The sequence below is a fragment of the Macrotis lagotis genome, chromosome 1, assembly GCF_037893015.1.
Source record: "Macrotis lagotis isolate mMagLag1 chromosome 1, bilby.v1.9.chrom.fasta, whole genome shotgun sequence".
NCBI classification, from domain to species: domain Eukaryota; kingdom Metazoa; phylum Chordata; class Mammalia; order Peramelemorphia; family Peramelidae; genus Macrotis; species Macrotis lagotis.
The window spans coordinates 886,316,400-886,460,151 of record NC_133658.1 but is presented as its reverse complement, the minus strand read 5'-3'; the positions used below and the strand labels follow the sequence as shown (position 1 = coordinate 886,460,151).

Here is a 143,752-nt window from a genome sequence, read left to right as displayed (position 1 = left end):
TTATCAAAGGAGAATAATAGGAAAGTTTATAACTCTGGCATAAAAAAATAACTTCCTGAGCTAAATCATGACCTGATGATGATGTTTGTCCTTCGTTCTCGAAGAGGATCATGACATCAGGGTCAGACATTGGTCGAAATGACTATGGCAGTGAGACAGCTGATGAATGAATCCTAGGGAGTTTGACGCATGAAATGATAGGCAGGGGACTGGGTTTTTTTTCCTTTTATAAGGTAGATGGATGTGTTGACAAGTATTTTCAAGACTTCTGTGTCAGAAGAAATCTAAAATGGGAATCAAAATTTGCAACCAGTAGATTCGATGGGCTGCAAACTTTCCTGGCCCTGGATAACTTTCTTCTCTACTGTTCATTTGTTTTTCTTGTGTTCAGAATGAGATTTTGCTCTGTGGTTCATTAGGAAGAGAAAATATTAGGAAGATGATTGATCATTATCAACAGCAACAACAAGCATATATTAAGTGCTTACTGCATGCTAAACATCCTTTAAGGAAGACAAAGGGGCACCTAGGTGGCACAGTGGATAGAGCATCAATCCTGGAGTCAGGAGGACCTGAATTCAAATTTGACCTCAGACACTTAATAATTACCTAGTTGTGTGACTTTGGGCAAGTCACTTACTTAACTCCATTAACCTTGCAAAAAAAAACAAAAAATAGGGTGGCTAGGTGGCGCAGTGGATAGAGCACCGGCCCTGGAGTCAAGAGTACCTGAATTCAAATTTGGTCTCAGACACTTAATAATTACCTAGCTGTGTGGCCTTAGGCAAGTCACTTAACTCCACTGCCTTGCAAAAATAAATAAATAAAGGAAAAAAAACACAACTGCCTTCAAAGAGCTTACATTTTATGAGGCGGGCAGCATCCAAACAATTACATCTAGATATTTTTTTGTGAAAATGACTAAACAACAAATTCATGAATCCAGTGTGCTAACCATGGTTCTGCCTAAGTCTCCTAGTTGCCAGAGATACTCAGCAAAGGTATACCTCAAAAGATTCTAGCATTTGTTGTTATTAATGTTATTATTATTAATGATGATTTTAATGAGGAGGGTGGCATCATATTGCATAGAGTGTTATGTCTGAAGTCAGGAAGCCTCATCTTCCTGGGCAAATCACTTAACCCTGTTTTCTTCAGTTTCTTTATCTGTATAATTAGCTGGACAATACTTAGCTCTTCTCAGTAATTTTAATGACCAAAGATAATTCTAAAAGATCCATAATGGAAAATGCCATCCATATTCAAAATAAGAATTATGGAATCTGAATGCAGATCAAAGTGTATTATCTTTTTTATTTTATTTTTTTTACTTATCCTACTCATAGATTTTCCCTTTTTGTTCTGATTCTGTTTCACAATGTGACCAATATGGAAATTTGTGTAACATGATTGTACATAGTTAAGCCTATATCAGATTACTTGCTTTCCTAAGGTGGTGGTGGGGGAGTGAAAGAGAGAAACTTTATGAAAATAAATGTTGCAAATAATCTCTTCACATAATTGAAAAACTAAATACATTTTTTAAAATATAAAATGAGTTGGAGAAGAAAATGATGTACCACTCTAGGATTTTTGTCAAGAAAACCCCCATGGGATCATAAAGAGTCAGACACAGTTGGAATGACTGAATAACAATAGCAACATTATTAATGATGATAATAGTTACTATTTATATGTGCTTTTTACAAATGTAAACCCATTTTATCATCACAATAACCCTATGAGGTAGGTGTTCATCTATCCCCATTTTACAAATGACAAAGTATAGTAAGTATATGAGATGTAATTCAAACTCAGGTCTTCCTGACTCCAAGTCCATTTTTTATCCAATGGGCTATCTTGTTGCCAACCTTCTCTCCTCTACAACCATGAATCATTTTTCTTCAGGTCAGTCTATGGTCTGTGTTTTTCGAGAAGCTTCTAGACTTTTGTCTGTTTTGATTGATCAAGAAGGCTAATTTTTTTTTCATTGATTTGACAACCTATGTAATTGAATTCATACAGATTTGATGATCAGAATGGATCCCTGCTCTGCCTATGGGAGAAGAATCTTCTAATCCTAATCAATGAGATCAAAATTTGAATAGATGTTAAATAAGGCAAGAGAAGAGGATCTCTTGAGTGGAAGAGAAAGGAGTTTGATTTTGAGGAGTGATGACTGGAATTTGCAGGGACCACAGATGGAGCCTGGAAGTTCCAACTGTCCCAAAGGGTCATGGATTGTCTCCAGAGGTTTTCATCTCTCCTTGGGAGTCTTCAAGTGGAGGCTGGGTGACTACTTCTCAGGCAGAAAGTCAAAGGGATTCTTGTTCTTACAGAGATCAAACTAGATGACCTCTGGGTCATCCCATTCTGTGATTCTCCCCAACTCTATATCTTGAGTCTTCCCATCAAAAGACAGATAGGTAGTAGTGCTTGGAGTACAGCACTTGTAGTTAGGAAGCCCTGAGTTCAAATTCTGTCTCAGACAATTATTGCATAGGGGACCCTGGGTTCAATTCATTTAACTTTCATCAGCCTCAGTTTCCTTACTTGTAAAATGGGAATCATAATAACATCTCTCTCCCATGATTGTTGTAAGGATCAAATGAAATTATAAACATATAGACATATGTGCCTGTCCACACGTACATGTATATGTCTATAAACTGCATTGCAAACCTTGAAGGGCTATGTAAATGCTGTTTCTTCTTCTCATTATGATTATGATTATCCTTAAGTAACTTAACCCCACTTCCTGCAATTTATAACCTTTCTCCTTTTTCCTAGGATCATAGAGAAAAGAAAAAGTTTTGTAAAACAAGTGAGTATTTAATAGAACAATTTCCACCCCTCCACCCCCACCTTTTGGAAAGGACGGTCTACCCCCAGCTTTGGCTTTCTATCTGAGTGACTCATGGACCTTCTCTCCTGAAGAAGTGGCACAGCCAGCTTTACTACATGCCCTAATTAAATTAGTCCTGGAAGCTTAGCCTATAGAATAGTTTATTCTCCTTCACCAGCCATCAAAGACAATGTCACCTTTTCTCAGAAATGTAAATGAAATCTGCATTCCATCCTCAGAGTCTGTGCCCTTGATTCATTTTCTCATTAGGCAAGAAGGGCACGGACACTAATGAACATGTGTTTGGTGAACAACTGTCATGTCAAGTGCACCTTTACTAATCATGTTAACATCTACCTGAACCAATATTGAAACCACTCTTCTTTATTGCTCTGACATTCCATCTTTCTTAGAAGTCCCTTGGCTTGGGTTGTCCACCATCTTTTTCAAGTGCTATCCTATTACCAGAAGCTTTTCTTGACCCCCTCTCCCATCTGCTAGTGAATCCTCCAAAAATATGTGTTCTGTGTATATTTGGTCTAATAATAATAGGTAATATTTAATATGCCCAAGGCCCTGTGCTAGTTGCTTTATAAATATATTCCTGTTTAATCCTCACAGCAACCTTGGGAAGTAGATGCTAATATCACTACCATTTTAACAGTTGAAGAAAGAGGCAGATAGAGAATAAGTGGCTTGACCAAGGATATACTTTTAGGAAGTTTCTGAGCCCAGATTTGAGTTCAAATCTTCCTCATTCCAGACTCAGCCTTTTATCTGCTTCATCTAGATACCTAATAGTTAGAAAGCTAGTCTTGGAGTCAAGAAAACATGAGTTCAAGGAATACCCCTGATATATACTTATTGAGAGACTTGGGAAATGCTACAACTTTAAGTTGAGGAGAATGCACTGGTCAATAGAGATTCCTCATCTAGGAATTCTCTGTCAATAAAATCATCCAACCAGGCCCTCTCCCTGTAGTTTGTAGATGGTTCAAAAGACTTGTTCGATGTCACACAGCTAGAAAATTTCTAAGGTGGGATTTGAACTCAGGCTTTCTTTCTTTCTTTTTTTTTTAGATTTTTTTTTTTTGCAAGGCAAATGGGGTTAAGTGGCTTGCCGAAGGCACACAGCTAGGTAATTATTAAGTGTCTGAGACCGGATTTGAACCCAGGTACTCCTGACTCCAAGGACAGTGCTTTATCCACTACGCCACCTAGCCACCCCTGAACTCAGGCTTTCTTGACTTAAATTTACATGCTCTAATCACTACTTCCCCTAACTTTCCTGGTTGCAAGGTAGACAGGTCTAGAGAGATGCCCAGCAAAGGTATGCCTCAGATGATAAAGGACAACATCATTATTTTATTAATAATGATAATAGTTACCATTTATATAGTGCATGTCATTAAAGAAAGATGCACATATATACTTTATGTTTACATATAATAATACAGATACGGATAGAAATTTAGATAGACATAATGAGAAATAAAGCTAAGGGATTAGATCTGGCAGTGTACCTGAATAACCATAGACAGAGGTTCACAGTATTATACAAGAGGCAGCAACAAAAAACATTCTAAAGAAAAAGAGAAAATGAAAGCAAAATATCTCATAAGGCTTTACAAATAACTGAGGAAAGGAGAAAAGGTAAAATGAAGAATAGCAAGCAGGGACAAGTTTTTTTTAAATGAGCAATGCAAAGAATTAGAAGAAAACTACAATGGGAAAGATGAGATCTCCAAGAAAATAGAAATATCAAAGAAACTCTTCATGTAATAATGAGCACTGACAAAATTAAAATTGGTACGCTCTTAACAGAAGCAAAAGAGATTAAAAAGAGATGGCAAGAATACACAAAAGAGGGGCGGCTAGGTGGCGCAATGGATAGAGCACCGGCTCTGGAGTCAGGAGTCCCTGAGTTCAAATCTGGCCTCAGACAGTTAATAATTACCTAGCTGTGTGACCTTCAGCAAGCCACTTAACCCCATTTGCCTTGCAAAAAAAAGAATACACAAAAGAACTATAAAAGAAAGATCTTAACATAACAGATAGTACCACAATGGTGTGGTTATTGATCTAGAAGCCAAACAACCTAGAAAATGAAGTTAAATGGGCATTAGAAAGTATTGCTAATATTAAGGCTAGTGGAGGTAATGTAAATTCTAGATGAGCTATTTAAAACCCTAAACCCTAGATGAGCTATTGAAACCCTAATAACAAAAATGTTGTTAAAGTGCTGATCTCAATATTCCAGCAAATTTGGGAAATGCAACAATGGTCACTGGACTGGAAAAGGTTAGTTTTCATCTAATCCTAAAGAAGAGTATTGCCAAAGAAACATAAAATTACCAATTTCACTCATTTCATTCACCAGCGAGGTTATACTTAAGTTTCTGCAAGCTAAACTTCAGAAATGTGTGAATCAAGAATTACCAAAAGAATGTCCTGATTTTCAAAGGAGAAGAACCAGAGACCAAATTGCCAACATTTGATGCATTATGCAGAAAGTAAGGGAGTTCAAGAAAAACATCTACCTTTGCTTTATTGACTACACTAACTCTATGGATCACAACAAAATGTGGCAAGTCCTTAAAGAGAAGAGTACCAGATCATCTTGCTTGTCTCCTAAGAAATCTGTATGTTGGTTGAACATGGAACAACTGGTTAATTCAAAATTGGAAAAGAAGCACAAGTCTATTTATTTAACTTAAATGCAAAGAATATCACATGAAATGCCAGGCTGAATGAATCCAATGTTAGAATTAAGGTTGTTAGAAGAAATATCAATAATCTCAGATATATAAATATCATTCTGATGGTAGAAATTGAAGAAAAATTAAGAAGCTTCATGATGAGGGTAAAAAAGAAGAATGTAAAAGTTGACTTGAAGCTTAACAGCCCCCAAATTAAGATTTTGGCAGACTAGTCCTACTACCACCTGGCAAATAGAAGGAGAATAAATGGAAACTGTTTCAGATTTTATATTCTTAGGTTCAAAGATCACTGAAGATAGTGACTGCAGCCATAAAATCAAAAGAAAGCACTCCTTGGAAGGAAATCTGGATAGCATACTAAAAAACAATGGTCTAGATAGTCAAAGCTATGCTTTTTCTAGGAGTAATTTAAGGTTGAGAGTTGAACTATAAGGTAATCTGAACAAAGCAGAATCAATCCTTTTGAATTGTGGTGCTAGAGAAGACTTTTGAGAGTCTCTTGGGGCAGCAAGATCAATTTAGACTATGCATCAAAAGCTCAAATACTGTAATTGAGGCTTAAATATTTTGATTGTACAATGAGAAGTCAGCATTCATTAGGAAAAAATCCTGTTGTTATGAAATATTGAAGGCTAAAAGAAAAGGAGACAGCAAGGATGAAACAAATAGTGTCATGGAATAACAATCATGAACTTGACAGATTAAGAGAGAAAGTGGAGGGTGGAAGGGTCTGGTATGCTGTGGTCCATAGGGGTCACAAAGAGTTGGACATGACTGAACAACAACAAAAATCTTTATGTATGTAGGTACCTTATTAATATTCCTGAAAAGAATGTAAGACCCTTGAAGCAAAAGCTGGTCCATTTTGGGGTTTCTATCACAAGAGTTTTCTATCATCTATTCTTGCATAAGACTGGACTGTCCATGATGCTTAATAACAGTTTCCATTATAGCAGTGAAGAAGTATTCAGTTTTTTTCTATACAAGGCTCTTTCTTAATATGGAGTTAAGATGTGCTGGAATAGTGAAAAGCTCCAAATGTCCTTCATTTGTTGGTTTGATTCTCATTAGAATCCACTTTTCTCTGCCTTCATTTTTTAATTGTTATTGTTTATCATACCTTTCCAAAGAGGTCCAATGAGATCACAGGATGATGTCTTGTCTTCTGTATGAATTGTATTTAAGTGAGACAGAGCTGCGCAAAGTCATTAGCCTCATTCTCTCTTCCTGAGTCATCAAAGTCCAGTGGCAAGACAAAAGTCAGGATGACTGGTAATGGCCCAGATGCAGCAAATGACCTTGGTTGTCTTTGACGTCTGACCAAGCTCTAAGTGTTCCACAGTGTCTGCTTCAGTTGTTTCAATAGTCACTGAAATTGTTTTCATCCACTCATTCTACCAGGGGAGGTCTTCACAGCCTTGGGGTGGATACCCTACTAACTCACCATTTGATGGCTTTGAGCTCTGTCAGCTACCCTCAACCTGGCATAGCCCTTCTGCCAAGAAAGTTTTATGAGGGTATGCAAAAGATTCACTCTAGAGACACTAGTCCTTTTTACATTTTTTTCCAGTATCTAGTGTATTATAGGACTTTGACTTTGGTAGATATCATTGATCTGCACTTGAAAATCTTCTCCTATGAATATTGGACGAATATGGATTGATTCTGATGGTAATACAATATGCTCACTGGTAGCTTGGCCAGTATCCTTCAAGTGATCCCTATATATCAAGGACTCAGGACCCTTCAGCATCTTGTACATGCTCCTCTGAACCCTCTCTGGCTTGTCAATGTCCTTCTTAAACTGTGGTTCCCTAGGATAAACCTGGTCCTCCCAATGTGATCTAACCTGGGCAGAGAACAATTTAAAGAGTCTATATAGCCTTTAACAAGTTTGGGCTACTACAAAACACTAATGACACACAGAGAGCTTGTGGCTCAATAAAAGCCACAGATCTTTTTCAGACAAACTGCTCTCTAACCACCCCCTCCCTAATCTGAATTGATGAAATTGATTTTTTAAAACCAAATGTAGGAGTTTATTTATTTCCGTTGATTTCTACCTTTTTTAAGGTTCAAAGAGGCACTGACTTGGCTAATATGATTGTCTCCACTTCTTCATATGTAAAATGAACTAGAGAAGGAAATGGCAAACCACTCCAGTACCTTTGCAAAGAAAATCCCAAATGGGATCATAAAGAGTTGGACAAAACTGAAAAAAGACTTGACAACATCTTGCAGATTTCTGACCCTGAGCATCCTTTTCTCCATTGGAGGAATCCTCACTAGTTAGTTATAGGAAATTATGTCAGAGATGGGTGACTTGTTAAGGTGTTCAACTGGGTTAGCTCCTTCCAGAAAGTAATATCTCAGCTTACAAGTCTGTTTATTATTGATCCCTAGGACAAGTAGGTTACCAAGCTATTGGGATGGCCCCTTATCAGACTTAAATACCTTAGAATTCTAATTGTTGGTAGCAGAACTTAATTGGTTTCGATGGGTCTCTCAGTCAACTACCGGGCACTCCCATCTCGGAATACTCACTCATCTAAACTCTGGAAAGTAAAAACATTAGAATTAAAGGTGTCCTGCCATAAGAAACACCCAGCAGCCAGGTGGGAGACAGGACACGTTCAGCATGGTTGTACATCTATGACCTATATTAGGTTGCCTTTGGTCAGGGGGAGGGGAGAAGGAAGGGAGGGAAGGAGGGAGGGAGAGAGAAAAATATAAAAAGCAAAACCTAGCAAAAAAAAAAATGATTGTTGGGGCGGCTAGTTGGCGCAGTGGATAAAGCACTGGCCCTGGAGTCAGGAGTACCTGGGTTCAAATCCAGTCTCAGACACTTAATAATTACCTAGCTGCGTGGCCTTGGGCAAGCCACTTAACCCCATTTGCCTTGCAAAAAAACCTAAAATAAATGATTGTTGAAAACTACTGTTGCATGTAGTTGGAAAAATAAAATTTAAAAAAACCAATGGGGAAGAGAAGGCAACTTCTGTATGCAGATTCAACTCAAGGAAGAGAAAGAACTTATTGTAGGTAGATGCACTGTTCTGCCTCTCTCCTCAGTTATCACTCCTATCTCTGAAGTCCAATAAAAGGTTTTTTTATCATCACATGGAATAACTCTGAGTCATCCTGGTCAAAACCAGATTTCAAAAGTTTCTCCTGTTGGTTGCCTCAATCAGGGAACAGTAAAAAGATTCTCTAGAATCCATCCAGAGGGCAAACCTGAGCACTGTCCAAACACTATCCTCATTGACCAGTCTCCTTGTTATAAATGGCTCATAAATACTTAGTCCAGAGCGGTTAAAATGTTTTTTTATTCCTTAAGACATTTTAATAAATGTCACACCTTTCTCAAGGGGAGAGGGGCCAGGATTTCTGCAAATGTTAGGTCTTAAATGCAGTTTAAGAGGCTTTGTTCCTCCCCTTTGTGCCAATCATTGGCTGGGGTCACAAATCTAATTGTTACACTTGTCCCCATTCATTTTCCCCTCCCTACTTATTACACTAATGAGCAAGAACAGCTACCTCCTTGAGCGTGTGCAAAAGAGAAAGATGAGGACCCTAAATTAACTCAGAACTAGGTGGGGCAGACCTGGCCTAATGTCAGGTTTTGATTAGATTGAAGCTAAATCTATTTATTGTCTTAACTCACATACCTGCTCATAGGCAACAATACAGGCAATCTGTGTAATGTAAACTAATAATTCTCCTTTCACAATCCTATAGAACCCAAACACCCCCTTATTCCTCACATCCTCATTAAAATAAAATCAAGAGAGGTAAAATAGATCCCTAGCAAGTCTTCTCTCCCCTTTCTGCCCCATCCCCTTCTAGTTTAGTTACTAGTAAAAAAAAAAAACAAATCAAAACAAGATTAGTTTGGAAAGACTTACTGCTTAGTTCTAGAATTTCACTATTCTCTTTCCTCCTCCCCCACCCTCATTTTTTTTTTTTTGAAGGAGGGTGGCTGGAAAGTCTGGCTTTTTGCCCTAGCCTATTATCCTCATAAACAATGTTCAGGGCCTCCAAGAGCCAGAAAGCCCTGGGCTATTTATTACTGCTGTTCTTTACAAAAAGTTCCAGAGCCCCACCCTACAAACAAAGGGCTACTTCAGGTTCTGGGAACCACCCACTACCTGTCCCACCTCACCTGAGTCTCCATTTTCCACTTAGGTATTAGACTGAGTTCTCCCCTCCTCCACCCCTTTCTTTCCTCAGGCTTCAGGCAGGATGTCTCCCTAGCTCTAAGGATTCCTCTGCCTGGGTATTACACAGCTACTTAATTATATACTTGTCTTCTCTCCTTTCAGACTAATATTCTTGAGAGCAAGGACTGACTTTTGCCTCAGTTTATATCCTCAGCCGATAGTACATTTTGTTTCCAGTCAGGTCTGACTCTCTATGACCCCCATTTAGGGTTTTCTTGGCAAAGATGGAGTGGTTTGCCATTTCCTCATCCAGATCATTTTACAGATGAAGAAACTGAGACCAACATGGTTAAGTGATTTGCCCAGGGTTACAACTTAGTACATAATGAGTTTAATGAATGCTTTTTGATTGTTGACTGGCATCTGTTCTTCCTTCTATTACTCATTTTCCTTCAGGGTAGTTGGGCTGAGCCTACCAGTCTGGAGAGGAAGGAGTGATGGAAAAGGAAAGGGATAGGCTCAACCTAGGCTCCTAGTGCCTCAAGAGTTTGTGACACAGAAATCAGAGGGAGAGAATTCTCTGCTTAAAAAGGATTCTCAGAATTTGATTGTGAATGATTTGGGTACCTAGGTTACTGATAAAAGCCCTGGGTGTGGAGACAGGAAGACCTGGGGTCAAATGTGACCTCAGTCCTTTACTAACCATGTGATCCTGGACACATAAGTCAAGATAACCCCTGCCTGCCTCAGTTTCCTCATCTATAAAATGAGGATCATAATGTAGTCGCTGATTTGTTTCTTGGGTTCAGTTCTGCCCCACATGGAATCATGACTCAAACTCGGGAATGCAGGTTTTGGAAAGAAAATAGAAAGTTATTAAAGGAAGTTACAGCATATTAAGAAAGGGATAGAAAAGTTAGAAAGAGTTTTAAGAGAAGACCACATAGATTGCAGATTAAATTTTGGCCAGGGTTCCACAGGAGACTGCAAGGTCAAAGAGAGGGAGCTCCTTTCCTCCTTCCCTAAAGTTCTCTCTCAGAGTCCAGGGGAGGGGGTGGTGACCTGGGAGTAACCCAAGTCCCTCATTGGAGATTTTGCCTTTTGGGGAGGGGGTCCCTTTTGGGTGGTCTTCCAGGATGTATATGCTTCCTGACTGCTCGGAAAAGCAATGCAATCCAAGTTGAAGGTCAGGCCCTCAGGTGTGGCCCAAATTAGAAGATAAGGGAAGGAAGATTCCCTTTACAATGCAAACAAAAGATTAACAAAGTTTGTCTAAAACTGATCTCCTCACCCCCTACTCAAGTTTCTCTGCATCAATAATGTTTGTTATTTTGTTTTGTTACTTGCCCTTTGTTTATAAGAGGACCATAACATCAGGAAGGTGATGCCATGACAAGCACATGAATTGGATTTGGGGGGGAGGGGCTATTCTAAATCACCAGCTTTACTTTCTCCTCCAGAATCATCTGGGTCCAGTGACCAAGATGGATCAGGATGACTGGATGCAAGGTCACACAGCCTGTAAGTCAAAGGTCTAAGGTTGAATTTGAATTCAAATCTTCCTGCCTCCACTGTGTCACTTGTAGGTAGATGCCCTTATCCCACAAGTCACTGTTAGGTGGTTAGCTGCCTTCCTAGGAAACTGAATATAAACCAACAAACAAGTGTGAGGTCAAATCCAGCCTCAACTCTTGACACTTATGGTGGAACCACAGGCAAGTTACTTCACCTTGATTGCCTCACATCCAGGACCATGTCCAGTCATCCTGGACTCTGGAGGAGAAAGTGAGACTGGCTACTTAGTACAGCCACTTTCACTCAAATCCAGTTCATATGCTTGTCATAGCATTACCTCCTTGTTGTCATGGTTTTCTTGGAGAATGAGGGACAAATATCATCATCATCACTGAGATGGGTCAAGAGTTCCCTCAGCTGTCCCCTTTTATTTCTTTGTTGGGACATGGGCATAATCCTCAGGTGATGTGGTTGATTATACCCCTCTCTGATAATTAAGGAATACTAGTTTGTAAGAACTAGTGGCCTCTAGGCCTCTTGGCTAGAAAAACAAAAACCATCTCAATAAAGTTTACCCCATTCGACCTCATCCTTGGAGATCCTCACCCCAAACTTTGATGAGGATGGAGAGTTATCCCCAGTGTCAGGAAAGTAGTGTGTTGTTGGTCTTTGCAGGGTGGAGGCTCCCTATGAAATCCTTTACAAAGGGGGAATGGCCCCAGTCAGTCACAAAACTGGGAGAGTTTTCCTAATCCCATTCCAGAGATGACAAAATGACAAACCGAAGATGAGAAGAATCCAGTTCTCAACTGGTCAAGAGTGACCTAGAGATCTTGACCTAATACAACTGAGTTTGCTCAATTAGGTAATTGAATATTATCCCACACACCCACTGTGACAATCGGGGTTCATCAGCATATCATGGGTCCTATGATGGGGGATCATATTAGAGACACGTCATGGGATGGGAGGACTTCTTACATTGTAACTCAAATTCTGAGAGAGGAAAGAGTTTCTAGAGACTACATATTACCTGATGTAATTACCCCACCTTGTGCCTCATGCTAGGTGAGGTACCCATATCCTGCAGGATTCGTGAATAAAGTGTTCAATTTTTCTCTCACTTCAGCAGATTTCTTTCATTTATAGATAACACTAGGAAGGGACTAGTTCAAGCTGGTCCTTCATTTATGGGGTAAATCAGGAGTAGGGAACCTTTTTTCTGCCAAAACTGAAACTTAAACATTAGTCTGATATATTTTGCCAAATTAATTCACCCCTAAAAATTCCTAGATTTATTGAATTTTAAGTCCTACCTCCAGTTGCTTGAACAGTGCCAGGCCAAATGATTTTACAGGACATGTATGGCCCACCCAGACATCCCGCCCCTGGTAAACAGAAACCAGGGTCCCACTTGGGAGGGGCTGGTTAAAGTGCAGATACCTTGGGGACTGGGTGTGATCACATTACTGAATCACCCCTTCATGTCCTACCTCATAAGCCCAACTGATAAGTGGGGGGATCTGACAAAAGGAGAAAAGAATAGATTACAAATTAATATGGGTTATTACATAATACAGTATAAATCAGCCAATAAACATTTACTAAACATTTGCTATATGATAGACACTGTGCTGGGCCCTGGCTATCCTCAAAAAGCTCTCAGCTTTCTGGTGGAGATAGCATGCACACAAGTTATATAAAAGAAATTGGGCATAATCAGTAAGAGGAAGGCATTAGAATTAAGGGGGACCAGGAAAGTCTATGACTTGTATATACAACAATAAATATAATATTCTTTTTAGAGCTAAGGAAACTTAGGGTCAGTGGGTTTAGTTTCACATTTATTAAATGGTAGAAACAAGGTTTGAACCCTCAACTATCCAACTGCAAATCCACTTTTGTTGTTTTTTTTTCAAGTCAATGGGGTTAAGTGACTTGCTCAAAGTTACACAGTTAAGTAAGCATTAAGTGTCTGAGACAACATTTGAATTCAGGTCCTCCTGACTCCAGGGCCGGTGCTCTATCCACTGCACCACTTAGATGCCCCCAACCCAGTATTCTTTATAACATTCCATAATATTTCCAGAATGTCATAGCCAATTGTTAACCATAATTTTGCTTTCTAAAAATAAAACAACAAAGTTAGTTTTATAAATGAAGTTTAATTCTCTAGGATCTTACCAAAACCCATGGGTGCAAGGCATCCTTACAAATGCCAACCTTTTCCCAAAATTTTGGGGAATTTTTATGCAAGTTAGACAAAAGCAGTAAAACTTTTGGCAGCTAGCCAATGAGATTTCACATAGATGACATGATTTTACAAATATAATCCTCCCAAATCTTATAATATTAATTGAAAATTCCTATTGACAAGAATTCCACTTAAGCTGAAGAGTAAATGTTTACAAACAACAATAGGATTTTCTCTCTGCTCATCCAGGATGTCTCTTATCTTAAAGTCTGTTGATAAGGTACTAACATTGTGATACTGATACAGATGAAGTCAACATTTTTAGGAGACAGACCTTACATGGCAGACTGCATTTTATAACCTTTAGTTAAAGTTTAAGAGCCAAAATTCTGATTAGAAATACATTGCTTGGGGTGATTAGGTGGCACAATGCCCTGTGCACTGGCCCTGGAGTCAGGAGGACCTGGGTTCGAATCCTACCTCAGACACTTAAAAATTACCTAGCCTGTGTGGCCTTGGGCAAGCCACTTAACCCTATTACCTTGAAAAAAAAAAGAAATAGAAATATATTGCTTAAGAAATATAAATTCCATCCTAAAGAATAGCATGTTATACCTTTGTCATTGATCAACCAATCCTGTCTTTCAAGGATGACTATCTAATACACAACTTAATCTAATCTAATCTAATACACAATTTAAAAGCCATCTTTTGAGATGTCCATTTGAATAGATCTTACAGACAAAACCTTTTCCCTTTGGTCTATTTAAAAAGGACAAGCCCTGTGGGGAGACAGAAATAAATATTTCTGAACCTACTTTCCTTTTTAAATCAGAACTATAGAGATCAAGAAATATTAAACTATATGAGAACAGACACCATTGAAGCTTCTAGGTGTCTTTTGCTATTTTGTAGAAGCATTTACGAAAATATTTTGGTGGTGCTATTTGTAAAACACAAGATACAAATCTTTCATATGATGGCAGCAATTGGATAGATCAGCCAAAAAAAAAAAACCTCCTCATCCCACCTAAGAACAGAAAAAGATACTCCACCCTAGTACCTAAACTCAAGGTGAGCACATCTCAACAGAATCAAGTCAAAGACATTTCCACAAAGTACTTCAGGGAGAAATCTTGCTTGATGTTGGTGGGTCAATGTATAGTAGACATGTCTTCACCAGCATCAGAATGTCCACTTGGTCCAACACACTAGAAATTCACATGCAGAGCCTTCATTGAGCTAGCAAAATGGAGTGGTGACCCGAAGAAGCCAAAGATGGGAAAATTGAGACATATGTTACTATTGAGACTTAGAGTTTCTCATCAGAGCCCCCCATCTAGAGTTAGTTAGGTATGGCTTGTCAGATAATAGTTTAACAGTCCTACTCAATCCTACTGGAAAATCGAATAAATCATCCAACTTGTTAAACATCTACTCTTTCCGGAATAGATTGTGTGACATAGGAGACACCGGCAAAGGACCACTCAGCAGAGTATGCCTGCACCAAAGAAGATGCTGTGTTCTAGGAGCAAAGAAGAATTGCAGTAGCTCAATAGAAACTCAGGATGCATAAATTTAGAGAATCTACTCCAAAAAGAACTATTTGTGTCTGACCACAGGTAAAGCCTTCTGAGCTTATATTGGTTGGATCAGTGACAACAACATAATGATGCCTTTTTGGACCTCTCTGAGAACAAACAACCAAAATCTAAATGCCTGCTATATATATATGTGAGAAATTATGCTATGCCCCTGGAATACAAAAAAAAAAGACAAAAGGCAGTCTCTGTCCTCAAGGACTCCTATTCTAGTGGGGGGGATAATAACTATGTACAAATAAGATATAAACAGGATAAATTGGAAATAATAACAGAGGGAAGACATTACTTAAAAGAATGGGGTAAAGGTTTCTCATAGTAGGTTGGATTTTATTAATGGGGTTGTTTTTCAATCACATCTAACTCTTCATGACCCCATTTGGGTCAAAATACTGCCATTTCCTTCAACTCATTTTACAGATTAGGGAACTGAGACAAACAGGGTAAAGTGACTTGCTCAGGGTCATACAGGATTTTAATGGGACTTGAAAAAATGATGAGGAGGGTGATTTTTTTGTCCTTCGTTCTCATAGCATTTTATTTTTCCTCATTACATATGGTTTTAAACATTTCTTTTATTCTTTTTATTTATTTTTAGGTTTTTTTGCAAGGCAATGGGTTAAGTGACTTGCCCAAGGCCACACAATTAGGTAATTATTAAGTATCTGAGGCCAGATTTGAACTCAGGTACTCCTGACTCCAGGGCCGGTGCTCTATCCACTGTGCCACCTAGCCACCCCGTCCTTCATTCTCAGTTTCCAATTTGTTCTGGGTCTCTATCTCCTTGGCCAAATATTGCATATGACTTTTATTGCATTGTGATCTGAGAAAGATATATTCACTATTTCTGCCTTTTTGCATTTGATCATTAGGTTTTTATGTCCTAGTACATGGTCAATTTTTGTATAAGTCCCATGTACTGCAGAGAAAAAGGTATATTCCTTTCTATTCCCATTCAGTTTCCTCCATAAGTCCACCATATCGAATTTTTCTATTTACCTCCTTAACTTCTTTCTTGTTTATTTTATGATTCGATTTATCTAGATCTGAGAGTGGGAGGTTGAGGTCTCCCACTAGCAGAGTTTTGCCGTCTATATTTTCCTGTAGTTCTTTCAGCTTCTCCTCTAAGAATTTGGGTGCTGTCCCACTGGGTGCATATATATTCAGTATTGAAATGACTTTATTGTCTATGGCACCTTTTAGGAGGATAAAGTTTCCTTCCTTATCTCTTTTACCACTATCTATTTTTGCTGCTGCTTTGTCTGAGATAAGGATTGCTACCCCTGCTTTTTTTACTTCAGCTGAAGCAAAATATATTTTGCTCTAACCTTTACTCTATATGTATCTCTCTGCTTCAAATGAGTTTCTTGTAAGCAGCATATTGTAGGATTCTGGTTTTTAATCCACTCTGCTATTTGCTTATGTTTTAAGGGAGAATTCATCCCATTCACATTCAAAGTTATGATTACTAATTCTTTATTGCCCTCGGTACTATCTTCCCTCTGTTTGTATTTCCCCCTCCTTCCCCCCTTATCCATATTCCCTAGTATTTTGTTTCTGAATACCACCCCCTTCAGTGTGTTTGCCCTCCTATATCACACCCTCCCCTTTCTTTCCCTTTCCCCTTTTTCCCTTTTCCCTTCCCTTCTTTTTGTTATTTCCTCTTTTTTCCCCCACTCCCCTTCCCTTTCTCTGTCCCCCCCTCCCCTTTTCCCCCCTTAATACTTGAAAGGTTAGATGTTTTATAAATTAACTGAGTATGTGTAGGATGACTTTAAGCCAAGTCTGATGAGAAGAAGATTCAGGTCTTTCTCATCTGCTCCCTTCTTCTCCTCTATTACCATAGGTTTTTTGTACCTCTTAGTGTAATGAGATTTACCCCCATTCAATCCCCTCCCTCCTCTCATCTCTTTCCTGTCCCCCTTTTTAAGGAGGTAGTGTTTTTTAAGTCATTCTGTCTAAGTCATAGAAAATTCTGAGTGTCTGTCCCTTCTAGTTCAGTATATTCTATCAATTAGAGTCAAAATTCCTGAGAATTATTAGAGTCTTTCTCCCAAGTGGGGTTAAAGCCAGTTGCATCTCTTTAGATAGCAGTTTCATGGATAGGTCATGAATATCCATCATTTCTGGCTAGGTGTATTCTCTCTGTTAGAGTTACAATTCTCAAAATTTATGAGAATCTTTTCCCCCATGCTGGGATATAGCTAGTTTCAACTTACTGGATAGCATTTTTTTTCCTTTTACTGCCCCCTCTCTTTTTTTTTTTTAACCTTTTCATGTGTCTCTTGAACCTCCTGCTTGATGTCCAAATTTTCTGTTTAGCTCTGGTCTTTTCATCAGAAATTTTGGGAATTCTTCTATTTCATTAAATGTCCATCTTTTTCCCTGGAAAAGAAGGCTCAGCTTTACGGGAAAGTAGATTCTTGGCTGCATTTCAAGCTCCCTTGCTCTTCGAAATATCTCATTCCAGGCCCTTTGATCCCTTAATGTTGCTGCAGCCAGGTCCTTCGTGATCCTTACTGTGGCTCCTTGATATTTAAATTGTTTCTTTCTGGTTGCTTGCAGGATTTTCTCTTTTATCTGATAGTTCTGGAATTTGGCCACAACATTTCTTGGTGTTTTCATTTTAGGATCTTTTTCTGGTGGGGATTGATGTACTCTTTCAATAACTACTTTGCCCTCCGATTCCATTATATCAGGGCAGTTTTCCATCATTAGATCCTGTAATATTAAGTCCAGGCTTTTTTTTCTCTTCAATGTTTTCAGGAAGTCCTATAATTTTCAGGTTGCCCCTCCTTGATCTATTCTCGAGGTCAGTGGTTTTGTTGATGAGGTATTTTACATTTTCTTCTACTTTTTCTATTTTTTGATTTTGTTTAACTGACTCTTGCTGTCTCATGGAGTCATTAGTTTCTGTAGACTCCATTCTTTCTTGGGGGGGAGGAGTTTTCTTCATTAACCTTTTGCAACTCCTTTTCCAATTGGTCAGTTCTACTTTTGAAAGAGCTTTCCATTTGACCAATTGAGGTTTTGAGAGAATTATTTTCTTTTTGCATTTGCCCAATTTAGGATCTGAGAGAATTATTCTCATTTTGTATTTGTCCAATTGATGATGTGAGAGATTTATTCTCATTTTGTATTTGTCCAATTGAGGATCTGAGAGATTTATTCTCATTTTGTATTTGTCCAATTGAGGATCTGAGAGATTTATTCTCCTTTTGTATTTGTCCAATTGTACTTTCTAAGGTTTTGTTTTCTTGTTGCAAGGTATTAATTGTCTCTCCCAAATTTTTAAGCTCCTTCCTTATTTCTTCAAGGAAGTCTTTCTGTGCTGAAGACCAGATTGTATTCTCCTCAGAGGTTCTAGGTCTTTCTGAGTTAGGGCCTTTCCCTTCCAAGAATTTTTCTATGGATCCACCTTTCCACTGACCCTTCTTCTTTTTGCTAAGACCTTGAGTTGGGGAGGGGCTAGTTCACAGGGGCTTGGGATCACTAAAGGCTTTACTCATTGAGTGCAGTGCCTCTGGCTGGCCGGTAGGAGGTGTTGGTTGCTTTCTCTGGAGTGTCTGTGACCTTGGCTGAGGCCTTCTCCCTTTGCTTGAAGGGAGGAGTTGGAGCTATTGAATTCTTTTGCCTTCACTCAATGGTGCCCTTTACCCTGGCCTGAGGTCATTCCTCAGTTGGTCTGGTTCTTCTCACACACCTGGGCCTGAGGCAGAAGCAGTCTGCAATTGCTTGTTTAGGGAAGAGGTCTGAGCTGTAATGGAGGCGTGGACTCTGACCTCAGACCAGAGGAGCCCAGGGATGGTGTCTGCACCTCTCCTGCACCAGGACTCTCCCCACAGCCCTGTTGGCAAGCTGGGGGCAGGGGGAGGGACAGTCCAACACCAGTGCCTCTGCTCCCTAGTTGACTCAAGCCCCTGCCGTCTAACCCCACCACTGATCCAGCAGGTCCGGTTCTCAGGCCCTCAGACTCCTGGCTCCAAGGCTCCAATTCAGCTGTTAATCTGGTTGATCCGTGGCTGATCCTCCCTCTGAGCCCAGACTCACTGGACTGAATTTGGCCAATGCTGAGGCCGGAGACAAATCCCAAGGTAGATGTTCTTTCTCTTGGTTTTTCTTTCTGGGTTTTGTGGTTCAGATTTCTTTTAAGAGGTTTGTTTCATGTGATAGATGGGGGAAAGATCAGGAGACTTTAGAATTGTGCCTGTCTTCTCTCTGCCATCTTGGCCAGAAGTTGCCTTGTCCTTCATTCTCAAAGAAGATCATAATATTTCCCCATGTATAAGATGCACCTTAATTTTGGAACCCAAAATTTGAAAAAAATGTATTGCATAGTTATTGAACTAAAGTTTTATTCATTATGAAATTCAAGGACCTTCTGCTCATAGCTTTCAGGCATCTTTTGGGCAAGTCTGGTGCGTGGACACATGCCTAGTCCATTCCATTTTATAAAACTGAAGCACCCATTTTGTCCTCCTTTGAAATCAGTCTCTTTTTTCCATCAGCAATTCTTCTAGCCTCCTGCTGCACCTTCTTTGTGGACACAGGAATTCCAAAGGCCCTTTGCTTTTCAATCCATCTCTTCAATTTGCTCTTGAAATCAGGCCATTTAGCTGCCTTGCCTCTCATGGCCTTCTTCTGCTGGGGCATTTTCAGTTGGGTTTCTTCTTTCCATTGTAGCCAGTCTTGGATTGTTTTCTCCTTTGCAAGAGAACCAAACTGACATTCAGCAGCATGATTTCCATTCACTTTTGCAAATGGGATCATTTTGAACTTGAATTCAGTACTAGACAAAAATCTTTTCTGAGCCATTTCTGAACAGAACGTGGCAAAATGTAGTCTAATATACAGGTAACAAATGTGAAACAATGAGCACAAAGACAATAAGCATGAAAAAATGTGAAATGCAAGTTAAAGAAAAATCTACAACCACTGTATAAGATGCTCCCAGTTTTTAAGACCCCAATTTTTTTTTTTTAGGTTTTTTGGTAAGGTAAATGGGGTTAAGTGGCTTGCCCAAGGCCACACAGCTAGGTAATTATTAAGTGTCTGAGACCAGATTTGAACCCAGGTACTCTGAGTCAAGAGACGAATCTTATTACTTTTAGATTCATAAATTATTAGAGCTAGATAGGACTTGAGTTTTTTTAAATTAATTTTTTGTTTTTGTTTTTAGGTTTTTAGGTTTTTGCAAGGCAATGGGGTTAAGTGGCTTGCCCAAGGCCACACAGCTAGGTAATTATTAAGTGTCTGAGGCTGGATTTGAACTCAGGTACTCCTGACTCCAAGGCCAGTGCTCTATCCACTGCACCACCTTGCTGCCCCTAAATTAATTTTTTAATTAATGACCTCAAAGTCTTCCTCAATTCCTCATTTTGACTCACAACATAAATGCCCTCTGTTGTCAAATCTTGTCTCTCTACCTTCATTGCATCTTATCTGCATAAGTACAACCACCTCCCTGATCTAGGCTCCCATCACTTCAAAGCAGGATTATTCTAATAATCTGATCTCTCTATCTCAAGTATCTCCTCACTTTCATCCATTCTCCACTCAGTGATTTTCTTGAGATAGAGATCTGACCATGCCAACCCACCCAATTTATTCAATAAATTCCCTATTACCTAAAGGTGATACAAAATACTGAAGTCATAAGCTTCCTAACAGTCCATTTTTTAACACTTTATTCCCATTCACATACCACAATCCAGTTTCTCCAGCTTTAATGCTATTTCTCAACCACAGCACTCTTGTCCTCCATCTCTAAGCTGACCATCCTGTGGCATATCCTCTCTTCTTACCTCTACGCCCTAACTTCCTTGCTTCTTTTCAAGACTCCCAGCTTACACTGGAGATCTTTCCTACCCAATGGATACCCTTAGTGTCTTTGTTCTTTTTTTTTCCACGCTTCTCTCATCTTTATTAGTGGTCTTTATATAGCACCTCCCAAGGTTCCCCCTGCTCCTGGATCTGGAGGAAGCCTCAAGAGGTCTGTAGCACCAGGGACAGGTGGGAGAGGGCAAGAAGGCCAAATTATATAGCCTGAAGGAATGAGCGCAAGAGCCCTTCCCCCAGTTTCCCCCAAGTGGGGCACTCAGCAATGAAGAGGCTGGGCCAGGTGGTGGTGTGTGGCCTGTCAGTGTCTGCCTCCCCATAAGAAACTAATACAAACCTGGGGAAATAAATAAAAATCCTAAGGGTCTGGAAAGATGCTGGGCTGCCTCTGTAGGAGAGGAGCTAGCTAGCTCTAAGGGGTAGCCAGCCTATACCCTGGTGAGACACAAAGAGGTTTGAGGTACCTCTCCCACCCAGAGGGAATGCATGAGGTTAGGAGCTGCCTTCCCCTAGACTACAGCACATGGGGAAGGGAAATAGTCATGTCCTTCATAAAGGAGAGGGCCCTTCTCTAGATTATTTACTTCTTGATCCAATATAATCCCTGTTAGTCTCCCCCCTAGTCCATCCTATCCTAAATTACTGTGGAATAAGGCACCTTCCTTTTTAATTTCCCTCCTTTAGGCCCCCTGCAGATTACAGTTGGGAAAAAAGGGTATCCCTGGGGTTATATATGCAGGAGGGTGCCTCCTAATTTCCACTTTCTTACTTTCTTAGTTCCTACACAAAGGAGATCGTTGGCCACTCCAAACCCTCTGTCCCTCAGTCCCAGGCACCCTGAGGACAAGAGAGGTAGCTGTTTCTTACAAGCCTGGTCCCTCTTCCATCCCTTTTACCATCATATAGGGAGAAACTCCCCCCCTCCCACTTCTCCATTCCTATCCTCCAGGTTTAGGACCACTGGAGAGGACCCTAGTTCCCATCCCTACCCATCAGTCCCAGAGCCCAATTCCTGGAGGAATGGGTGCCCCAACCTCTCTCCCTCTCCTCAGTCCCGGGGCCCATCGTCAAGTCCCGGGGGCTGACGGGGGACTGGAGGGGTGGGTCCCTGAGGCCTAAAGAGGCAACATGCTCCCCGGCAGATGAGGAAAAACCAGTAGAGCTGTGGAGCAAGCAGCAGGGCGGCCCCCAGGTTGGCATGGGCTGGTATATTGAGGGGTACGGAGAGCAAGGGCAGGCCTGCATGCTGCCCGTAGGCCCAGTACAGGTAGGGGGAAGAGCAGCACTCGACAGCACAGGAAGCTCAGCCGCATCAAGGGACCATTCACTTTGTGCAGCAGGGTGTGTTGCTGCTTGTACCGGATGAGGATCCCGCCTAGGCAGACAAAGGGTGTGCTGACGTCTGCCATCAGCATGCAACCCAGAAAGAAGTCCCCCTTGCCTTGGCGCCACACCACTGATAGTGGAACACAGACCAGCACCATGACAGGAATTCCTTGTGCAGGTAGCCTCGGGCCACAGCCCAAGTGCCTCCTGGGGGGCCAGCCCCTCCCTCATCCTTGTGCCAGTGACGCGGGAACATGGCGTAGATGTCACAGATGAAGTAGGGCACTGCTGAGGATAGCCAATGCTGGTCATCAATGATATGTTTGCAGGAGGTAGAGACAATGTAGCCAGCTGTGGAGGCCACGATAGCTTGGACTGAGGACACTAGCCTGGCTGAGACAATGACCGCGTGACTGCGTCGGCCTCCTCCCAGCGCAGCTGGGGCAGCCTCTGGAGCGTGTTCTTGGAAGAGTCCCTGGAACACAACCCCCCCAGCCACCATCGGAGACAGCATCATGGCTCAGGGATCTGGGGCAGGGAAGATTGAGTAGAGCAATAAGGACTGGGGAAGCTGAGATGCTGAAGGAGATAGAGAGAAAGGGCTTTTGGTTAAGGGACAGAAAGTAGAGATGAAGGGAGAGAAAAATTAAGAAAAGAAAGAATATAGACAGGAAGGACACAAAGAGGATAGGATGGGGAGAGAGGAAATAGTAACAGGAGAGACAAGAGAGAAAAAAAAGAATAAAATGAGAATGGGGAGAAAAGGAAAAGAAGGGAGAAATGGATAGGGAACTGAGAGGAAAAAAAGGAGAAATAAAGAGAGGGCGGAGAAGGAAAAATAGAAGGATGGAAAGAGATGAAGATGGAGAGGGAAGGGGTCATACTATGAGAGGAGAGAGAGGGAAAGAGATAGGGCAGTGTCTTTGTTCTGAGATAACTTTCCATGTTGGGCGTATGACTATTCAGGGAGGACTAGCAAAGAACCCTTCACCCAACTCTCAACCTGTGACTTCAAGAAGCTGAAGCATGAGCCACAGCCACACTTGGTAACCTCCTTAGCAAATGGTTTAAACCAGATGGAAGGTAACCAAGGGATATCACACCTGTCACTGAGTCACCCCAAACAAGTGGAGATTTCATCCTGAGGAAAGAGTAGATGAGAACAATTTGTTCCAGTGGCCACAAAGTTGACTGGGGAGAGCTTAGAGCTTGGTCAGACACCAAAGGCCAAAGTCATTCGCTGCATCCCAGGCCAGCACCTGCCATCTTGACTTTTGTGTCATCGCTGGACTTTGATGACGCAGGAAGAGAGAGTGAGGCTGATGATTCTGTGCTGCTCGGCCTCCCTTCAAGTTGAGACATACTGGTGATGTAAATCTTTATAGAAACAAAGATCAAAACAATATCTTCCATGTGTCCTGCTTATGGACATAGTTGCAAGCGTGCTTTCTGCCTTATTAGACAAACAGCTCCCTGAGGGCAAGAACCCTATTTTTGCCTTTCTTTTTATCTCCAGCCCATAGTAAATATTTATTTACTGCCTTACCCCACAATCATTTCTGAAGATACTAGCCCCCTCCCACTACCCAGTGAGTCTTCCCTTCTGATAAAGAAAATTAAGCAAAACCAGTGAACACCAGGCAACATTCTGAACCCTTAGTCTCTCACCTACATTTCCTTATCTCTCCTTCCATCATAATTAGACACTATTCAATTTTGCTCTTAATGTTATTGTCATTGATAGTATTACAGTCTTTGCATGTACTAATTAGCGTACTAATCCAACAATAAACAATCAATTAATTGTCAATCAACAAATATTTATTAAGAGCCTAATCTATACCAGGGTCTATGAATAATAAAAATGAGAAGAATATGTATATATACACAAATTTTGTTTTCAGGTTTGCAAAGTTTTTAACATATTTCATTTCATTTTATCCTCTCAACCCTTGGAAGTGGGTGCTTTTGTACCCATTTTACAGATAAAGAAACTGAGGCTTAGAGATTAAGTGGGTTTGAAACAGTTCTGTTTTGGACATGTTGAGTTTAAAAGACAATTACAGTGCATTCAGTTTAAAATAGTCAAGAGGCAGGTAATGTGCATTTAGAGAGAGAATCAAGCAAACTTACACATATATGTGTACATATAAATATGTATGTATTACTTACTACCTACCTATATGACATTGAACAGATCATTGCCTTCCCTACTTGAGTCTAAGTTTTTTCCCTCTGGAAAGTAAGATGCTCAGAGGCACCATAGCCTAGTAGAAAGTGCAGGGTCTCTAGAGCCAGAGGCCTTGGGTTCAAATCTTACCTCTACTGTTCAAGCTAAGATGTAACTTTCCCTCTAACTTCTGATAAGATAGCCTCTGTTTTTGTCTATAATTCTATCACTCTTGACTTCTCTTACTGAGATGTTTTGAAGTATAGTAGATAAGAGTCCTAGTTCATATTGGTGTTCCAACTTCTCTTTCCCAGTTGAAATGATGGCAGCAGTAACTGAGCCCCCACTTCTAATCATTCAGATGAAGTCACTTCCTTAAAATCTCCTTCAAAGCAACTCCTGATGGATCAAATCAATTGTTTAGATGTCAATACTTTACCCTTCTCGCCCACTCACCACTGTCATTATTCTTTCTATGAGTGACTCATTCTGAAGTGGATGAGATCCAAGCTCTAGCGTCATTTTTTTACAGGTCAGTCTTCCTAACCAAAATGACCTTCCAAATGGCAGAGATGCATATAGGACTGATTAGAGAAGTGATTCTTCCAAGTTTAGAAAAAGCCACCTGTGGACATCCACAGACCTATGTAGAAAAATCTGACTTTTTAAAGAAATTAGCATAACTATCTGTTGATACGGTTTTACTGGGGTGTGGCCACTGTGCATGCTACAGCTTCTTGGAGCCCAAGCCTGAAAAGGGCTCCCCAACATTCATACCAGAGGTGCTAATCCTCTCTGAGCACTCCATTTAATCCGTTCTACATAATATGTACTTATTGTTAAAATGGGAGTTGCTCTTGGTCAGGGATACTTATGCCTTTGTCTAAGCAGTGCAATGGATGAAAAATAGTGAGATCGGTCAACTCTGTGGATATGTGGGGTGAGTGAGAGGGAGAAGTTAAGGAAAGTGCCCACTGAGATTGCTAACCTGGGTGACTGAATGATAGCACCTTAGCAGTAATAAGGAAGTTCAGAAAAAGTTTGAAACAGAGCTCAGTTTTGGACATGTTGAGTTTAAAAGACATCCACAATGTATCTGGTTTAAAATATCCAAGAGGCAGGTAATGTACTTTTAGAGAAAGAATCAAGCTGTACACAAATCTATACAAATATATGTACATATAAATATATGTATTTATATGTCTATGTGTATGTAGGTATATGGGTAGTGAGATTGTCATCACATGTAGTATGAGGATGTCCTTGGCTGCCTTAAAGGGAGGCAGAACAGACATCTCCAGCCTCATCTTTCTACTCTTCTTCAAGGGAGGCTTTTACTTCTTTCCAGGAAGAGAAGAACACAGGAGATTGGGGCCAGAAAACTGAACACTTTGCTCTGCTCAGAGAGAATTATATTTACATATAATCTATATAATAGAATAATATTTATCCACTCTCTATTAATCTAGTTGATGTGATTTTCATCAAACTAAACTTCTGATCACTTCATTAATGAGAGGACCCAAGCTTTATATCCAAGACTTGACATCTTCCCACCAAATACAGTTCCATAATGAACACATATAGCAATTAGCAAACTATTCCATTTAATCAAGTTTATAGCAAAGCAGAAATCAGAGAAAGAATACAAAGATAATATAGAGAGAAGGCATTCTCCCATTGGTAGCAAGCAAGCTATCACAGTTCAATCAAGAGAGGGAAAACTCCCCCAAGTCTCTAGTAGAACAAGCTAGAAATAAGGATATGAAGGAGACTTCCAAATCTTCTCATGTTGGCTTCTTCCTAGAGTTTTATTTTACCTTCAGTAACCTGAAGTGGAATTGGCATCATTCATCTTCTCTCTCAAAACTGGAAGGTAGAGCATGATGAAAGTGAAATGACTGAAAGAGTCTAGTGTTCTGACTCCCACTCTCACCAACTCCACCTGTCCCCTTACTTAAGCTCAACACTTTGATCTCCACCAATGAGAAGACAGTCCATCCCACACTCTTAGACTTGGGAACTGAGTTGTATTCATAGTATAAGTGAAACTTCAGTTTAGAGACAGTAATGGAACCCAGAGGAAGTGATATGGTCACTAAGTTAAAGAGAAGAGAGCTCAGGGAGATAGCCTTGGAGTACACATAGTTAGTGGAATGATGAATGAGTAAAGGAACAGTCAGACAGGTAGAAGAGGCAGGAGAAAGTAGAGTCCCCAAAATCCTGAGAGCCAAGAGTGATAAGGAAGAGGGGTGATCAACAGAATCAGGAAGAATGAGGATTGAGAAGAGGTCATTTAGCTTTCCAAACAAAGAGATTGTTGGTATTTGGGGAGAGAGCTATATCAGTAGAGAGGTGAAGACAGAAGGTAGATTTCAGGGGGCTATGAAAAGAATGAGAGAGAGAAAAAAAGTGGAAAAAATGGAAAAATGAGTGTGGAGAGATTTTTTCCAAGGAGTTTGGATTAAGAGAAGGAAGACAAAAGTTAGCTGGGTTCTTTTTTGTTTTTAGGTTTTTTTGCAAGGCAAATGGAGTTAAGTGGCTTGCCCAAGGCCACACAGCTAGGTAATTATTAAGTATCTGAGACCAGATTTGAACCCAGGTACTCCTGACTCCAGGGCTGGTGCTTTATCCACTACGCCACCTAGCCGCCCCATAGCTGGGTTCTTTAAAAATGGGGGAGACTCCCCCAGAAAGATATCCAAAAAAAATCAACCCCCAGGAATATTATAGCCAAGTTCCAGAACTCCCAAGTCAAAGAGAAAAATATTACAAGCAGCCAGATGGACACAATTCAAATATCGTGGAGCTGCAGTCAGGATCACACAGGATTTAGCAGCAACTACATTAAGGGCTCGTAGGGCTTGGAATATAATATTCCGGAAGGCAAAAGAGCTCAGAATACAACCAAGAATCAACTCCAGCAAAACTGAACATCCTCTTTCAGGAGAAAAGATGGACTTTCAATGAAACAGGGGAATTTCAAATGTTCCTGTTAAAACGACCAGAGATGAACAGAAAGTTTGAACTTCAAAATACAGGACTCAGGTGAAGCATAGAAAGTGGAGGAGAAGGGTAAGATATGAGGGACTTAATGATGATGAACGACATGTATTCCTGCATAGAAAAATGATACTGATAATATTCATATGAACCATTTAATAGAGCAGGTAGAAGGAAAGAGCTGAATTTGAAGATATACTATATTGTTAAAATGGAGTCAATGGCTAAAAGGGAAATGTACTGGGATTAAGAGAAAGGAGAGGTGGAATAAGCTAAGATATTTCATATAAAAGATTTTTTTTTTGCAATGAACTTTTGCAACGGTATGGAAGGGGAAGGCAAGGGGAATAAGGGAACCTTTAACTCTCATCAGAAATGGCTCAGAGAGGAAGCAGCATACACACTCAATAGGGTATAGACATCTAGAGAAAAAAGGAAAGAAGGGGGACAGGGAGAAAGGGGGGGATGTGGGTGATAGAGGAGAGGGTAGATCATAGGAAAATATAGTCAGATATAACACATTTTCTTTCTTACTTTTTGCAAGGTGCTGGGATTGGGTGGCCTGTCTGGGACCATGGGGCCAGGTGGTTGCTGGGTCTCTAGGGTGGTATGTGGGCTTGGGGCCTCTTAGCCTCAGGGCTGGTGCTCTGTCCACTGAATCACTTAGCTCCCCTACAGCACATTTTAGAAGAGGGTCTGAATGAAAGGAGAGAGAAAATATAATATATGGTAGTGGGGAATGGATGGAGGGAATTACAATCAGCAACAGCAACAGTGGAAAAAATATGAAAGTAACTTCTGTGATGGACTTACGATAAAGAATGCGATCCACCTGAGACAGAGCTGATGGTATCAGAACACAGACTGAAACACATTTTTTTCTCTTTCTTTTACTTTATTTCTCATGAGGTTCTATATTTTTGTGGGGGAGGGGGTATTACATTTACTCTTAAACAAGAATATTTTAGTAATGTGTAAATTAAAAAAATAAAGAAAAAAAAGAATGGGGGAGACCCAGTTATGTTTGAAAGGATCAGGAAAGGAACAAGTAAATATACGGAAACAAAATTAGAGAAAGATGGAATGATAGCAGGTACAATGGGGCTAAAGGAAATGGGAGAGGATAATCTATTTGACTGATAGACTTTTCTGTTTTTTAATCAAATCCTTTTAATAATTACTACTTTTTGGTGTAGTTTGTGATCTGATATTATTAGACTCTATCTTTTTTTTTTTTTTAGTTTTTGCAAAGCAATGGGGTTAAGTGGCTTGCCCAAGGCCACACGGCTAGGTCATTATTAAGTGTCTGAGGTCGGATTTGAACTCAGGTACTCCTGACTCCAAGGCCAGTGCTCTATCTACTACGCCACCTAGCCGGCCCTATTAGACTCTATCTTTGCTGCTTTTTTTCATTATTACTTTTGAGATTCTTGGTCTTTGACTAACAGCAGAGCCATATAGCCCTATGAAGGCAAGTATCATTATTCTAGTGTTTAAACTATTGCCAACTGTATTATACTGGTGAGTAGTTCATAATTCATAGATGGAAGGTTTGAGAGGAAAGACTGTATTGACTACTTGCCTATTGAGAGACAGGTAAGAACATACCCATAGTTGTATTCTGTTACTAGATATCAACTGTTGGTGCTTGACTGGCATTGGTGGTGCCCTGTGGAGCCTTGCTGATGTGGGAGGAAATGACATCATTTAAGACCAAGAGACTCCTGCTGCAGCCAGACCATCTCTGATAATCTTGTTTCCTATAAATCAGGCCCTAGGATGGAACAATTCTTTTTTTTTCTTTGGAGGTTTTTTTTTATTTTAAAGATTTTATTTATTTTGAGTTTTATAATTTCCCCCCTAATCTTACTTCCCTCCCCCCACCCACCACAGAAGGCAATTTGCTAGTCTTTACATGGTTTCCATGGTATACATTGATTCAAATTGAATGTATGAGAGAGAAATCATATCCTTAAGGAAGAAACAAATTTCTTTCTCTGGATATAGATGGTATTCTCCATCATAGACAGCCTCAAATTGTCCCTGATTGTTGCACTGATGGAATGAACAAGTCCATCAAGGTTGATCATCACCCCAATGTTGCTGTTAGGGTGTACAATATTTTTCTGGTTCTGCTCATCTCACTCAGCATCAGTTCTTGCAAATCCCCCCAGGCTTCCCTGAATTCCCCTCCCTCCTGGTTTCTAATAGAACAATAGTGTTCCATGACATAAATATACCACAGTTTGCTAAGCCATTCCCCAATTGAAGGACATTTACTTGATTTCCAATTCTTTGCCACCACAAACAGGGCTGCTCTGAATATTTTTGTACAAGTGATGTTTTTACCCTTTTTCATCATCTCTTCAGGGTATAGAGCCAGTAGTGGTATTGCTGGGTCAAAGGTTATGCACATTTTTGTTGCCCTTCGGGTGTAGTTCCAGACTGCTCTCCAGAAAGGTTGGATGAGGTCACAGCTCCACCAACAATGTCACAGCTCCACCAACAATGTGGAACAATTCTTTAAAGGCAAGTGAGAAAGGGTATGAATAACAAACCCCTCACTATAATAAATATAATTGTACAACACAAATCTCCAATCATTTGATTGGTTGGTGTGGTCCTCTTCAATACCAAAGGATTACTAGTAGGAGTAATGAATTTTATTATTATTTTCTAGCTCTATAAAATAATCCTTTGGTATTTTATATCTCTTGTAGTCATTTTTTCCATCTAGTTTTCCTGCTGAGTTTTGTTGGTAACATATAGAAATACTGGTGATTAAGTGGATTTATTTTATAGCCTGAAACTTCACTGAAATTATTGTCTTAATTAATTTGGGGGTGACCCTTTGTGACTGCCCCTGTCTTCTGGTTTCCTTGAGTTCCTTCAAATCTCACCTAAAATTTCATCTTCTATAGGAAGATTTTTCAGTCTTTTTCAATCTTAGTGTCTTCCCTCTGTGGATTATCTCCAGTTTCTCCTATTCACATCTTGTTTGTACGTAGTTGTTTGTACTTGGCCTCCCTATTAGACTGAGCTCCTTGAGAACAGAGACTGGTTTTTGCTTTTTTTTTTTTTGTATCCCCAGCACTTAGGAAAGTGTCTGACACAGTTGACAGTTTATAAGTTTGGGGTTTTTTAAATTTTTTTTTATTTTTTAGGTTTTTGCAAGGCAATGGGGTTAAGTGACTTGCCCAAGGCCCCACAGCTAGGTAATTATTAAGTGTCTGAAGTCAGATTTGAACTTAGGTCTTCCTTGACTCCAGGGCTGGTGCTCTATTCACTGTACCACATAGCCACCCTTTAGAAATATCTTTATTTAAAAAAATTTCTGGAAGACAATGAGGTTAAGTGACTTACCCAAGTTCACACAACTAGGTGATTATTAAGTGTGTGAGCTGGATTTTAACTCAGGTCCTCCTGACTACAGGGTCAGTGCTCTATCCACTGTGCCACCTAGCTGCCCCTTTTATAAGTATTTTTTGACGTAACAGGAATGGTTGTTGGATTTTGTGAAAAGTCTTTTCAGCATCTTTTGATATAATTTGTGTATTTTATTATTTATAAATGCATACATGATTTTATAGATTTTATATATTAATAACATAAATATATTAAATGTATTAATATGCATTTATATATTATATATACTCACATGACTTATTAAACTTAAAATCTTCCTTTTGTAGAATGAAACCTACATTCTGGGTATAAATGCAACTAAATCATATTGTATAATCTTTCTATATACTGCTGTCAATTATTTATTAATATTTTATTTAAAATGTTTGCATCAATGTCCGAATACTGTTCTAAATGTTTTCTTCTCTGCTTTGACTCTCTTGTTTAGAAATCAAGACCATATTTGTCTCATTGAAAAGAATTGGAATGGTACTTTATTATACTACAAATGGTTTGTGTAATATTGGAAATAATTGCTTTTTAAATGCTTGATAGAATTCACTTTTAAGCTATCTGGTTCTACTAAGATACTATTGATAGAGTTATGAATTGATCCAACCATTCTGGAAAGCAATTTGGAACTATATTCAAAAAGCTGTAAAACATGCATACCCTTTGGTTCAGCCAATACTCCTACCAGGTCCATATCCCAAAGAGATTTTTTTTTAAAAAAGGAAAAAGACTTATATGTAACAAAATATTTATAGCAGATACTTAAAGGGTAGTGAAGAATTGGAGATTGAGGGGATCCCCATCAATTAGGGAATGGTTGAACAAGTTATGGTAATATGATTGCGATGGAATCCCATTGTGCTATAAGAAATGCCAAACAGAATGCTCTCAGAAAAACCTGAAAAGACTTACAAACCAGTAACTGATGAAAAGTGAAGTAAGTGTCGCCAGGAGAACCATGTCATAGTAACAGAAATATAGCTTGATGATCAACTGTGAATGATTTAGTTATTTCCAGTAATATGAAAATCCAAGACAATTCCAAAGACCTCATGATGAAAATGCTATTCACCACCAGAGAAAGAACTGATAGAGCCTGAATGGAGATCATTGCATACTATTTTTAATTAATTTTTTATTTTATTTTATTTTTATATTTATTTTTCATGGGTTGTTTTTTGGGGAGGGGGTCTGTTTTTTCTTTTACAACATGTCAGTCATATAAGTATGTTTTTCATGACTACCCATGTATAACCATTGTCAAATTGCTTGCATTGTCAAAGAGGGGAAAGATGAGAGAGGGATGGAAAGAATTTTGAATTCTAAACTGAATATATATATATATATATATATATATATATAAAGAATTTTTACATGTAATTAAAACTAAAATATTTAAAGTGGGAAAAAATCTATCTGATCCTGGTTTCTCCCTTCTCCCTTTGGAATTTCATTTATGACTTACTCCATTTTTTAATATTAATCTACTGAAACAAATTACTTCTTTTGTTAATATGAATATTTCATATTTTCCTAAGCATTTGGTATTATCTTCTAGATTATCTGTTTGTTAGCATATAATTGAATAAAATAATTTCTGTTTATTTCTACTTCAAATATGAATTCTCACTTTTTATTTTTAATCCAAACAAGCTTTGCTTCTGCTCTTTAAAAAAATTAAGCTAGCTGTTTATCTATATTACTTGTTCCTAATCCCCCCCCAAAAAAAAAACCCAACTCAGATTTATTTATTTCATTCTTTCTTTCCCTCCCATGGACTCTGGGACATTGGAGGCCTCCTGGCTGTTCTTTGCACCCTATCTTCAATCTCCTTACTTTAGGCATCCCTCTCTTCTGGGATATTCTTTCTCATCTCCTCCTCTTGGCTTCTCTGGCTTTCTTCCAGTCCCAGCTAAAAATCCTACCACTTCCCAGAAGCCTTTTCCTGATTCCCCCTAATTCTCAAGCCTTCTCTCTGTGCATTCTCTCCAATTTGTCTGATAGGTGGCTTGTTGTATATTGTCTCTCCCATCAGCTCCTTGTCTTTTGCCTTTCTTTGTATCTTTAATCTCAACACAATGCCTGTGACAGTAGGCATTTTAAAAATGTCTATCAAAGATTTTTAATTTTTTTGCTCATGTGAAAGTGAAACAAGTTATGGCTGATATAGATTAATTTTTATATTAGCTGCCACCCTTAAACAGTCTGCATTTTACTTCCAGCTCTATAGGATTTTTTTTTAAACCAGGAAGTAATGTTCCCACTGCAAAGGTCAGTGAAATAATTTAATTGTACCTCGGTAGCCTTATGGAAAACCAGATCTTCACATGCCTGCCTGGCTGAATCAAAGGACTCCCATTTGGACTGAAGCAAGTTAGGAAGAAACCAGTATGGGGAATTTACCATTTGACATTAAAACTTTATAAGCCTGAAGATTCGAGGTACAACCAAAGGAAGGGGTAGGGCTTTATTTGTTTAAAAACTAGGCTTTATTTGTTTTTAAAAAAAACAGACGAAGTCTTTCTTTTCAGGGTGACAAATACCTACTTTCTCATTTTTCTTTTCTTTTTTGAATTGGGCCTGGGAGGCAAGAAATACAGCTGGTTTTGGTTTAGTTTTCTCATTAGTAAAATGAGGGGGAAGTGAGATAATGGGAGTAAATGACCTGCCCAAGGTCACACAGAGAGGGAGCATCGAGTCTCTGAGACTAGATTTGAACTCAGCTCCTCCTGACTTCAGAACCAGTGCCTCAGTCACTGCTTCACCTGGCTGCCCCAAATTTAAGGGCTTCTTAAGAGCAGCTAAGGAAGAACTGACTTCAAATTTGAACTCAGACCCTTCTAACTCCGTGACCTCGGGCAAGTCATTTCATCCTGTAGTCCTCAGTTTCCTCATCTGTCAAATGAGCCGGAGAAGGACACGGCACCTCATTCCAGTAAGGACCCCGCTGGGGGTCACGAAGAGGCGCACAGACCAGGAGATTCAATGGAATGGATGGAGAAGTGGAGAAGCTTCACCCTGAGGAAGGCTTGCTGGGGGCAGGGTGGAGGCATGAGGTTTTTTTTAAATCGTTCTATTTGAAAAGTTTTCTAGAAAATTAAGTGAATACCGCGCCCCCCCAGCCTGAGCTCCCCCTGCCCCCCTCGACCTTTCTCAGGGTCCTCCTCTGCCCCCAGGAAGCATCAGTTGAGTGTCTTGTTGTCAAGATAAATTGCCCCGGGGTCGCAATCCTGGGGTGCCCGGTGTCCTGAAAACCCTGGGAGCCCCCATTTGGGGAAGAAATCCTCTGAGCAGCCCCCCGCGGACTAGGCGGCGCGGAGGCCGGGGGGGCTGCGGAGGTGGGGGTGCGGGTCTCGGGCGGGGTCCGGGGGGCCCAGCGGCTGCCGGGCCGGCGGGGCGCACTGCAGAGGGCGGGGCGCGGGGACCTCTTTGTGGCCCGGGGGAGCAGCTCGGCGGGCGGAGCCGGGGCCGGGCCCGGTGTCGGGGCGCGGGCAGGAGCGCGGCCGCTGGAGCGGCGGGGACCGGGGACAGCTCCGGCCGGGCATGAGCGGGCTGCACGTCGACCGGGCCCAGCTGCCCGGGGTGCAGGAGGGTAAGGCGGCCCGAGGGGCGGGCGGGGTTGCGGGGCTCACCGCCTCCGGGGGGCTGGGGGGCTGGGCTTGGGGGTCCCCGACTCCTGCTGCCTCCGGAGCCCCGGCCTTTGTCTCTTCCAGCTCCGGCTGGCTCGCCCCCACTTGCCAAAGGTCCCCCTCTGTCTCCCCTTCGGACCTCGAACCCCCCCCCCATCCATTCCCCTATCGGCCCCCGATCTATTCCCTTACCGGGGCTCTCCCGATCCATTCCTCCATCCGCCCCTCCCATGCATTCCTCTATCGGATCCCTTTATCCTTTTCTCTATCCGCCCCCCCCATCCATTCCTCTATCTGTCCCCCCATCCTTTCCTCTATCCGCCCCCTTGGTTCATTCCTCTATCGGATCCCCCTATCCTTTCCTCTATTGGGCCCCTCTCATTCCTCTACAGTCCCCCCCCCTCCATTCCTCTATCGGACCATTCCTCTACAGTCCCCCCCTCCATTTCTCTATCGGACCATTCCTCTACAGTCCCCCCCCCCCCTCCATTCCTCTATCGGACCATTTCTCTACAGGACCCCCCCTCCATTCTTGTCCCTCCCGAACATTCCTCTGGCCGCCCCCACCCTTGTCTATTCCTCTGTCAGGCTCTCCCTGAACCATTCTTCCATCAGCCCCTCCCCCCATTCTTCCATCCTTCCCCCTGGACCATTCCTCTATGCCCCCCCATCCATCCCTCTATAGGGATCCCAAGTCTATGTTGCCATCCGGCCTCCCTCTCCAGCCTTGCTCCTGCCCCGCCCCCCCAAGGTGTTTCACTCTGGGCCAACAGGTGGCCCGGATTTCCCCGAAGGGGTGGAAACGCCTGTTGCCTGGCCCTTCCCCTCCCAGAATGGATCTGAGGTTTAATCTTTCCACAAGCAGGTCCTGCGGGCCAGCACTGGGGCATAGAAAGACAAAGACGAAACAGCCCCTTTCCCTCAGGAGTCAGAGATGGAAGGGACTTCAGGGCCCAGCCCCTTTATTTTACTGATGAGGAAACTGAGGCCAAAGAGGGGTCTTGAGTGACATGACCATACAGCAAATCAATGGTATATAGGATCTGAATAATATTCAAGGCTTCTAGCCTTGTAGTTAATGAAAAGAAAGAAAACTAAACATTCCGACACAGTTCAAGGAAAAGAAATTAAGGCATTACTGGAGGAAATTGTACATCCCCCATAGCAATATGGAGTTGTGTAGAATGGTACAGTGGGAAAACAGTTGTAAACCAGAGCAGGATTTGGTTCCTGACTTTGCCCTATTGCTAACTGTGTGACCTTGGACAAGTCACTGTATTTCTGTCTTCCAGGTAAAATGTCCGTCCAGTAAAATGAAGGTGTTGTCTTCTATTTGTGATGCAGCTCAGTAGGCAGCACAGTAGGCAGCATGTCAGTCTCATAATCTGAAAGTCTGAGATGGAGCCTCAGAGGGGGCAGATAACTTGTAGGGATAGTTAGTTGGCACTGTGGATAGAGCATTGACTTTAGCATCTGGAGGATGGCCTTAGACAACTGACACTAACTAGCTGTATGACCCTAGGTAAGTCACTTAATCCTGATTGCCTTCCATCCAGGGCCATCTCTAGTCATTCTGATTCATCTGACCACTAGACCCAGATGACTCTGGAGGAGAAAGTGAGACTGGTGACTTAGCACAGCCCCCCCCCCCCCCATCCAATTCCTATGCTTGGCCTGGACAAACATGATATGAACCAGTGTTGAATGGTATAGTAAGGACTGGGGTGATACATGAAGACAGAGCAACTATTGTAGAAAATCAGTAAGAAAATTTTAATTTTATCAGTCAAGAAGAACTTCAGAGATCCAGATTCTGTTTTCTTCCTGCCGTTAGCAGCAGTGGTCATCATTGCAACGCTCTGACCCTCAGTTTCCCTTTCTGTATACCCATCTCCAAGAGTCTCTGAATCAAGAAAGAAGATTGTCATTTATGGACAGCTTTGTCTAGTGTCTGCAGACTCCTTGGTTTTCTAGCTTGAAAAGGCAGTCCTCAGTTTTATTTTTATGACACTTGCAACTTTAATTATACAATAATCCTCAAGAAATGACACTGGAACCCCTTTATAATGGTTCTGTCACAGAACAGGGCTGATAGCCTGTAGAACCACCAGGCCATGTCTAGGTTTGAGGTAACTGGTAGCACAGTGGACAGAGAGATCAATGAGCCTTTTGTGAGAAGGACCTGAGTTCAAATTCAGCCGCAGACATTTACAAACTGTATTTTGTGTTGGTGTTATTTAATATATTTTATTTTATTTTTTATGTTTTGTCCTTTGTTCTTGAAGAAGACCATGACATCAGGGAAGTGATATCATAACAAGTACATGAACTGGATTTGAGTAAGGGGGTGGTGTGCTAAGTCACCAGGTTTTACTTTCTCTTCCAGAACCGTCTGGGTCTAGTGTCTGCATATGAATCAGGATCACTGGAGAGGGTCCTGGATTTGAGGTGCTTTGAATTGAGTGTCACACAAGGTCACACAAGCTAGTTAGTGTCAGTGTCTGATATTGGATTGGAATTCCTGTCCTCCTGATTCCAAGGCAGTGTTCTTGCTGCTGGACAATTCACCCAATCCCTGTTTGCCTCAGTTTCCTCAGTTGTAAAATGGGAATAATAGTAGTTCAGTGGCAACACAGTAGTAGACTTATTCTTTAAAGTAAATTTATTATAGTAAAAAGCATTTGGGAAATGTTTATTCCCCCCCCCCCCCTTTTATGGTAGCATTAGATTTGGAGGGAAGTAATCTTTATTTAAGCCTTTGAGAAATTTCTCGGGGGGAAAGGGAACAGATTGTGTAGAATAGGAAGGTTAAGAGTTGTGATCTGTGTCAATGATTGTGCAATTGCCAATCTTTCAAGGTACCACAGAATATCAGACTCCAGATAAGTGATTTGAATTGTGATAAGGTTCATATTTTTAAGGTCTAGTGTTTCATTTAAAAAGAATCACAACTTTATTGTCAAGAAAATAAAGGGGCACAAATTTGGGCAAAAACGAGCTTTGTGAAATCCCTTTCTTCTTATCACAAGTTAGCTAGCAAACACTTCCCACCCCTTTACAGTCATTACTAGATATGGCAAAGGATCAGAAGCAGTTAATTTTACTATTGGGAAGACAGAGGGGTTCATAGTAGGTTTTGCTTTTAAGAAGAAGCAAAAAAAACCACCCAGGGTTTTTGTACAATAGAGAACTCGATATATGATGCTCTATGAATAACGTCTCTTTTAAAAACTGCAGAAAATGTTGTGTAATTTTTAGCAAAAGGCATAACTTTGAAAGGGAGGATCACCACCCCCTTGTAATTAATGGGACATTCCCAGTAACAAAGAGCTCTAGAGAAGAAAAAAAAATCTTTCTGTTTTGTCCAGTTCTTGAGATTCTTAGGATGTCTTTTTATTCAAATGGGAAGCCACCCATCCAAGGGAAGCTATGTGAATGGTGGTTATCTCTGTAGGGCAGAAATGGTGATGTGTGATTTGCACAGTGTGTCTTTTAACAAACGGACAGGCTTCTAGCCTTGTAGTTAATCAAAAGAAAGAAAACCAAACATTTTGACACAGTTCAAGGAAAGAAATTAAGGCATTACTGGAGGAAATTGTACATCCCCCATAGCAATATGGAGTTGTGTAGAAACAAAACACAATCTTAACTCAGTGGGTACCTTTGCCTTGTATTTGTCACCTGCTAATATATATTTGTTTCTCTCTATATATATGTATATATATATATATCTATATATATATCTATATACATAGATAGATAGATAGATAGATAGATTTGTCTATAGGTGAGTATATATATTTTAATTGGGTTTTGGTACAGGTAGAGCTATGAACAGCCTTCATGATACTGACAATAAATCTCCAGGGAGAACTCTCAATCTGACAATATTCCTTTGTAAGGAATACATGGGATTCAAGAGTTCGGGATTTTTTTGTTTAATTCAACAATGCCAGCCCTTTTCTTTTGGGAGAAAATATCCTTCAGTCTGCTTTTGCTTTGAAGGCAATTTCTTTGTTGTAAATATTTTGAGAAATGGCCTAATGTCCTTGTGTTTCTGATTTATCCTTACAGTGTTTCCTTTCTGGACTATTTTATCAGTAGAGGCCACACCCCTCCCTCCACACTGCTCTCCCCATAGCTAGCTTTCCCTCATTTCAGGGGATTTTGAACCCTCTTCTTTGCAATCTTATTTCAACAAAGAATATCTCTGCCAAGGAATAGAAGGTGACATTGTGCTCTGAAAGGTTTAATGCCAGTTGCTCTTTAAATCGAAAAGGTTCCTTTGCTGACAGCTGGCTGGCTCAGTATTGATAACAGCCCATATGTGTATTGTTTTCAATATTGGAAAATGAAAGATCTAGCTTCAGGAATGCTCTGTCTGCCATTTTCAGCGTTTCTTTTTGCCTCTTTATTTTATGGAGGTGAAGAAAGGGAATAAAGGCAGGGCCCCTACTTCTCTGGAATTCTGTTCCCTCTTCTGTCCAATTAGCATAATATTAGCACTAACTTCACAGGTTTCTTATGAGGTTTGATTGAGATAATTTAGGCAAAGCACTTAAGTATCAGTTATTATTACTATTGAAAACTCATTCTTGTCTCGATCAAATAAAACGTTAATTTTAAAGTGATTGACACAATACTGGCATATAGTAAGCCCAATACAAAAATTACTTCTTATCAATATTAGTATTATTCAAAGAAATTCAGTTGACAGTGATCCTGAAACAACTCATCATCCCATTGCAGTTTTTTCTTATTGTTCTCTCTCTTTTTTGATGAGGTTCAGAGAGAAACTTCTGAGTCAGCTCACTATCTTGTTATTATCGTTATGATGAGTATCATCACCGTAATCTCCTCCTCCTCTTTCTTCTTTCTTCTCCTCCTTCTCTTCCACCTTCTCCTTTTCCTCCTTCCTGTTGTTGTTATTACTCATAATATATCATGTTGTTTAGTCCTCAGTCACGTCCAGCTCTTTAGGATTCTATTTGGAGTTTTCTTGGCAGAGAGTAGTTTGCCATTTTCTTCTCTAGTTCATTTTACAAATGGGGGACGAGGCTAGATAGGGTGCAGTGACTTGTTCAAGGTCACACAGCTAGTATGTATCTGAGACCAGATTTGAACTAAGGGAAAAGAGTCTTCCTGACTCCAACTGGCAACCCATCCACTTGGATGATATATGTGGATGTGAATGTATGTATTAATGCATACACATGTATATAATATTATTAAAAATCATTAAAATGACTGATCATTCATTATCAGTAATTAGCAACAACAATTTAATGTGTCACCACTTTGACCCCAAATGACCCCCACAATGTGTAGACTAGTCTCCATTGTTGTACTGTCCTGTCTTCTCTTGCTCATCAACTCATCAGTTCATTCTTTTTTTTTTTTTTAGATTTTTTGCAAGGCAGATGGAGTTAAGTGGCTTGCCCAAGGCCACACAGTTAGGTAATTATTAAGTGTCTGAGGTCACATTTGAACTCAGGTCCTCCTGACTCCAGGGCTGGTGCTCTATCCACTGCGCCACCTAGCCGCCCCTTATCAGTTCATTCTTGAAGTGGTCTGAGCAGGCTGCCTTATGTGAATCTATGCTTTCTCTTCTCTGATAAGGTTGCTTCTTCTCTTAGGTCTCTGTTGAGTAATAAACATTAAACTGGCCATAAGTTCTTTGACCCGCAAGAGCTATCTCATTTTTATCTTCATGTTCCTAGCCGAGTTTTTGGCACTTAATAAATGTTTGTTGGATTGGATGAAGTTGCTAAAAGATGCAAAATGTGAATTTGACTCCTCTTTGGATGAGTACCTTGGAAAAAGATGTATATTTTGTCCTAAGAAGGGTTCAGGCTAGGAAGTATAGAAAATAAAGTCCGACAAGTCTGGTAAAGACAATTCAAAGTACTGACTTTTCCTCCATATTCCTGGAGGTAGTGAATTCCAGGTGGAAAGAGGGGGCCTGGAGACAGGAAAGGCTTATATTAGTATGTTACGTCTGACACTAATTGTGTGGCCTTGGGCAAAACACAGTATCACACATTCTAAGACAGGGATTCTCTACCTTTTTACAGTCACAATTTGGTGGTGGACCCATTCTTGGAATCATGTGTTTAAATGCATAAAATTACTACAAGTAATAGTAATAATAATGATTTCTAGCATTTCAAATAATTAGTAGATATCTTTATTAATTTTAAGGTATTTTACTTTCAGCTCCAAATTCCGTCTTTCTCTTCCTCCTCTTCTACCATTGAGAAAGAAAGAAGTACAATATCTATTTTCCATATGAATACATATGGAAATGTGAATACATATGGAAATATGAAAACATATTTCCACATTAGCTATATTGCAAAAAAAAACAAAAATAAGAAAAATAAAGTGAAAAGGAACATATAATCCAATCCAGATAAATATAAACAAAGAAAGTTACGTGCAAGATAAATAGGAAATGATTCACAAGGAAAGGTATTAGAATTAAGCATGTCTGGGGAAGGCTCCATTTAGAAGGTAGGATTTTAGTAGGAACTTAGAGGAAGCCAGAGAAGTGGCTATGAAGTGGTAGATGGTTTTAGGTATGGGTGACAGCTAGAAAAAATGATAGAGGATCTTATTTAAGGAACAGCCAGGAAGCTGGTATCATTGAATCTAAGAATATATAAGGTCCAGGAAGTAAAGAGTAAGATGACTGGAAAGATAGGAAAGGGCTAGGTTATGAAGGGCTTTGAATGCCCAACGGAACATTTTGTATTTATTCTTGGAGGCGCTAGGAGTTTATTGAATGGGAGTAGGTCACAGGATTGGATCTTCTCTTTAATAAAATCACCACTTACGTTGTGATGGCAACCTCATACAAGTTTGTCATACATTTGCAAGAATGTCCCAGAATTTCAGATTAGTGGCCAGCTAGTTCAAACCAGTCTTGAAAAGAAATTCCCACAGTGGGAGATTGGAGGTCAGTAGGAGAGTCTAGGGTAGGAAAGGTAGATTTGAGAATCATCAGCACTGGGATGGCCATTAAATCCATGAGAGCTGATGAGATGACCTAGCAAAGTAGTATAGAGGGAGAGAAGGAGACCTTTTCAGATTTGCAAAGGATCACATTTGATCATCTCAACAATCCTGGGAGGAAGAAGCTATTATTTTTCCTAGTTTGCAGTTAAAATTGGGGCAGAAATGAAATGATTTGACCAGGGTCACACAGCTAGGAAATGTTTGAGATAAAATTTGAACTCAAGTCTTCCTGACTCCAAGTCTAGCACTCTATCCACTGTATCATCTAGGATATCATAAGAAATCAATTATAATATAGTTATCAATACAGATACAATACAATTGTAATATAGTTTATTTAAAAAAAACAAAAAAAAAAACAAGTTCATAGACCCCCAGGGTAAAAACTCCTAATGCAAAATTATCTTCCATTTATACTGTATGTAGTTTGTATGTACAGTTTTTCCTCATATTCTCTCCCACTTGAGAATGTGAATTCCTTGAGGACAGGGAATGTGTTTTTGCCTTTCTTTTTAATCTCTGGTGTTAAGAACTCTGCCTGGTCCCATGTTATTCAGGCAATAAGTGGAAACAATAGTAAATACATTCAAAAAAACCTAGCATTTCTTTTGTTGTTGAGTCTTTTTCAGTTGTGTCCAACTCTTCGTGACCCCATTTGGAAATATGTAGTCAAAGATATTGTACTGATTTGCCATTTCATTCTCCAACTTATTTAACAGAGGAGGAAATTGAGGCAAACTAGGTTAAGTGATTTGCTAAGGGAGATACTGTAATGTCTGAAGTATGATTTGACATAAGGTCTTCCTGACTCTGGCCCTGATACTCTGCCCATTTTGCTTGACCCATACAAAGCTTCTAATTGATACTTTTTGACTGATAGACAACCAACGTTTCTGAGTTGGGAAAGACCTCAGTAGCCATCAGAGTCACTTAACCTTTGTGAGCCTCAGTTTCCCCATTTGTAGAATAACAATAATCATATCCACACTAGGCTCTTGTGAAGGTCAAATGAAAGAATGTATGAGAAATGTTTTGGGGCGGCTAGGTTGCATAGTGGATAAAGCACTGGCCTTGGAGTCAGGAGTACCTCGGTTCAAATCTGGTCTCAGACACTTACTAATTACCTAGCTGTGTGGCCTTGGGCAAGCCACTTAACCCCATTTGCCTTGCAAAAAACTAAAAAAAAAAAAAGAAATGTTTTGTCATCACTCTATAAATACCAGTGGTTTATCATTACCAGTATCTACTAACATCTTTGAATAGAACCATCACCAATTTTTTTACAAATGGGTCATATGTTTGTCATACAAGTAGGTCATGCAGGTTTATTATACATTTACAAGATTGTCCCAGAATTTCAGATTAGTAAGAAACTTCAATGTGGCCAGCTAGTTCAAACCAGTCTTGGGAAAAAAAATCCTACAATAAATATCCATTTTTTAGCCTCTGTTTGAAGTCTTTCAGGGTTAAACAAACAAACCAACCAAAACACATCTGGGTGATATAGTGGCTCTAAGCATATAGTTAGGAAATTCTGAATTCAAATATGGTCTCAGAAGCTTACTAACTGTATCCTGGATCTGGACAATTCATGCAACCTCCCTTGGGCAAAGTGGGAATAATAATCACACGTACAGTTGCAAAGTATTTTGTAAATCTGAAAGCTGCATATAAATACTAGCTATCAATATTGTTATCATTGTTAAATAAAAACTGCCTAGATTAGGGTTTTAAGTATTTCAAAATCTTACCCCTCTTACCAAGTCTAATTTCACATCACTTTCCCCTAGTGAATTCTTAAATTCCAGCCCCTCCTCTTGGTCTCCTAGAATATTTATAGTCCTTCAAGTCAAGGCCAGGGTCAGGATCAGCATTCTCCTATAGGAGGTCATTTTTGATATTTGTCTTATCCTCCTTATAGAAAGTAAGCTCTCTGAAGACAGGGACTTGTTTTGTTCCTTCAAAGCCTTTTTCAGATGTTGCCTTCAACATTTTTCTCATTCTAAGCTCTCCAGTTGCTAGCTTTGCTCTCCCCCATCCCATTACTCACTTCTTTGGGGACAAAATCAGTCATAAACGGGAAATTCAAATTATGTTCAAATTGTTCCTTTCTATATCATTGTCATTGAAACAAATTGACTTTTTCTAAGCATGCATTATAGTGGAACTGTTTATTTTGAAAATGTCACCAATTTGGGTGGCAGCCTAGTGGATAGAGAGTTGGCTATTCAACCATTCAGGGCTGGCCTCTGATTCATGATGATGTTTGGTGATGTTTGTCCATTGTTCTTGAAGAAGACCATGACATCAGGGAGGTGATCCTCTGATTCATACCAACTTTGTGAACCTGGCCAAGTCATTCTCTATGCCCCAGGAAACCCTCTAAAAACTAAATTGCAGAGTTGGTATAGTTTTTCATTGGTAGAGGGAATTTCCACACTGAAAGTTCATTATTACAGTGAAATTATGAGCTTGTCTCACTAATATTTCATATCTACTTATATAAATTCATGTTGCTTTTCCCCTGGTAATATGAGCCTCATGAGGGCAGGGACTGTTTCATCTTGGTTTTTGTACCTCCATTGTGCTTTGTATATATAGTAAACACTTAGTAAATCCTTGTTGAATTAAATTAAGCCAGGAGGTTAATGAACATTAAGTATGATTGATCTCTTAGAGAATTTTAAAGTTTTGATGACTCTTGAGAAAAAAAAAATAGTTCATTTGTAATCTATGCCGCAGGGAGACATTAGGCTCTTGGAAACTGAGGGAGATTTGGGTTGGCAGTGGCATCAATATGCAATCATCCAGATGTGAGAGGGTACCAAGTTGCCTAAGAAAGGGCAAATTGGCCCAGTTCACACCTGACCCAAGATACTTATTAATTTGTGTGACCTGGGCAAAGTAGAATTAATGAAAGCATATGCCTCTCAAGGTTGTTGTGAGAACCAAATAGGATAGTAGTTCTTTTTTTTCTTTTTAGTTTTTTACAAGGCAAATGGGGTTAAGTGACTTGCCCAAGGCCACACAGCTAGGTAATTATTAAGTGTCTGAGGCCGGATTTGAACTCAGGTCCTCCTGACTCCAGGTCCGATGCTCTATCCACTGTGCCACCTAGCCACCCTAAATAGAATAGTAGTTCTAAAATTCTTAGCATATTACCTAACATGTAGTTGGTACTTGTTTCCTTTCCAGGTCAAAAATGCAGATCAAAACTCCATTGTCAAACAATAGTGGAAACTAGTCCATGAGTTACCACTATACTTCAGTCCCAAGGAAAGAAAAGGAGAGGGAAGGGAAGAAGAGAAGAGAGGGAGGGAAAAAAAGAGAAAAGGAAAGAAAAAGAAAAGAAAAAAGGGAAAGAAAGCAAAAAGAGGAAAAAAGAGAAAGGAAAAACAAATTGCATCTCCTGAAGCCAAACCTCTTTTTGAAACTCAGGAATCTTCTTGAAAAAAGTTCCAGTATTTGGTTCTTTAAAAGTATAAATAAATGTATACTAGGTTTAAGTCTGTGGACAATCAGTTTTGTTTCCATTTAATGCTGTATTTGACTTTCCACCTTTGATTTTGGTCAGTAAGATGATCCAAAACTCATTGAAAATGAGACTTGCTCTCAAACCAACTTGGAAGATTGTAACTCCTCGATATCAGATAGTCATCCCCTTCTCATAGGGAGGGAAGGAAAAAAGGAAGGAATAAGAAAAGGGAGGAAGGGAGGGAGGGAGGGAAGGAGGGAGGGAGGGGAGGAAGAAAGGAGGGAGAAAGAGAGAAGGAAGCAAGGGGAAAGGAATAAAGAGAGGGAGAGAGGGAGGGAGGAAGGAAAAAGGAATAAAGGAAGGAAGGAAGGACAGGAAGGAATGATTGAAGGAAGAAAGAAAGAAGGAAGGAAAAGTGGAAAGAAAGGGAGGGAAGAAGAAAGAGGAAAGAAGGAAATGAAGGAGGGAAGGAATGATCAAAAAGATGGAAGGAAGGAAAAGAGGGAGTGAAGGAGAGCAGAGAGGATGCCTGTCCCCAAGAACTTATATTTTTATTGAATTTCCTGAAGTATGTGGTCTAAAAAATAATAATTACCATAGTATTTTAGCAAAAAATAATAGCAATTACCATTTATTCCCTCAGTGAGGAAGATACTACAGCTATTACCTCCATTTTACAGATGAAGAAACTGAGGTGATGTTACCAGTGACTTGCTCATGGTCACAGAGACTTACTTGGCCTCTCAGTTGAAGCCTAAAGACTCATTTTTGTGTTTATTACTTTGAGAGACACAAGTTTTTAGTGAGAAGCTTGCACTGAAATGGAGAAAAACCCAATCAATCTTTGAGATCTGTGGGAGTCTCAACACTCAAAACTAAGACTGATAGATTTAAGTACTCCAGTTTTCTTTCAGTGATGATGTGTAACTGAGAGTCATGGAATTGTAGACCCTCTTCAGGGCTCACTTCTCCTCTCCCTCAAGGTCCTAGCAGCAACCCTGAGGGAGTTGGGTTTTTCTTAGTATTGCTGCCCAGAAACCCCCATCCAATATGCTTCCCAATATCAATTAACCAACTAATATCAATTTACTTTTTCAAAGCGTTATCTGTTGAGATGCTGTATTAAGAACCTTGATGTCAAGCATTCTCTCCAGGCCAGGGGGCAGTTTTAAACAATTCTCCTCAAGGTCATGATAGATAGTAAGTTAGTAGGTCTTTGACTCTTGATGTCTAAAATAAGACTAATGGGTTAGTCTTGAAATAGGCAAGTCACTTCACCCTGTTTGCCTCAGTTTCCTCATCCGTAAAAATGAGATAAAGAAATAGGATCAAGTCTAATGCTGTGTTTTTTCTGAACCACCCATTTTGGGTTATGGATAACCTTTATTCCTCAGTTTCATTGTAGACTTCTTTTCTTCCTGTAAAGTCACAACCAAGTGAGATGGTGACCTTTTGAGACCATTTAAAATTTAAGATTGATGAAGGGAGATAAAGTGATGCCTTATTTTTGGTCATGAGCTAGGACTTGTTCCTATCTGTGATGTCACTGTTTTCCTCCTGCCAAGTAAAATATGGTCGATTCACTTCCAGTATTATTCCACAGCTCAGATAGGCATCTTTGACCATCATTCTTTCTGTTCCCTTCCCTTCCTGTCCTTTTCCCACCTTTAAGAATTTCGATTGAGAAGTCAGTCACAATTTTTTTTCCTCCATTTAGAGCCTCCCCACGGCTTCCTTCACTAGGTTTCCTTAGTCAACATCCTATTGTTTCTCTCATTCCCCAGGAGGCATTGTAGATAGATCTATCCATCACTTCCTAATATAGTTCAGCAGTACATGAGATCTGTACCCTCTGCTAATGATCAAGGAAACAGACCATCAGTAAATAACTTTGAGTCTCTTATGGGGCAGATGCTTGTAGATTTTAGATGAGATAGGATTAGAAATAAAGAGCTCTGAAGACTCAACTCCCTCAATTTACAGAAAAAAAAATAAGACTCCAGAGGTTCTGATCAGCCAAAAATTGATGGCAAATCCTCTACTTCAAATTCAGTAGGTCTCTCAAAGCATCATGATGCCTATAGTTATAGCCCCAAAAACATGGTCCATAGAAAGACCAGAATCCAAATATAAATATGCAGATCAATCAATCAGCATTTATTTTGTGCCTGAAGGTAGAAATGATTGCCTTGGAAAGAAAAATGGCCAGTTCTTTTACATGAGACAAGGGTAAAGAAGATAGTTTATGATAAAGACTTCTAAGTGAAGTGAGTTGAGGAGAAAGGGAAAAGGAGGAGTTTCTAGTAAATGGTAAATACTAAAGTGGGATAGTCCCTGTCCTCAGGAAGCAAGTGTATAGTAAATTCTGGAATGAATTTAAGAAATTATTTAATTTAAATAATTAAATCAAATTTAATTTAAATAATTAAATTACACTGGCCTTTTATGGAACTGAATTCTGACAGGTTCAAAGAACCACAACTGTATAACAGTCTCAGAAAAAATCTACCAATCAATTTTGTATTTTGTATTTGTAATACAAAAAAAAAAAGCTTCTCTTTTGAAGGACCGTCCAGATTGCTTCATAGGCACTCCCATAGGGAGCCAATTGTACAGAAACTATTCAACATTCGCACATTTGGAATTCAAAGAGAGATGACATAGGTCCTGTCTTCAGAGAGTTTGCATTCTGCTTGTTGGATTGGGGAAGGAGCATTATATCAACACAGCTGTGTGAACCAAAGCAAATTATCTACAAAATCATATAAAGCAATTTCAAGAAGGAATGGGGTAGGATGCAGAGGAGCTGTCACCTGAGCTCGTGCTTTGAAGGGTCTGGAAAGGGGAAGCTGAGGAGGGAGTGCATCCTGTTCAGGGGAGACCACCCAAGTGAAGGTATAGGCAATGAGAGAATGTTGAATTATGGGACCAACTAGCAAAGGGAGTGTAATGCCAACAGCAGGGCCTGATGAAATGAGCCTGGAAGAGAAGAGGCCACTACATAGAGAAAGGGCTTTCAATGCCAGGTGAGCAGTTGGAATTTTTGTTAGAGACAACATATTGGAAACTACGGAGGTTTTTGGAGGAAAGCAGTAGCCTGTGTTGCAGGAAACTGGAAGCAGGGAAAACACCCCAGAGGCAATTTTGATAGAAGAGATAATACATGTAAAGCACTTTGAAAACCTCCAAGTGCTATCTCTATAAATTGTTGACATTATTAATATAGGGAAAATGAGTAAATTTATGTATCATCTAGTGAATTGGTAACTGCTTTGCTAACAATTTTTAGACATTTTCATTAAGTGGAAAGACTAAAACCTCAGCTATTGTATCAGTTCCCGAGTTTCTTTTGTTGACTACACCATGAATAAGCAGCTAAGTCTTCGAATCAGGAAGACTCACCTTTGTGAGTTCAAATCCGGCCTCAGACACTTACCAGAAGTATGAATCTGGGCAAGTCACTTCACCCTGCTTGCCTCAGTTTCCTCATCTGTAAAAATGGGCTAGAGAAGAAAATGGCAAACCACTCCAGGATCTCTGCCAAGAAAACCCCAAAATGGGGTCACAATGAGTCAGACACATCTGAAATGATTGAACATCAAAAACACTGTGGATCCTTGACTAGAACTCCCTTGCCTGGCTATCACATCACTTTCCATATGTATGCTGTCTATATGTATATATGTATATATATATATATATCTATATCTATCTATATATATATATATAAAATACACACACACACATATATCCCCAGATCAATATAAGGTAGGCTAGGTACACAGTAAGTGCTTAATAAATGTTGTTTGTTCATTCTTCATTGCTCTGTTTACCTTTTATGCTCATGACTCTCTTTATGCTTATGACCTAGAACTATCTCTCATGTCCTCACATCCACATTCCAGGTCTGTATTTCCAACTGCTTACACATTCCCCTGAGACTCCTCTTGTCACTTCAAACTCAAGTCTAAAATTAAACCAGTCACCTTCCCCCAGCTTTCCTTTCTGAATTGGCTGCTTCTGTCAGTGTGTAATCATTCTCTCAGTCAACCAAACTCACTACTTTGTATTCCACTTTGATTTATGTCTCTTCTTCATCCCCCCCCCCCCACCATAGCTACTCAGTTTTTCCTATGAAATGTTACTCATTCATTCACTCCTTCTCATCCTGGCTATTTGCCATCACCCTCTGAGAACAAAACCTTTTATCACTGCCTAAATTTTTTTTTAGCAGCCTCCTCGGTAATCTCTTTGACTGTTCTATCTTCTCAAATCAAAATTTCCTCCCATTGCTAGGCAGGATTTTCATCATTCTCTTTCTTTCCTCCTGGAAAATCTTCAAAGCTCTACTATTTTTATATGTACATTTTTTTGCTTGATTAAAAAAATCAATGAGTTTTTGTTTTTATATTACCTTCATTTCCTAATGTGTTTCTAGCCTTCCTTTTTCTCCTACCCAGCCATTCCTTGTAACAAAGAATTTTTTAAAATTGGGGTGGAAGGGGGGAAAAGGGTAGCAGTTGAGTAAAACTTACCAAAAGATGAAATGAATTTGTGAGTTTTCCACTTATGGTCCTTAACCTCTGCAAAAAATGGAAACAGGTACATTTTCTCATCTCTTCTGGGTCATTATAATTATATATCATTGGTTCAGATTTTGTTTTTCCCATTTAAATTATTATAGTGACTGTATTGTTTTTCTGGGTCTGCTTATTTCACTGTGCATCAATTAATTTGAATCTTCTTATTTTTCTCTGAATTCTTTGTTTCTTAGGGCACACTGATATTCCATTTTATTTATGTTCCACATCATATTTAGCTATTCCCCAATTAAAGTACATCTACTTTATTTCTTTGCTATGAATATTTTGGGACATAAGGAGAGTACTGGTAAATGTTTAATAACTGACTTTCAAAAAATGTACCTGATATATTTTAAAGTTTTATTTACATTGTTAAGATTTTATCCATCACTTTCTGAGTCTAGGGGTAGCTAAACGATGCAGTGGGTAGAGTACTGATGATGAAGACAGGAGAACCTGAGTTCAAATTTGGCCTCAGACACTTGCTAGCTGGGTGTTCTTGGGCAAGTCACTCAACCCCAACTGTGTGACATCTAGAGCTATTCTGATTCATATCCGACCACTGGATCCAGATGGCTCCAGAAAAGTGAGACTGGTGATTTAACACAGACCCCCTCACTCAAATCCAATTCACCTGCCTGTTATGGCATCCCTCCTTGATGTCATGGTCCTCTTCAAGAACAAAGGACAAACATCAAATTTAGACAATAAACAGGATAATAAATCAAATCATGATTTGTGACCTTTGTTGATTTCTGCAGGGTAAAAGCTCACACTGAAAATTTAATAATTGCCTCTCCTTAGGGACATACCTCTTTTATTTCCTTGAGGTGTATATGCTAGCAGTGAAATCTTTGAGTTAAATGATATTAAATATTTTAATGGAATTTGGAATTATACTTTAAAACAATTAAATTTAAAAATATTTAAAAATTAAAAAGCAATTCACAACTCCATCAATAGTACATTAATATACCTTTCTTTCCATCGCGAACTTCCCTTCTTTTGACTTCTTTGTCCATTTACTGGGGATGAGGTGAAACCCTATAGTTGTTTTGATGTTAGCGTTTTTTCAGTTAGTAGTGATTTGTAGCATTTCTTCATATAGCTCTTAATAATTTGTTGGTTTTTTCCCAGAAATGTTCATTTATATTCTTGGATGAATTATCTCTTGGGAGAATTTGCTGTCTGACTTTTATAGACTTTCATAATTATTATGTCCTCAGGTGGTATGATCCAGGAGGAAAAGAGAGAGAAAGAGTATAGGATTTGCAGTCAGGAGACCTGAGATCATCTTTGCCACCTGAACAAGGGACAAACAAGTTAACTTCTCAAGGCCTCTTCTAGAAGCTGGAAGGGGCTTGAGCCAACCTAGGTCAACCCCTTCATTTTACAAATGAGAAAAGTAAGGTCTAGGAACGTTAAGTGATTTGCAGGTCAAATAGGTAGTAAGTTCCAGGCATCAGATTTGAGCCAAGAGTTAATGCTTTTAACCAGTGAAATGTTAGATGGTAAATATAAAGTTCTCAATTTAGGTTCAGAAAATTAATTGCATGAAGTACAGATAAGAGATTTAGTTTATCATAGGCTGAGTGTGCCAAGTGATAAATTAGTGGCCAAAAATGCTATTCCAGCACTCAGATACAGTAATAAAAATATTTTCTCCAATTGAATTGAATTCCTCAAACATTTAAGTACTATCCCAGGCCAAGTTCTGTGATAGGTGCTGAAGATATAAGGACAAAAACTAAAAATACTTACCCTCAAGGGTCTTATATTTTACTAAGGACATGCCACATATCCACAGATAAATAAATACCAAGGATTTTTCAGTTTGGAGAGTGACATGATCAGACCTATTCTTGAGAAAAAAATTCATTTTGACTTATGATGGAAAATGCCTCATACATCCAGAGAAAGAACTATGAGGTCTAAATGTAAATCAAAACATACTATTTTCAATTTTTAAACATTTTTTTTGTGTTTCGTGTTTTTCCCCTCTCATGACTTTCTCCCCTTTTGTTCTGATTCACAACATGAGTAATATGAAAATATGTTTAATATTCTGTATGTATTACCTATATCAGATTACTTGCTATGGAGGGGGGAGGAAAGGGAGGGAAGGAAAAAAATGTGGAATTCAAAATCTTACAAAACAAAGAATGATGAAAACTATCTTCTTATGTAATTGGAAAAAATAAAGAAAAATCATTTAAAAAATAAAAAATCACTTCGACAGCTGATTGGAGGTTAGATTGGGGTAGAAAGAAACTTGAGGAAGAGAGACCAATCAGCAGGCTACTGCCATAGTCTAGATATGAGGTGATAAGGGTCCACAAGTGTCAGAGGAGAGAAGAAGGAATATACAAGATATGTTAGGAAAGTAGAAAGGATAGGCCTTGGCAACAGCTTGGATATGGGGGCCAAGAGTTAGGATGACACCTGGGTTTTGAGGCTGTGGAACTGAAAAGATAGTGGTGCCCTCAATAGTAATAAGGAAATTTGGAAACAGGGAGGGTTTGAAGAACAGATGAGTTTTGTTTAGGATATGCTGAATTTAAGATGTCTACAATTTGAGAGACTGGAAATGCAATTATTGATTGGAAAACAACAGAGTTGGGAACAGGAATCAATAGCATAGAGATGGTAATTAAATCCAAGGAGAATAATGAGATCACCAAGTGAAGTATAGTGAAAAGAAGAGGACCCAGAACAGAGTCCTGGGAGATTGACACCTATAGTCAAGAGAGTATGACCTGGATGAATATCTAACAAAGAAATCTGAGAAAGGGCTGAAAGCACGGTCAGTTAAGTAGAAGGACCAGTAAAGGGCAGTGTCACGAAAACCTAGAGAATAAAAGAATATCAAGGAGAAGAGCATGATCCTAAGAGGTCAAGGACAATGAGGATTAGGAGAAAACCACTAGATTTAACATTGAAGAGATTGTTAGTAATTGGGGGGGAGAGTGGTTTCAGTCAGATGATGAGACTGAAAGCCCAACTAAAAGAGCTCAGAAGACAGTGAGAGGAGAGGAAGCAGAGACACCGATGTTCTGTAGACTTCTCCAGTTTAGCCAAAAAAGGGGGAGAGAGAAAGACAGGATGATAATAGCGACTGAGACTAATTAAGACAACTTTGTTCTATTAAATTTTCACTAGGCACCTCAGAAATTGGCAACTGCTTTGTTGATTTGTATAGATTTAAGAAAATGGTGGAGTGGTTGGTAACAATGCACATTAAATTGTAGGCTGTATTATGCATACATGCACCCCACCTTTCTTTCAAGAGCTGATGGTTAAACATTTACCAGCACACCCATTTACCAGATATATTGTAGAGAGCATTATGGGTCAGACTGAGGATTTTGTATTTCATCCTAGAAGCAGCAGGAAACCACTTTCCAAATAAGAAAGAATAGAAGAAATGAGGCCACTGTACTTTACCTTGCTACGTAGAGAGTTTTGGATTTGATCCTAGGACCTATGTTTTTTAAAAGGGACATTAGCAAACAAATATTCCATAGAAGGAAGACGAGGATATTAAGAGTTCTGAAGACCTTGACACATAATGAATATTTGATGGAACTGGGGATGTCTAGTCAGAAGAGGGGAAAACCAAAAACCAAAGGTGGAGGGTGGGGGGTGTGGGTGGGAAACAACATGATCGTTGCCTTCACTTATGTGAAGGGATGTTCAATAGAAGAGAAATGAACCTGGAGCTTCTTAACCTAATATCTATGAGCTTCATTTAAAAAAAAATTTCTTTTTGATAGCTATTCAATAGAATTTGTTTCTCTTTTTACTTCTCTGTATTTCATTTTACCCATTTAAAAATGATTCAGATAAAAGGTCCATCAGTGTTGTTCAGCCGTTTCAGTTGTGCCCAACTCTCCACTCATTTGGGGTTTTCTTGCCAAAACTACTTTGGGTGATTAGTTGTTTCCTTCTCCAGCTCATTTTATAGATGAGGAAACTGAGGAAAATAGAGCTAAGTGATTTGCCTGGATCACACAGCTCGTAAGTGTCTGAGGCCATGCTTGAACTCAGGAAGGAGTCTTGCTGACTCCAAGCTGTGTTCTTTATTCATCATTGAGCAACAATTTTAATAGAATACCAAAGAGAGCCTTGACACCCCCCAGAAAGGTTCATACTTTTTCCTGCTTGATCCCAGGGGGAAGAACTAGGGCCAGTGAGTGGTAGTCGTAGGTAGAACAAAGAAGTTCTATGTTAGATGGAACTTTCCTGTGATGAGAAGTATCCCAAAATGGCATCGATTAACTTGTAAAGAGGGATCTAGGAATCACTGGAAATGTTTATCCAGTGGCTAGATGACTGTGTTGGGGGGGTGGGGGTGGGGCTCTAAATGAACTCACTAGATCTGGATTTAAGGAACTTTAGAAAATCTCTGGCCTTCTAACCTTTCACAGCCAAGAAAACTGAGGCCAAGGCAGATAAAGGTAACTTACTCAAAGTCACATAGGTCAGAGGTCCTTCCAGTTCAGAGTCTCGCTATTTCATGTGTGGCCTATTTTTTTTTTCAACTAGAATATAAGGTTTTTGAAGCCAGGAATCATGGCAGATGATTGTTTCTGTATCCTCCAAGATCTGGAGCACTAAAAAGAGGATTTCATGAATAACAATTGATTGAGACCACTTGCTCTCATGTGATGAAGGCCCAGGTTCTTTTATTTTCAGTTCTTGTACAATGTCAAAGGGAAGCATTATTTCTGCTTATCAATTGTTATCTTACATTTTGTTGTGGGTTTTTTTGACAGTTCGTCAAGATTTTGCTATCCTTGAAGATGGAGCCCTGGCACACTGCTTGCAGAAACAAGAAAGTAAGTCTTTAAGAAGTCAAAATCATCTTAGCAATAGCATAAAAAAAAGGCTCAGTGGAGCATCTTGTTTTTTACATCACAACTATTTCCTAGCATCTGCTAATCTCCCCATCTCCCCACCCAAAGACACAATAAATATCTCTATTTTACAAGGAAACATAATTAAACAAATCAGGCAACATGATAAGGATAATTTCTGTATATGGGGGGAAGGGGTGTTTTTAACCATATGTCCTTTGAAACCAAGATTGGTCATTGCATTCCATCAAAGTTCTTTTGTCTTTTAGTTATTATTTTAATTAATGTTATAGGAATCATTGCACATACTCTTCTCTTGGTTCCATCTGTGTTCAGAAAGACAATTTTATTCATATCTTTTGTTTCCTCTGAGATACAACGTCTGTTTAAATGTCTAAATACATGTTTCCTTCCCTCCTCTGGAAGCCCAGGGGTAGGATCGCTGAATAAGATAAAGAACTCTTTCCTGATCTTCTGCAATTAATTGAACTTTGTATAGTTGAGGCTTTCCTCCCCTCCAAGATCCTTTGTGGTCACAAAGAGTGGTAAAATCAGGAATGAATGCCCAACCTTCCTTCCAGACTGGGATTCTATCAGATTGGTCCTTGGTTAGTGTCCCTCCTTTAGTTGTTGTTCAGTTGAACATTATTTACACTTGTAAATTTAATATTTCAAAAAATAAAGCTAAATAAGTAAATATAAAAATAAATAAAAATAAAACTCGGAATGAAAATAGACAAAAACAAATAAATGAATGAATAAATTCATGAATAAATAAATCTGCTTATCTTTCAGACCAGGCAGGGCTTTTATAGCATCTCTCTGCCCTCCCTATAGTATACCTTCCTGATAATACATTGCTAGTCTTTCATCTTGGGTTTTTCAATCATCATTTGGACAGCACAGGGAAGTGAACATAGGAATACCTGATTTTACATACAGCCTCAGACACAGTGTAGCTGTGTGACCCTGGGCAAGTCACTTAACTCAGTTTGCCTCAGTTTTCTCATTTGTAAAATGAGCTGCAGAAAGAAATGGCAAAATCACTCTAAAATCTTTGCCAAGGAAAGACCAAATGGAGTCACAAAGAGTTTGAAATAACTGAATGGAAAATTTTAATCATGAACCAGTTGGTCAACTCAAGGAGGGTAATCATAATACTATTTTAGGTGTGATTTAAAAAATAATCAACTTTTGCATTTAAAAAAGGACCTTATATGTCAATAACAAAAATGATAATGGCAGATATTATAAATGACCTTAAAATTCACAAAGAACTTTATATAGAGCCTCATACAATAACTCACTGGGGTAGGGAATGCAAATATGTTATTTCCACTTTACAGATAAAAAAAACTGATACCAAGAGAGGGGGACCAACTAGCCTGTGGTCAGAGAGCTCAGAAGTCACAGATTAAAATCCAAAGGACTACCCACACTTGTCCTTTCCTGCTTTGCATCCACAATGAAATCAAGCTGCCTTTGCCCCTAGATCATCAGTCACACCCCCCCCCCCCTTTGGCTCCACTCAGCATCTCTGTTACTTACCAAAATGAAATACTCCTCCTCTTCCATGGGGTCACTCAGCTGACTCATGAGACTTTCCATCTACTCTGTTCATAATTAAAATGAAAGCTTTCTGATTTTGCTAGGAAGTATTTCGAGATGAATTTGAACTTAGGACTTCTTGAGCTCTATCCACTGAGCCATCTAGCCAAATAGAAATTAAGTGACTTGCCCAGAATCACATAGTAAGTGTCTGAGGCTGGATTTGAACTCAGATTTTCCTGACTCCAGGCTCAGCTCTGTCTACTGTACCATCTACCTGCCAAATATGGAAGTTAATATATGTTTTGCTTTGCTTTTCCATTCATTTGAGTCTTCAGCTCTTTTTTTTTTTTTTTTTTTAGTTTTTTGCAAGGCAAATGGGGTTAAGTGGCTTGCCCAAGGCCACACAGCTAGGTAATTATTAAGTGTCTGAGACCAGATTTGAACCCAGGTACTCCTGACTCCAGGGCTGGTGCTTTAACTTTGCCACCTAGCCTCCGCGAGTCTTCAGCTCTTAAAAAAAATTCTTCATTTTTTTAATCCTTTATTTTTAAAACTTTATCTGGGTATCACTAACTAATTAAAGAATCTCAAGATGGATATGAGGAATGTTTGCCTCCTACTTAAAGTCAGAAAATGGATATCAATGTAGCAGCTCATTATCTAAATGGCTAGTCCTTTTACTTCTCCACGCAATGGAATTTTTTTATTATTATTTTAATGGACAGTGTTCTTTTAATGGCTCCCATTTTAGTACTTAATGGAAAGAAGGCTGACATAAAGATTTTATAGAGAAGTTACATTAAAAGAATGACATAAAGATGACCTCCTGGGATAGCTGGCTTTTCTCAGTCCTTTGTGATTTGAGCAAATCATGTTCTTTTTCCCAGCCTCAGTTTCCTCATCTAGAAGATGAGGGGATTGGACTAGAGGATCTCCTAGTGTCCTTCCATTTCTAAATAGGAAGGAAGGAAGGAGGAAATGAAGGATGGAAGGGAGGGAAGGAAAAAGGAAGGGATGGAAGGATGAAGGAAGAATGGAAAGAAGGAGAAGGGAAGGAATGGAGGGAGGGAAGGAAAGACAGATGGAGGGAGGAAGAAAGGAAAGAAGGGAAGGGGGAAGGGAGAAAAGAAGAAAGGAAGGAAAGAAAGGATATAAGAAGGAAGGGAAGGAAAAAGGGGACAAAGGAATGAAGGAAGAATGAAAGGAAGGAATGGAGGGAAGGGATGGAGGGAGAGAAGGAATGAGGGCTGGAGGGAGGAAGAAAGGAAAGGAGGAAGGGAGGGAGAAAGGCTTCTCTGCAAATGATAATCTTAAAGCAGGAGATTTTGAACCTTTTTGTGTCCTTTGACCATCAGTCTAGGGAAGTCCATGGATTTCTTTTCAAAATTATGTCTTTGGATGCATGAAATAAAAATATAAAGGAAACCAAAGGAATCCAATCTTACTGAAATACAATTATCTCAAAAATTTTACATGAAAATTTTTTTAAAATTCAGAGCCCAGGTAAAGAATCTCTGTTTCGAATGTTCCCTGGGACACTGAAAGTTGGAATAACTGACCTCGGGTCCCTTTAGCAGGGCTTGACCCCAGACCTTCTTGTCTCTGAGGCTGGCTCTCTATCCACGAGGCTATGTTACTTTGAAAACTGTAGAATCTTATGAAAATGTGATTCATAATGATGTCATAAGTTCTGCTACAAAACCATGACTAGAAAGTTCAATACTGATCAGGATTTTGGAGATCAGAGAGAAGTAACATCATGCTGTCATTGACACAGAGGCCGGACCTTGGAGGCAGAAGAGTTGGCTTCACGTCCCATTTATGACACCTCTCATCAGTGCCACCTCTCATCAGTGCGGTCATGGACCCGTTAATTTATCTCTCAGTGCCTACTTTTCTTTCTCTGTAAAAGGGGTATAATATGTAATCTACAGACCTCCCAGAGTTGGTTGTGAGGTTCAAATGTCTAATGGATGGAAAGTACTCTGCAGACCTTAATGCACTATGTAAACATCTATTATTATTATTATACATCAAAAAGCAGTTAATAGATCTAGAATAATAAATAATAAATAAAAATTATTATTTATATAAACAATAATATAAATGAAATAAATATACAGCAAATCGATAATACAAATGCATAAATAAAATAATAAAAATAAATAAGCAAATATATTTTTATATAAATAGATAATATAAATGACACAAATATAAATAAAATAATAAAATGAATATAAATAAGACAATAAGGCAAATATATTTATATAAATATATGATATAAGTGACAAATATAAATAAAACAATAAAATAAATAGATATTATTTATACAAGTATAAATAAAACAATGCAATAATAGATAATATTTATATAGGTAGATAATAGAAATGAAATAAATTAATAAAAATAATAAAATATATACCATTCATATCAATATAGCTAAATATAAACAGAACAATAAAGCAAATATATATTTATATAAATAGATAATAATATGACATCAAACAACAAAGTCAATAGATAATATAAATGAAATAAAATTAAATATAAAATATTCATATATATAATATAAATTAAATAAATATAAATAAATATAAATAAAAAATCAAATATATTTAAATAGACAATACAAATGACATAGACAAATATCAATAAAATAATCAAATGAAAATGAATGAAACAATAAAGTAAATACATATTTATATAAATAGGTGATATAAGTGCCATAAACAAATACAACTAAAACAATAGACTCATGGTTATATAAATACAATAAACATATATTTCTATAAATAATATAATTTAAGTTAATAGATATAAATAAAGCAAGAAGATAAATAATCAATAAATTATATCAATTAAGTAATACAATAAACTCATATAATATACACTTTATGCCAGGCTGAGTGCTTTACACATATGAATCCATCTAATGTTCCCAGCCACCCTGGAGATGTAAGGGTTGTTATTTGCGGCCACTTTCTCAGAGTACTCTGGATGTGTGACCTCAGTCCAGTCCCTTTCTCAAGCCCATTCTGTGGCTGCAGCTTGAGTGGCCACTAGAGGGCCTTCCAAGTCTTTGTGTCACCCTAGCCATTTCCCCCACCTATTTATTGCATTCTTGGCCAAGCTTCCCCTCTGTAGGCTTTAATGAACTTCTGCAAATTTTCACCATGAAGACAGGGGTTCATATTATTCTACAATTTCCCTTCTGCTGTTTAGATGCATTGCAAAACAAAGAGGATTTGTCCCCCAGTTTTGCTCAGCACAGGGTTTGCCTAGTGCCTTCCTTGCTTTAGAGGTTTAATGAGTATCTGTCAAATTGGATTGCTCCAACACTCAGTCTTTCTGAATTTCTTTTGAAGTTTCCTCAGAAAAAAATCATTCATCTCCCGACCCCAGACATTTTCACCAGCTGTCCCCCAAACCTAGAATGCTCTTTGCATCATCATCTCTGTCTGTTTTCCCGTTTTCTCCCATCTATAGCTTGTTTGTATATAGGTCCTTGCTTGTTGACTTCCCCGTTAGATGGTGAGCCCCCTGAGGCAGGGACTGTCTTTTGCCTTTCTTTGCATCACTGTCACCTAGAACAATGTCAGCCAGCCTCTTTAATGGTCCAGTGAGGGCCCTGGACCTCCCAGGTTCCTCCATGCTCTTAACCTCTGATCTTATGACAATTTTCAAAAATCAGGTTGTTTCAAAGTTCAGAATATTTCTTGAACAACCAAAGCAGGTAGACAGGTTGATGTATTTTGCTGCAAATGAATTATATAATCAGCTATTCTAACCTCATTTTTTTTCTACAGTCGAACAACATTATGCTTCCAATGTGCAGAAGAGTCAGCTTGTTCAGATGGACATTAGGATAGCCCGAAAGCTGCAAGATGTGGAAAACCAAGGAAGAAAACTGGGAAAATCTCATCAACAGAAAAAAATGTAGGGGAACATCAAACCTTCATCCGTCCCCTGCTCTAATTTTTCTATTCCATAAATTCTTTCAATTGACCCCACTGATTTTTGTTTCTGAAATTCCTACTAGGAGAGGAAGCCTGGGAAAATGGAAAGAGGAGAGGATTTGTCATCTGAGTTTTTTTTGTTCCTTTATTTCATTTGTTTTTCAGTATTTATGACCTCATTTAGGTTTTTCTTGGCAAGGAGCCTGGAGTGGTTTAACATTTTCTTCTCCAGCTCATTTTACAGATGGGTAAACTGAGGCAATCAAGATTAAGTGACTTGCCCAAGCTGGTGTCTGAAGTCAGATGTGAACTCATAAAAATGAGTCTTCCTGACTCCGGGCCAGGCACTGTATGTACTATAGTGCCAGCCAGATGCTGTGATCAGAGGACCCGGGGTTCAATCCTTTAGCTACCTGTATGACCTTGAGCAAGTCACTTCTTTTCAGACCTTAGTTTCTTCATCTGTCAAATGAGGGGTTTGGATTTATGATATCCAAAGTCCCTCCCATTTCTAAGTCAATGATCCTGGTTAATGGCAAAAATGAAGTAATCATTATATCCTCCTCTTTACAAAAAGTCTTTTCTGCCCTCAGTTTCTCACCTAAAAAGAAAGGCTTGCCTTGCATGACCTCTGAGGGCTCCTTCTCGCTCCAAATCTACGATCATATAAAATACAATATACATTTTCAGAGTTTATGGTATAAGATATAAACAGAAATTATTTCATTTTTTTCTCTGAATCCCTAGGGCCTAGCACACAGTGCCTGGCCCATGTGGTCAAATTGTTTCAATCATATCCAACTCTTTGTGACTGCATTTGGAGTCCTCTTGGCAAAGACATGAAGTGGTTTTCCATTTCCTTCTCCAGTTCATTTTGCAGATAGGGAAGCTGAGGCAATCAGGTTAAGTGACTTGCCCAGGGTCTCCACAACTAGTAATATCTGAGGTCAAATTTGAACTCAGATCTTTCTACTTCCAGGTCCCAGCATTCTATTACATCACCTAACTGCCCTGCCTGTCCCATGGTAGGCACTTAATAAATGTTTGTTTAATGATTAGAAGCAGATGCAAAAGTTAGGTTATTTCTTTTGGACCAGCTTGGAAATATTCCTTATCCTTATACATCAAAGTTGAAAATCAAACCTATGATAAAATGGAATTTACTTGGTTTGTCCTCTTATCCACTCTTTTCATTGATATTTAGGGAAGAGAGTGACTCTGAATTGGCTCGATCAATCCAGGAAGAAATTCACAGGAAAGCCGAAGAGTGTCGGCAGAGAGAAGAAGATGACGAGGTATGGGGACAGGTTGGCTCAATGGTCTTCTGCTTTGCTCAGCCTGCATTGGCAATGTTGGGTCCCTGTTGGACACCATAGTTTCAGAAGGATGTTGATAAACTGGCAATCATTTAGAGGATGCCCTGAAGCCCATGATATAATATTCAGATTTCTGAGTGATTATATTCTCTATAATTCATTTGTCTATGTTGTTTAGTTGTCCAGTCATGTCTGACCATAGCACACAAGACCCTTTTATCTTCTACCATCTGCCAAAGTTTGTCCAAGCACATGTTCATTGTTTCCATGACATCATCTATCCATCTCATCTTCTGCCATCCCCTTTTCTTTTTGTTTTCAATCTTTTCTACCTTCGGGGTCTTTTCTTTTGAACCCCATCTTCTCTTTATGTGGAAAATATTTAAGTTTCAGTCATATATCTAAGACGTATTTTAGCATCAAGTTTGCTGATATCCTTAAGGAAGGTCCTCCCTCTACAAGTGAAGGCTACAGCCCATCCTGGACAACCTGCCCATCTCCTCCCATAAATCTGTCACAGAGGATGCATCCAGGGGGCTCTAGGAGCCTCCCTATTTGTATGTATGTTGAATTTATGTGATATCAAGCAGTGCAAAGGAAGTGAGGTCTTTGTGTTCCCTTTCTTGAGTTTCAGTTTCCTTCTCTTGCAAAATGAACTAGAGGCTCTCTGAGATTATAAGCTCCTTTAGAGCAGGTCCTGTTTTTGACCTTTCTTTAAATTCCCATTGTTTAGCATAGTGTATGACCCATGGTGGGCTCTTAATAAATGCTTATTATCTGCCTCTAAGATTCCTTTAGTTCTAAATCTATAATCTATCTATCTATTTATCTATCTATCTATGTATCTATCTATCTATATTTAAAGCTATATAAACAGAGAAAAGATTTAACAAATGCTTCTGGATAGATTTTATCAAACTGAAAGGTCATGACTCTTCTAAATTATTATTAATATATTACATATTTATATATCATAATATATTAAAAGTATTCAGAATAAAATTTATATGATGCTTTAACATTTGCAAAAATGTTTTTACAAATATTATTTCACAACACTGTGAGGTAGGTATTACAGAATTATTTACAGATGAAACTGAGGCTTAGGGAAGCTAAATAACAGAGGATATTAGGAAGGAAGGAAATGAGCATTTATTAAGTGCCTATTATATATCAAATGCTATGATAAGCACTTCTTAAATACTGTCTCATTTGATCCTCACAACAACTTTGGAATGATTACCATTTTAGAGTTGAGGAAACTGAGGCAGACAAGGTTAAAGTGACTTGCCCAGAGTCACACAATTATCTGAGGCTGGGTTTGAACCCGGTTCTTCTTGACTCAGAAGTCCATCATTCTATTCACAAGGATAGCCAGCCTTTACTGAAATAATTTCTGGATCTCTGTTTCCTCAGCTATAAAATGAATTTGGAGGCAGGAGGGTACAGAGGTATAAAAGGTCCTGGGTTCCATCTGATGTTTTATATTTACCACCTGGGTGACTTTAGGAAAGTCATTTGATGCTTCTGGGCCTCAGTTACCTGCTCTGTAAAATGAAATTACTGGACTAGATGGTCTTGTCTCCTAGATCCCTTCTAGTTCTGCACCCATCATTCTATTTAATTCAATTCAATAAACATTTATTAGGTGCCTACTATGTTCCAGATACTGCAGTAAGCACTGAGGATACAAAAAAGGCAAAAGACAATCCCTGATTTCAAGATTATATATATACTAAGCTATATGCAATATAAAGAATAATTAAAGATAGAAAGTACTGGAATTAAGCAGAATTTTGATTATACCTCTGATAATGCATTTCCTTTCCCTTCATGAGTTACAGTGATAAATCAAAAATATAAAAACAAAGAAAAGAAAGTGATCATCTTGTACCTTGGGTTTCTTTGTATGAACCACCATGTTGGTTCTAGGACATGGTAAACTTTGGGACTACCTAGTGGTAGTTGATCTTTACTGCTCCCTTATGGTGAAGAGCCCTCATTTCCTTCAAATTCCTCCTCGCTTTGTTTAAATTTTCATAAAGAAATTTGAAAATCAGAGATTTAGAATTAGAACCTCTGCCATTGTAGTGATGAGAAAACTGAGACCCAGAGAGAAAAGGGATTTACTTAAAGTCACCCAGATCCTGAAGGGGTCAGGGTTGGAGTTTGAACTCAGGTCTTCTGATTTCACCTACAGGACTGCTTGGCACATAGTAGGTGCTTAATGAATGTTTATTGATTGATGTTTCTCAAATTCTACCTTAATGAATTCTTTTTTTTTTTTTGCAAGGCAATGGGGTTAAGTGGCTTGCCCAAGGCTACACAGCTAGGTCATTATTAAGTGTCTGAGACCGGATTTGAACTCAGGTACTCCTGACTCCAGGGCCGGTGCTCTATCCACTGTGCCACCTAGCTGCCCCCTTAATGAATTCTTATAGAAGGATTTTAGAACCTTCACACCTAGAGACAGGGAGAAGATTCTGGGTCTCCTGGGCAGTGTGAACTGGTAACCCAAAGAATAGAGCTCAGGACCTGGCGGTAGAAAGATCTGAGTTCAAATCCTTCCTCAAATAGTTAATCACTCTCTGACTTGGAAAAAAATCACTTAATCCCTTTCTGTCTTGGTTTGAACTCAGGTCCTCCTGACTTCAGGGCTAGTGTTCTATCCACTGAGCCAAGTAACTACACTGATTTTTTTTTTAGGCTTTTTTTGTAAGGCAAACGGGATTAAGTGGCTTGCCCAAGGCCACACGGCTAGGTAATTATTAAGTGTCTGAGACTGGATTTGAACCCAGGTACTCCTGACTCCAGGGCCAGTGCTTTATCCACTATGCCACCTAGCCACCCCTCACTGCACTGGATTTTAAATGAGATAATATGGGGCAGCTAGGTGGCGCAGTGGAGAGAGCACCGGCCCTGGAGTCAGGAGTACCTGGGTTCAAATCCGACCTCAGACATTTAATAATTACTTAGCCGTGTGGCCTTGGACAAATCACTTAACCCCACTGCCTTGAAAAATCTAAAAAAAAAAATGAGATAATACAGGATGTCCCAAAAGACTTAGTGCAATTTCCAACTTTGATTGTGCTAAATATTTAATAATAGCACTTACCTCCTAGGGCTGTTGTGAGGATATCTGGAGATAGTGTTGGCAAAGACCTGTGCAAACCTTAAAAGACTATATAAATGCTAACTGGAGAAATATTATTGTTATTATTATTATTATTATCAGTATTCCATCCAACACCTCTAGGAGGATCTGGTCACTTAAGTCTGTGAATTGGTGATGAACTGAATTTTCTTCTTTTCTTGGACTGTTACCCTAAATTGAGATTGTTTTTAAAAAATTCATTGATGTGCCCATATTGTTCATGTGGCTGAGCTTTGCCTGAAAGTTACTGCCCATAGATTGGTGACCAACCAAATCTGATTGTCTGAAGAGTGGATGTTAATAGCTCTGTGATCTGTAAATGGGACATCTCAGATTCGAAGTTAAAAGGATCTTAGATTTTGAGCTGGAAGGAAACTTTGGGGTCATTGAGATGAACACCCTAATCTTACAGATAAGAAAACTGAGGTCCACAGAAATCAAGTGACTTATCCCAGGTCACACAGATGTTTGAGGCAATCTTTAAACCCAGGGATTCCTGACTACATGTTTATTCCTTTAATCATTATTAAGTGCCTGTTATATATCATATATTGTACCAAGCACTTCATAAATCTTAATCTTATTGATAATCCTCACGTCATTTTACAGTTGAGGAAACTGAGACAGAAAGAGATTAAGAAATTTGCCCAGGTTCAAATCTCCGATGAATTCAACGTAATCCTTGAGGGTTCATAACCTAGATACCCAGCTAGATAGCATTAGATCACCATTTTCTCATATGACTACAAGTCTTTTTGTCCTAAAGTTTACCATGTTCAAAGCCAAATATGGTAAGAACATCTTGACTTGGAAAACCACAAAGTAACATTATCTAGGTTATTATGTATTTTGAATCATTTTGTTAAACATTTTCTGATTACATTGTAATTTGGCTTGGTCGCACTGAGTAGTTTTGAACTGGGAATCAGGTAAACATATTCTTGAAGCCTGTTGCTGGCCTCATTACTTTCCTTTGGATAGGATCCAACTCATCCGTATCTTCTTTATTGCAATGAAAAGAGCTCCTGATCTGGAGTCACAATGATCAGGATTCAAATCCTGGCTCTGTCATGTACTTATCTGTGTGACCTTGAGCAAGATGGTGAACCTCTCTGAATTTCAGTTTCTTGATGTATAAAATGAACGGGGCTGGATTAGAAGACCCTTCCACTTCAGAATCTATGCTACCATGACCCCAGAATTGAGCACAATTCTTAAGGGCTAAAATGTTTTTATGTACATGTTTCATTTAAGTAACAATAGAAACCAGTGGAAAGATAGTATCTTAACATAAATGGGATGGCATAGCTGTGGGGGAAGTGGGAAAAGAAGCTATTAACCAACTTTTGATTTTTATTTATTTTTAAATTTTTTATATTTTATTCTGAACTTAGCAAAAACCACATAAAATGAACATTTACAATGGAGAACAGATAAATAAGATGGACAGGAAACTAACTGCCAACCTCAGTTATGGTCAATTTGTTTTTTCTTTTAAGTATATAAAACAACATGCAGCTGTCAAGATGACTGTCTTTGTGTTTTCTTCTGGTTTTTTCAGTGTATTTAAAAACTGATCTCAAGAACCTCGCCTCTTTTATTTCATTTTTTGACCACCCTTTCTCTATTCTTTTTTCTTTACCCTCCACCATGGAAAAAAGCAAGGAAGGAAAGGATGAAAGAGAGAAGGAAGGAAGGAGGGAGGAAGGGATGAAAAGAGAGAGGGAGGAAAGGGAAAGAGGGGAGGGAAGAAGGAAGGAGAAAGGAGGGAAGGAAGGAGAAAAGATGGGGAGGAAAGAGGGAAGGAAGGAGGAAAGGAAGGAATGAAAGATGGAAGAAGGAAGGAAGAAAGGGAGGGGGAGGAGGGAAGGAAAAAGAAAGGGAGGAAGGAAAGAAGGAGAAAGGTAGGAAAGAAGGAAGGAAGAAAGGAAGGAAGTTTGGAGGAAAGAAGGGAGGGAGGAAGGAGAAAGGTAGGAAAGAAGGAAGAAAAGAGGGAGGGAGGAAGGAGAGAGGATAAAAGGAAGAGAGGACAGAAGGAAGGAAAGGTAAAAACCTTGTAAAATCTATATGCTGGAGGAAGCCAAAGTCCTATCCTGGCTGTGTCTGAAAAGCATATTTCTCATTCTACATATTATATCTGTGGCCTTTCTGTCAGGAGACAGGAATCCCCAACTTTTTATAATCACACAAAAGTAAAATCAAGTGGTGCAGGTAGCTTTTACCAGACTGCTCCAGGTTCATAAGAGAATTTTAACAGCTGTCTCCTGAGGGTTTTGGATTATTCCTTTCCCTACTCACTGAGAGGTCTTTGTTTTTCTTCTGTCATAGGAAATAGCCAAGAAATTGCAAGAATTAGAAGAGGCATCTTCCCTTCCAAGCTCCCATATCACAGGAGGTAAAGAGCCTGAGGAGGAGAGCAGAAATGAATTCAGTCCCTGCCTGGTTGTGGTTGTTTATTTTGTCATGATCAGTTTTTGTGGATAATTTTTGTCTTTTCCATCACTGATATCTCCCAGTGGGGGAGAAGGGTTGGATTGGATTATTTGCAAGGCAATGGGGTTTAGTGACTTGCCCAAGATCACATAGCTAAGCAAGTATTAAGTGTTTGAGTCTGGATTTGAACTCAGGTCCTCCTGACTCCAGGGCCAGTGCTCTTTATTCACTGCCCCCTCCCAAAATAATTAATCCTTTATAACAAAAAACAAAATTAATTCAGCAAAATTAACCAAAACTATGAAGAAGATAGTCATTATTCATAGTGTTCCATACCATTAATCCCCTACCTCTTTAAGGAATAAAAACTGTAGGTGGGGAGGGAGATACTTTCTCATATCTCTTCTTAAGATGCAAGTGATCTAAAAAATCATGGGAAAAATTGTCCTAGAAAAAGAATAATAAAAGTATATCTTAATAACAATGAGCTTTCACCTCACACTCAGAAAAATGGCAAAGATGCCAAAAGTTGGAAAACAGAATTCCATCTAAAATCATATTTATTTCACAAATTAAGATTTGGACATCTGGTAGCAAAATAGATAGAGACCACTGGTCCTGGATTCAGGAAGTCCTGAGTTCCAATCAGGACTCAAGACAATTATTAGTCATGTGTCCCTGGACAAGTCATTTAACCTCTGCTTGCCTCAGTTTCCCCCTCTGTAAAATGGTTCATAATAATTCCTACTTTCCAGAATTATTATGAGGATCAGATAAGATATTTATAAAGCACTTAGCATAGGGCCTGGCCCAGAATAGGCACCATATAACTGCTAGTTCCTTCTCCTTCCCCTTAACTCTGCCTGTCCTCCCTTCTATTAACACCCATAATGCTATATCAGTATTTACCATCCTGGGCAGTCAGATAATGCAGTAGAAAGAGCACCAGAACTGGAATCAGGAAGTTCTGAGTTTAAATGCAGCCTCAGACTTCCTATCTGTATGACCCTGGGCAAGTCATTTAACCTTGCTTGCCTCTGTTTCCTCATGTGTAGAATGAGCTGGAGAAGGAAATAGCAAACTACTCCAGTTCCTTGCCAAGAAAATCCCAAATAGGATCACAAAGAGTCAGATATAATAGAAAAATAAATTTACCATACTTGCCCATTCACTCCTGTGGCAAAAATAGTAGTATGTTGAGGCAGTTGGGTGACACAGTAGCACACCTGAGTTCAAATCTGACCTCAGATACTTATCAACTATGTAAGCCTGTCACTTAAACTCCAGTTGCCTTCCCCCATGTTACTTTTAAGTGACAATAGAAGCCAATGGAAAAATTTTATCTTAATAAAATTTGGAATAAAAAAAAAGACAAGAAAAAATAGAACTATGTCTCTCAAATTGAGAATTAAATAAGATAAAAGTGAAGAATGTCTTTTCATAAAGATTATATTTGTCTTTCCTAAAAGGAAATAAACAGGAAAAGTTCATATTTCAAACTCTGAAAACATTTAGGCAGAACATGGTACTCTGGAGAATTGTGGCCAGTTGGAATAGCACATTTCTAGAAGAGTATTCGGAAACTCTCCAAAGGAGGCAACCAGGATGGCCAAGGGCTTCAAGTCCATTTTATATGAGAACAGGTTGAAGGAACTGGTGGTGATGAGCCTGGAGAAGAGGAGAGGAAGCTAGGAGAAGGGAATCATGACAACTGTCTTCAAATATCTGAAGTATTATCACCTGGGGGAGGAGAAAGATTGTTTTCATTGTTCAATCAGGGGTCTTCTGGTTTTTACAGAAGAGGAAACTGAAGCCCAGGGATGTGATGACTTGCCCAAAGTCACCCAGTGAAAACATGTAGTCAGAATGAAACTCTCCAGCTCTAAAGACAGAGCTGTTTCCATTGTCCTGTGTTAAAGTGAAGAGAATGGTCCTTCACTCTCAGTCTCTCTAAAATTTAGGTGCTTTGGGGCCAGGGAAGTAGTGGCGGATTGAAGGACTGGACCTGAGCTTTATACAAAATCGGGAATTCCTAGTGAGGCAGCTCCCTCTATTGGTGTAGGTCAGCTCCTCATATGTGGCATCAAGGATTTCATCTCTCTTGGCTGAAGGCCATTTCTTTATGGTGGTCAAATCTCACTGGAGAAATCTGTTGCCATCCAAAGGAAGAGGAGATCTGCAGATCAAAGAGTTCAAAGCGTGTGACTGATGGGTACAGAGCTTATCTGGTCTTCCATGGTCTTCCATGCCCAAGACTGGCTCTCTATCTACCATGTCATGGATATTTTTTAAAAAAAGTTATAGCTAAATCATTGTATAACCTATATTAGATTGCTTTCTGGCAGGGAGGGGGAAAGGTAAGGGAGGGAGGGAGAAAAATGTAAAATTCAAAACTTTGCAAAAAATAATTGTTGAAAACCACCATGGCATGTAGTTGGAAAAAAAAAACCAAAATGTTTAATTTAAAAAAGTTATAGCTAAAAAAACTCTCTTCAGAAACAGAAATCAGAACAAGATGCTCATGGTGTGTGAGGGGGTCAAACTCAAATAGAAACAGAAGCCACCAAACTGGACCCTGTGGGCTGCATATTGATTTAGTTTTTAAATGTGACATTATCTATGTTTTTATTGTATTTTTATTTATTTTGTTTAATATTTCTCAGTTACATTTTAATTGGGTTTGGGCAGCATTTGGGGGTCCCCTGGGTCTTGTGTTTGATACCTCTGCTCTATAAATCCTTTCTTCAATCTTAGTTGAATGTGATGGTTTTGAATGCTTCCTTGCATAGATGTGAATCACCCCCATGATGGTGGCACAGACCCCATTAATTGGCAGATGGCTGAGCTGGAACTCCAGAGTCAGGAACAGCTCCTCCAAGATGAAGAATTGGCCTGGAGATTGCAGGAAGAAGAGGAGACTCACATAGTAGGTGCAGAAAAGTTCTTCACCCACCCATTTTTCTTGATCATTCCATCCAAAAGATGGAAAACTTTTTTTTTCTAGATTGGTCCCCAGACTTTTTTGATTGTTAATCCTCTCAGTAAAAAAAATTTTGAGCTCTCACTTCCAATATGTTTCTTATTATTTAAACTTCACATATATGCTAATAATTATGTACAATAAAACTTAGTGAAAAACAGTTTTTATAGGACAAGACAAAAATGACCTAGCAGAGGACTCTAGGGAGCCACTGGGGTTTATGGACTAGTGGTGGATGATATGGTCAGACTAGTTCTGGGAAAATCACCCTGGCTGTTGAGTGGATTCTATGGGGATAGACTTGAAGCAGAAAGATGAATTAGGAGACCATTTGAAGAGTCCAAGCAAGAGATAAGGGTCTATAATAGGGTATTGGCTACAGGGGAGCGAGTGATTAGGGAGTTTAAAACTGATTGGACATGAAGGTGAAGGAGAGTGCAGAATCAGAGATGGTGGCCCTGGGCTTGTGAATCTGAGTGATTGGGAGGATGGAAGTGCCCTTAATAGAAATAGGGAAGTTTGGAAGAAAGGTGGATGTGGACGGAAAGAATAAAGTGAAGCTTGTGATATAGTTCATAATCAACCCAAACCTTCCCTTTCTAAATGACTCATTCTAGCCCACCCAAACCCAAAAGGAAATGGTTCAGAGAAAGACCATGCTCGGGAGTTTCTCACTGGTACCCACTATTGCTGTGGGCTCCAAGGTGGTAGTGGTTATGCTGTAACTGACCCAAAGAGCCAACCATCAGCTTGGGATTGGGTTGGTTGGGAAATGCCCAGTGAAGTTGTGGGGGGTAGAATAGGGGACGATTTTAGGGAAGACAGATAAACATGAAGCATGGTGGTTAGAGACAAACCCCACCACTCTCTCTTGCCAAGAGAGTGGGAATATGGTCTTTTTCCCACTGTGAGAATGATCATACATTTCCTTGGAGTCAATTAATCACCCTCACTTTGACTATCACCATTTTTGCTTTAACTACCTTCATTTTTTATATTTAATATTTCTGCATTCGTATTTTCATTATTTATATTGTTTAATATTGTAACCTAGTATATCCAAATATCTATGGCTGAAGGACTGTTCTGCATTCTCTTTGCCTCCCCAGTGCCTACCTATCACATTTCTTGATACACAGTGGGCAGTTAATACTGCTTGAATTGAATTCCATTTGTACTGTTAAGGGGATAAATATCCGTTGTTATTATGACTGTTTACTGCTATTACTCCAGAAGTGAAGATTGTAGCAAGCACCCACCTTTGTTTTTGTTCATCTTCAAAAGCCCTTGAGGGGAGGCTAGGTGGCGCAGTGGATAGAGCACCGGCCCTAGAGTCAGGAGTATCTGGGTTCAAATCCGGTCTCCGACACTTAATAATGACCTAGCTGTGTGGCCTTGGGCAAGCCACTGAACCCCATTTGCCTTGCAAAAAACTAAAAAAAAGCCCTTGAAATCTTCCATGTACATCTTGGGGATCTGTGTAAGAAGCCCTATTCTCAAGAGCAGACTTTATAATGATCTTAAATCACCTGCAGTTGGTACATTCTCTCGTTTTAAACCAAGGACGGTTGAACAAATTCATCTCTCTCAAGAATCTTGTAGATTAACATGGAAGATACCTTATTTTAATACTGCAACTGACTAATGTGTTGAATCCTATTTTTACAAAAACAAAAAGTAAATGGGCAAAGAAATATCTCATATTATTCACACTTCAACCTTTCCATTGTGTGACCATTGAGAGACTGGAGGAGATTATTTCCAATCAGTTTTGAACTGTTTTCTCCAGTTTTATACCCTAGAAATCAACTAACACCATGAATTGGAGTTTGATTTATTGTTCTATTGATTATAAAGACTTGATGGTGATAGAGAAAATGCTAATGCTGTATATTAAACTTAAAAGTTGTATCCTGCACACATTTTTGTTTATTTTTGGGAAGCTGGTTGTTAACATTGACCCTCACCATGCTGTGACTCAATCAATCCTCTCATTTTAAAGTTGAGGAAAAATTATGACCCAGAGTAATGAAATGATTGGGCTTAGGTCACACAGAGACAGTGGTTCAAAAGTCTGAAAGGCTAAACAGTGTAACATGGATGAAGATGAAGGAGTTGGCTAGGGTGGTTACAGAAGGAATTTCAACCTAGAAGGTCCGATACTCCAGATCACAGGGATTGTAAGCAGAGCTATAGGGCAGAACTGGGCTGCGAGTCAAGACCCACCTGGGTTCAAATCCCACAGGGCAGAAATGGGCTTGGAGTCAAGATCCAGCTGGGTTCAAGTCCCACCTTTGATTCTGATATTGAGTGGGGGAAAAAGGCTTTAGGCTTATAAATCAAGGTAGAATGCTTATTTGAAGGAAATGGGAATCTCCCAAGAGATGTTAAGAGTCACAGAAATCTCTAAATCAGGGTGTCTGGACCTTTTTGAACAGTCTGGTGAGATCCATAGACTCCTTCTCAGAATCATGTTTTTAAGTGTGTAAAATAAAATATATGGGATGACAAAGGAGGTTGAAAAAAAATAAAATATAGTAAAAATAAAGATGTCGTTTTTTAAAATTACAAGTTCATCAAAACTGGCTATCTCTCTCTTTTAAAAAAAATGTATTTATTTAAGGCAATGGGTTTGAGTGATTTGCCCCAAGGTGGTCACACAGCTAGGCAATTATTAAGTTTCAGAGGCCTAATTTGAACTCAGATCCTCCTGACTCCAGGGTGGATGCTCTATTGACTGTACTACCTAGCTGCCCCAAAACTTGATATCTATCTATCCACTTAGACCCTGAGGTTCTTACGTTAATAGGCTCTCAGTCAATGGGCTTTAAAATGTTCTTAAATTACTTTTGTTCTCAGAAAGAGCAAATTTCAGTTCACTTGGGTGTATTGTTTCTAGCTCCCTGTTTGCATATACTTAGTAACAAAGCTCAATTTTTCATTGTGGTTGGTTCTGGCTCACCTAGCTTCCCAGGGCCTTCTTGTTCTCTAACTGAAATCTGAGACTTTTGAGTTCCTCTTTTTGCTCTGGCTTATGGTCTTTGGGCTTCAGGCCACAGGTTTCTCTCTTTCTCATCTAAGAAATCATAAATAGATTGTAACATGTCTGAGGAGGCGGACAGAATTTTTCTGTCCTTGAAATTTTCCTTGCTGATGAAGCCACAGATCCTGTGTATATTTGAATTTATTTTAGTGCCTTAAAAGCTCTGTTACCTGCTGTCTATATGGAACACAGTTCATCCTTGTTTTAGGTATCAAAGGATCATAAGTTTAGAGATTACAGATCCAGAGTAGAAATTCTTCACCTTTTTTGTTTTATGATTTGTTGAATATGTGGCTTTTTTCTTTTCTTATTTTATATTTGTTTAAAATTTAAAAAGAATTATTAAAAATGTTTTACATATGCATTGAATTAGAAAGGAAACATATTGAAATCTAGTTTCCAAAGTATTTTATTTATATCCACAACTGCAAAGAATCCCAATAATATTGAAGTATGATTATAAAAATCTTTTGCATATTATGAAAAATAGTTATCAAAATATTTATATAGGCATAATTACAAAGGAAATCAATGATGTTGAAAGACAGTTATCATAATCGATTTATTTATTTATTTGTTGAGTTATTTATTTTAGGTTTTTGCAAGGCAAATGGGGTTAAGTGGCTTGCCCAAGGCCACACAGCTAGGTAATTATTGAGTGTCTGAGACTGGATTTGAACCTAGGTACTCCTGACTCCAGGGCCGCTGCTTTATCCACTGCGCCACCTAGCCGCCCCAAGTTATCATAATTTAAAAGAAAACAAATTCAAGGGGCAGCAAAGTGGTGCAGTGGATAGAGTACTAGCCCTGGAGTCAGGAGGACCGAGTTCAAATTTGACCTCAATACTTAATAATTGTGTGGTCTTGCAAGTCACTTAATCCCATTGCCTTGCAAAAAAAAAAAAGCCAAAAAATAAAACAACAAATTCATAGGCCTCAGGTTAAGAACCACTCACGTAGAGTTAGAAGGCACCTCAGTGGCCATCTAATTAGAGAAGTGTTGGAGGAAGCTCAACTAAATTTTTAGTATGAGCATTTATAACTCACATACTGTCAATGTCTACAAATCAGGACATGACTTATTCTGTTGATAATAGAGACTTAAAGTGATGGAGAAAATGTTGAAAACCCAAACTAAACTTAAGGTATATCCTGCATACAATTTGGGTTTTTTTAAAAGAGTAGGTCTTACCTCTAATTTAAAAAAAAACACCATTATCTTATTATGTAATTTTGCTACCTCTTATAGCTTCATTTTTCTTCCTTAAAGATATGATTCAACTTAGATCAATGTGTACCATGGAAACAATGTAGAGACTAACAGACTGCCTTCTGGGAGGGGGAAGGAAGATTAGGGGGGGAAACTGTAAAATTCAAAATAAATAAAATTTTTCTTTTATTAAAAAAAAAGAGTTGGTCTAATCCAACCCTATGGTTTTTCAGTTGACCACTGAGGCTAAAGTGATCAGGGCAGTGGCTGACCTCACTCTAAATATCACATTTGCTATGGCTTCTAAATTCATTCATTTTGTTGTTGTTGCCACTGCTGCCACTGTTGTTGTTCACTCATTTCAGTCATTTCTGACTTTTTAAACACATTTGGGGTTTTCTTGGCAAAGATACTGGAGTAGTTGACCATTTTTTCTCCAGCTCATTTTACAGTTGAGGAAACTGAGGCAAACAGGGTTAAATGACATGCCCAGAATCACACAGCTACTACTGAGATTGGATTTGTACCCATGAAGATGAGTCTTTCTGATTCTAAGCCCAGCATTCTACCCACTGTACCACCTAACTGCCTGCAAAATTCACTCACTACCTTATGGTTAAACTCCTTCTATTTCAATTTTTCGAGTCTAACCAGACTGGTACCAGTTTGGCAGACATACTATGTTGCTGGGCATTTACTCTGAGTCATTCCAACTCAGGGTAGCCCGCCTTCTGTTCGAGAATACCAAGACCCACCTCCATAACTCAAGGAGACCTTGGGGTAAGGTTGGAGTGAAGGACGCGTGGTGTTCAGTAGACAAAATGTAACTAATGGGCAAAAGGAAGCTTTACTAACAATAACTTCTCACTTCTTGGCAGAGAACAAAAAGGAATCGGGAGCGCAATGATGACTATCGGACTGCACAAGTGGCCCAGGATGAGGTGAGAGCAGAAGCTGCCAATTTTCATTTTTAAAACCAACCTGGTTCTATAGACAGAATCTGTTTTGAGAAGATGTTGTTTATCCTTTCTTCTTGAAGACAGCTAATAAAATCATGAGGATGATGTCTTGCTAAGAACATATTTCAATAACATTGGTCTAGGTCAGTGATTTCAAACTTTTTGTACCAGGAGCATTTTTCAATAATAGCAACAACAAAAATATGTTGAGAACCCCTAGAGTGATTTAATATACAATTCATAATATTATTTAGAATTATTTACTGCATAAGTCACTATTAAAGAATGTTTAGCGTGAATATCTTGGGCTATCGTTGCAAATCACTAAATGGGAACCACAGAGCATTTTCTCAAATGGAAGTAATGGAATATTATTAGGCTGTAAGACACTGTGAATATGAAAGATTCAGAGAAACATGGAAAGCTTGTATGAAGAAAAGCAGAATAAAAGAATATACCCAGTGACTACAACAACATAAATAAAAACAATTTCTAGAGTAGCAAAACTTGGACCAAATGCAGTTTTTAATATTGTCGGCATTTTCCCCCAAATTAAAGAGCACATTCTTCTTTTCTGACAATCATTACAAAGGGGTATTTCTAAAGCACCAGACTGATCAGGTCATTCTTCTGCTTAAAAACCTTCACTGGGGGGCAGCTAGATGGCGCAGTGGATAGAGCACCAGCCTTGGAGTCAGGAGGACCTGGGTTCAAATCCGGTCTCAGACACTTAATAATTACCTAGCTGTGTGGCCTTGGACAAACCACTTAATCCCATTTGCCTTGCAAAAACCTAATAAATAAATAAATAAAATAAAAAAATAAAGTCAGTCTTGAATTATTCTGTCTTTCTAGCCTGATAATATAAGTTTCTCCCCGCATAATGAATTAGAAATCAGTTGTAAACACTTATATGTTCCACAGTTTCTCCCCACATAATGAATTAGAAATCAGTTGTATACACTTATATGTTCCACATATTGTGCCAGGTGCTAAGGGTACAAAAAGAAAAATGAAACAGTTCCTTCCCTCAGAGAGCTTGCATTCAGTTGATGGAGACAATATGCACATATATGAATATCTACAAGAGATGATTTGGGTGGTCAGGGCACAACAGAGTGTGGTCCTGATCCTCAGCAAGGTAGATCCGGAAGGTGTTTAATCAAAAAAGTTGTGCTTAAGCCAACTTAAGCCAATTCCTCAATGAAAAGAGGGAATTCTAGATTGCTCAGGTAAGGAGGGACTGCATACTGGGCTAAGGGACAGCCAGCGCAGAAGTGCCAACTTGATTGACTAGACACAGAGGGCAAGTAGGGGAATGTGGTAAAATAAAGTTTGAAAGATAAGTTGGGACTGAATTATGAAAGGGTTTTAAAAGTTAAAAAACAAGAGAGAAATTTTTATTTGAGGGGTAGATTGGGGATGAGCTATGAAAGGGCTTTAATGTTTTTTTTTAAAGAACATTTTATTTGAACCTTTGGGTCATAGATGGCCACTGGAGCTTATTGAGAAAAGGCTGATATGGTCAGACCCATGCTTTAGGAAAATTGCATTGGCAGCTATGTGGAAAATAAATTGGATAAGAGAGAGATATCTTTTGTAGGGTGATCCATTAGGAGTCAATTATAATAATCCAGGTAGAAGGCAATGGGGGGCTCAGCTATGATGTAGTATGGCTGTGAAAGCTATTTCCTCATACATAGTCCCTAAAAATTCCCCTAGTCCTTAAAACTCTCCCTTCTAACATTTGCATCTTGGAATTTCTAGATTCATTCAAGGCACTGTTTAAGTGGCTCCTTCTATGTAAAACTCTTCTCTCTACCATATTACCTTACAAAAAACTTATTTTTTTGTTTGTTTTTTTTAGGTTTTTGCAAGCAAATGGGGTTAAGTGGCTTGCCCAAGGCCACACAGCTAGATAATTATTAAGTGTCTGAGGTCGGATTTGAACTCACAAATGGGGTTAAGTGGCTTGCCCTAGGCCACACAGCTAGGTAATTATTAAGTGTCTGAGTTCACATTTGAACTCAGGTCCTCCTGACTCCAGGGCTGGTGCCCTATCCACTGCACCATCTAGCCACCCCCAAGCTCACCTTCTTTTGAAGAGACAACATGTATATCTATACAGAATAAACAAAATATAAGGGATCATGCAGATTTAGACATTTCCTTCCCAAATCTTTATAGGAATAATTGTGCCTGATCTGTGAGACACTCCTCTGAGTTTGTATTTTGTAATCAGCCACAGTTGGACATATCATACATGGCACCTTGCAGCATGATGTCTTTTTGGGCCTCTTTGATTACGAAGGATGACAATGAAAAGTATATTCAAAATGAACACATAGCTTTTAAAAATATAACGATCGAAAGTCCCCTTTTTGAAGTCTGTCTGCCTTCTAAAAGAAGCAGATACTGAATTAAATCTGACTCCATTCTAATATAGCCTGTGTTCATATGTCTATAACAAGGTGTAGAATATTGGAGAAAATGGAAAACACTGTCTACTTCATTAATTTACATATGGAAAAACTGGAGATCTTTAGATTAATAACTTGGGAAGCACGGCTCCCAGAATGGTTTTATGATTATGACTAAATTATTCTAGATTGAAGATAAACTTTGATTATTATTCATAAGCCTAAGATGGGGTTATTGATAGAGAAAACCTAGCTGCTGAATCAGGAAGGTTAGAAGAGGATGGATTTCAGAACTGAGTTAGAGAAAGATTGTGTCTCTTCATTGCTACCTGTTGCTGGGATGAGACTGAAATGTGTTCTCCTGCCACTCTGCTTCTGAGAAGAAGGAATAGACATCTATATTGCAATTTGCTGAGGAGGAGGAGGAAGAGGAGGGAGGAGGGCAGGAGGTAGAGGAGGAGGAAGAAGCAGAAGAAAAGAGCAACAGGGGTGGCTATGTGGCACAGTGGAGAGAATACTGGCCTGGAGTCAGGAGTACCTGAGTTCAAATCCAGCCTCAGATACTTAATAATTGCCCGGATGTGTGACCTTGGGCAAGTCACTTGACCTCATTGCCTTAAATAAATAAAAAAATCTTTTTAAAAAAGAACGCCAATAATAACAAGAACAAAGAGGAAGAAGAAACAAGAAAGAAGGAGGAGACAGAGTATACTCTGATTTGTAGCTAAAAAAGAATACACATAAGGGGGTAGCTAGGTGACACAGTGGATAGAGCACTGGCCTCTGGAGTCAGGAGGACCTGAGTTCAAATCTGGCCTAGCTGTGTGGCCTTGGGTTAGTCACTTAACTCCACTGCCTAAAATTAAAAAAAATTAAAAAAAATAATATATAAGGTAATTCTCTTCATTGTTACCTATTGATACTGAGAGGAAGAAAAGAAGGAAGGAAGAAGAAGGGAAGGTATTGTTTCCTATTGTTGTACTAGGTACTGTGCTAAGAAATGAAAAGAATCTTGCAAAACAGCAGAATTGTAGATAGTCTTGCTAATGCCAGGATAAAAGTCATTACTTCAACTGAAGGCATCAACTAAGCCTGAATCTGCTTGGAAGCAGAGAATGATCAGATCCACCAGGCTGGCTGACAAATCACTCCCATTGATGTGTTAGTCAAACATGGGATGGATCGGTTAGGCTTAATGGTAGAAGTAGCCCATCAATACAGAACATATCATCATCAGAGAACTTTTTGGAAAGTCCTGAGATAAAGTATACGGAAGCCTCCAAGAGTTATATGTCATCCTAGCCACCTCAGTTTGATGGTTTATTTATTTATGTTTTATTAACCTGGAACTTTAGGTGAGTGTCCACTCTTTGAATGGACTCTGTGTGCAGTGATGGGAGAGTATAATTTAAGTGTAAGGGTAGAATACCATGTAAAAATTTTGTTTGCTTCACATTTTCAGTAAAAGTTTTAGTTACGATTGAGTATTACTTACTGATTTATTCTGAAAAGTACATTGATGGGGACTCCATAGTATTGGTGGCAATTTTATCCACAAGGATTACTCTTTTTTTTTTTAAGGTTTTTTGCAAGGCAATGGGGTTACGTGGCTTGCCCAAGGCCACACAGCTAGGTTATTATTAAGTGTCTGAGGCCAGATTTGAACTCAGGTCCTCCTGACTCCAGGGCAGATGCTCTATCTTCAACACCTAGCTGCCCCCACAAGTATTACTCTTAAGATTCACAGAATTAGAATAGTAGTTGCAAGACAGCCACCCTGGGGGACCACCCCAATTTGCCCATGTGAGTTCATGTGAGATGAATGAGCCATCTTCAACTTAGTAAGAGTCACGGTCAGGGCAATAAGAACAATAGCACTGCTAAACAGTATTTACATAGTGCCTGACACTTTCCAAATATCTCAGTTGTGCTTCACAACAGCCCTGGGAGATAGGTGCTATTATTATTTTAAGTTAAGGCTATTTCTGAGTTGTACAAGGAGATATCCCCAGTGATTGCGGGATCATGTAGGCTCCATGTAGAATATGGATGATGCTTCAGTTGAATCTTGAAGAAAGAAAGGGGATTCTATAAGGGACAGGTGAAGAGGGAGCGCCTTCCAGGTTTGGAGGAAGACCAGTGTAAAAGCATTGGGAGGTGTAAACTTTCTGAAGGCAAAGAACTATTGTCCTTTTTGTTTTTATGCAACCAATGTAATAAACTAGTGCATAAAAGGAGCTTAATAAGTTTTTGCTGAAATGCAATTTCACCACACCTCCAAGTGAAAGCCTCCACCATGTTGAATGTGGATCTCTGTGGCAGATTTCTTGGAGGTCAAGGAAAAGATTGGGGCAGGATGGATAGAGAGGAATCTTATCAAAAGGAAATGACCACCTCCAGAAGATCACAGATCCATCTAAGAATAAGAATGGTGTCAAAGCAAAATGTACCTGGAGATTTAATACAAAGAAAGGGAAAAAAAGGAAAGAAAAAAAAAGAAAGTGAAGGGAAGGGAAGGGAGAGGAAGGGGAGGGAAGGGGAAGAAAGGGAAGGGGATGGAAGTGAAGGGAAAAGAAAAGAGATTTCATTAATAATCTGAGCAGGGCCAGACACAATCTTGATTATGATTTTACCTCTCAGTAGCCCAGGCAAATCCCTGAGATTGTAAATTATAGACAAATTGCTGATCTGCATCAGTGGAGCGAGTTTCTACATTGTTTCCTAAAGCAAGGACATCATATGTTTGCACTAAATACAGGTAGAGAGGGCAACTCAAAGAAAACACTGAAGTGGTCTAACACAATAAGGCATATAAATTTTGTCCTATGTGAACTTCATGAAGTCTTATTTATTTATTTATTTTTGGTTTTTGTAAGGCAATGGGGTTAAGTAACTTGCCCAAGGTCACACAGCTAGGGAATTATTAAGTGTCTGAGGTTGTATTTGAACTCAGGTCCTCCTGACTTCAGAGTCAGTGCTTTATCCAACTAGCTGCCTCTTTTTTTTTTTTAGGTTTTTGCAAGGCAAATGGGGTTAATTGGCTTGCCCAAGGCCACACAGCTAGGTAATTATTAAGTGTCTGAGGTCAGATTTGAACCCAGGTACTCCTGACTCCAGGGCTGGTGCTTTATCCACTCCGCCACCTAGCCGCCCCTCTAGCTTCCTCTTAATGTGTATTTCTAAGTCAGATAATCAATAACTCCGAGGGTATTCTCCAAGTTTGTGAAGAGCTATACAGATAGTGTGATTTGGTGGAAAGAATGCCAGACTCAGAATGAGAGGACCTGGGTTCACGGCTCAGGAAATCACTTCATTTGCTCTTTGATAGTATCTAGAGTATCCATTCACTTCAGTTTCCTTGTTTATCAAGTGAAAAGATGGGAATAGATGATGTCTGAGATCCATTTTTTAGGGTACAGTGTCAGACTTGAGTTTCAATACAGCCTTAAATGCTCATTAGCTATGTGACTCTGGGCAAGTCACTAAGCGTTGTCTGCCTCAGTGTCCTCATCTGTATAATGAACTGGAGAAGGAAATAGCAAACAACTCCAATATCTTTGCAAGAAAACCCCAAATGGGATCACAGAGAGTCAGGAACACCTGAAACACCTCAGCAACAAGAAATTTTTTTTTAATCTATCATCCTTAACATTGGTTCTTAACTTTTTTCCTTTTTCAGGAGATTGCCAGGTACATGCAAGATGAAGAGTTGAAGTACCATCAGAGAGAGGTCCGAGAATGGGAACTAAGAAGGGAGAACAGACGTGGAAGCATCAGCTACCTTGAACAAAGGCAGGGTCGGAGCAAGAAGGTGGGTAATGGTATTCTTTCACAATCTTCATTCCTATCCCAAACCCCTGCTGTATGCCCAAGAAAATCAGAATCAATAGGTAGTCAAGTTAATTAGCACTGAGAATACAAGGAAGGCAAAAGACAGTCCCTGATAACCAGAATCTCCAAATCCAATGGGAGAGTGCAAACTATGTACATTTATCCAGATTAAATTGAAGCTAATCTCAGAGGGAAGGCATTGTTTAGTTTAGTTTATTCTTGAATTGTCAATTTATCATTTATTAAGTGCCTATCACATTAGGTCTTGGGGAGACAACGAAAACAAAATTCCTCACTTAAAGGGACTTGATTGAAGGAACTAAGTTTAAAGAGAAATGGGAGAGATAGAGAGTAGAATTCTGACTGGGACTCGAAGGGAACCAGAGAGGAGGAGGGTTTCAGCTATGGGAGAGAGGCGGCCAGTGAGAATGTTCTCAGGTAGGAGATAGAGGGCCCCGTATACGGACAATAAAGAAGACCAGTGTCACCAGATGGAAGAGTACATAGAGGGTATGAGGTAAAAGACTGGAAAGATAGCAAGGGACTAGGTTGTAAAGGGTTTTAAAAGCCTAATGAAAGATCTTTTCCACTCTACCAAGTTGTTCTCTTTTGTACTTTGTCTCAATATGGCACCATGTTAGTGTAAAAAGGAACCTGCCGGGGTGGCTAGGTGGCACAGTGGATAGAGCACCAGCCCTGGAGTCAGGAGTACCTGGGTTCAAATCCAGTCTCAGACACTTAATAATGACCTAGCTGTGTGGCCTTGGGCAAGCCACTTAACCCCACTGCCTTGCAAAAAACCTAAAAACAAAAAAAAATCCCCCTAAAATGAAAAAGGAACCTGCCTTTTGACTCTTCAAGGGCATCCTATTTATAGAAAACCACACATCCACAGAAAATTCAGTATGAGATATGTTCAAAGTAGATATAAAATTAATTCTTTGCATTAGGCATTCTCTATTTGGGGAGATTAGGATAGGTTTCCTTGGGAAGTGGCACTTGAGTTGTGAAGGGAGCAAAGGATTCTGTGAGTATCAGATGAGGAATGAGGTACATTTTAGACTCAGGGATTTTAACTGTGCAAAAATTTAAAGACAGAAAATAACTGTTACATACAGGGAACTCCAGATAGGCCAGTTTGACTGAAATTCAGAATACATAAAATTAATATTAAGAATCAGGGTATAGGGGCAGCTGGGTGGCACAGTGGATGCACCAGCCCTAGAGTCAGGAGGACCTAAGTTCAAATCCGACCTCAGACACTTAATAATTGCCTGTCTGTGTGACCTTGGGCAAGTCACTTAACCCCAGTGCCATAAATAATTTTTTTTTTTTAAAAAGAATCATGGTAACTAGAACACTGGTTCTAGAATCAACTCACTTAACCCTTGCCTGCCTCAGTTTCTTCAATTGTAAAAGAGCACCTACCTTCCAAGGTTGTTATGAGGATCAAATCAGATGATATTTGTAAAGCACTTAGCATAGAAATACTTGTTCAAAAATAAAATTAATCAAAAAACCTGGGTCAACCCTCTCTTTGAACAGTTGGGGGCAGTGAGACCACAAAATAAAAAGCAACACTTCTGTCTCATCTAGTCCAGACTCTTCAGATGACTAAGAGGAAGACTGAGATGTTGGACAGGACTAGACCAGACCCAGAAGCACTTGATCTCAACCCCAGCCTGATACATTTTCTGTCTGAGCCTTTACCTCATTTGTAGTATGTTTGTCCTTCATTCTTGAAGACCATGACATCAGGGAGGTGATGCCATGATGCCATGACAAGCATGTGAATTGAATTTGAGGGAAGAGAGGCTATGCTAAGTCACCAGCCCCACTTTCTCTTCCAGAACCACCTGGGTCCAGTAGACAGATATGGATCAGGACAACTAGAGATGGCCCTGAATGGGAGGCAGTCAGGGTTAGGTGACTTACCCAAGGTCACACAGCTAGTATCAAGTGTCTGAGGTCAGGTTGGATCTCCTGTCTTTCTGGAATCTTCCTGACTCCAAAGCCAGTGTTCTATCCACTGCACCACCCAATGAATATACTTCTGAGCATCCTGGCAATGAGGCTCAAGTAAGAGAATGTATATCAAGCTCTTTGCAAACAGTTTTTTGTTGTTCATTTGTTTCTGATTTCTTCATTACCCTATTTAGGGCTTTCTTGGCAGAGTACTGGAGTGGTTTGCCATCTCCTTCTCCAGTTTATTTTACAATTGAGGAAAATGAGGCAAATGGGGTAAGTGACTTGCCTAAGGTCACACAGCTACTTAAGTACGTGTCTGAGGCTGGATTTGAACTCAGTCCTCCTGACTTCAAATCTGTGTTCTATCCACTGATAGATGATAGCCAAGTGACTTTAGAGACCAACCTCCTCATTTTACAGAGAAGGAAATTGAGGCCCCCCCAAAACTGCTCAAGGTCACTCAGGTGGTCACTAGTAAAGCTGAGAAGAAGTATCTGTAATTTCCTTTGCATGAAAATTCCCTTCACCATCAGCTCATAGTGTGTGTCTCCTGGACAATGAAGGGATTAAATGAGACGGCCACGTCAAGTCTTCCTGTCTACAAATCTTGTTCTCTCTTTACTGTGCAGTCCCACCTTACGTCTTTATCCAAGAAATCTCTGAAGCATAAAAAATATCTTTCAATCTCTTTGAATGAAGGAAAGTGGGCACATCCATTGGTCACTAGTGGGCAGCAGAAAAATCCTTAATTGGGAGAAGAGGGCCAAAACTAGTTGAAAAGATTGTTGATTCTGGAGTCAGAGGCCATGAGGGTTCCAATCTTGGCTTCTTCACTTAATACCTGATGACTATGGCCAAACCATTCACTTCTCCAGTTCAGGTTCAGCTTATATATAATGGAGAAGTTAGATTCAATGACCTCTAAGGTCCCTTCTAACTTTGAATTATTATTATTATATAATTATATATAATCTGAATTATTATATTATCTTATGAATTCTCCCTTCTTTCTAAAGAATTCTCCATCATTTTTACTTTTCTACCTAATCATGCTAAAGATGATACTAATAGGAACATTAAAAAAAATTAGTTCCAAAGTCATGCTATTTTTAGAGACTATTAAAATGATTAGTTTCAATCTGATTTTTATTCCTAGTTAATGTAGTTGATGATTCTTAAGCCCCCTCAACATGCCCACCCACCTTAGCTGTGATATCTGTACCTTTCCACCCACAAGTGGAAATGTTTACTTCCTTTCAGCACTGGGGTAGACACCCACCCCAGTAACTCACCAGGGCCAGTGGTAAAGGTGAGCTTCAGACCGACAAAAGTTTCCATTAGAGGGTGAGACCTTCCACCAGAAAAGGTGTCTGAATTTCAAATGCAACCACAGCTCCACTGAGGAGTGAGGGAGGTTTCTAACTTACACTAATCATTTTAAGGGATATCTAAATAAATTTTTTTAGGTTTTTTGCAAGGCAGTGGGGTTAAGTGGCTTGCTCAAGGTCACACAGCTACGTCATTATTGAGTGTCTGAGGATGGATTTGAACTCAGGTCCTCCTGACTCCAGGGCCGGTGCTCTATCCACTGCGCTACCTAGCCACCCCCTAAATATTTTCTTCACACATTTCAGTTGATTCTGATTCAGGAAAGTGAGGTGGCAAACCGAACAATTGAATGAGATTTTGGGCTACATTTAGAATTACTATAGATAATAATAGCCAAAGTTTATATATGTGTGTTAGGCATTATGCTAAGCCCTGGGGGTATAAAAAACCAACAAGAATCTATGGGGGGAGACCACATAGAAACAACCATGTACAGATAAGATATTTACAATTTATGTTGGGGGTGGTCTCAGAAAAAAAGGCACTAAGATTAAGGAAGAATAGGAAAGACTTGAGGTAGGAGGTGGCGCTTTAGTTGAGACTTGAAGGAAGTCAGGAAAACCAGGAAAAAGAGAGAAGACAAGGAGGGAGAGAATTCTAGGAATGGGGGTGATGCTCAATGAAAATGATCAGAATAAGGAGACCGGGTGTCCCATGCAGGTGGCATCATAGTGGCCACTGTCATTGGTTCACAGAGAAGGTAGAGAAAAGTAAAGTGTAAGAAGTGTCTGAAGGGGCCAGTTCCTGCAGAACTTTAAAAGCTAAATAGAGGAATTTTATATGTCATCCTAAAAATAATAGTTCAATATTCAATTTCAATCTTTGTTTATCATGATTACAAATATAGAACATATCCAATTGCTTTTGGTCAGGGGAGGGGGAGGGAAGGGAGGGAAGGAAAAAATTGTAAAACTCAAAATCTCGCAAAAAAAACTATGATTGATAAAAAAAACTATTACATATAGTTGGAAAAACGAATAAATAGAATATTTAAAAATTTTTTTAAAAAAATAATGATTGGTTGGTTAGTAGGTCGATTGGTTGTTGTTCTTCCTTTTTGAAGAGAACTAAAACAAGATCACTATGGGTCCGACTGTGACTAATCAGACCAATACGAGCTTGGAATGCACACATAGTCCATGTGATCATTTGGGTTGGATTCTCTGAATTTGTGCATCTCTTTTTTTCTTTTGAGCAGTTTCAATTCTGCTTTACTCATAGACCACAACACCTTCTCTGACGAGGGCATGCCATGCTGGGTGATCTTGGGCCAGTGTCTCCCATGCTGAACAATACGGAGCCAATGGAGATTATAGAATCACTTATGAGGGTGGGGGGATTCATTTTGCTTTCCTTGATCTCAGAAGGCATTATCAGAAGCAATGAGTAACAGTCTCAAAAGGGTAAATAAAGGCTTACTGTCAGGGTTCCTGATGCTTAAGGGCTGTCCCAAAATAGAATGGGATTGTGAGTCCTTCCATTTTGCAAGTATTATAAACAAAGATTGGATGACCGTTAGTCAGACATACTTTGGGGGGGGGTGGATTTCTGCCTGTTGGCCATTGATTTTGTTATTCTATAATAAAGAAAATTATTTAATTTTATAAAACAACACGAAAGGGGCTTTTAATGGACTTCGATTGTTGACTGGCATTCTTTGGGGGAGGATGACTCATCCTATGTTCCTATTTTTCTTTTATAGCTTTACTCATTAACCATTATATATAGTTGCCCAATACTGGATAGTAGCAAACTGTACCCTTATCTGAAAAACAGTTTTACTGCTTGAAAATGAAAATATCTCTAGATATTTCTAGGGAAAAAATTATCTTAGGCATCGCTTTCTCAGTCCTGTGGCTAAATCAGATACAGAAAGAAGTAAACCACTTCCTTAAAGGTAGAGGAAGAAAAAAAAAACTAGAAACCAACAGTTTAAGAATGAAAAGGATTAGGATAAGAATGATAACCCTAAATTTGAGATTACTAAATGAGTTCAAATGCTGGCCCTATCACTTGTTATTTATGTGGAGTTTTGCCAATTAGTTCCCTTCTCCTGACCTCAGCTTTCTCATCTGTAAAATGGGATAAATACTTGGATTAGATGACTTCTGACATTCTTTCCAGCTCTGGGCTGGATCATATTAAAATTTGGAAGCTTCTAGGATTTGTGGGAGGAAAGAGAGGAGCAGAAGGTTGCCTTTTCCATTTTATTATTTCATGAATGAATTAAACCAAAGATGGTTAAATCATGCAAGTCTTGATGTTTTTAAACTCGTGACAAGAGAGAGAGAAATTTTTCTATTCATTGAAAGGAAATATTCACTTGAACTTTAGAGTTCCAAGCACTTAAGACCCATGAACCTTCCTTATTTAGTCATCCCCATCTCATCTCAACAGGCTCATGTTTCTTCTCTGACCACTCTCAGCTGAATGATTTTTCCAGTTCCTGGAAGCTCATTTGCAATAACATTGCTTTACACATTTTTCCTATGCTTTTTATCATAAGCATCTGCAATCCCCTGGACAGTAGGAGTGGGGGGATTTTTTCCACTGAATTCTTTGTGTGAGGGTACATGTTATATTTTTTAATCAAATTTTTTTTTCATTTAACAAAAATTGATTTTTCTCTCCCTTACACCCCCACCTCATGGGAGAAGAAGACCCTTATAACAACTATTTATGGTTAATATATAAATGAACAAAAAGTCAACAAAAATGTATTCAGTGCCTATTAGGTGCTAGTCATTGTGCTAAAACTCTGGGGTTACCAAAAAACGGCAATAAATAGTCCCTGATCTCAAGTCTCTAGTAGGGAATACTACATGCCAAGAGCTATGTACATAAAAGAAAAAAATAAATGTAGATAGATAGATGGATGGATGGATGGATGGATAGATGGATAAAAGGATGGATGGTTGAACGGATGGATGGAAAGATGAATAGAGATAGATAGATAGATAGATAGATAGATAGATAGATAGATAGATAGATGAATGTAATTTGGTGATGATTAGCAGAGGAAAGACACTGCCATTAAGGTGATCAGAAAAGACAGGGATTTTAGCTGGGACTTGAAGGAAGTCAGGGAAGTCAGGGGCGGAGATGAGGAGGGAGAGCTGTCCAAGCAAGGGAGATAATATGTGAAAATGTCTGGACCTGGGAGACAGAGGATCTTATGTGGGGTAATGGAAACTCAGAGGAAGGCGGTGGCCCCAAACAGTGAAACTCTGGACCCAAAGTTGGAGAGTCTGGATGCCAAGGCTGGAGGAGATTAGATAATGAACTGGGAACCTCACAACTTAAAACTGCCTGAATTAGGATTCATACCAAAGTCAAGAGCTCCCTCTTGACAGCAAAGGCCATCTCCACCATGGCATGATTTCATTTCAAAGCATTTTTCTCTTTTTTCTGACAGACTCAAGCACCACCGGACTTTGAGGTCTCACCCCTTGCTAGGGAGCGGCCTCTGGACTGTTCTGACTTCTCAGCCCAAGGATCTGAGGGACACAATACAAAGTAGGTGACCTTATTCAAACCAGTCTCCTATTTCTTCCTTCTGACTCATTCAAAGACTCCTTACCTATACTGGGGAGTCAGGGCTGGGGGTTGAAATATATTTTGTGCTCCTGTGGTAGAAGGTATTTTGAATAGGGAAAAATCTGCTCCAAGTTACCATCTTCCTTTGTAATAATAATCCATTTCAAAACCAGCAAAAAAGCCTTTTCTTTCTTCCTCCTTTCCTTTCTCTCTCTCTCTCTCTCTCTCTCTCTATATATATATATATATATATATATATACACATATATATTATCTCTCCTCTCTTTTCCTCCCTCCCTCCTTTCCTTCTTTCCACCTTTTTCCTTCCCACAGTACTTCTTTTTTTCTGTCCTCTCTCCTTTCTTTCCTCCCTTTCTTTCCTTCTTTCCTTCTTCCTTCCCTTCTTCCTTTCCTTCTTTCCTTTCTCTCTCCCTCCCCCCTTTCTCCCTCTCTCCCTCCCTCCCTTCTTACCTTCCTTTTTCCTTCCTTCCTGCCTCTCTTCTATCCTTCCCCCTTTTCTTTCTGCCTTCCTTCCTTCATCCCTTCCTTGCTTCTTTCCTTCTTTCCTCCCTCTCTTCTTTCCTTCTTCCTTTCCTCTCTCTCCCTCCTTTCTTTATTTTCTTTTTTCTTTTTCCCTCTTTCTGCCTCCCTCTCTTCTTTCTTCTCTCTTTCCTTCCCACATTACTTCTTTCTTCTGTTCTCCCATCTTCCTTTTCTCCCTCTCCCTTCCTTCCTCCTTTCCTTCTTTTCTTCCTCTTATCCTCCCTTCCTCCTTCTTCTCACTTCTTCTTTTCCTTTTCACTCATTCCTTCCTTCCCTCCTTCCTTCCTTCCTTCCTTCCTTCCTTCCTTCCTTCCTTCCTTCCTTCCTCCCTCCCTCCCTCCCTCCCTTCCTTCCTCCCTTCCTGCCTTCTTCCCTCCCTCTAACAAATAAATAAGCTAAAAGAAGAAAAAACCCTTTAGATTCATAATGCCCACTCTTCTATGCAACATTTTTGCAGGCAGCTGTTTTCTCGGAATATTGCTGAAGAACTGGACCCAACATTTAAGTCAAGTGGAACAGACCCACCTATTGATGCACCTGCTATCACTTCCCAAGGTATATTTTTTTCTGCTATTCTCAGTTAAATAATCCATGACCCAGAATTTAGCACATACCCTTAACTCTGTCCTAATATCCTACCAGTGCAATCCAGAGGATCTGGTCCAACCACCTCAGTGCTTAGGTCCCTTCCATTGCATTTGTGCCAAGAAACCTTCAGTGATTGGGCATCCTGTACCATTTGGTGACCTTCTTCATCTTGTAAAGCCCTAACTAGGAGCCATTTCAAGCCTGTCACAACCTAACCCCAGGATAACTTTCCAGTCTTTTGAGTCATAATTTCCCTTTGCATACTCTTTGTTTCAGCCAAACTGGCCCATTAGAGACACCATGTAAGAAAGACCAATAGTATAGCTCTCCTGAAGGATAATCAGTATGTGTGATGATTAAAAACACACAGTAGAGGAAATTACTACCCCCTCCAGGCTTTTCCCAGGAGGTCCCCCATGCCTGGAATACTTGCTCTTCTCACCCCTGCTTCTAAAAATCTCTAGGTTTCTTCATGAGTCAACTCACATACTACTTCCTATCTTGGAAGACGGCTTCCAGTTCCTTAGTTGTCAGTACTTTTCCCCCTCCTTAACTAAGCATATACTTTTAACTATTTACAGTCTATGTCTCTGCAGTAGTATGTAAACTCTTTAAGGACAAGGATTATTTTTCATCTTATCTTTGTAAAATGTTTTCTCCAAGGATAAACATGACTTTAACGATCACTTAATTAAAGTGGTTGTTGAACTGAATTTTTTTCTACTCTGTACATCTGGACTTCTAATTTTTAATGCGTTAGTTATTATCACATTCCTTCATGTTGTTGTTTAGTCATTTCAATTGTGTCTAACTCTTCAGGACCCATTCAGAGTATTCTTTTCCTTTTTTTTTTGGCAAGGCAGTGGGGTTAAGTGACTTGTCCAAGGTCTCACAGCTAGGTAATTATTAAGTGTCTGAGCCAAGATTTGAACTCAGGTCCTCTTAATTCCAGAGTCAGTGCTCTATTCACTGTGTCACCTAGTTGCCCCTTGGAGTATTCTTGGCAAGAATACTGGAGTGGTTTGACATTTCCTTCTGCAGTTTATTTTATAGATGGGGAACTGAGGCAAACAGGCTAAAGTGATTTGCCCAGAGTCACAGAGCTATTAAATGTCTGAGACTGGATTTGAACCCAAGAGAAATGAGTCTTCCAGATTCTATCCACTGCACCAGCATATACATGTTGGCTAATATTACAATCATCATCATCATCATCATTATTACTGTTATTATCTCCCCCCATTAGACTGTGAGCTCCTTGAGTTTCATTTTTTGGTGGTTTTTTCCTTTCTTTGCATCTATGGTGCTTAGCATACTAAACATTTTAGGCACTTAATAAATGCTTATTGACTTTCTAACTCCAAGGCTGACTTTTTATCCACTATAAACAAAAGGCAATTTAAAAAATATTCCACATTTTGTCAGTCACCCTTTACATGAGAGATGCATAGGAACATAGTCTTGGTCATTGACTAATTCTTTTACATTTATTATTTTCCTTTTCTACTCTTAGCTCTTGCTCATACAGTCCCAGTGGAGGGTCTCTTCGAGTACAATGAAGAAAGCCCCGAAGCAGCCTTTATTTCACCAACCAAACGCCAATCAGGACGCCAGAAAACCAAAGACAAGAAAGAAGCCTGCAAGCAACAGTGAGATAAAGCTTGTTCTTCCCCTTACTCTGCCCTCTCCCTCTACCCCTTCTCCTTCCCTCCTTCATCCCCCCTCCAAAAGGGAAACTTAGTTAAATTCATGTCGGATCATACCCTGGATCACAAAAACTACTATGCCATGTCCTTTAATGACTTCATGCCTCATGGTCACATTGGGACACCTTGATTCCTAAGTTATTGTGTATGTGTGTATGCGTGTGAATATATGTAAAATGTTTTTGATGAATAAAGAGGCAGCAGAAGACTCACTAGACCTAGAGTCAGGAAAACCTGAGTTCAGATCCAGCCTCAGACATTTACTAGCTGTGTGAAGTCACCTTACTTCTCCTGCCTCAGTTTCCTCCACTGTTAAATGGGAATCATTATAGCACTTACCTTTTGGGATTGTTGTGAGGATCAAAGAAGATCCTTAAAATGCTTTGTGTAAATGCTATCTGTTATTCTTCTTAAAGATGACTTTTTTTAAAAACCTGTGACATGTTTACTTTAAAAATAGCAAAGATCAAGTAGTTCTCAGTCATGGATTTATGGGAATAGGGATGATAGGGGGAGGATTTCCTGGATCAGATGAGATTGAAACCCTCCTGGTGCCATGGAAAGGTCTTAACTAAAAGAACTATGGTACCCCTTAGTAAACCATCCTCTTCCTAGTTTCTTCTACTGAAATACTTCACAAAACTTTTCTCTCTCCCTTCTAGCACTGAATTCCAAAGTTATTAGGAGGCTCTGGGCACCATGTCTGTTTCAGAGCATATTAGTATAGTCTATAGGAAGAAGGAAATGAAAACATGAAAAGTCTCTAAGGAATTCCTGCAAGGGATGGGTGCTCTTGTATTCTGCCCAGTGGATTTTTCTATTGACTATCCTGCAAACCAACACACAATTAGTGGTTGACAACTGTGTGAAAGGGTTACAAAGTTTTAAAGAATAAATGGGCTCTGCTCTTAGAAAAAAAAATGGTGATTTACCATTACACATTCTACCACCACTTGATATCCATTATTGTATTCTATATTGAACTTTTCTCTAGTTATCTGAGCCTGAGTTAGACCTATGTATTTCTTAGAAAGACAAATCCATTTGAAATTAATTCTTCCACTATTTACATGTCTATATTCCTTTCATTTTGCACAAATATTTCCTCAGTATATTTTAAGGGAGGTCACAGCTGGTTTCCCTTCACTTTTGCCAAGCCCATTCTAGTCATATTTTTTGGAAAATGCATTTCTAGGAAATGAAAATGAAAATGAATAAAGGGAGGAAACAAGAAACATATTTCCAGAGAGCAGGCATTGGAAACTGCACAAACTTTATTAAACCCATTTCCCAGTGACTCCGTACTTCAGCTATCCTATTACCAGAAAGTATCAACAATAACAATTCAGTTGAAGAAATTTCATCTACAAAGGGAACTAGGATCTCGAGCCCCAAATATCTCATCTTTGAGATAATGCCTGTCTATGAAAAAGCAAATTTAAAATAGGTTTGCATTTTGAACAAAGAATAGACTAACTAAGATGGAACTAGCCAGGTCAATTCAACGAGCCTATGTTAAGAGAATGCAAAGAGATACATATTAAGAGATACAAAGGCAAAATATCAGCAAAAAATAATCTCTGACCTGAAGAAGCTTCCTTTAAATGGGAAGAATATAGTTATCCCTTCCACATGAGGTGGATTTAGGAATACAGCATCCCCATGAGCTGGAAAATTCATGTAAAAATTTTTGGTCCTCTCTTTGTACCAGAAAAGAAATCTGATTTTTTTCTTTTTTCTAATGAAGTGTTTACAAAACCTTCTTGTAAAATTTGGTCATGGGTTCTGTGTCATCTGCTGGCCTTTGTGTGTAGTTTGTGGCTTCTACAAAACTCCCAAAAAATTCCCATTTAATTTCTTATTCTGACCCATAGTATATTAAAATTGCTATGGGGTAGGGATGATTATATCTTCTTTACAGATAAGTAGATACATGAAAAATCAAGGAAAAAGGCAAAGGATTAGGACAATCAGAAGTTTCTGTGAAGAAAGTTGAATCTTGAAGGAAAATTGTGGGGGAGGAGGAGAATACCTCCTAGGGCATTAGGAAGAGAAACCTGAGTCCAGAAACCTAACCAGAACCTTTGTCTTTATGGAAATTTGATTTTCTTTGGATGAATAACAAACATCATGTGGCATATCTCTTTTAAGAGAAAATCATTAAAAGGAGATATAGCCCAGTAATCTGCAGGATTTTTTTTTTAAATCTCAAGATATTCTCTAAAAAATGAAAGAGTTTAGGGAGGTCTATCAGGGATTTGGACTGTATTTGATGAGGTAAAGAGAAGACCCCCAAAGTTTAACAAAATATTTGCATGGAGTAATTTGCTGTCAAGATAGACCTGGTTGATTGATTGTCTTTCATATAGGAAACATACACAATGTGAAAAGATTTTATTTTGAACATGTAAACCCCTTCTGTCAAGTAGCATGTGTCTGTCCTTCATCTAGATGGTTTGTAGTCCTGCATTACCTTTAGAAAAGGTGCTGGTAATGTTTTAATGTTTCCTAGTAGTCCTGTGGTTCTTCCTTCTTAAAAATAAATGTGTTGGAAAGAGATGGTGTTTGCTTTTGAAATTCTTTGATGGTTTTAAAACAGACAATCTTTTACCCTGTGAGTTTTAAAATTTCATTGTTGCCCTTTACATTTATACCACAGCGATTTTCCCTTTGATGCAGCTGGTTGGATAGGGTGCTAAACCTGGAGTCAGGAACATTCATCTTCGTAAATTCAAATCCAGTCTCACACTCTATCTGTGACTCTGGGTAAGTCTCATTTTCCTCCGTTCCTTATCTGTAAAATGAGTATAAGAAGGAAATGACAAATCACTCTAGTATCTCTACCAAGAAAACCCCAATGGGGTCATGAAGTGTCAGATACTACTGAAAATTGACTGAGCAACAATAACTAATTTCCCCTTTACTCTACCTTTACCCCTTTCATATAGTAAGGAAAAGCATTTAAACAAAGCCATGGGGATCTTGTCGGACTAGTGATACTACATTCTGTATCTATCATACCCTCTGCTCTTTAGAGAGGAGGGATCTATTTCCTTAGCATTACTCCAAAGCGCTGCTAATCCTTCAAGTTTTCATTGAGAAGCCTCAGATAAAGATCTTAAGTCCATTTGACCTTCTTACTGAAATATAAACTAATCTAAAAAAATAGATCTGGGTGAGGTTGGTATATTTTTGTACCAGAAGAAGTTTCTGTTCCTTGATTTAGCTTACATGTTATTTTTGCTATCACAGGAATGGGTTGATTGAGTAACTTTTTTTTTTAATATGAAGAAAAAACATCTATTTGTTGTGTCATTGAAGTGGTCCAGAAATGTTGTGTTCTTAAGAAAACATTTTAAAGTGGTAAAAGGGGAGTGCCTGAAGTTGGAAAAACAAAAATCCTGGAATAGGAGTCACGTTCAAGCTATGTCTCTGATCCTCATCTGATGAATGATCTTGTACTGGACCTTTCTGTTCCTGCTTCCTCAATCCAAAAGGAGGACGTTGGACTAGATGATTTCCAAGGTACTTTCTAGTTCTAGGATTTGTCATAGCACCTTGTTCTGTGACTCATCTGGCCTTTAGCAATCCATTACTGTCATTAAAATATTAGAATGAATCATGAAATGTCAGTCACAAAGTCACAAATCCTAAAAATCTTTTAAATTATCTATAAAATGGAAAGTTTTCTTCACCTCCCTCCCCTTCCCTATACACTGATATCTTAGGAGAAATTCACAAAGTATTGAGAGGGCAGTGCACATAGAGAAGTAGTCTTGAGTCAGGAAAATCTGAGCTCAAGAATTTTGGATTTGGAAGGGATCTCAGTAATCATCTTGCCTAAGAAACACTCGAATAGTTATTATCGCTAAAACATATCTGACAAGCAGTCAGTCCTGTTTTGACTTTCTACCCCTACCTCTTGCCAACTGTTCTCTTCGATTATAAAGGACAGCTACCATCTACTTGCTGCCTACGTGACCTTGAGTATGTCACTTAATTTCTCTAAACCTCAGTTTTCCTATCTATAGAATGAGATGTTTGAACAATGACCTCTAAGATCTATGATTCTCATTCAGATTTTGTTTGACAGCCTCTGATGAAGATAAACACATTATAAGACATAGCAATCGGTTGGATGGCAATCAGTCAGGAAGGGGTGGGGTGTGTGTCAGGGGAACCTTCAAGCTGGAAGGAACCTTAGAGATCAGGTGGTCTGATCTCTTCATTTTATAGAGGAAGAAACTGAGCCCCAAGAAACTGATGTCATCTGAGAGGGAAGAGAGAGATGTTGGGAAGAAAGGAGTGCTTGGGGACAAAAGAGGGGTTTAGGGGCAGCTAGGTGGCACAGTGGATAGAGTGCAGGCCCTGGAGTCAGGAGGACCTGAGTTCAAATCCATCCTCAGACACTTTCTAATTACCTAGCTGTGTGACTTTGGGCAAGTCACTTTACTCTATTGCCTTGCAAAAACAAAAAACAAAAAATAAAAAACAAGACAAAAAAGGGGTTTAGAGTCAAGGGCAAGAGTAGTTTTGTTGGGTAAGAAACCATCCCTTCCCTTCATTTTGGAGGAAATGCAACCCCAGCAACAAGAATCAGGCAGGCCTCAGTCCTGCCATGATCCAGAAACAAAAACTTGGGAATCCTTTGGAAGAGACTGGAGAGGAGAAGCAGAATAGGCAGGAGTATTGTTCCTAAAAGAGCTGAGGAGTCAAAATCAAAGACCACAAAAACTTGGGGTCTGTGACTTCCTCCAGAAGGAACAACAAACAGTACTTTGAGTCAAGAGATTACAGCATTGGAGTATCCATGTTGGGAATGCTTTCTTTTCCTTCTGGCTGTGATTTGGAGGCATTACTCAACCCTCCTTTCATCTTGGAAGTTCCCCCAGCATCTGGGGTTTTCTTAACCTGGAATATCCCTCTACCGTGTTTGCCTCTTCCTCCCATTGGCTAATTCCTTTTGGGTTCTCTGTTCTGGAGATGGCAATGCTTCATTCTCTGGTGGGGGAAGGTGAGGGGAAAACTCCCTGAGCTGAGTCTCAAAGATTCTAATAGGTCAAAATGGGGGATATTATTATTATTATTATTATTATTATTATTAGAACAACTTATACAAATACATAGTGGTGATAGAAGAAATGTTCAATGACCTTGGGCAAGTCACTTATCCTCATTGCCTTGCAAAAGACAAACAAAAATGACTCAACAAGAATTGCTGGTATTTTTTCCATCCTCATATAATGATGTTACTTCCCCATTCATATATTTCATATTCATTCTCCATTCCTACTGCCTAATAAGAATGTAAACTCCCTGAGTCCACACTATTTAATCTTTGGTTTCCTATCCCCAAATCAGTATTCATTAATAAGTGTTTGATATGGGTTTATTTTTTAATTGTATAGAATGATAGAGCTAGAAGGGACTTCTGGAGATGGTTTGATTTAACTCTTCAACCAGCATTTGCTGGTTGAAGAAACAGGCTCAGAGAATGAAAGCACTTGCCCAGGGTCACACAGGTACTAAGTAGTGTTTAAACCTAGGTAACTCCAATTCACTTGAATTTCAAGGTTTATTCAACTATGACCTCAGATTTGTAAAATCATTCACTTAGAGTTAAAAGGGACCTCAGAAGCCATCTCAAGTCCTACCTCTTCATTTTAGGAAGGAGGAGGCCCAGAGACATGTAAGTTGCCTAAGGTCAAACAGGTAGAATCAAAGGTCAGCTTTGAATCGAAGTCCTCTCTGCATTCTGAAGCTGGTTACTATATCGCCCTCAAATAGGGAACAGAAATATCTTTATCTTCATTTTATTAAGCAATTTGCCAAGTGCCATGGGTATGTGAGTTATTGTTTTTCTGGAATGTTTTTCCCAGAAGGGAAGTTTTATTTATTTATTTATTTATTTATTCATTCATTCATTCATTTATTTATTCATTTATTCATTCATTCATTTATTTATTTATTTGTTTGTTTGTTTGTTTATTTATTTTAGGTTTTTTTTCAAGGCAAATGGGGTTAAGTGGCTTGCCCAAGGCCACACAGCTAGGCGATTATTAAGTGTCTGAAGCCAGATTTGAACACAGGTACTCCTGACTCCAGGGCCAGTGCTCTATCTACTGCGGCACCTAGCAACCCCTGAGGGGTAGATTTATTAAAGGTACAAGCTAGAAAGATATGTTGGGGCCATTTCACCTGAGCAACCCCCAGGGTCAGGAGCTAGGAGGCCCCAGCCTTATCAAGAAGAGTCTGAGTGGGCAGCTAGGTGGCCCAGTGGGTAGAGCACTGGCCCTGGAGTCAGGAGTACCTGAGTTCAAATTCGACCTCAGACACTTAATAATTACCTAGCTGTGTGGTCTCAGGCAAGTCACCTAACCCCATTGCCTTGCAAAAAAAAAAAGGAAAAAAGAAGAGTCTGAGTGTCCCTTGGAAGAGACTGCAGAGAAGAATTAGGACAGGTAGCAGTAACATTCAAAAGAAAGCTAAAAAGGCAAAGCTACTGGGCAAATACTCAAGTCTAGCACAAAAGTCTGGAGGCTGTGACTTGGGTCGCCAGAAGGACCAAGAGCACCTTAACCTAGATATTATGACATTGGGACCTTCAAGATGGGAATATGCCCTCTCCATTGTGTGTGTCTCTTTATCTCCACCCTTTTCTTATGTGTTCTTATCCCCTACTGGTGTGTAAGCTCTGAAAGGGCAAGAATTGGCTTTTTTTTTTATTTCCATCACTTGGGACAGGGGGCTTAATGAAAGCTTATTTCTGACTCCAGGATGGGTGCTTTATCCACTATGCCACCTAGCCGCCCTTTTTTTTTTTTTAAGGTTTTTGCAAGGCAAACAGGGTTAAGTGGCTTACCCAAGGCCACACAGCTAGGTAATTATTAAGTGTCTGAGACCTGAAAGCTTATTTCTTACCTACAATATGCCAAAGACAGAACTAGATTAGAAATTGATGATAGAGGACCATGTTACTTGTCCCAGAGAAAGGCTTCACTTACCACCAGCAAACTTGTGCTTGCCCAATTGAATGATGGTTCCTCCCCTTAGTTCATGGGTTGCCTTTTGTCCTCTTGTTAGAGGGTCAAGGTGGCCTAGATACAAACTGGTGAGGCAGAGACCCTTGCCATTTATGTCCCAGCTCAAAAAGGGTCTCGGATTGAGCACCAAGACACTGAATCTTTTATTGCGGTTTATTTTCTCAAAAAGTTGCTGGGAAAAATCCCTACAAAATCCTGGTATGGATTAGGGGTGAGGGTGGAGGATAGAGATGTGGTAATATAAATTAATACTGGAGGCAAAAATAAAGTTGCTAGCTTCCCATTTTCAAGCCCATAATTGGGCTCTAATTGTAGAGGTTTCTGTAGGGGAAATGGGTTGAAGCTAGAAGGATCTGTGGTATCATTTTATAGAAGGATGCCTTTTATACTGGAATTATTTGCAGGTGACTTCCAGTCAGGTAAAGAATTTCTCATCTAGATCTGACTGCTACAAGCCCCCATCTTTGTAAAGCAAACTGGAAATTTAACTCTAATAGCATTGTTCTTGAGAACTGCTGTCCTTTGAAAGTAGAGCCAACTGTGTGGGGATTGGGTTTGTGACTTTGGAGGGAGCATAAATGTGGGGGAGCTCCAAAGAGCATAGGGAACTTTCTCAGTATTTTAAATTTTTAAAGAGATCCACAAAAAATGCACAATGGAATTCCTCAGGAAGGAGGAGACAGAGACAAAGACAGAGAGACAGAGATAAAGACTCAGAGTGTCAGAGGGAGAGAAAAAGAGAAAGAGGGAAAACAATAAGAAAAAAAGAAAGTGAGAAAAATAGAGAAAGCAAGAGAAAGTGAGAAAAAAAGGAAAGGAAAGAAGAAAGGAAGGATGGAAGAGAGGAAGGAAGGGAGGAAGGAAAGGAAAAAGGTACGAAGGAAGGAAGGAAAGGAAAGGAAAGGAGGAAGGAAGGAAAAAGAAAAATAGAAAGTAAAGCTGAATTATGAAGGGCCTCAGAAGTCAGACAAAAGCATTTTGACCTTGTCCTATCATGTTAATAACCTAACAAATCAGATTTAAACTGTGACTTTGAGATTTATAAAATAATAATAATAACAAATCACATTTTGTAGGATTTTAACATTTGTAGAACACATTATATATATTATATATATATATGTATATATATACATATATATATACATACCTGATTTGAACCTCATTTGAACTCCAGAAGGTATTATTATCACAATTTTATGAATGAGGAGGTTGAGGGTCATATAGTAACTTGCCTGGGGTCACACAGCTAGCTAGTATCTGGGCAGAATTTGACTTTCCAATCCACCTCTCTACTGACCATTCTGTGCTGTCTCTGAAAGCATTTTTCTCCCTACCCTGGAAAACAGCTAATCCTGGTACTATTATTCCAATTTTATGGGGGGGGGGGACTGAGGTTCAAAGAGATGATCTCCCCATGGTTGTATCAGTAGTAATCATTAAAGACAAACCTATGTCTTCTGGTCTGTGTCCTCAGAGAATAGACAATATTAACAGAAGGAAAAAGAAGATCATATTGAATCAATAGAAATATGTCAGAACTTCAAAAGATCTGTGGTTTCCTTCCTGTGGGGCGTATTGGTGTCAACAAAATTACGTATAATTACCACAAGATGTTCCATAATGTTTGACTCTTATAGCTCTATCCATAAGACTTATGACTCTGCTATTTAGGATTTTTGTGATTACAGAAACGTGTCTCTGAAAGTGTAAACTCTACAACATTGCTCACTGGAAAATGGATACAAACCCAAGGAATTGGAATGTAGCTGTGATAGATGCCTTCAGGACTGGACCAGAGAGCCCCACTATTCTCTGATTAAAGTACTGAGGTATGTAGAAAGATAATCTTCAGGCAGGAGAACTGAGGTTTCATGAGAAGAGTGAAGGAAACAAGCTTTTGGAAGATGAGAAAGACATGACCAGAGGATGGTGGGAGAGAATCAGAACATTCAACGAGTGGGTGTGCTGAGTCCCCGCTGCCATTGCTTTTGCCCCACCAGGAGTGCAGGAAAAAGTCTAGCTGAACAACTTGGGACTCTCCGGATCCAGTGTAGAGTCCTGGTACCCTCTAACTCTGAGAATAAAACTGGAGAAAATCCTACTCCAACCCATTTCTCACTCAACCTTGCATGGAGTCTGTATTCAGTTTCTCGTTTCAAACGATCTCAAATGTGGAAATGCTTCACAAACTTTAACACACCAAATAAATGTTAGTTATTATTAATTTCTTTAAGCATCTATTTGTTTTGTCATGTGTTCTCAACAACAACCTGGTTTTCTTCTTAGTATTTTGTTCTCTGTGTGTGTGTAATGAGAGGGGCAGGGTAAAAAGCAGCTGATTCCCAGGCTATTGTTACTCAATGACACATGGAGGGAAAGGAAGATTTTCTAATTACTAGAGTCTTTCCCAGTCAAGGGTTTGAAGTGACCAAAAGAGAGCAAAGGGGAAAAAAAAATCAAATTAGTTTAGACTATATGGAAAAGGTGAATCAGCGACTTTCTGAAGAGAAGAGAAAGTAAGAAAGAACTGGATCAAAGCCCCCCAGAAGCAATGGTTATCAGGTTCTGATGGGTTTAAGAGATCCAGTCATCCTCTTCATCCCTGCAGGGGCAGAGTGAGGGTGATGACCAAGGGAGAAATTACTCCAATGGAGGAAAAACCTGGACAGATTGACCCTGACCTTGCTAGAATGGAAGTCAGGGAGAGAGAATAGCTAGTTCTCTTGGGAGCAAAATTCTTTCTAACCCCAAACACTATTAGATATCGTAAGTAATCACTTTCTCAGTAGAAATAAGTTTTAATATGATTGATTTTAATATATTCTATTGTATGCATTTAAAGGAGATTGTTCTAAGAAAAGGACCATCATACTGTCAAAGGGATCCATGACACAGAAAAAGTTAAGAATATCTACAGTAGAATGATCTTGGGTTATTCTCTCCTGTTGATGAGTTTGTCCTTCATTCTCAAAGAATATTCATGACCTCAGGGAGCTGATGCCATAACAAGTACATGACTTGGATTCGAGTGAGGGGGATGCTGTGCTAAGTTACCTCACTTTCTCCTTCAGTGCCATCTGGGTCCAGTGGCCAAATATGAATCAGGATAACTGGAGATGCCCTGGATGTGAGGCCCAAGGATATACAGCTAGTCAGTGTCAAGTGTTTGAGGATGGGTTTCAAACTCATGGCCTTCTGACTCCAAAGCCAGTGCTCTATCCACTCCACCACCAAGCTGCCACTCAAGTGAGGAGTCAAAGGCTGTTTATTGATCTAGGGATTCTGTGTGTGAAATTCTGAGAATCTACTATTAGGTAAATTGTAGAAAACATTCTTGCTCAGGTACAAGTTGGATGAGATGGCCCTAAGGTCCCTTCTATCTTGGGAATTCTATGTATGTCTAGGTTTCAAAGCCTGATACTATATGGCTTTTTTGTTTTTTGGTTTGTTTTTGTAGCTATTTCTAGACATTGGGAAAGTAGCTGAATTTGGATTCAAAAAATCCTGGTTTTGCCAATTATTACCAGTATAACTTTGGGTAAAATGCATTCTTTTTGTTGCTGTTATATCTTGTGTTCTGATTTGTCTCCCTCCCTCCCTTCTCTTTAGTGAAGGTCAACATTTGATATAGAGATATATGTCCAGTCCTTCTTTATACATCAGTTTCCTCCTCTAGAATATTAGAGGGTTGGACTAGATCAGATGGGTCAACCATACAGCCTATGGGCCAGATGTATTGCCCAAACCAGATTAAAATGTAATTGAGAAATATTGATCAAAATAAGAATTCAATGAAACATAGATTATATAATAACATGATTTTTGAAATCAATTTGTAGCTTTCAGGGACCCTTATGTTTAGTTTAGAGATCCTCATCTCTACTTCACTTTGATATCCCTGAACTAAATGCTTTAGCTGTAAATCTAAATTCCTATGTTTCCATCTTCTTTCACCAAAATAAAACCCATTCCAACTTTTTGAGTAGGTCCTGTTGTTAGGAATGCTTTTCCTAATATCAAGTCTAAATTGGCCCTTTTGCAATCGTGCCACAAAGAGGACATAAATAAAATATTTTGAAATGCACAAAAGTGAAAAAAAGGAACAGACAGGGATACAAATAAGTCTTAAATTATTAACTTTAAAATATATTTTAAAACTACCTAAATTTTAAGAATCATCATTCTTCTTTGGATATTGAAATTTTTGTATTTGCTGATTAAGTTCACAATAAAAGATAATTTTTAAAATAACTAACATAAATATAAGGTAATTTGGGGAAGGAGGGCAATGGGACTTCATGTAGAAAGTGGTATCTGAATTGCATAGAGGTTTGGTAAAGACATTGTGTTGCTACTGTACATAAAATCCATGTGTATCATAATTTTCTGTCTGCTGGAAATATCTACTATTCTTGTGGTTGTTGAGTTCTGCTAGATGTCATCTCTTTAAAGACATTTGTTGGGTTCTCTGTTTCCTACCACACATGTTCAAGAACCTGCCTAAACAGGTCTAAGATGGTCTATTTTTTTTAAAAACTAGACTTTGCTTGCTGTTCAAATGACATGATTCCAAACCACCATTTGATTTAAGGTTAGAAACTAGTTTGTAATTTCCATTTAATCCCTGATTGCAAGTCTGTGTTACCAAAATCTATTTCAAAAATGTCATCCAAAAAAAATTCAAAACAAGACCAAAGTGTGCAGAGGTTGGGGCAAGTAAATTCAACTCATTTCCAAGAGCCCCTGATTAGCATGAAAATAGGACAGAACCACATTCTCCCACTTATAAGATCTTCCAGCTACACAATCAGTTTTGATCTTCTCTCCAGGAGACACACACACACACACACACACACACACACACACACACACACAAAACTTTCCCACAAGAAATCTTAGTTCTTGGAATCAGTAGTAGAGATTTTTTTTTATCACAATGATGAAACTATTTTATATATTTTTAAGTTCCTTAAATTTTTTTAAAGGATCATACTCTGCAGGAAGCAACATGGTACGTCTAATAAAAAACAATTTGTATCTGAATCGAGTTTATGATTGAAGTTGGCATACCTATAGCAGGAGGGAGTTAGTTCCCTCATTCATGACCCCTACTAGCAAAGGAGCTTAGAGAAAGAAGTCAGGTGGTTGGTGGAGAGAAGACAGTCATTGTGACTATTTTGGGTTTTTTTCCTCCTTTTGCCCCTGGGAGGAGGGATAAGAAACTTAGAAGCAGAGGGAACACAGGGGATGGAAAGGCTAATCCTTTATTACTATTTCTTCACCTAGGAGAAAAGTAGTCTAGATATAACAGATGATATAGTCCTGGAGCTGGAGTCAACAAGACCTTTGTCCAAATCCTGCCTTAGACACTAACACTGTGACCTGGACAATTCACTTAACCTCTCTGAATTTCAATTTCTGTTAAATGGAAACAATGGTGGCATCTGTCTCCAGGAGTTGTTCTGAAGATCAAATGAGATAAAACATATAAAATGTTTTGCAAAGCCATAGAAATGATAATGTTGTTGAAAGAAAGAATGTTGACCTTGAGGTCAAAACCTGGGTTTGAGTCCTGGAATTTCTATTTAATTATGTGACAACAGATTTCTCATCTGTAAAGGTTAAATAATAGTTTTACCAACCTCACAGGATTATTGTGAAGAAATTGCATTGTTAGCTATAAATTACTATGTAAATCATCAGTCTACTGTTGATACAGTTCAATAAACATTTATATTTACTTCTTATGAATCACAGAAGCAGTCTGATGAGTAGATAAGTATACTGGCTTTGGAGTCAGAAGATGGATTCCACCAATTATTATGGATCGTCCTGGACAATCCTATCATTGACTTTGTAGAATGAGGGGGAGGTGATCCACACATCCTCTAAGGTTGAATATATAACCCTGAGTTCTGATTAAGCTACTTGGTCTATGATTCAAAGACGAAATCCTAGTCCCTGCTCTCAAAGAATTACATTCTTTTCAGTTAGTTTATATTCTACTTAATGTAAGGAAAATTCTGAGTAACTAGAAAATCGAAAACGTGCTTCCTGGGGGAAGAGTGGGAGTTGAGAGGGTCAAGGGGTTAAGGGCAGGAATTTTGATGTAAAACAAATACAAAGTCTCAGAACAGGAAACTGGGTAAAAACTTAGTATGAGTTAGAATGAAGATACACAGAGAACTTACATCCTATTGGGATTGGGATAGGAGAGGATATAACATTTTATAGATCTGGAAGGCTTCCTGTTAAGAGTAGCATCTGAGCTAAGCCCTGAAGAAAGGTAAATATTCTAAAAAGAGGAAATTAGCAGGGAGTACATTCTAGACATGGGAGATACAGCCCATGCAAAGGCCTAGAGGTGGGACACGAGGTTTGAACAATGAGTAGGGCAATTTGGCTAGCAAATGTGGTGGAGAGTAAATTGAAACCAATAATAAAAGATAGATTAGAGGGGGATTTTGATATGTTTGCAGTGTCAAGGTAAGGATTATAGTTAAGGATTATAGCATTAGTGAGCAAAGCATGAAGTCCTATTAAGATTTTTTTTTTCACTAATAACTTACTCTTTTTTTTTAGCAAGGCAATGGGGTTAAGCAACTTGTCCAAGGTCACACAGCTAAGTAATTAAATGTCTGAGGCTGTATTTGAACTCAGATCTCCTAACTCCAGAGCCCATGCTCTCTATCCACCTAGCTGCCCCTAATAACTTACTCTTGAGGACTATTTCACCCTTTAGTGTTTATACTTAGCTGTTTTCAGAAAGGTCATGACATAAAGAAATGTAGCTGAATAGAAAAGCATGTTATTCATCTTCTGGACTAGTCTATAAGGCCATTGCCCACCAAATGGCAGTGTCTCCTAATTGTGGACAAAGTAATAGGAAATTCCTTATAGTAATAAAAACATAAGTCCACTGTCATTTCATTCACCCATGGTTGAACCACGGGGGAATCAGCCAGCAGCTGTCAAAAATGGAATGTAGAAGAAATAGGCTAGGAGGGGAAGTGTTTCAAGGTCATTGATGAGGGCATGATTAAGAATAATGGGTAAGATGCAAGCTTTAAGTTTTGTAGCGTGAGAATTAGGGAAGAGATGAGGGCTGGGTAGAAGAAATCCAGTTCAAAACTAGGAAGAATAAGATGAATAAGACTAAGAATAAGAGAAAGATGGCTCTTGTTGGGAGGGAACAGGACAGAAGAAAAAGACCACAGTCTGGGTTGTGATGGATAACTTTTCAGATTATTCCTGGGACCCTGAACAATATTTATGAGACTCCTGCCTCTGTTTTCCTTATCCACTAAAGGACCTGGTAATGGCATAAGTTAGAGACAGTGTCCTGTACTAATTGAAAGGAATAATTACAGACTTATTTTGAGATTTACTACATTTAAAAAAATTTGCTTAAATAATACAACATGGAAAAACTGTCAGATGTATGATAACTGAGACTGAATCAGGTGGAGGCAGTTTCCAGAATTTTAGTGGAGTTTTTTAGCACCAAGACTTTGGGGGTGTTCTGAATAATCAAGGAGGAACTTGAAAAAAAATGCCCTTGGAATGTCAGAAGAAAGCAGTGAAGGTCTCTAGCTCATTGGGAAGATGCAACCCATGGTGAACACAGGACAAGAGTCAAACAGGATGGGCAGTTATGGATGGGGTGTAATCTGTTGAAGGGAATTGCCCTCATCAGTCAGTTCTAGCTGAGAGTCTGTTCTAAGAAACGCTACATCTGATAAAGGGGTTCGTCTTTCTCTTTTTAACCTGCATAGTCCCTTTCAAATAGCATCCGAAGATAAATTTTCTGGTTGCTGTCTGGTAATGGCCCCAAGGTCTTACTGCTTTGAATCTTTTAAAAACAGCTCCAAATGCAGCTGGGATTGGAATTTAATGGTTTCACCCTCTCCTTGTTCTTCTTCTGGAAACCCACAGCTACAGGCATCCTCTTCTTGGGCAGTCTGGACTGGTTTCATAAAAGCTAAAACAGAAAGAGGTAGATGGTTAGCTTTGGTTCTCATTCTGGGTGATCCTCCTTTGCCTCTCCTGAACTGGGATCTTAAAACCAGTTGGCTTTCTTATTCTTCTCTTTCTCTTTCTGTCTCTCTTTCTGTCTCTCTCTGTCTCTCTGTCTCTCTCTCTGTCTCTCTCTCTGTCTCTCTCTCTCTCTGTCTCTCTCTCTCTCTCTGTCTCTCTTTCTCCCCAACCCCCTCACCCCCAAACTCCCCTCACTTCCAGGCCTGGGCTCTTCCTATTTCTCCTAGATGAGAAATGCAGCACTGGCCAAAAATCAACATGGAAGCTTTGACCTCTTTCATTTCCCATCTGGCCTGGTTTGCCCCTCCTTATTCAGCCTGGCAGCCCTTCATTTCGGTGGGTCCTTGCCATATCAGTGCAGAGCTTTGTTCCGATACCCAATCTACTTTAATCTGACTACAACTCTGAACTCCTAAGCTCAAGTAATTTCCATCAGTTTCTCCAGAGGCAGAGTTAATAGGTCTGGGCCACCAAGTTTGGCTACAAATCAACTTGTAGAAAGGAGAGACGCAAGATTTCTTACCTACAAGACTGACTGAAGGGAGAAATTTTTATTGAATTTAAGAATTTTATTTGTTTATTGACCCTTTCTGTTGTTGTCCAGTTGTTTCAGTCCAGATACCATGGACAAATTGCCAAGTTTCTGTATTGTGCTATTCTAACCTAAAAATAGTCAATGACCTGTAGTGACATCCAACTGAATGACCTATGTACAGTCTTTTCTCTGCAAGCCTCAGTGATTAATATCTTTCTAGAGAGAAATAAAAAAATTTCCAGTTATATCCAATTGTCTATGAGCCCATTTAGGATTTTTTGGGCAGAGATACTGGAACAGTCTGCCATTTCCTCATTTTACAGATGAGGAGGCAAACAGGATTAAGTGACTTCCCCAAGATCACACAGCTAGTAAGTATCTGAGGCTAGATTTAAACTCAGGAAGATGAGTCTTCCTGAATAAGGTCCAGTGTTCTATCCACTACACTACCTATAAATGACCAGAAGAAAATCCAGCCAGACAAATTGAAATGTTCCCCATGTCTCAAATGCAGCTGCCACCTTTTATATTTCAAAGAGACATCTATTTACTTTGCAGATCACCCTGGACCCAAATATGCCTATCTTGGTTAAATGATGAAAGCACCAGAAATTAAAAGCAAAAGTGAAAATGATTTCTTCCCAACACTAACCCATTCACCAGAGAAAAATTGCTGTAACGGAATCTATTTGGGCTTTAATACGATTGGAACAATTCCTCGTTTTGTAAGGGCATCCCTTTTTCTCTTCAGGAGGCATTTTTTAAAATTCTAAGTCTGATGGATGTTTTTGTTACAAATTGATATAAATTGACTTACTATCATTCTTATTTCTCAGTCTCAGAGAGGTTAAACAGCTTGCCTGTGATCCCAGCCAGGAAGCATCAGGAATCATCCTGACTCCAGGCCAGCACCCTAACCACCAGACAAAACTACTGAAATCTTTCTATTAAGTCATCTCTCTAGGCGAAACTTCAAGACCTTTCAGGGGTTGGAAATTCTTTTTACTGCTAAGGGCTGTAGATATTTTTAACATCATTTGTGGGCCTTATTTGGTCAAACATTTAATTCATTCACCCCTAAAAAGCCCCTAGCTTTATTGAATTTCCAGTCCCTGCCTGTGGTTGCCTTGGCCACACCAGATCAATATAGAAGACTGGAGGTTCCTCTCTGAAACCTGAGTCCTGAATTCTAAAAACTCCCCTGGCTTTTTTCATTCCTCTCTCAAATTTTGTATTCCTATACCTTGGGGAAGGAAGAAAAACAAGTGTATATTAAATAGTAGGCATTTTGTAAATATTGTTTCATTTCAAGAATTCCTGGAGGAAGGTAGTATTAATCATCATCATCATCGCATTTTTATATTTTTATAGCATGCATCAAGCACCATGCTAAGTAATGTACAAAAATTTTCTCGTTTGATCCTCACAACATCCCCAAAGGGTAGATGCTGCCATTATTATCCTTATTTAATAATGGAGGAAACCAAGATAGGCAGAGGTTATATGACTTGCCCAGGGTCACATGGTTAATCAGCACCTGAGGCTGGATTTGAACTCGGGTGTCCCGGCCTCCAAGCCTTGGGCTTTTCATGCCACATCCATGTGGAGTAGTAACAGCAACCATTTAAAGAGTTCCTGGAGGAATAAACATGTGATCCACACTCTATTCATTCCTCTACCCTGCTTCTGAGCTCTCACTCCCATTCATACCAGTACTCACAGAAGGGAAACCTGGGCTAGGTTCTTACTTTGCTTGAACAGGTAGGGTAGTTTCTTTTTGTTTCTGAAGGCAAAACAGAACCAAGACAAGGTCAAAAGTACAAAGCACCCTGCAGCCATAATCAGAGCCAGAGTAAAGGTGGCCAGGTCCTTATCTTAAAAAAAGAAAGAAAGAAAAATTAGGGGGAAAAACAGAGAATAGATAGAAAACCAATGCATGGGGAGCCTTGTCACACATTTATTCCTAAGCATCATGGAGGGTAGTAAATTTTTGCACATTTCTAATATGTTAAATTTGGGAATTAGAGAGGATTCTAAGAAGAATTTTATGATAAATGAATCATTTCTCCAGACATGGGAATTTATTGGACTTTTCTCATACATATTATCATATCATAGGCATAATGACTGTGAGCCTTTAGAGGGCAAGGGCTCTCTCTCTCTCTCTCTCTCTCTCTCTCTCTCTCGTATCTCTGGTGCTTAACACAGTGTCTGGTATATAGTAGGCACTTAATAAATGCATAATGAAAACAATTACTAATGACTGACAAAAAATAGTTATTGACTTATAAGTAGAGATCAGGGTTCTTTTTACATGATATTGAAAAGTCACTACCTACCCATATGTTTAGAAGAATGTTGAAGACCATTTCCATTTGCCAGGAGGAAGAAGAGAGAGCCCAAGACAGAAACTTAGGGGACAACCACAGTTAGTAGATACAACTAGAGATGAATAAGGAGTTGGCAAAGGTTAGATTGGTTCCTGTCTTTCTAGGATTTTGACATTCTTGAGCTTCTTCTCTTTCATTAATGTTAAAAACAACTGTGATCTTTGTTCTAATGAGATACTCAAAGTGTGGTGATCAAGCAGTAAGCATTTATTAAGCACTTACTGTGTACCCATCAGGTACTATGTAAGTAGGAGCCCTACTCTCAAGGAAGTTATATTCTATAGGACATATTGAATTTACTTAAATTTTAATTTTTTTAATTTAAATTTTAAATCTTCAAAGCTGGAAAAAATTCCAAAGTCCAAGGTAGTATATTATTTTAGAAAGAAAAATGGAAACATACTGCTTTATTTTTCTATATTATGTGGCATCCAATTTTCTACATGTGTAGTTTTTTTGGTTGTTTTGTATTTTTTTTAAAGTTGAAACCATGATTTCTTCAATGTAGGGAGTTCTAGTCAATCTAGCCTTCAGTCAAGTGAAGTTAATAAGGATTTATTAAATACCTGCTGTGTGATGGACACTGGATTAAGCCTTAGGGGAAGAAAGAAATAAAGGCAGAAAGAGATAGATAGATTGATAGACAGAAAGAAAGAAAAAGGTAGATAGAAAAATAAATGGATAGATGATGGATGGCTAGGAAGAGAGATAAAAAGAAAGAAAAAATGGATAGATAGTTGGATGGATAAATGATAGATGGGTGGATAGATTTAGAGATAGATTGATAGATAAACAGATTTCAATATATGTATTTTTATATCTGCAGACATACATACATAAATATATTATATATTTATAAAAAATATTTATATATCTATGTATACATGATAAATTGGAGATAATACCCAAAAAAGGTACTGGTAATAAGGGAGATTAGAAAGGATTTCTTGCAAAAGGTATAATTTTAGCTGAGACTTGAAGGAATCCAGGAAAACCAGAAGGCAGAGATGAGAAAGGAGAAAATTTCAGTAATGAAGGGCAGTTGATAAAAATGCCTGGAATTGGAAAATGGAATGTCTTATGGGAGCAATAGAAAGGAGGGGAATGCCACTGAATCAGAAAGTACGTAGGAATGTATAAGAAGATTGGAAAACTTAGGGGGTGGCTAGGTGGCATAGCGGATAGAGCACTGGCCTTGGAGTCAGGAGTACCTGAGTTCAAATCCGGCCTCAGACACTTAATAGTTACCTAGCTGTGTGGCCTTGGGCAAGCCACTTAACCCCATTTGCCTTAAAAAAAGAAGATTGGAAAACTAGAAGGCAGTCAGGTTATGAAGGGTTAGGGTTAAAAAATCAGAGAATTTTATAGATTTGATTAGGGAAGTATTAGGTAACCATCAGAATGTATTGAGTGGGGGAACACATGATCAGATCTACTCTAAGGTCAATTTGACAGATTCTTGGAGGACAGATTGAAGTGGAGAGAGACTTGAGGCAAGGAAACCAATGAGAGAATCATTGAAACAGTACAGGCATGAAATGATGATGATGATGTCCTAGAGTTGGGAAGTGGCACTGTCAGAGGAGGGGGTATGGGGAGTTTAGAAGAGATGTTCCAAAGATGAAATACAAAGACCCTAACAATCAATTGAATATGAGACTGGGAAAGAGAGTAAGGAGTTGAGGATGACAATAAGGTTGTGAACCTGGGTATCTGGGAAGATTGTGGTGCCTTCAGTGGTAATAAGGAAGTTAGAAAGAAGGGAGGGAGAACTTGGGAGGAAAGTAAGAATTTTGTTTTGGACAGATCAAGTCTGAGGTTAAAACATTCAATTCAAGATGTCCAAAAGACACTTGAAGAGTTGAGTCTGAAAGTCACAAGAAAGGATAAATAGTTTTAAGAATCATCTGCATAAAGATGATAATTAAATCCAGGGGAACTGATGAGATCACCAAGCAAAGCAGTATAGAGGGAGAAGAAAAGAGAGCCCAGAACAGACCCTTAGTGGACATCCTCAGTTAGTAGGCACAACTTGGATGTAGATCAAGAAAAGGAATCAGAGTAGAAACAGTCAGAGAAGTAGGAGAAGAATCAGGATAGGAAAGTGCCATGAAATCCTAGAGAGAAGAGAATATCGAGGAGAAGAAGGTGATCAACAATATCAAAGGCTGCAGAGAGGTCAAGAAGGATGAGTATTGAGAGAAAAGACCCATAGATTTAGAAATTAATTAAATCACTGGTAATTTGAAGAGTCCAATTTCAGTAGAGTGATGATGTTGTAAACCAGACTTCAGAGAGTGAGAGGAAAGGAAGCAGAGACATCGCTTAGAAATGGCCTTTTCAAGGCGCACCTTCTCAACAACTTATTATCTTAGAGAGTGGCCGGGGACACAGGTAAGATGTTGAGACTAATCCAGGATCACACAATCAATTTGCATTAGTTAGAAATTGAACCTGGACCTCCTTGATTTGGCATCATGTCACCTCTCAAGATATATGTATATATTTTATATATATATATATATATATATATATATATATATATACACCTGTATATAAATCAGAATTCATGTCACCTCTCAAGATATATGTATATATATATATATATATATATATATATATATATATACCTGTATATAAATCAGAATTCCTTTTCAGTTTTGAATCTTGGAAGCTCCACTGGGTCTGTTTGCAATTTTACTATCTGAATTACTATTGGTTTAGCTTTAGAGTTGAAAGTCACTCCAGATGGACGGAGCGACAGGTAGAAGAGAATAGCTATGAGTGATTCATATTCCTTGGATATTAATCAATAGCTCACCAGTTTGCACAAGAAAAACAGGAATTGTTATGGAGACTGCATCTGGAGTGGCATCTGTTTTGGTGGATCCACATACCACATCTCTTTTACTAGTTCCATTTACAAGCACAACTTGTCCACTCAAGGAGCAGCTGAAGTTAAATGAGAAACAATTAAATAATTAAAACTTGCAAGGGATTAATTTCAGAAACCAAATAAATTGCTTCTATTTGAGTTCACAGAAAGCTAATAATAAAATGAATTTGAAGTTAACCTTAAATAAACTCTTCAAAGGATCATGTAACCTTAGAGTTGGATAGGAAAGGTCCTCCAATCTAACTCAGCATCCGGTCTAAACTATCCTCCAATATAAGAGCGTTCAGTGTCTAGTTAATACCTTTAGGAAGGAAGATGTCATCCTTTCCTGAGACAATTCATTGCACTCTTAGATCTTAACTGTTGGCAGGTTTTTCCTTACATTGACCCCTAAATACTTCTTAGATTTTGGGAGAATAGATTTGAAATCTCCCTTTAGAAATTGACAATGGCTATGAATAGGGAATTGAATTTTATGGAAAATACATAGAAGAAGAGCATCCCTACTCTCCTGGAGCTTACAACCAGGGAAGGTGGATAAGACAAAGATACAAACACTATAAAAATAACAACACCAACAATAATGATAATAACAATAATAATGATAATAATAAACAACTCACATTTGCATAGTTCTCTACCCCTTTAAAAGACCTTTCCTTACCATTCTGTAACTATTTTACAGACAAGAAAACTGAGGTTCAGAAAGTGACTTGGCAAAACTGGTGGTGCAGGACTTTAAGTCTTTAGATCAGAGCTTTCTATACAGCACAGCTTTTCCAAGATAGGATGTGAAAGATACAGAGTTCTCTGTCTTTTGTTGTTCGGTCACTTCAGTCCTGTCTAACTCTTCATGACCTCATTCGGAGTTTTCTTGGCGATGAAATTGGAGAAGTTTGTTAGTTCCTTCTCCAAATTATTGTACAGATAAGGATTCTGAGACAAATAGGGTTCCGTGACTTGTCCAGGGTTACATAGCTATTAAGTGACTGAGGCCAGAATGGAGTTCTATGAGAGATCCAAAAAAGGACTGATTGTTTCTGACTGGGGAGATAAAGGAGGATCTTGGAGGAAATGGCATCTGAACTGAGTCTTGAAAAATGGGTAGGAACTGATCTGGTGAAGGGAAGGGGCAAAGAGGGATCAGAGAAGACTTAAAGGTTTAAATCCTATATAACTGAGATCATTGATCATAGGTTTAGATCTGGAAGGATCTTTGAAGTGATCTAGTCCAACCTCCTTATACTTTAGTTGATGGAGGAACAGGACTTCTTTTCAGGGGCTTGTGCAGGGGATGAGATTGAAGAGTTGGGAAGATGTCTATATAAAGCTTATCAGGAGGTAGTAGGAAATGAAAGATTAAAAGTCATTAGATACCATTGCATGTAGTCAGAAAACTAAAGAAATAAAATATTTAAATTTTGTAAACAGAAGTCTTTAGAAAGGGAGGTGGGTATCATAGGCATGGAGATCAATATAATCTTTTTGGTGACCTTTAGTTTCAAATTTCCAATTCTTTATTGGACATCCTGAACTGAATGCCCTTTAGCTACCTCAAACTCAACCTGCCCAAAACGAAATTCATTATCTTTCCTCCCAAGCTCTCCCCAAACTTTCTTATTACTCCTCTCAGTCACTGAAGTTGCAACCATGGGTGAAAAGGCCATGGAAAAAATGTAGATAAAGAGAAGCATGGACAGAACCCAAGGAAACATCAGGATAGAAGGGATGAGAGGAAGGCACATCATGGAAGGCATCATAAATGAAGGAGAGATATAGAAAGAGAAGTAGGTGATTATCACAGAAGCCAAAGGAAGAAAAATTTTCAAGGAGCTGGTAATCAATAGTATCCATTGCAACAGACAGAGTAGTAAGGATGAGGACTGGAAAAAAAATGCCATTGGACTTGGTAATTAGGAGGACAATGAATATTTAAGAAAGAGAAGGTTCTGAGAAGCAAGGGGAAGAAATAGAGGAGTTAGAGAAGGAGAAGGGAGAGGGAAGAAGGGGAAAAGGGAAGAAGAGGAGGAGAGAGACAGAAGGAGAGAGGGAGGGCAAGACAGACAGGAAAAGGAGAGGGAGGGAGAGAGACAGATAGCAGGGAGAGGGTGGCAAAAGAGGGTAAAGGAGGGAGCAAGGGACGGGCACAGAAAGAAATAGAAAAGGAGAGAGAACAGGAGGGAAGAAAGTAGAAAAGGAGAGAGGGAAAGAAGGAGAGAACTGTCAACAATGGAGAGTTACAAAGAAATAAGAAGTAAATGAATAGAACTGACACTATTACTTGTGTCATTATTATAGCATTTTTCCAATATATGTCTATCTGATGTACCTTATCTCACAATATGAATTTAACCTAGAACCATATTCAATAATCTAAAGGAAATTAAAGTTATACATACTTTGTCCAGCGTCTGCAGTTCCCCCGTGTCTGATCATTAAAGGAACCAAAGCTACAGTCTCTACAACCTTGCAAAAAATAAAAGCAGAGGTGAAAAAGCATAAGCATATTTGTCATTTTAAGTTTTTTCCCTCATGTAAGCATCATAATGATTTTAATGTCACAAAATGTTGTATAACTGTACAACAGTTCTCAAAGTCCTGTGATTTGAAATAACTTTGAGGTTTTCCTTCTAATGACAAGCACTTAAGAAAGTTTTATGGATGTGGATGTTTGACTATAGAATGGCTGACAAATATTCAAATTATGATTTCCTGATAAGAATTTCTCATTTACTAGTATGTTTGACTCAATCACGTATACATATGGCATTAAATACTACATCTAATAGGATCATAGGTTTAGAACAAGGGAAAAACTTAGCAGTCAGCTAAGTCTAGTCTCTCATTTTACAGATGAGGAAACTGAGACCCAAGGAAATTAGTATTCCCAAGGAATAAATAGCAGAATCAGAATTTGAATCCAGAATCACTGAGTTCAAGTCTAGCATTCTACCATACTGCTATAGTCTTTTCTACCTATCTAATATTGGAATGATGAACAAGTTTAGGGTTTCAAATGAACTTGAAGTGGGGGAGGGGAAGGCAACCTACCTTTTCCTATAAATTCTTGACCTTGCTTGCAATCTGGTTGACACCTATAACATCCTGCTCCAGAACAATGATACCCGGACCTACAATCACACTCTGTATTGCTTGTTGGAGTACATTCTCTCTTAGTTCTGAAAATACCTTTAAAAATTCAAAATTCATTTGAAAATAGGACATAAAGGCTTACTGATAAGTTCGATAATGAAAACTTTCCCTCCCAACACCTCCACCTCCAGCAGTAAGATGTAAAATCCTTAAGGCACAGATTATTCCATTTTTGCCCTTGTATCTCTAGCACCTACCAGTGCTACCAGTTCCTAAATGCTTATTGAAACAAAACTGAACGTATGACTATAGTAATAAAGTTTCTTGTAACTTTTAGTGCTAAATTAAGTCCTTCATTTGGTTAGTAGAAGCATATTCCCATCAACTATAAACTATCATTTCACCTGAAATAAACTTTCAGTAAAATGCAACTTCTCATTATCTACCAGTAGTTGCCACTATAGTAATTTTAAAAATTTCTCAGTACATATAGGAAATAACACTCATGATATTTGAAAAGTGGTGGGAATGGAGAAAAGACTACAAAATGGACATCCCTTTCTGCTTAGCTGGGGTGGGGAACTTTGAGTGGGGATCAATGCATCCTGTCATTACTGTTAGATGTGTTTCTTAGTTTTGTTGAATTGATTTTTAAAAAAATTTTTCACAAGGGATAATTCAATAGGTAGAGTGAGGAAAGATATATTTATAAAAATGATCTAAAATAATTTAATATTTAATTTATTTTAAAATGGACATGGAATTTATCTATTTCATCACTTATCAGAAATGCCTATATTCATATTTATAGATCCAGATATATATATATATGTATATATATATATATATACATATATATATATATATATGTATGAGATCTTACCTTCACATCTCCTGCATATGTCACATGTCCTCTGTTCACCAGCTGAACTAGAGAAGCTATTTGGGGGACATGGGATACAAGCCAGATTTTTGTTTTTTCCACAATCTGTACCATTCCAGAAAGTACCTAAGGGGAAAAAGAAAGGGATCAAGAAATTCTGGTAACCTTTGCAAATTTTCACTGTAGCATTCAAAAATACTTAAAGACAAAGGGAAATAAAAATGCAGAAAATTTATTGTTTCTCGGGTTCTATTTTAAAGTAGTTATATTTTGAGTAAGGGGTAACTGACTTTTAAAATGGGGTTAAGTGACTTTCCCAAGGTCACATAGCTAGGCAAGATGACTGACTTTTAAAAACTGGACCCTTGGGAGCAGTTAGGTGGCAAAATGGATAAAGCACCACTCTTAGAGTCAGGAGGACCTGAGTTCAAACCCAACCTAAGTCACTTACTATCTGTGAGACCTTGGGCAAGTCACTTAACCCCATTGTCATGCAACCCCCCCCAAAACCCCTCAAACAAACAAAAAAATGGCCTCTTCACAAGCATTCTTCGGGAATAAACACAGAATCAGAAAGAACAAGACATAAATATGGTAGAATTAAAATAGGCCTACATCTTATGACTGAATAAGAACAGAATCATGGCTTATTCTGAAGACTGGATTCACTAAGAGAATTTTCATAACTATTCTACTAAATTATTTTCAATATGAACCCAAGAAGTTAACTAAAATCAGGTAGGGTGGAGCAGCTAGGTGGTGAATAGAGCACCAGCCCTGGAGTCTCAGGAGGACCTGAGTTCAAATCCAACCTCAGACACTTAATAAATTACCTAGGTGTGTGACCTTGGACAAGTCACTTAACCCCATTGCCTTTCCAAAGCCAAATATCTATCTATCTATATCTATATGTGTCTATCTATCTATCTATCTATCTCTCTATCTATCTATCCACACATATATATATATCAGATAAGATGCCCTAGAATTAAGAATGCCTGTAGGACAGACACAGATGCATCCTTCATTTTCATTCTTACCAGCTGGACAGCTGCCGCAGGAACCCTGGACCAGAGTACCCCAGTACAGCATGGCAAGAGTTAACGTGGCCTCCAGATTCTCATAGCTGATGCCCATATTGGAGTCTTGGAGACAAAGATCAGTTCCCACAGCACTCTAACCTGTCGCCACAATCTTCACTTTTAAGGAGGCACTTCCAGTTATCTTTAGAACTAATTCATTGATTGCTTACAACAATCCACAGATGTCAAGCCAGCCTTGACCTGGAAAAGCAACAGAAGCAGCTGCCCTTTGCCAAGCCAGAGATTCAACAATGCCTATCCTCTTTGGAAATAGTTGGTCTGGGTTTTCCTAACTGCAGAAACAGCTTTGAGAGGCAGATCCTTGAGGCAGATCCAGTTTCATCACTCCTTGGCAATGGCATCCAGATTTCAATGATGCTTTCTGCATATCTAGAGTAAGACAAAGTCGGTCAATTGATCCATCCATCAAAAATATTTCTAGGTGAGTCATTACGCAAAGCTCTGGGGATACAAAGAGAGAAGTGAAACAGTCCTTGCCTTCAAGGAGCTTGCATTCAATCACACAGAAGTTCCTGAAGAAAGAGGGGAAATATTTCTCAATTTCTCAATGATTTTTTTTCTACTGTTATTGTTGGAGAAATTTGGATTGGCACTGCTAATCTGAAAGCCTAGAATAAATAAACCAGAAGTTTCACCATGACCCATAATGATCATTTGGGGGTAGGGCAGCATTTCTGTGTCCAGCCCATCCTGCTACTTCCTCTTTGCAGACATGGATTTGTTCTGACATCTGGAGCAAAGCAAAGGATCTATTAAGCAAAATATTCTCTTTTCTAAGATCTGTTTTTTTTCCTTTTTGCCAGGCTCCTAGCACCTGATCAAAGGGGGAAATCATTGAATAGAAACACAGAGATGAGAAGGAAACAGGAAGCTCAGAAAGTGAAGCGATGGAGGAAGAAGGTGTCCCAAGAACAAACCTGTGTAAGTTGGGGGGCCTGCATTCAGAGAGTCCAATTTGTCGATGTTCGGGAACTGGGAGCATTTTTATAGCTGAGCCCTTCTCAACCTCCCTCACCAGCTCGGGTGACTCAATGGGGGAAGGGAGGGAGGAGGAGGAGCCTCTTGGGAAATCCCCCCTCAAGGATCTTAATTACAGCTTCATCAAGGCTGAAGTTGGCTGCCCCTAAAATCCCCTCGGGTCCCTTATTACCACGTTTAACGAAGTTCAGATCATTTCTTGGAAGCAGTATCTAGCTCTTTTATTAGGATTTTTCTTAGGTTTCCCTGAGAAATCAAAGGATCTGGCCACTGAAGAGAGCCCCCTCTCCCCCCACGTTTTGACAGACCTCAGAAACGTTTGGGATCCCTTAAAGACAATCCTGTTAATCCGGAGTCACCCCCCTGAACCTTGTCCTGTGACATGCCAGGGAACTTTGGGAATTTTGTAAGAATCAAAAGGGATGACTTTTTCACTGTGTCTGTCACCATGGGGCTAAAACCATTTCCTATAAGTGGAGATCACAACTGTGTAGCCCCTACCCTGGATTACCCAATGAACGCTGATATTACTCAGTAAAATTTTGGAGGGAAACTAAATCTATGATTTCATCAATATAGGGAACTCCCAGTGTGGAAAATCCCTTTGATGAAGCAGAAAGTAATTCATGTGAAGCTTGATGGCTTAGGGGGGCCACCTAGGACCCTGAGAGGTGCAGGAAGGTGGATGTGTTGAAGGTGGACCCCGAATTCCAGAGGTCACCCCCCCATCTGCTATGCCAGACTGACTCCTACTTACTCAATATCCATAGAAAATGACCATTTAAAAATATTTATTTATTGTATCTTTTCTTCTTTATCTTTTATGACCTTCATTTTGCATTATCTCTCCCCTCCCCAATCCAGGGAACCATGGCTTGTAAGAGCAATTATTAAATGCCTACTGTGTGCTAGGGAGAAACTGAAATGAGTAGAAGAATGAAATCTATATCTCATAGGATCATAGGAAATATGGAGTTGGAGCTAGAACCCATGACCCATGTTGGAAAGATGGATGGATGGGGGGGGGGGAGAGAGAGAGAGAGAGAGAGAGAGAGAGAGAGAGAGAGAGAGAGAGAGAGAGAGAGAGAGAGAGTATTTTTTGCTTACCAGGTTCCAGGAACTGTGTTAAACACCAGGGATATAAAGAAACCGAACAGTGTCTGCCTCAAGGAACTTACATTCTAATGGGGGAAGACAAAAACACACTAACTTCAACTCATTCCTAAACTAAGTTATGATAAGGGTCTGGGGTGCTGTTTATCCTATAAAATATACAGTTTTAACAACTTTGTGATACAATGCAATCATGTAAGTCCTGAGTGTATCTTAGAAGATAGGTTCCCAAATATTTTGTAAATTCTGTAGTTATTTTGAATGAAATTTCTCCTTTAATCTCTTTCAGCTGTGCATTCCTGCTGATTTATGTGGATTTGTTTTCTGTCCTGTGAGTTTTCTGAATTAACTATTTCACTTCATCTTTTTACAAACTCTGGAGTTTTGTTTTTTCTTTTTAGATTTCTCAAGGCAATGGGGTTAAATGGCTTGCCCAAGGCCACATGGCTAGGTAATTATTAAGTGTCTGAGGTTGGATTTGAACCCAGGTACTCCTGACTCCAAGGCCAGTGCTCTATTCACTGTGCCACCTAGCTGCCCCCTTCTGGAGTTCTTTGGCTAGATCATCTAAGCATCTTCAGAAAGCATTACAGAGGGGGCAGCTGGGTGGTGCAGTGGATACACTGGAGTATATCCAGCCCTAGAGTCAGGAGGCCCTGAGTTCAAATCCAACCTCAGACACTAGTTAATAATTGCCTAGCCGTTTGACCTTGGACAAGTCACTTAATCCCATTGCCTTAAATAAATAACATTTTTCAAAAAGCATTAGAGAAGGAACAGCTAGGTGGTGCAGTAGATAAAGCACCAGCCCTGGAGTCAGGAGTACCTGGGTTCAAATCCGGTCTCAGACACTTAATAATTACCTAGCCGTGTGGCCTTGGGCAAGCCACTTAACCCTGTTTCCCTTGCAACACCCCCCCCAAAAAAAAGCATTAGAGAGAAAGTGCCAATCTGCACTAACAGAAGGGTTCTCCTCCTCAGAGAGTTCCTTATAGCAGTGAAATTACACCTCTGCCATGCTTAGCCATATTAAGGACAGAGCTAGCAAGATTGAGATTTTTCTGTTTCTTAGAATGTCTTATCTTGATATCACAAGACAAGGAGGAGCCCCCACAGCCCCACCCTAGCATGCTGGGCAAATACCCAGTCATGAGTTTGTTTCTGGGAGGGCATGGATGATACTGATAGGGTCAAGAATGACTTAGTAAGTATGTCAATCATACATACCTGGCTAATGCTGCTCTCTACCCTCTGCTCTCCTAGAGCAGCTTGGTCCAGACAGTCCCTCCAGAGACCATGTTTACCCTCCCCTACCTTCTGCTTTGATCCACTCCCTGAATGAATTAGGCTAATCAGTTTTGGAACTCCTGCTTTGGGAATGAATAATCTTGATAGATGAGTGAATTATTACAGCTCATCTAATCCCATCCCATCCATCCATTCATCCATCTACCATGACCACATTGTACCTACTCTGCTGCCCCACCCCCTAGTACTCTGCTTCTCTCTCCCCCTCCCCCTCCTACTTTCCTACTCTAGCTCTGGAAACAGTCATTAAAGAAAATGACCATTCCTTCTGGAAAGAGTCATTATATCAATCAATTCATCGTTCCCATGCCTCTCCAGACCAAACCATCTTTGCTTGACCAGCCCCATTTTTTTATTTATGCATTCACTCATGTGTTTGTTTATTTATTCATTTGTTTAATATACATGTATGTATATTTTATATAATGTATGCACACATTGTAGCTGTTGAATCCTTTTAATCATGTCAATCTCTTCATGACCCCATTTGGAGTTTTCTTGGCAAAGAAATACTATCTCTGGGAGACAGATGCTATAATTATTCCCATTTTTTACAAATGAAGAAGCTGAGGCAGGCAGTGGCTAAGTGGCTTACCCAGAGTTACACAGCTAGTAAGTGTCTGAAGACAGATTTGAACTCAGCTCTTCTTGACTCCAGGATCAGTTATTTTATTCAATTCACCATCTTTGAATTGTTTTTCAATTGTGTCTTGACTCTACATGATCCCATTTAGAGTTTTCTTGGCAGAGATACTGGAATGGTTTGTCATTTTCTTCTCCAGCTCATTTTACAGATGAGGAAACTGAGGCAAACAAGGTGAAGTGACTTGCCTCAGGTCACACAACTAGTTAAGTCTCAGAAAGATGTCTTCCTTTCTCTAGCTCAGAACTCTATCCACCGCACCATTTAGCTGCCTTAATAGAAGACATCAAATGCAATTTTAAAGGAGAGAGAGAGAAAAGAGAAGTAGGAAGGAAGGAAGGAAGGAAGGAAGGAAGGAAGGAAGGGAGGGAGGAAGGAAGGAAGGAAGGAAGGAAGGGAGGGAGGGAGGAAGGAAGGAGGGAGGAAGGAAAGGAGGAAGGAAGGGAGGAAGGAAGGGAGGAAGGAAGGAAGGAATGGAAGAGGGAGGGAAGGAAGGAAGGAAGAAAGGAAAGAAGGAAGAGAAAGGAAGGAAATAAAAGGAAGAGGATGGCCACAGATGTATCCTTTAATTATAGAGAGATGATTGACTTTAGCTTCATTGATGATGGGAATCTCCCCATTCTCAACATACTGAGCTTAGTGTAGGAGTGTTAGACCATAAATAACAGTACTGATTGCTCCCTTAACATTATTCAAATTCGCCACTCTAACCAAGCCAACCTCATTAACACGTCATATCAAACACTCAACATCAGAGTGCTGACATTTAAGTGTTCTGTTTTCATTTTGCTATACTTGACTGACATTTTGTGGTTGAACTCTACATGTGACAGATCTGGTTTCTCAGCACTATATTTAGCCCACTTTTCTAGCTGAGCCAGTCAGGAGCAAATTTAGTGCTCGGTTTAAAAAGCTTCTCTGCCAAGGATTATTAGTCCATAATTAAAGAATCAGCTGTTTCAGAACTGTTCTGATTAGAGACTGAGCTCCATTTTGTAAGATTGTTGTCAGAAGGAACCTTATATCAATCCGGTCCAACTCTTTCATTTTTACAGACTAGGTAACTGAGGACAAGAGGTGTCATACATGGCAGAACCAGGTCCTCTTTCTCTAAGTCCAAAGTTTTTGTTGGTTTGTTGGTTATTTCCCATTGTCCCCCACTGCCTTGCAATAGTACATTCGGTATTCTTACTTGTTTGGCTCATGACTTATGCTTGTATCCAAATGCAAATGAAATGTTAATTAATCACAAATAATGCCTCAACTAGTAAACGCATAAAATTCTGCTGCTGGAGCTCAGTGATGTCCTAATTCAGGAATCTGAAGAGAGAGAGAGTGTATATTCAAATTCACATTATTTGAAGTTGCGATTATATAAAATATGGTTATTGGTTCCAGTCCAGTGGAAATAGGCAAGGAGAATTCTAATGATGTGACCATTTCAGAGGTTTCATTACTCACCCTAGATGTATAAGGGGGCCTTTTTCTCTCTTAAAATCCCATTTTTATGTCAAATCATGTTCTCCCTCTTTGTTTAAATATCAAAACTCACTTCCTTCATTAAACCTTCTTTAGTCTAACTCAATATATTATCATTCCCAGTTAGTGATCACATAACCCTCACTGAAAGGTCCATTCCACTTTGGGATAGCTCATTTTTAGGAAATTTCCTCCTGTAGAATCTAAATGTACCTCTGAAGCCTCCATCCATTAGACTTAGTTTGGATCTCCAGGACCAAGTATCAGAATGCCTAATCTTACTTCCGACACCCCTTCAAATATTTGAAGGAGGGTATTCTGGGACCCCTTCGATTTCTTCTTCTTCAAGCTAAACATTTCCCTTGTGGCTTTGTTTCTAATTCTCCAGATATCACCATCATGGCTCAGTCTTCTTACCCTGGAACATCTTTCACCATACTAGACCTCTTCTCCCAGTGATGAGTTCCACCTTGGTCTCCATTTTGGGAGGAGCCCAAATTAGCTGATGTTCATTCCTTACCCTCTGGACTTTAATACCAGCTCTCCTAGGTACCTTTCCCTCCAAACCAACACTTTTCAGCTCCCTTTTATATCCTGTCTTTCCCTATTAATGATAATATTAACTAACATTTATATCCTGCTTTACTATGTGGTTTACTATAAAGTTGCTAAGCATTTTATAATTATTATCTCATTTAATCATTACAACAACTTTGGGAAATAAGTTCTGGTATTATCCCCATTTTACAGTTGAAGAAACAGAGGAAAACAAAAGTGACTTATCCAAGGTCATACAGCTTGCAAGTGTCTGAGGCTATATTTTAAATTGAATGCAAGGTCCTTCTTTCTTTTTTGCCTATATTGGTATTGCCAGCATTCAGCACAATGCTTATGATTGTTTGTTGTCTATCTGTCTAAACATTCTCACTTCTTTCAACCAGTCTTTATATATCACATTCTCAAGGATTCTCTCTAATCTATATGTCCTCTCCTGAATGAGTCCAGATTGTTGATGTCCTTCCAAAAACTGTCAAACCCAGAACCGAACACAGTTCTTCTAGAGAAGATGCTTAATGATTCCAAGATCATACAAACTTATTTGATTGCTGAGTCATATTGCTGACTCATCTTAATTTTAACTAAAAATGGGAAATAGATTAACAATGAGAAAAAAAATTATTTCATTCTTGAATGTTTGAAGAGGATCCCAATCCTCCCCATCTGTAAAAAATCCTCATTAGACCCTGCCGTCTTTTGTAAGCTTTCTTGAAACAGTTCTCTTCCTTTTCTCTGCCAGATTCCTAGAAAAAAAAGTCTTCATTTCCTTTTCTACTTCTTAATTTTTTGCAGTTTGGCTTCTTTCCTCATGGCTCAACTTAAACTACTTTCTCCAAAGTTACCAGACATCCCTCAGATGCCAGACCTGATGGCCTTTTCTGTCCTTATTCTTCCATATTTTTCTGTATTATTTGATGCTGTTGCCCATCCTTGTCTTCTGGACACTTTCTCCTCTTTGGGCTCTTTAAACACTACTCTCATTTGGTTCTCCTACCTGTCTGATTTGCTCCTTCTTAGTCTCTTTGCTTAAGTATCATCCACATGACATCTTCTAACTGTAGGTTTATCTCAAGGCTCTGTCCTGGATCCTCCCCTAACTGTGGGTAGATTCCAAGAGCTCCATCCTGGATCTCTCTACTTCCTTCTGTCTCTCTTCTTCCCTCCCTTTCTCCTTATCTCTCTCTTATTCTCTCTTTCTCCCCCCTCTCTCCCTCTTCTCCCTTATCTCTCCCTCTCTCTTACTCTCTCTTTATCTCTCTCCTTTCTCCCTCTTTTCCTCCTTACCTCTCTCCTTCTTTTTCTCTCCCTCCCTTCACCCTGTTATTATTTTATTTTTATCTTGTATGTATCTATATGAATACAATTTGCATCACCCACTAGAATATCAGCTCCTCAAGGGTAGGTCTTTATAGTCCTAGGACCTAGCTTGATTCCTTTTTAGAGTTTACTAAACACTTGTTTTTGATTGAATAAGTATATCATTTTTAAAGTCTAGAATGGAAACATGTTCTTGAAATATGCTCAGATCTTTCCTGCTTGCTGATAGTCCAATTACACCATGAGGAACTCAAGGTTTGGTACTGTGTGATGATGAACAGGCTTCTAATTGACTGTAGAGCCAAGACCACCTGATTTTTCAGGAGTTGTTGAGTCAAAACTGGCTGCATACAAAAGTGCTATCTGCCAATATTCTATTCTTTTTCCTCGGAGACTCTGAGTGAGGAGAGCCACTTTGAGTTTCTGGGTAGGGAAGAGGCAGCTGAGCAAACTTCCCCCACCTAGTGAGGATAGGCCATTTCTCTGTTTCTTTTGTGTTTATTCTTTCCAGATCTTAGTCAAGCAAATGTTCCAAGTACCCAGAAAACCTGATAAGTTTGAGATATCCAGAGATTCTATCAGAAATCCCACCAGTGACAATAGTTGGTAGAAGTCAAAGGGGCTGAATGTCACCAGACAGCAACCCTAAGCTGTCTTTTCTAGGTATTCTGGGCATTTTGAGGTCTGAAAAGATGGCAGAGTAGTAGCTGAGTTAGGTCTAGGTCAATGAAGACCAGCTCAGCAGCCAAACCAAGCAAATTTTCCCTCCAGTGACCACTTCCCAATGGCAAACTTCCAAAGGACCCTACAGAGAAAGAAGAGACATCAAGGCCCTGCAGTTATTGAGTTGTGGATTGCCTTGATGTCATGTTACTCACCACTATTGTAATTTTTATTGTACTATTGTATATAGTATTGTTCATGCTCACTCTTCTACCCCCATCCCCATGACCTCTGTGTATATTTGTGGGAGATTAAACCCCAAAGTTTGGGGGGGAATACTTTGTAACTACTCTTCTTGCTATGTCACTTAAGTAAATGTCTTTGCTAAAAAATTGAGGCTACTGGCTGACTATTAAAGGGAAACAGACTCTATGGGGGACTTGTGAACTATTCCCTGGAATCCTGAGATTAATGGCAACTGCCTCCCTGGACTCAACATAGCATTCCAAATTTGGGGAATAAGCCCAGAGGAGCTAACATATGTATTTTTTAAAAATTAAAACCTATCATTATACAAATTTCTATAATATTTCCCAATCATCAGATACATTTAAACAATTATAAAGATCAGGTATATTAAAAGGGAATCATTTGGGTCAAAGGATATGACCTCATAATTTACAAAAATGGGAAAAATAGCAAATATTTGAAACAAAATTCAACCTTATCAGAAAAGAAATACAAATTTAAAACATCTAAGAACTGTACGTTCTTGCCTATAAAAATGACAAGAAAATTATAAATTCAAGTGTGGGTAAGACTGTGGGAAGAATAGGTATAATCATAGCATTCTGGTCACAGAAATTGGGACAATGTTTTTAGGAAACTTATCAAGCAATATATGTCACAGGACTGATGATAACCTTTGACCTGATAAAATCATCATTTAGAATTTGTCATAAGAAGTAATTAGAGAAAAAGAAGCTCTTTGTATAAAAATATTTATAGCTACGTTGTTAAAACACAGCTATATCAATTGGAAACAACCTAAATGTCCTGTGGTTAATGGCTAAATATAACTGCAAATATCAGTGCCGTGGAATAAAATAAATGATGTGCGTGCTCTTTCTGTAGATTTTTTGTTTCTTTGTTGTGTCTAACTTTTTGTGACCCCCTGGGTTTTCTTGGCAAAGATACTGGAGTGGTTTGAGCTTTCCTAGTCTAGCTCATTTTCCTGGATGAGGAAACTGAGGCAAACAATAAATGACCTACCTGGGATCACACAGCAATTAAGTGTTTAAGCCAGATTTGAATTAAGGTTTTCTTGACTCTAGGTCTGACACTCTGTCTACTGTCCCACCTAACTACTCCCTCATACATAGTTGGTGTTTGATAAATGCATATTAATTAATTGGTTGGTCATCTGGTAGCCAAGTTTCTGTGTGATATAATCAAACAGTGATAACCCTTGATTTGGAGGGTTGGGTCATTGGAGGACTTGGGTCATTGAGAGGGTAAATACCCAACATATTGGAGTCATTTTCCAGATATTTTTCCTTTTTTAATATTTTTGTGGGGGTAGCTAGGTGGCGCAGTGGATAGAATACCGGCCCTGGAGTCAGGAGAACCTGAGTTCAAATCCATCCTCAGACACTTACTAATTACCTAGCTGTGTGGCCTTGGGCAAGCCACTTAACCCCATTGCCTTAAAAAAAATTTTTTTTAAAGTTTTAAAAAAATATTTTAACTAGTGGAACTGCCTATGTAATCCCTCTATCTCATCATGCTGGATCATGGATTTTGAACCGGAAAGGCTCCCTCAGATCACACTGTCTAAACCCCATTCTTTTTCCCACCGTCATACAAGGTGATAAGTGGCAAAGTTGGAATCGAGAATTTAGGGAAGGAGTGGATTAGAATGGAACCAGATAAGAAATTTGTGAATTGGTTTGACTATTTAGGAAAACAATTTGGAATTCTGCACAAAAGTGTACATACCTTTTGACCTAGTGTTACAATTCTTGGGCATATATCTCAGTAACTCAAGGCTAGAACAGTGTCCCAAAAGAACAAGAACACTCTTTTGTTAAATATTTCTCAATGACATTTTAATTTAGTTCAGGTTGCTCTCAGTAGTTTTGTGGGCTGCATGTTGTGGCTGGGTTTTGACACCTCTGCCCCTATAACAAATTTTCTAAAATCCTAAATTGAGAAGGTACAGACCTGTACTAACAGATGGAGTTTCCTCACCTGGAAGTTCCCTACACCTTTTGTAGAAGCAAAGAAGCAGAAACAATGTGAATACACAATAACTGAAGGATGACTGAAAAAATGATGGGATATAGATAAGGATAAGGGACAGAGAATAGAAGACTCTTCTTCCAGAGTTAACTCCAGACTTAGACATTTGCTAGCTGTGACCCTGGACAAGTAACCTAATCTTGTTTGCCTCAGATTCCTCATCTGTAAAATGAGGTGGAGAAGGAAATGGCAAGCTACTCCAGAATCTTTTCCAAGAAAAACCCCAAATAGGTCATGACTGAAAAATGACTGAGCAACAATTGATGATAGTTACTTCATCATAAGAAATGATAAAAAAAAAAAAGAAAAAAGAAATGATAAATATGATCTTCAAAGAAACATGGGAAGACTTTGACAGACTGGTACAAGGACTGATATAGGCAGGAACAAGAGAACAATTTGCTGATGGCAACAACAATAATATGAAGGATAACAACTTTGAAAGAAATATGACCAAAGCAACATGGTGGAGTGGATGGGACGATGGGGGGGGGTGACCTGAAAGTCAGGACAAACCTGGGTTCGATTTTCTCTGACATCCTGACTCTATGATGATCCTGGGTGAGTTACTTCACTCTTCAGTTGTCTAGACTAGTGGGGTCAAACTCAAATAGAAATGCTAATCCCTCCATAAGGATCACTGCCAGCCACATATAGATTTAGTTTTCAAATATAATATTATGTATCTTTTACTATATTTTTTATTTTGTTAGTTATTTCTCAATGACATTTTAATCTAGTTTAGGCTGCTCTCAGTAGTGCTGTGGGCTACATGTTGTGGCTGATTTTTAACACCTCTGCCCCATGCAAACTCTCTAAATTCTAAGTTGAGAAGGTAACAAACCTGCATTGACAGATGGAGTTTCTTCACTTGGAAATTCCCTACACCAGTGAAATCAGGAGTCCAGTCCCTGTCTCTTACTCTTTGGAGAACTCCTATTATATATATATATATCATCACCCAGGCTCAAAATTAATACTCTGGTGGCATAGTGGATAGAGCACCAGCCCTAGAGTCAGGAGGACCTGAGTTCAAATCCAGCCTCAGACACTTAATAATTACATAGCTGTCTGTCCTTGGGCAAGTCACTTTTCCCCATTGCCTTGCAAATAAGTGGCAAAGTTGGAATCGAAAGAAAGAAAATAGATCCTCTGGATAAATCCAGTTCCTGGACTTATCTTACAACCATTGACTTCTAATCTCAATTATAATTTGAATGTTTAATTCAATAAGACACAGATGAAGAATTTCTAAGTACAAGAAGTATACATTTTAAGTCAGTTGAGAGGCAACATGCCACAAAGGAGCTAGTTGCAGAACTGGAAGACACATACTGTTGCAAGAATTGGATCTTTTAAGGTAACTCTCAAAGACTAGCTTGATTCATTAGACTTTTAATCGGGGCAGCAAGACGGAATCAAGAATACTTCTCTTTGTGGATTCAAGTCTGGCCTCAGACACTTGCTAGCTATGTGATCCTGCACAAGTCATGTCACCCTGTTTGCCTCAGTTTCCTCACCTGTAAAATGAGCTGGAGAAGGAAATGGCAAAGCAGTTCAGTATCTCTGACAAGAAAACTTGAAGAATCAGTCACACCTGAATACAACTGAACATTGGTTCTTGTCTTTTGTTATCGAAGAAGACCAAAATGATGTTTGAGACAAATGACAATGTGTCTGGCTGTGGCTGATCAGACCAGTACGAACTCGGAATACCCTACCATAGGTTGGGCACAAACAGTCCATGTGAACACCTGAGGTGGGTACTCTAGACTTAAGGATGTCACGTTTCCTTTGAGCTGCTTCCTTTCTGCCTTCCTCACTGATGAAGGCACGCCATTCTGGGCAGTCCTGTCCCAGGATCTCCCATGCTGTACAAACAATTCTAAAGTTTTTCAATGAGACCTTCAGGGTGTCCCAGAATTGCTTCTTCTGACCCTTTTGTGAGCACTTGCCCATAAAATAGTTTTTTTGGCAAGCGTACATCTGGCATTCTAACAATGTGTGCAGCCCATCATAGTTGTACTCTCTGTAGTAATGATGGAATGCTAGATAGTTTAGTTTCAGAAAGGCCCTCAGTGTCTGGTATCTTCTCCTGCCAGGTGATCTTTAGAATCTTCCTAAGACAGTTGGAAGTGATTCAGTTTCCTGGCATGGGGCTGGTAGACTGGCCAGGTTTCACAGGCATATAGCAATGAGGTGAGCACAACGGCTCTATAGACCTTCAGCTTGGTGGTCAGTCTAACACCTCTTCTCTCCCATACTTTCAGAGCCTCCCAAATACTGAGCTAACTCTGGCAATGCATGTGTCAACCTCATTGTCAATATGAACCTACTTGAAAAGGACACTGCCAAGGTCAGTGAACTTGTCCACAGTAATCAAAACTTCATTTGCTGAAATAGATAGTTCCACAAATGGATGGTGAGGTTTTCTTGGTGTTAATTGATAGATCAAAATGAGCACAAGTTCATCCTTTGTTGCATCTCAGCTTCAGAGGCTACACTGAGTGCACAGTCATCTGTAAATGGAAGATCCTGAACCAACACTCCTCCACTTTGGTTTTGGTTTGTAGCCTTTTATACTTGAAGAATTTGCTATCAGTGTGGTAGCTGACCTTGAGGCCATGTTCAGTTTGATAATATGACTGAAAACATCATGCCAAAAAGTATGGGAGCAAGGACACATCCTTGTTTGACTCCATTGGTGACTGGGAAATCTCCAGAGCACTGTCCACTATTCAGAACCCAGGGGCAGCTAGGTGGAGTAGTGGATAGAGCACCAGCCCTGGAGTCATAAGGACCTGAGTTCAAATGCAACCTCAGACACTTAATAATTACCTAGCCGTGTGGCCTTGGGCAAGTCACTTAACCCCATTTGCCTTGCAAAAAAAAACCTTAAAAAAAAAGCAGACTATCATGAAACAACCATACAATGCTGATGAACTTCCCTGGGCAACCAAATTTTGACATAATTTTCCATGAACCTTCATGACTGATGGTATCAAAGGCCTTGGTCAGATCTACAGACCTCTGTTCTGTTTCTGGCATTTTTCCTGGAATTGTCAGGCAGCAAACGTCATATTGACTGTTCTACCTTTCCTAAAGCCACACTGGCTCTCAGGGAAGTGACCATTTTCCAAGTGAGAGACCAGTCTATTGAGAAGGACTCTGGCAACTCTTACCAACAACCCCTGTGATTGTCACAGGACAATATATTCCCTTTACATTTATAAAGATGGATGATGGAGGCATCTTCAAATTCTTGGGAGAGAACCCCTTCATGCCTTATATCCTGGAAAATTTCAGTCAATTTTTGAATAAACAATGGACCCCCCACCTTGTAGATCTTAGCTGGAATAGAATCAGCACTAGGCCACTTCTAACGGGATCAGTCACAACTGAAAAAACTGGGAAGTAGAAGAGACAAAGGAACGTTTACTGACGTGTCCACTATGGGTGAGGCACTCTGCTAAGTGTTTTTTTTTTTTGCAAGGCAAACGGGGTTAAGTAGCTTGCCCAAGGCCACACGGCTAGGTAATTATTAAGTGTCTGAGACCGGATTTGAACCCAGGTACTCCTGACTCCAAGGCCGGTGGAGTCCACTACGCCACCTAGCCGCCCTGCTAAGTGTTCTTTACAAATATTATTCTATTTGATCCTCACAATGACCCTGTGAGAGAGGTATGATTATCACCCCCATTATACAATTGAAGAAATTGAGACAATAAAGGTTATGAGACTTATCCAAGGTCACATAACTAGTTAGTATCCAAGGCCATGTTTGAACTCATGTCTCCCTGATTCCACTGTGCCACTAGCTGCCCTTAGATACAATTATAATAAATGAAAGGATCATAATAAAGTCTAACAACACAATAACAGGCTTCCCTTCTCTCCTCCTGAAAAAGACTTTGCTAGGCATTGAAGAAATAAACTTTAGGTAATGGTGGGTCTCTGACTTCTCAGAGTTTTTACTATAATAAGCATCATTACATGATAAAAGCATTGTTATTGTTCAGCCATTTCATTCACGTCTACCTCTTTGTGACCCCCAACTCAGGTTTTCTTGGCAATGATACTGGAGTGGTTTGCCATTTTCTTGTCCAGTTCATTTTACAGATGAGGAAATAGAGGCAAACAGGGTCATCTAGTTAGTATCTAAAGCCACATTTGAACTCAGATTTTCCTAACTTCAGGTCCAATACTCTATTCACTCAGACACCTAACTTCCAAAAAGAGCATTAAAGGTCTGCTAAGACAATTGCTATGTGAAGGCTAAGTGGAAAATGTTGTTAATAGACATTTAGGACATAATTAATGAAGGAAAGAGTTTTTGAGTTGAGTTTCAATGCACAGGCAAAAGTCCAACAGGGAGAGGGATGTTGTTTAAGATTTAGAGTAAGCAAAGGTTAAGTTCAGAGTATTCTGCAGAGAAAGAGAAATATCCACAGAATATGTAGAAAGCTAGAAAACTGAGAACCAGATCATGGGATCACAGCTTTTGAGTTAGTAGAGGTCATATCCTCTCAAAGCAAGGAAGGGATGTACCCAGGTATACACAATTGCTAAGTGTCTGAGGTGAGATTCAAACAAGGGTCTTCCTGATCCCCAAGTTCAAGCCTATCTATAAAATCAAATTGCCAAACTTGGTTTAAGCCTTAGGATTTAAATACTCAGTTTCCTAAACAAGAAAACATGAGGAGGTGGGGAAGGAGGGGAAAAATGATACCAGCAGATCTAAGCATAAGGAAGATTAACCTAGTAAGGATATGAAGGTAAGATTAGAGAGGGAAAGAGTAGAGATCAGAGTTCTCCATTATGAATAAGATAGTTATATATAAATTTTTAAAACTCCATTTGATCATAAAAGAGGCAAAATGAAACTAATAAAAATATGATTTAGGAATTGCTGAGGTCAGAAATGTGGAGGCAAGTGTCAAAAATGTCAGTTTCATCTATTTGAATGAATATCAGAAACCAAAAGTTGATTTGAATTTTTAGAAAGTTATGAATGGCATTATATTTTTAAGCCAGGTCTGATTATCTGCCTAATACTAGAATGAATAATTAAATATTCTTACATAATTATATATAAAAGTTGACACTCTACATATGATAGGAGGAAGACTGGATCTGAAGTCTGAAGACAAGACATGGCTGTTTCCCTTTTGTGATCTTGGTTGCCATCTTCTTTTAGTCTGTTTCTTCACATATAAACTCAGGTTGTCACAATAAACAATCCAGAAGGTTCCTTTCCAGCCCTCACATCCCATGATGCCATAAAGCTTCTTGAAGGCAGGTGGTTATAGAATCAAAGAATTCTGAGCTGAAAGAGACTTTAGAGATTATCTCTCCTATGTGGCATTTATGATTTTTAATCTTCCTTAGGACACATTATTTAAGGACTAGCATGGCCATTTTTTTGGTTGATCCTCATAAAGATCCTATAATCCTTAGCATAAATCCTTCTACATTGTTATCCTCCCCATTTTTACAGATGATTAGGCTCCAAAGGATTCTAAGGGACTTGCCAGAAGCCACACCTTCACTAAGATGCAGGATTTGAACATCACTCAAAATGTAAATTAAAACACTTCAGTTCCATATTATGGAAGACTTAAGAGGAGGGAATAAAGGCAAAATGGGAAAAAGGTGAAGTGGGACAGACTTTACCAAAGTAAAGGAAAATTCTGGAGATTGGCACATTACTCTTGAAAGTGAACTCTGGAGAATCATTCTAACTTACCAGTTAACTAGCAATTAATTAATCAAATAGCTTTTTAATATTACTCTTGGACATTCGCTCCCAAAGTATGACTGTAGATTGGATATTCATTGAACATGTATTTACTATATGTATTATGAGCAGCAGCGTGGGATAGGGAGTAGTTTGTTAAGAGTTGATCTTGGGGGGCATCTAGGTGGCACAGTGGACAGAGCACTGGCCCTGGAGTCAGGAGTACCTGAGTTCAAATTCAGCCTCAGACACTTAATTAATTACCTAGCTGTGTGGCCTTGGGCAAGTCACTTAACCCCATTTGCCTTGCAAAAACCTTAAAAAAAAAGAGTTGGTCTTAGAATCAAGATAGACTGGGTTCTTGTTATTGATGGGAAGGCTCTTAACACAGTTCTGCCTCTTTCACATCCTGATTATGTGATTTGGGGCAAGTTAATGAATCAACAACCAGACAACTTTGTAAAATCATAAGTTGTAGAACAGGTGCAGTTTGGCATTGGTAAAGGGAATTTCCTCACTGGAAGTTCCCTAAACTAGTGAAATCACAGGTCCAATAAATACTCACACATACACACACACACACACACACACATAAATCTTCCTTTCTCACACTTCAGTTTACTAAGGCTTGTGGGAATCTCTGCCCTTTAATATTCTAATGACCTCCATTAAGCTTACCTTATCATTATTTAATTGACCTTTATTTTTAAAATTTCATAATGTATTGAGTGGTAAAATCAGTCACAATAACCTTTTACCATATGTTTCCTTTTTTAAAAAAATTTAAAAAATTTTTTTTCTTCTGAGTTGTTTCCCTTACAACTTTGAAATAGAGGCCAACAGTTAACAGAGATAAGTGTGAGGTCATTCAATACATACTTCCAAAGATCAGTTCTTTCCCTAGAGGCGAATAGCATTTTCCTTTATAAGTCCTTCATAGGAATGTTCGTATTACTCAAAGTAACCTAATCATTCACAAATTATTCTTCAATTATTGCTGTTATATATATATATAAAATTCTTTTAGTTCTGCTCTTTTATTCTTCACTATTTCATGTAATTCTTTCCATATTTTTCTGAAAGTGTCCTGCTCCCTAGCTGTGTGGCCTTGGGCAAGCCACTTAACCCCATTTGCCTTGCAAAAACCTAAAAAAAAATAAAAGAAAAAAAAAAGAAAGTGTCCTGCTCGTCATTTCTTAGAGCATAATAATATTCCAACACAATCATATACCACAATTTATTCAGTCATGCCCCATTTGGTAGGCATTCCTTCAAATAGTTTTTGCCACCACAGAGTTGCTATACAATTCAGAATTATGTTTAAAGGGTTATGAAACTGTGTGTACCTTTTTCTTTTTAGGTTTTTGCAAGGCAAATGGGGTTAAGTGGCTTGCCCAAGGCTACACAGCTGGGTAATCATTAAGTGTTGGAGGCCATATTTGAACTCAGGTCCTCCTGACTCCAGGGCTGGTGCTCTATCCACTGTGCCACCTAGTCACCCCTGTGTGTGTACCTTTTGATCCAACAATACCACTACTAGATCTGTATCCCAAAGAAATCATGAAAAAGAGGAAAAGATCTATATGTACAAAAATATTTATACCAAATCTTTTTGTAGTGGCATAGAAATGGAAATTATTGAGGATTCTCCTCAGTTGGGGAATGACTCGATAAATTGTGGTATATGAATGTGATGGAATATTATTGTGTTGTAAGAAATCATAAGCAGTGTTTTTCAGAAAAACCTGGAAAAACTTACATGAATTAATGATTAGTGAAGTGAACAGAACTAGGAGAACATTGTACATCTTAAAAGCAATGTTGTATGATGATCCACTATGGTAGGCTTGGCTCCTCTCAGCAGTTCAATGAAAAAAGACAACTCTAAAAGACTTGTGATGAAAGATGTCATCCAGGGGTAGCTAGGTGGCACAGTGGCTAGAGCACCAGCCCTGGAGTCAGGAGGACCTGAGTTCAAAATCCCATCTCAGACACTTAATAATTACCTAGCTGTGTGGCCTTGGGCAAGCCACTTAACCCCACTGCCTTGCAAAAAGAAAAAAACCTAAATCCCACCCCCCCGAAAAAAATGTCATCTCCAAAAGAAAAACCATGGAGACTGAATGCCGACCAGAGCATGTTATTTTCACTTTTTTAAAATTTGTATTGCTTTTTTCTTTCTCATGGTTCCCCCCTTTTGTTCTGATTCTTTTTTAACATGACTAATCTGGAAATATATTAAATAAAAAAGAGAGAGGTGCTACAAATATTTAAGAATGTATAAGTTCTTTTCCTTTTTCCTTGACCAACTTGGGAAATAGACCTAATAGTGATATTGCTGGCTATAATTCCAGATGCTCTCCAAAATGGCTGAATCAGTTCACAGTTGTATTAGTACCCCAGTTTTTGCACACCCCCTCCATTTTCCCTTCTATCAGTTTAATCAGTCTGAAAGGTGTGAGGTGGCACCTCAGAGTTGCTTTAATCTGCATTTCTTTAATCAATAAGGATTTGGTGTATTTTATAAACTGCTTTAATTTCTTCTTCCAAAAGCTGCTTGTTCATATCCATTGACCATGAATGACTCATATTCTTATAGATTTGACTCAGTTCTCCATGTCACCAAATCTTTTTTTTAGGTTGTTTGTTTTTTTTTTGCAAGGCAAACGGGGTTAAGTGGCTTGCCCAAGGCCACACAGCTAGGTAATTATTATCAAGTGTCTGAGGCAGGATTTGAACTCAGGTCCTCCTGACTCCTATCCACTGCACCTAGCTGCCCCTTTGTCACCAAATCTTAATTTAATGTTTACAGCAGTACAGTGGTACTGATGTGGATGAAGATCTAAGGTCAGGGAGAGTTGAGTTCAAATCCTTCCTTTGACTCATAGTGGAGGTGTGACTTTGGGCAAGTCCCTTGGGATGCCTCTGAGCCTGTTTATTCATCTATAAAAATGGGGACAATCACTCAAAAAGAACCTGTACTACCTCTTAGGATTTTTGTGCAAAAGAAAGGGCTATGCTAGCCTTTAGGAAGATTTAAAATAATAAATAATATATATATATATGTATGTATGTATGTATGTATGTATGAGAGATAATTTCTAAGGTCTCTTTTAGCTCAGAATTCTCAAGTTCTATAAAGTGCCTTCAAAAAGTTTTATATTATAAAGAGGGCCTCTGGGCCCATTCATGAGACCCTGGGCATTTGTTCTATTAAAGAATAGGTGTTAAATTTTGTATGCATCTAGACAGGGTTTTTATTGGGTAATATGACCCAGAAGATCCAAAAAGTTGTATGTCCCTGCATTGGAGTATGAACAATGAACATCAGAAAAGAACCTTCTGGAGCTTTTATTTCAACAATGTTAGTTTACAGAGGGAGAAACAGACCAAAATAAGGTGAAATAGTCAAGTCAGGATTCCAACCTATGCCTTCTGACTTCAAATCCAGTCTTCCTTATTATTTTTCAGTGGTGTTAGACTCTTCGTGACCCCATTTGGAGTTTTTTTGGAAGAAATCCAGAATGTTTCAGCTCATTTTCAGATGAGGAAATGGAAGCCAACAGAGTTGGGGACTGGTCAACTTGTAAGTGTCTGAGGCTAGATTTAAAACTCAGGTCTTTCTGACTCTAGATCTAGAACTCTGTCTACTGTGTCACATAGTTACCCTTCCTTCTACAGGAAAAAACAATGACTCCAATGAATTCTGCAGTTTTGTCAGCATGGGAAGAAGCTGTTATAGCAATTCTCTTTACTCAAATTGTTCACTGAAACCTCCTTACTTACAAACTTTTTTTTTAGGTTTTTGCAAGGCAATGGGGTTAAGTGGCTTGCCCAAGGCCACACAGCTAGGTCATTATTAAGTGTCTGAGGTCAGATTTGAACCCAGGTACTCCTGACTCCAGGGCTGGTGCTCTAGCCACTGAACCACCTAGCCGTCACCTAGCAGCCCCCTCCTTACAACTCTTAATACAATCCAGGTGAGTTGTCTTAGATTTTGAGAAAATTAAATGACTTAACACAGGGTCACAATGGTAATTCAGTTCTCTGGAATTTGAACTCTTGTCTTTCTGATTCTAAGCTCAGGTTAGAATTCCAGTACTGCTGCCTCACACCAAATTCTATTCATGGACCATTTGTGAATGTCTCTAGACTCTTTGGAATCCCAATTAGTTTTCAGATAAAAAAAACCATTTACTCCTATTTTGATCTTCTTTATTGCTTCTTATATATCTCCTATAAATACAAAGATTTAAAGCTAAAAGGGAATATAGAGATTGTAATGTCCAACTCCCATCAGGTTTTTGCAAGGCGACGGGGTCAAGTGGTTTGCCCAAGGCCACACAGATAGGTAAGGTGGGATTTGAACCCAGGTACTCCTCACTCCAGGGCCAGTGCTTTATCCACTACACCACCTAGTTGCCCCATTAACTCCCATCATTTTAAAGGCAAAGAAGCAGAGTAAATGACTCACTTCAATTCACACAGGAAGTCCTTAGGATGACAACAGATCTCTAGACCTCAAATTGATCTCAGAAACCATTTTAAATTATGGGATTTAAGACCAAGGAAGGTTAAAAAATGTATCCGAGGTCACACACATTTGGCCAGAGGTTAAGATTTGAACCAGGAATTGTAACTGGCAAAGAATAAGCCTTGAAGTTAAAAAAAAATACTAAGTTCTTATTAGGCAAGAGAGATACAAACCCCAGGAAAAAGACAGTTCTCCCCTCAAGGAGTATGCATTCTAATGGAGGTAGTTGAAAGGGAGGAAAGGAGTGGCATTCAAAAGGGAATGGGAGCAAAGTCTGAGGTATTGGAAGCAGAGTCAGAAAAAAAGAAGGAAGGATGCCTGCCCGACCTGCATTCTTTCTCAGAATGAAGGTTCTTGGAACAACTTACCAATGGGAGAAGGAAGCTACAGAAACAGAAGTTCTAAGGTGAGAAGACCAAGACTTTGGATTCAAGTCCCAACTCTGGCACTATTAGCTGGGTCATATTGGGCATGTCACCTAATTTCTGAGAGTTCTAGACAGCTCTCTAAGACTATAAGATGCAGAGGTCCCCACTTGCATTGGTCAAAGGAGTTCCCTTACCTGAAAGTTCCAATCCCAGTTACACCTAGCTCTCTCTCAACTGCTAGAGTGCCACTGCTGCCAGCCTACTCTTCATATCACAAGGACTCCAGTTACTTAGATTCACTAAACCAGATGCTTTAAAATAAAATTTCTGGGGGGGACAGTCACTATTTTTGCTTTTCTTTAAATGCCCAGGGCTCAGCTAAACTAGGGCTCAGCAAATGGTTGCTAATTGATTAGAAAAGCAGAAAAATTCTGAAAAAAACTTGCAAACAGTGACAAGAAATGTCAAATCATTAAAAGTTTTATGTTCTCTCCTCCCAGTTCCCCACAGGACCACAGATGTCATCACTACTCAAATAGTTGCAAAATGTTTGAGGTTTATGCAAAAAAGAGAGTGGAGACTCAAGGTGCATGGTAAAGGTATTTCTGCCCAAGAGGTATCTCTTCCTGGAACAATTCAGCTTGGGGTTTAGGTATGTAAATGAACAAAATACATGGTGGAAGCCTTGCACTCTCATACAATTTTAGAGAGAAACCCTGGTTTGTAATCTGCAGTCTAGCTAGGACCTCACACCTCTTTGAATTTGAATCTGATTTTCATATCTTAGATGGCTGAAAATTTGAATCATCTGTTTATAATAAAGAAAAGGTAAGAACGTACATATATATATTTAAGTCTGGTGTAGGGATTAATAGATTCAAGAGATTGTGGGTAATTTACTCATATTATTAATAAGGCCAGCACATTATTAATAAAAGGATGGTCATTTGACCATCTCTTAAAACAAAAACAATCATGCAGAGGAATCAAAGTTTATATATACCCTTTAAACAGTAGATGTTCCTAATATGTGGCAATCAGCTATGATTAGATGAAGTAATGGGAGGGAGCTATATAAAAATAAGGAGCTGAGAGTAAAGTAGAGAAAATTAGTAGACAGAGAAAAATGTTATGCCAAATAATATTTCTTTTTTCCAGTTGATATTTTATTATAAAATCTATTATGAAAGTTTTTCAACATTCATCCACATGCATATGTATGCACTTTCCCTTCCCCCCAGCAGTAAACAGGTGAATAATGTACATGTATGTTTAGGAATTAGGATTAAGACAACTGAAAGAAATCCATAAGATAGGAAAGAAATGATAAGAGAAATTTTTAAACAGTGAGTGTGGTGTTCATTCAGATTCTGTAGGGGGTTTTTTTGGTCCAAATGATATTTCTATCTGCACTAGCCTTGTATAGTCTGTGAGTGTCTGATTTCTATTCCATTGCTATCTAGATAAATAACTCTATTGTGGGTCACTTGGAAACTATACATCTAGGGCTATCCCCCCCAGAAAGGGTCCTGAGATGTATATAATCTCAGCTCCTTTTCCAAACTCACCACAAGGGCTATCACACCAAAAAGGATACTGAGACGTAAACCTACTGAAATGGTAGTAATTACCCCGACTGCTAACTCTTCTCTTGCCCCTTTTCCAACATGTATACTTGACCTGCTCCCCTAAATAATTCTGGTCTTATTTTCTGCTGATTGCTGCAGTTATCAGCCTAGTTGCAACATCTTGCAGCTGTTCCTAATTTCTCTTTATGGCGTTCTCCTCTTTATCTTACTTATCCTCAGCTGGCAGCTGCTATTATCAGCCCAGCTGCAGTCACGGTCCTGCAATTGTCCTAAATTTCCTCATGCTTCTCACTCCCTATGTAGCTTACCCCTGATGACTGTGACTGATGCTGCTTATTCCCTTTAGGATCAGTCGGTTTTAACTGCCTTTATTTTCTCTCTCCCTTAGCTTCTGCTAACCACAATAATGAAGTCAATGAACTTTAGGCACAAAAGATCCTTGCTCTATCCTGAAAGGATTAAGTCTTTGAGTTAGTGCCCCCATCTACCTATACCTAATTACTTCATTTTCCTTTCCCTTTAAAAGCTACCCTCTATTCAAGCTAAGTTGCTTGTCTTCCTTTGGGGACCTAGTCCACTCTTGGAGAGCATCATCCCCCAAATAAACTCTCGTGCTCCTACCCTCCCTTGCTCTTTATTCCTTAATGGTGGCTGCAGTTGCTGCTGTGCTAATCTTTCTCTTCATTAGCTTCTGCTAACTAGAGTAAGATTTAAATAAACTTTTTTTTGTCCCTATTTTCTTCTGGGTCAGAGTTGATCTTTTAAGTGAATTCTTTCACATTTTCTTGAACCCTTGAAACTTTTAGCCAGACACATTTTTTTTTCCAGCAACATTAATATGTAATAAACCATTTTTTTTTTTGTTCCTAAATACATCTGGGTCAAGATGCAGTCCTTCATGAATTTGTTCACAAATTCTCAGACCCGAAACTAGACCAAACCCCTTTTCCTTTCATCAAGAATATCATCATGTCACCCTTTGATATAAATAATATCCTTCAAAAGACTGAACTTTTTACTTCTTAAAATCAAGACTTTAAAAGAAAGAGAGAATTCTGGATTTCCCTTAATTGATGGTTATTAATGATTATTTCTCTCACTAGATATAAGAATATATCTATATGTAAAAACTTCTTTAGGAAATAGGTCATAAACTCATTTAAAAAATGGAATCCTTTCTTGTCTGTAGAAGATCTTAGAGAAATAGTGACAAAATCAGCTTTGGCTGCTTGTAGAAACCTACCAAGGAACAATGAGAGATTTGGAAAATGTTTACCAGCAGCCTCATTAAATAATGTTTTTTAATATATTCAGCAAGTGGCACTGCCAGGAGTCAGAACAACTTATCCTGAATTCAAATTGGACAACTTACCAGCTATGTGACCCTGGAAAAATCATTCTATTCTGTTTGTTTCCTCATCTGTCAAATGATAAAAGGAAGGAAATGGCAAACTCCAGCCTCTTTGTCAAGAAAATCCCAAATGGAGTCATGAAGAGTCATATATGACTAAGCATTTAGTACTTAATTTAAATCTGGTTATTCCCAGAAAACTGCACGTTTCTCAAAAGGACCATTTTAGAAATGGGATGTGTGAGAAGAATATGGGTGTTTGGCTTCCACAAGAATGTGAAGGGAGATTGTTAGTTTACATTACAAAGACTGAGGTCTGCCTGTATTGTTGCCCATAATTGTTGCAGGTATGTAAGTGTAAAATAAAAGATTTAGCTTCAAAATGATCAGAACCTGAGATCAGATCAGGTCTGCCCCACCTAATTCTGAGTTAACCAAGGGGACAAATGTATCAATTAGATTGTGACCCCAGCCAATGATTGGCATAAAAAGGGGAGGAACTACCCTTTCAAAGTACATACAAAGGGGCGGCTAGGTGGTGTAGTGGATAAAGCACCGGCCTTGGAGTCAGGAGTACCTGGGTTCAAATCTGGTCTCAGACACTTAATAATCACCTAGCTGTATGGCCTTGGGCAAGCCACTTAACCCCGTCCGCCTTGCAAAAAAAAAAAGAAAGAAAAAAAAAGACAAAGTACATACAAGACCTAGCATTTCTGGAATTCAGTGCCCCTCTCCTCTTGAGATAGGTGGTCCTTCATTGCAAAGATGTATTAATAAAAGATCATTTTAATTCCTCTGAATTTAGTATTCATGAGCCATTTATAACAGGATGAAAGGAGTTTTGGGTCTGGACTGAGAAGACTTGGGACCTTAGACTTGTTCTTGGTTACCTGTGTTGACCTTTAGAAAAAAACTACTTCCCTTGTTCAGGGTTTTTTCCCCCCTCATCTGTAAAATGTAGGCATCCATGGCATTGACTTGAAGGTTCCTTCCATGTCTATATCTAGGCTCCTATTGGAAGTTTGAGGAGAAAATAAGTCCTATTCCTAGGACTTGGAAGTATCAAAGTAAATATCATCTGATCTACCTTTGATTGCATCTGCTAATAAAGAATTTTATTTCATTCACTCCAGAAAGGTTTCCACTCAGAAACCCAGAATGAACAGATGAGATGGTACTTTAAGAAATCAGCTGATAAACAAATGAAAGAGTTTATACAATAAAACCAATTTGTGGTATCACCTCACACCTTCAAACTGGCAAAAATAATTAAAAGCCATGAAATTTAATCTTGAGTGGAATTTGCAAATCTCTAGACTATTGTAGGAGAGCAAATTGATAGTAGACAGTTCAACAATACCCTTTCACTCAAGAATTCCATTATTGGGAACATACCCTGAAAAGGCTCATAGAACAGAAAAAGTGAGATCTGTTCAAAGATTTACCCAGCAGTCTTATATGAAATAGCAAAGAAAAAAAAATTGGAAGCAATGTAAATTTCCAACAGTAAGCTAATGGTTAAATAAATCGTGGTACAGTATTTACTATTCTTTTACGATTCAATTAAGACAAGTATGAAGAATAAAAAGAAATCTGTCTGTTTCCCTCACCAAGACCAACATGCATTTATTTTGTATATATCCTGAATGTAAACTTGAGGGCAGAGACTATATTATTTCTGTCTTTATATCCAAGGCACTGTGCTGGGAATAAAAAGGTAAAATATGAAACAATCCCTGATATCAAAGAGTTGAATAATAAGAATAACCTGATATATACTATACAATAATAATCATAGTGAATACTTATATAATGCCTTAAGAGTTATAAAAATGATAACAACTAACATTTACATGGCACTTTAAGGTTTGCGATGATAGCAGAAAACAGAACTTTAAAGTTTGCAATCAAAAAGGGTTGAGAGAATTTCAAAATTTTCAGTAATAGGAATTGACAAATAGACACTGCTTTAAGGTTTTCGTTAATAAATGCCAAATTTATAAAGGTACTTTAAAATTTGCAATTAAAGCTGACACATATAATAATTTTGGTTTGTATTACTAATAGGTCCCAATAGTGCATCAAGATATTCATTAGTAATAACTGACACTTAGGCACTGTTTTAAAGTTTGCAATAATACTGTAGCTTGACAGTTATATGATGCTTTAAGGCTTGCAAAAATAATGATGGTTAATATTCTCCTAATACTTTAAGGTTTTTAATAATAATGACTGATATTTACCTAATACTTTAAGATTTTCAATAAAAATGATAATAGCTAATATTTATATAACGCTTTAAAGTTTGCAATAATGATGATGATGGCCTTTTTTTTAGGTTTTTGCAAGGCAAACTGGGTTAAGTGGCTTGCCCAAGGCCACACAGCTAGGTGATTATTAAGTGTCTGAGGTCGGATTTGAACTCAGGTCCTCCTGACTCCAGGGCCAGTGCTCTATCCACTGTGCCACCTAGCTGCCCCGGCAATAATATTAATAGTTGGCATTTATACATTTATGCTTCAGCTTAACAACAAACAACGGCAACAATAATATCAGCTGAACACTTTGTATGCTCTTTTGATCATATTTATTTGGTAGCATCGATTTTTGTTTTTAATAATCAATAAGGGTGGGGGCAGCTAGGTGGTACAGTGGATAGAGCCCTGGAGTCCCGAGGAACTGAGTTCAAATCCAGACTCAAACACTTAATAATTGCCTAGCTGTGTGACCTTGAACGAGTTACTTAACCCCAATGGTTCCTAATGATGATGATGATGATAATAATGAGGGTCGGTTGAAAAATAGCCATATAAAATAGCGATATAAAATAGTCATATAAAAATTACCCTCGAAGGTGCCCGCCCCAGATCCAGGCTCCTTCCCAGTTAGAGGTAGAA

The 143,752-nt window shown here is 38.9% G+C and overlaps 2 protein-coding genes and 1 pseudogene across 3 annotated transcripts; 1 reads left to right on the top strand and 2 right to left on the bottom strand.

Moving 5' to 3' along the window:
- Positions 1-21,921: 21,921 nt before the first annotated feature.
- LOC141491365 (ceramide synthase pseudogene) lies at positions 21,922-22,716 on the bottom strand (annotated as a pseudogene).
- An 11,610-nt stretch (positions 22,717-34,326) lies between these two features.
- On the top strand, positions 34,327-93,449 carry LOC141509205 (coiled-coil domain-containing protein 50-like). Its single transcript, XM_074218558.1, has 11 exons — positions 34,327-34,381; positions 54,269-54,331; positions 59,707-59,836; positions 61,061-61,151; positions 66,655-66,721; positions 69,549-69,685; positions 74,871-74,933; positions 81,051-81,182; positions 87,975-88,075; positions 89,097-89,194; positions 90,741-93,449. Exons 1-11 carry the CDS (start codon positions 34,333-34,335, stop codon positions 90,878-90,880), a joined length of 1,071 nt encoding a protein of 356 aa, XP_074074659.1. The 5' UTR covers positions 34,327-34,332; the 3' UTR covers positions 90,881-93,449.
- On the bottom strand, positions 92,238-119,059 carry LOC141509206 (tumor necrosis factor receptor superfamily member 9-like). Of its 2 annotated transcripts, XM_074218559.1 has the most exons (9): positions 117,834-117,938; positions 116,854-117,285; positions 115,814-115,939; positions 114,889-115,026; positions 114,237-114,303; positions 111,763-111,893; positions 108,300-108,425; positions 105,822-105,960; positions 92,238-93,727 (listed from the first exon to the last, which is right to left on the bottom strand). In XM_074218559.1, the coding sequence occupies exons 2-9, from the start codon at positions 116,948-116,950 to the stop codon at positions 93,724-93,726; spliced, it is 828 nt and encodes a 275-aa protein (XP_074074660.1). In that variant the 5' UTR covers positions 116,951-117,285; positions 117,834-117,938; the 3' UTR covers positions 92,238-93,723. The 2 variants fall into 2 exon arrangements, with proteins under 2 accessions (XP_074074660.1, XP_074074661.1); XM_074218560.1 differs by lacking the exons at positions 92,238-93,727; positions 117,834-117,938 and adding an exon at positions 119,002-119,059 and having other exon boundaries at positions 102,221-105,960.
- Positions 119,060-143,752: the final 24,693 nt, after the last annotated feature.

Excerpts from the sequence above, each read along its gene's own strand:
- LOC141509206 (XM_074218560.1), bottom strand. The coding sequence starts at position 116,950 with ATGGGCATCAGCTATGAGAATCTGGAGGCCACGTTAACTCTTGCCATG. Across the intron at positions 115,940-116,853 it reads CTGCGGCAGCTGTCCAGCTG|GTACTTTCTGGAATGGTACA; the intron begins GTAAGAATGAAA and ends TTTTCCCCTTAG. Across the intron at positions 111,894-114,236 it reads AACTGCAGACGCTGGACAAA|CTGCTCCTTGAGTGGACAAG; the intron begins GTATGTATAACT and ends ATTTAACTTCAG.
- LOC141509205 (XM_074218558.1), top strand. The coding sequence starts at position 34,333 with ATGAGCGGGCTGCACGTCGACCGGGCCCAGCTGCCCGGGGTGCAGGAG. Across the intron at positions 81,183-87,974 it reads GGCAGGGTCGGAGCAAGAAG|ACTCAAGCACCACCGGACTT; the intron begins GTGGGTAATGGT and ends TTTTTCTGACAG. Across the intron at positions 88,076-89,096 it reads TCTGAGGGACACAATACAAA|GCAGCTGTTTTCTCGGAATA; the intron begins GTAGGTGACCTT and ends ACATTTTTGCAG.